The 138,981-nt window shown below is 43.2% G+C and overlaps 2 protein-coding genes across 2 annotated transcripts; one reads left to right on the forward strand and one right to left on the reverse strand.

The window, feature by feature from the left end:
* Positions 1-44,195: 44,195 nt before the first annotated feature.
* On the reverse strand, positions 44,196-66,920 carry dcakd (dephospho-CoA kinase domain containing). Its single transcript, XM_067969127.1, has 6 exons — positions 66,740-66,920; positions 59,672-59,790; positions 53,749-53,952; positions 51,431-51,518; positions 49,979-50,251; positions 44,196-49,794 (listed from the first exon to the last, which is right to left on the reverse strand). The coding sequence occupies exons 1-6, from the start codon at positions 66,832-66,834 to the stop codon at positions 49,782-49,784; spliced, it is 792 nt and encodes a 263-aa protein (XP_067825228.1). The 5' UTR covers positions 66,835-66,920; the 3' UTR covers positions 44,196-49,781.
* A 343-nt stretch (positions 66,921-67,263) lies between these two features.
* Positions 67,264-121,661, forward strand: LOC137300035 (glycylpeptide N-tetradecanoyltransferase 1-like). Its single transcript, XM_067969126.1, has 12 exons — positions 67,264-67,409; positions 86,718-86,817; positions 93,432-93,576; positions 97,469-97,587; positions 101,006-101,097; positions 103,780-103,896; positions 105,803-105,973; positions 107,284-107,392; positions 110,767-110,937; positions 116,089-116,256; positions 118,567-118,704; positions 120,481-121,661. Exons 1-12 carry the CDS (start codon positions 67,312-67,314, stop codon positions 120,499-120,501), a joined length of 1,449 nt encoding a protein of 482 aa, XP_067825227.1. The 5' UTR covers positions 67,264-67,311; the 3' UTR covers positions 120,502-121,661.
* The last annotated feature ends 17,320 nt before the right edge of the window (positions 121,662-138,981 follow it).

A 138,981-nucleotide genomic window follows, 5' to 3' on the forward strand; every position in this document is an offset into this window, starting at 1 on the left:
TGTGCAATATAATACCAACACAATGTGCCATATAAAACCAACACACTTTGCCATATAATACCAACACAATGTGCAATATAATACCAACACAAGATGCCATATAATACCAACACAATGTGCCATATAATACCAACACAATGTGCAATATAATACCAACACAATGTGCCATATAAAACCAACACACTGTGCCATATAATACTAACACAATGTGCCATATAAAACCAACACACTTTGCCATATAATACCAACACAATGTGCCATATAATACCAACACAATGTGCAATATAATACCAACACAAGATGCCATATAATACCAACACAATGTGACATATAATACTCACACAATGTGCCATATAATACAATCACAATGTGCCATAAAATACCAACACAATGTGCCATATAATACCAATACAATGTGCCATATAATACTCACACAATGTGCCATATAATACCATCACAATGTGCCATGTAATACCAACACAATGTGTCATTTAATTGCAAAACAATGTGCCATATAATTCCAACACAATGTGCCATATAATACCAATAGAATGTCCCATATTATACCAGCACACTGTGCCATATAATACCAACACAATGTGTCATATAATACCAACACATTGTGCCATATAATACCAACACAATGTGCCATATAATACCAATACAATGTGCCATATAATACTTACACAATGTGTCATTTAATTGCAAATCAATGTGCCATATAATACTAATACAATGTGCCATATAATACCAGCACAATGTGCCATAAAATACCAACACAATGTGCCATATAATACCATCACAATGTGCCATAAAATACCAACACAATGTGCCATATAATACCAACACAATGTGCCATATAGTACCAACACAATGTGCCATATAATACCAATACAATGTGCCATATAATACTAACACAATGTGCCATGTAATACCATCACAATGTGCCATGTAATACCAGCACAATGTGTCATTTAATTGCAAAACAATGTGCCATATAATACTAACACAATGTGCCGTATAATACGAATACAATGTGCAATATAATGCCAACACAATGTGACATATAATACCAACACAATGTGCCATATAATACCAGCACAATGTGCCATATAATTCCAACACAATGTGCCATATAATACCAACACAATGTGCCTTATAATACCGATACAATATGCCATATAATACCAGCACAATGTGCCATATAACACCAGCACACTGTGCCATATAATACCAACACAATGTGCCATATAATACCATCACAATGTGCCATAAAATACCAACACAATGTGTCATATAATACAAACACAATGTGCCATATAATACTAACACAATGTGCCATATAATACCATCACAATGTGCCATAAAATACCAACACAATGTGCCATATAATACCAACACAATGTGCAATATAATGCCAACACAATGTGACATATAATACCAACACAATTTGCCATATAATACCAACACAATGTGCCATATAATACCAGCTCAATGTGCCATATAATACGAACACAGTGTGCAATATAATACCAACACAATGTGCCTTATAATCCCAATACAATGTGCCATATAATACCAACACAGTGTGCCATATAATACGAACACAAAATGCCATATAATACCAACACAATGTGCCATATAATACCAACACACTGTGCCATATAATACCAACACAATGTGCCATATAATACCAACACACTGTGCCATATAATACCAACACAATGTTCTATATAATACCAACACACTTTGCCAATTAATACCATCACAAGGTGCCATATAATACTAACACAATGTGCCATATAATACCAACACAATGTGCCATATAATACCAACACAATGTGCCATATAATTCCGGCACAATGTGCCATATAATACCAGCACACTGTGCCATATAATACCGGCACAATGTGCAATATAATACCGGCACAATGTGCCATATAATACCAGCACACTGTGCCATATAATACCAGCACACTGTGCCATATAATACCGGCACAATGTGCCATATAATACCGGCACAATGTGCAATATAATACCGGCACAATGTGCCATATATTACCAGCACACTGTGCCATATAATACTCATACAATGTGCCATATAATACCAGCACACTGTGCCATATAATACCGGCACAATGTGCCATATAATACCAGCACACTGTGCCATATAATACCAACACACTGTGCCATATAATACCAGCACAATGTGCCATATAATACCAGCACAATGTGCCATATAATTGCAAAACCACGTGCCATATAATACCAACACAATGTGCCATATAATACCAACACACTGTGCCATATAATACCAACACAATGTGCAATATAATACCAACACAATGTGCCATATAATACCAACACACTGTGCCATATAATACCAACACAATGTGCCATATAATACCAACACACTGTGCCATATAATACCAACACAATGTTCCATATAATACCAACACACTTTGCCAATTAATACCATCACAAGGTGCCATATAATACTAACACAATGTGCCATATAATACCAACACAATGTGCCATATAATACCAACACAATGTGCCATATAATTCCGGCACAATGTGCCATATAATACCAGCACACTGTGCCATATAATACCGGCACAATGTGCAATATAATACCGGCACAATGTGCCATATAATACCAGCACACTGTGCCATATAATACCGGCACAATGTGCCATATAATACAAGCACACTGTGCCATATAATACCGGCACAATGTGCCATATAATACCGGCACAATGTGCAATATAATACCGGCACAATGTGCCATATAATACCAGCACACTGTGCCATATAATACTCACACAATGTGCCATATAATACCAGCACACTGTGCCATATAATACCGGCACAATGTGCCATATAATACCAGCACACTGTGCCATATAATACCAACACACTGTGCCATATAATACTAACACAATGTGCCATATAATACCAACACTATGTGCCATATAATACCAACACAATGTGCCATATAATACCAGCACAATGTGCCATATAATACCAGAACAATGTGCCATATAACACCAGCACACTGTGCCATATAATACCAACACAATGTGCCATATAATACTAACACAATGTGCCATATAATACCATCACAATGTGCCATGTAATACCAGCACAATGTGTCATTTAATTGCAAAACAATGTGCCATATAATACTAACACAATGTGCCATAAAATACCAATACAATGTGCCATATAATACCAACACAATGTGTCATTTAATTGCAAAACAATGTGCCATATAATTCCAACACAATGTGCCATATAATACCAATACAATGTCCCATATTATACCAGCACACTGTGCCATATAATACCAACACAATGTGTCATATAATACCAACATATTGTGCCATATAATACCAACACAATGTGCCAAATAATACCAATACAATGTGCCATATAATACCAACACAATGTGCCATATAATTCCAACACAATATGCCATATAATACCAACACACTGTGGCATATAATTGCAAAACAATGTGCCATATAATACCAACACAATGTGCCATATCATACCAGCACACTGTGCCATATAATACCAACACACTGTGCCATATAATACCAACTCAATGATCCATATAATACCAACACACTGTGCCATATAATACCAGCACAATGTGCCATATAATACCAACACAATGTGCCATATAATACCAACACACTGTGCCATATAATACCAACACAATGTGCCATTTCATACCAACACACTGTGCCATATAATACCAACACACTGTGCCATATAATACCAACACAATGTGCCATATAATACCAACACACTGTGCCATATCATACCAACACAATGTGCCATATAATACCAACACACTGTGCCATATAATGCCAACACAATGATCCATATAATACCAACACACTGTGCCATATAATACCAACACAATGTGCCATATAATACCAACACAATGTGCCATATAATACCAACACACTGTGCCATATAATACCAACACAATGTGACATATAATACCAACACAATGTGCCATATAATACCAACACAATGTGCCATATAATACCAACACACTGTGCCATATAATACCAACACAATGATCCATATAATACCAACACACTGTGCCATATAATGCCAACACAATGATCCATATAATACCAACACACTGTGCCATATAATACCAACACAATGTGCCATATAATACCAACACAATGTGCCATATAATACCAACACAATGTGACATATAATACCAACACACTGTTCCATATAATACCAACACAATGTGCCATATAATACCAACACAATGTGCCATATAATACCAACACAATGTGCCATATAATACCAACACACTGTGCCATATAATACCAACACAATGTGCCATATAATACGAAAACAATGTGCCATATAATACCAACACAATGATCAATATAATACCAACACACTGTGCCATATAATACCAACACAATGTGCCATATAATACCAACACAATGTACCATATAATACCAACACAGTGTGCCATATAATACCAACACAATGTGCCATATAATACCAACACAATGTGCCATATAATACCAACACAATGATCCATATAATACCAACACACTGTGCCATATATTACCAACACACTGTGCCATATAATACCAACACAATGTGCCATATAATACCAACACAGTGTGCCATATAATACCAACACAATGTGCCTTATAATCCCAATACAATGTGCCATATAATACCAACACAGTGTGCCATATAATACGAACACAAAATGCCATATAATACGAACACAATGTGCCATATAATACGAACACAATGTGCCATATAATACCAGCACAATGTGCCATATAATACCAGCACAATGTGCCATATAATACCAACACAGTGTGCCATATAATACCAGCACAATGTGCCATATAATACCAGCACAATGCGCCATATAATTGCAAAACCACGTGCCATATAATACTCACACAATGTGCCATATAATACCAATACAATGTGCCATATAATACCAACACAATGTGCCATATAATACCAACACACTGTGCCATATAATACCAACACACTGTGCCATATAATACCAACACAATCTGCAATATAATACCAACACAATGTGACATATAATACCAACACAATGTGCCATATAATACCAACACAATGAGCCATATAATACCAACACAATGTGCCATATAATACCAACACATTGTGCCATATAATACCAACACAATGTGCCATATAATACCAACACACTGTGCCATATAATACCAACACAATGTGCCATATAATACCAACACACTGTGCCATATCATACCAACACAATGTGCCATATAATACCAACACACTGTGCCATATAATGCCAACACAATGATCCATATAATACCAACACACTGTGCCATATAATACCAACACAATGTGCCATATAATACCAACACAATGTGCCATATAATACCAACACACTGTGCCATGTAATACCAACACAATGTGACATATAATACCAACACAATGTGCCATATAATACCAACACAATGTGCCATATAATACCAACACACTGTGCCATATAATACCAACACAATGATCCATATAATACCAACACACTGTGCCATATAATGCCAACACAATGATCCATATAATACCAACACACTGTGCCATATAATACCAACACAATGTGCCATATAATACCAACACAATGTGCCATATAATACCAACACAATGTGACATATAATACCAACACACTGTTCCATATAATACCAACACAATGTGCCATATAATACCAACACAATGTGCCATATAATACCAACACAATGATCCATATAATACCAACACACTGTGCCATATAATACCAACACAATGTGCCATATAATACCAAAACAATGTGCCATATAATACCAACACAATGATCAATATAATACCAACACACTGTGCCATATAATACCAACACAATGTGCCATATAATACCAACACAATGTGCCATATAATACCAACACACTGTGCCATATAATACCAACACAATGTGCCATTTCATACCAACACACTGTGCCATATAATACCAACACACTGTGCCATATAATACCAACACAATGTGCCATATAATACCAACACACTGTGCCATATCATACCAACACAATGTGCCATATAATACCAACACACTGTGCCATATAATGCCAACACAATGATCCATATAATACCAACACACTGTGCCATATAATACCAACACAATGTGCCATATAATACCAACACAATGTGCCATATAATACCAACACACTGTGCCATATAATACCAACACAATGTGACATATAATACCAACACAATGTGCCATATAATACCAACACAATGTGCCATATAATACCAACACACTGTGCCATATAATACCAACACAATGATCCATATAATACCAACACACTGTGCCATATAATGCCAACACAATGATCCATATAATACCAACACACTGTGCCATATAATACCAACACAATGTGCCATATAATACCAACACAATGTGCCATATAATACCAACACAATGTGACATATAATACCAACACACTGTTCCATATAATACCAACACAATGTGCCATATAATACCAACACAATGTGCCATATAATACCAACACAATGTGCCATATAATACCAACACACTGTGCCATATAATACCAACACAATGTGCCATATAATACCAAAACAATGTGCCATATAATACCAACACAATGATCAATATAATACCAACACACTGTGCCATATAATACCAACACAATGTGCCATATAATACCAACACAATGTACCATATAATACCAACACAGTGTGCCATATAATACCAACACAATGTGCCATATAATACCAACACAATGTGCCATATAATACCAACACAATGATCCATATAATACCAACACACTGTGCCATATATTACCAACACACTGTGCCATATAATACCAACACAATGTGCCATATAATACCAACACAGTGTGCCATATAATACCAACACAATGTGCCTTATAATCCCAATACAATGTGCCATATAATACCAACACAGTGTGCCATATAATACGAACACAAAATGCCATATAATACGAACACAATGTGCCATATAATACGAACACAATGTGCCATATAATACCAGCACAATGTGCCATATAATACCAGCACAATGTGCCATATAATACCAACACAGTGTGCCATATAATACCAGCACAATGTGCCATATAATACCAGCACAATGCGCCATATAATTGCAAAACCACGTGCCATATAATACTCACACAATGTGCCATATAATACCAATACAATGTGCCATATAATACCAACACAATGTGCCATATAATACCAACACACTGTGCCATATAATACCAACACACTGTGCCATATAATACCAACACAATCTGCAATATAATACCAACACAATGTGACATATAATACCAACACAATGTGCCATATAATACCAACACAATGAGCCATATAATACCAACACAATGTGCCATATAATACCAACACACTGTGCCATATAATACTAACACAATGTGCCATATAATACCAACACACTGTGCCATATAATACCAACACAATGTGCCATATAATACCAACACACTGTGCCATATCATACCAACACAATGTGCCATATAATACCAACACACTGTGCCATATAATGCCAACACAATGATCCATATAATACCAACACACTGTGCCATATAATACCAACACAATGTGCCATATAATACCAACACAATGTGCCATATAATACCAACACACTGTGCCATATAATACCAACACAATGTGACATATAATACCAACACAATGTGCCATATAATACCAACACAATGTGCCATATAATACCAACACACTGTGCCATATAATACCAACACAATGATCCATATAATACCAACACACTGTGCCATATAATGCCAACACAATGATCCATATAATACCAACACACTGTGCCATATAATACCAACACAATGTGCCATATAATACCAACACAATGTGCCATATAATACCAACACAATGTGACATATAATACCAACACACTGTTCCATATAATACCAACACAATGTGCCATATAATACCAACACAATGTGCCATATAATACCAACACAATGATCCATATAATACCAACACACTGTGCCATATAATACCAACACAATGTGCCATATAATACCAAAACAATGTGCCATATAATACCAACACAATGATCAATATAATACCAACACACTGTGCCATATAATACCAACACAATGTGCCATATAATACCAACACAATGTACCATATAATACCAACACAGTGTGCCATATAATACCAACACAATGTGCCATATAATACCAACACAATGTGCCATATAATACCAACACAATGTGCCATATAATACCAACACAATGATCCATATAATACCAACACACTGTGCCATATATTACCAACACACTGTGCCATATAATACCAACACAATGTGCCATATAATACCAACACAGTGTGCCATATAATACCAACACAATGTGCCTTATAATCCCAATACAATGTGCCATATAATACCAACACAGTGTGCCATATAATACGAACACAAAATGCCATATAATACGAACACAATGTGCCATATAATACGAACACAATGTGCCATATAATACCAGCACAATGTGCCATATAATACCAGCACAATGTGCCATATAATACCAACACAGTGTGCCATATAATACCAGCACAATGTGCCATATAATACCAGCACAATGCGCCATATAATTGCAAAACCACGTGCCATATAATACTCACACAATGTGCCATATAATACCAATACAATGTGCCATATAATACCAACACAATGTGCCATATAATACCAACACACTGTGCCATATAATACCAACACACTGTGCCATATAATACCAACACAATCTGCAATATAATACCAACACAATGTGACATATAATACCAACACAATGTGCCATATAATACCAACACAATGAGCCATATAATACCAACACAATGTGCCATATAATACCAACACACTGTGCCATATAATACCAACACAATGTGCCATATAATACCAACACACTGTGCCATATAATACCAACACAATGTGCCATATAATACCAACACACTGTGCCATATCATACCAACACAATGTGCCATATAATACCAACACACTGTGCCATATAATGCCAACACAATGATCCATATAATACCAACACACTGTGCCATATAATACCAACACAATGTGCCATATAATACCAACACAATGTGCCATATAATACCAACACACTGTGCCATATAATACCAACACAATGTGACATATAATACCAACACAATGTGCCATATAATACCAACACAATGTGCCATATAATACCAACACACTGTGCCATATAATACCAACACAATGATCCATATAATACCAACACACTGTGCCATATAATGCCAACACAATGATCCATATAATACCAACACACTGTGCCATATAATACCAACACAATGTGCCATATAATACCAACACAATGTGCCATATAATACCAACACAATGTGACATATAATACCAACACACTGTTCCATATAATACCAACACAATGTGCCATATAATACCAACACAATGTGCCATATAATACCAACACAATGATCCATATAATACCAACACACTGTGCCATATAATACCAACACAATGTGCCATATAATACCAAAACAATGTGCCATATAATACCAACACAATGATCAATATAATACCAACACACTGTGCCATATAATACCAACACAATGTGCCATATAATACCAACACAATGTGCCATATAATATCAACACACTGTGCCATATTAAACCTACACAATGTGCCATATAATACCAACACACTGTGCCATATAATACCAACACAATGTGCAATATAATACCAACACAAGATGCCATATAATACCAACACAATGTGCCATATAATACCAACACAATGTGCAATATAATACCAACACAATGTGCCATATAAAACCAACACACTTTGCCATAAAATACCAACACAATGTGCAATATAATACCAACACAAGATGCCATATAATACCAACACAATGTGCCATATAATACCAACACAATGTGCAATAAAATACCAACACAATGTGCCATATAATACCAATACAATGTGCCATATAATACTCACACAATGTGCCATATAATACCATCACAATGTGCCATGTAATACCAGCACAATGTGTCATTTAATTGCAACACAATATGCCATATAATACCAACACACTGTGGCATATAATTGCAAAACAATGTGCCATATATTACCAAAAGAATGTGCCATATAATACCAACACACTGTGCCATATAATACCAACACAATGTGTCATATAATACCAACACATTGTGCCATATAATACCAACACAATGTGCCATATAATACCAATACAATGTGCCATATAAAACTAACACAATGTGTCATTTAATTGCAAATCAATGTGCCATATAATACTAATACAATGTGCCATATAATACCAGCACAATGTGCCATAAAATACCAACACAATGTGCCATATAATACCATCACAATGTGCCATAAAATACCAACACAATGTGCCATATAATACCAACACAATGTGCCATATAATACCAACACAATGTGCCATATAATACCAATACAATATGCCATATAATACTAACACAATGTGCCATGTAATACCATCACAATGTGCCATGTAATACCAGCACAATGTGTCATTTAATTGCAAAACAATGTGCCATATAATACTAACACAATGTGCCGTATAATACGAATACAATGTGCAATATAATGCCAACACAATGTGCCATATAATACCAACACAATGTGCCATATATTACCAACACAGTGTGCCATATAATACCAACACAAGGTGTCATATAATACCAACCCAATGTGCCATATAATACCAACACAATGTGCCATATAATACCAACACAGTGTGCCATATAATACCAACACAAGGTGCCATATAATACCAACACAATATGCCTTATAATCCCAATACAATGTGCCATATAATACCAGCACAATGTGCCATATAATACCAGCACAATGTGCCATATAATACCAGCACAATGCGCCATATAATTGCAAAACCACATGCCATATAATACTACCACAATGTGCCATATAATACCAACACAAGATGCCATATAATACCAGCACACTGTGCCATATAATACCAACACAATGTGCAATATAATACCAACACAATGTGCCATATAATACCAACACACTGTGCCATATAATACCAACACAATGTGCAATGTAATACCAACACAATGTGCCATATAATATCAACACACTGTGCCATATTAAACCTACACAATGTGCCATATAATACCAACACACTGTGCCATATAATACCAACACAATGTGCAATATAATACCAACACAAGATGCCATATAATACCAACACAATGTGCCATATAATACCAACACAATGTACAATATAATACCAACACAATGTGCCATATAAAACCAACACACTTTGCCATATAATACCAACACAATGTGCAATATAATACCAACACAAGATGCCATATAATACCAACACAATGTGCCATATAATACCAACACAATGTGCAATATAATACCAACACAATGTGCAATATAAAACCAACACACTGTGCCATATAATACTAACACAATGTGCCATATAAAACCAACACACTTTGCCATATAATACCAACACAATGTGCCATATAATACCAACACAATGTGCAATATAATACCAACACAAGATGCCATATAATACCAACACAATGTGACATATAATACTCACACAATGTGCCATATAATACAATCACAATGTGCCATAAAATACCAACACAATGTGCCATATAATACCAATACAATGTGCCATATAATACTCACACAATGTGCCATATAATACCATCACAATGTGCCATGTAATACCAGCAAAATGTGTCATTTAATTGCAACACAATATGCCATATAATACCAACACACTGTGGCATATAATTGCAAAACAATGTGCCATATATTATCAACAGAATGTGCCATATAATACCAACACACTGTGCCATATAATACCAACACAATGTGCCATATAATACCATCACAATGTGCCATAAAATACCAACACAATGTGCCATATAATACCAACACAATGTGCCATATAATACCAACACAATGTGCCATATAATACCAATACAATGTGCCATATAATACTAACACAATGTGCCATGTAATACCATCACAATGTGCCATGTAATACCAGCACAATGTGTCATTTAATTGCAAAACAATGTGCCATATAATACTAACACAATGTGCCGTATAATACGAATACAATGTGCAATATAATGCCAACACAATGTGACATATAATACCAACACAATGTGCCATATAATACCAGCACAATGTGCCATATAATTCCAACACAATGTGCCATATAATACCAACACAATGTGCCTTATAATACCGATACAATATGCCATATAATACCAGCACAATGTGCCATATAACACCAGCACACTGTGCCATATAATACCAACACAATGTGCCATATAATACCATCACAATGTGCCATAAAATACCAACACAATGTGTCATATAATACAAACACAATGTGCCATATAATACTAACACAATGTGCCATATAATACCATCACAATGTGCCATAAAATACCAACACAATGTGCCATATAATACCAACACAATGTGCAATATAATGCCAACACAATGTGACATATAATACCAACACAATTTGCCATATAATACCAACACAATGTGCCATATAATACCAGCTCAATGTGCCATATAATACCAACACAGTGTGCAATATAATACCAACACAATGTGCCTTATAATCCCAATACAATGTGCCATATAATACCAACACAGTGTGCCACATAATACGAACACAAAATGCCATATAATACCAACACAATGTGCCATATAATACCAACACACTGTGCCATATAATACCAACACAATGTGCCATATAATACCAACACACTGTGCCATATAATACCAACACAATGTTCTATATAATACCAACACACTTTGCCAATTAATACCATCACAAGGTGCCATATAATACTAACACAATGTGCCATATAATACCAACACAATGTGCCATATAATACCAACACAATGTGCCATATAATTCCGGCACAATGTGCCATATTTTACCAGCACACTGTGCCATATAATACCGGCACAATGTGCAATATAATACCGGCACAATGTGCCATATAATACCAGCACACTGTGCCATATAATACCGGCACAATGTGCCATATAATACCGGCACAATGTGCCATATAATACCGGCACAATGTGCAATATAATACCGGCACAATGTGCCATATATTACCAGCACACTGTGCCATATAATACTCACACAATGTGCCATATAATACCAGCACACTGTGCCATATAATACCGGCACAATGAGCCATATAATACCAGCACACTGTGCCATATAATACCAACACACTGTGCCATATAATACCAGCACAATGTGCCATATAATACCAGCACAATGTGCCATATAATTGCAAAACCACGTGCCATATAATACCAACACAATGTGCCATATAATACCAACACACTGTGCCATATAATACCAACACAATGTGCAATATAATACCAACACAATGTGCCATATAATACCAACACACTGTGCCATATAATACCAACACAATGTGCCATATAATACCAACACACTGTGCCATATAATACCAACACAATGTTCCATATAATACCAACACACTTTGCCAATTAATACCATCACAAGGTGCCATATAATACTAACACAATGTGCCATATAATACCAACACAATGTGCCATATAATACCAACACAATGTGCCATATAATTCCGGCACAATGTGCCATATAATACCAGCACACTGTGCCATATAATACCGGCACAATGTGCAATATAATACCGGCACAATGTGCCATATAATACCAGCACACTGTGCCATATAATACCGGCACAATGTGCCATATAATACCAACACAATGTGCAATATAATGCCAACACAATGTGACATATAATACCAACACAATTTGCCATATAATACCAACACAATGTGCCATATAATACCAGCTCAATGTGCCATATAATACCAACACAGTGTGCAATATAATACCAACACAATGTGCCTTATAATCCCAATACAATGTGCCATATAATACCAACACAGTGTGCCACATAATACGAACACAAAATGCCATATAATACCAACACAATGTGCCATATAATACCAACACACTGTGCCATATAATACCAACACAATGTGCCATATAATACCAACACACTGTGCCATATAATACCAACACAATGTTCTATATAATACCAACACACTTTGCCAATTAATACCATCACAAGGTGCCATATAATACTAACACAATGTGCCATATAATACCAACACAATGTGCCATATAATACCAACACAATGTGCCATATAATTCCGGCACAATGTGCCATATTTTACCAGCACACTGTGCCATATAATACCGGCACAATGTGCAATATAATACCGGCACAATGTGCCATATAATACCAGCACACTGTGCCATATAATACCGGCACAATGTGCCATATAATACCGGCACAATGTGCCATATAATACCGGCACAATGTGCAATATAATACCGGCACAATGTGCCATATATTACCAGCACACTGTGCCATATAATACTCACACAATGTGCCATATAATACCAGCACACTGTGCCATATAATACCGGCACAATGAGCCATATAATACCAGCACACTGTGCCATATAATACCAACACACTGTGCCATATAATACCAGCACAATGTGCCATATAATACCAGCACAATGTGCCATATAATTGCAAAACCACGTGCCATATAATACCAACACAATGTGCCATATAATACCAACACACTGTGCCATATAATACCAACACAATGTGCAATATAATACCAACACAATGTGCCATATAATACCAACACACTGTGCCATATAATACCAACACAATGTGCCATATAATACCAACACACTGTGCCATATAATACCAACACAATGTTCCATATAATACCAACACACTTTGCCAATTAATACCATCACAAGGTGCCATATAATACTAACACAATGTGCCATATAATACCAACACAATGTGCCATATAATACCAACACAATGTGCCATATAATTCCGGCACAATGTGCCATATAATACCAGCACACTGTGCCATATAATACCGGCACAATGTGCAATATAATACCGGCACAATGTGCCATATAATACCAGCACACTGTGCCATATAATACCGGCACAATGTGCCATATAATACCAGCACACTGTGCCATATAATACCGGCACAATGTGCCATATAATACCGGCACAATGTGCAATATAATACCGGCACAATGTGCCATATAATACCAGCACACTGTGCCATATAATACTCACACAATGTGCCATATAATACCAGCACACTGTGCCATATAATACCGGCACAATGTGCCATATTATACCAGCACACTGTGCCATATAATACTAACACACTGTGCCATATAATACCAACACTATGTGCCATATAATACCAACACAATGTGCCATATAATACCAGCACAATGTGCCATATAATACCAGAACAATGTGCCATATAACACCAGCACACTGTGCCATATAATACCAACACAATGTGCCATATAATACTAACACAATGTGCCATATAATACCATCACAATGTGCCATGTAATACCAGCACAATGTGTCATTTAATTGCAAAACAATGTGCCATATAATACTAACACAATGTGCCATAAAATACCAATACAATGTGCCATATAATACCAACACAATGTGTCATTTAATTGCAAAACAATGTGCCATATAATTCCAACACAATGTGCCATATAATACCAATAGAATGTCCCATATTATACCAGCACACTGTGCCATATAATACCAACACAATGTGTCATATAATACCAACACAATGTGCCTTATAATACCGATACAATATGCCATATAATACCAGCACAATGTGCCATATAACACCAGCACACTGTGCCATATAATACCAACACAATGTGCCATATAATACCATCACAATGTGCCATAAAATACCAACACAATGTGTCATATAATACAAATACAATGTGCCATATAATACTAACACAATGTGCCATATAATACCATCACAATGTGCCATAAAATACCAACACAATGTGCCATATAATACCAACACAATGTGCAATATAATGCCAACACAATGTGACATATAATACCAACACAATTTGCCATATAATACCAACACAATGTGCCATATAATACCAGCTCAATGTGCCATATAATACCAACACAGTGTGCAATATAATACCAACACAATGTGCCTTATAATCCCAATACAATGTGCCATATAATACCAACACAGTGTGCCATATAATACGAACACAAAATGCCATATAATACCAACACAATGTGCCATATAATACCAACACACTGTGCCATATAATACCAACACAATGTGCCATATAATACCAACACACTGTGCCATATAATACCAACACAATGTTCTATATAATACCAACACACTTTGCCAATTAATACCATCACAAGGTGCCATATAATACTAACACAATGTGCCATATAATACCAACACAATGTGCCATATAATACCAACACAATGTGCCATATAATTCCGGCACAATGTGCCATATAATACCAGCACACTGTGCCATATAATACCGGCACAATGTGCAATATAATACCGGCACAATGTGCCATATAATACCAGCACACTGTGCCATATAATACCGGCACAATGTGCCATATAATACCGGCACAATGTGCCATATAATACCGGCACAATGTGCCATATAATACCAACACACTGTGCCATATAATACCAACACAATGTGCCATATAATACCAACACACTGTGCCATATAATACCAACACAATGTTCTATATAATACCAACACACTTTGCCAATTAATACCATCACAAGGTGCCATATAATACTAACACAATGTGCCATATAATACCAACACAATGTGCCATATAATACCAACACAATGTGCCATATAATTCCGGCACAATGTGCCATATAATACCAGCACACTGTGCCATATAATACCGGCACAATGTGCAATATAATACCGGCACAATGTGCCATATAATACCAGCACACTGTGCCATATAATACCGGCACAATGTGCCATATAATACCGGCACAATGTGCCATATAATACCGGCACAATGTGCAATATAATACCGGCACAATGTGCCATATATTACCAGCACACTGTGCCATATAATACTCACACAATGTGCCATATAATACCAGCACACTGTGCCATATAATACCGGCACAATGTGCCATATAATACCAGCACACTGTGCCATATAATACCAACACACTGTGCCATATAATACCAGCACAATGTGCCATATAATACCAGCACAATGTGCCATATAATTGCAAAACTACGTGCCATATAATACCAACACAATGTGCCATATAATACCAACACACTGTGCCATATAATACCAACACAATGTGCAATATAATACCAACACAATGTGCCATATAATACCAACACACTGTGCCATATAATACCAACACAATGTGCCATATAATACCAACACACTGTGCCATATAATACCAACACAATGTTCCATATAATACCAACACACTTTGCCAATTAATACCATCACAAGGTGCCATATAATACTAACACAATGTGCCATATAATACCAACACAATGTGCCATATAATACCAACACAATGTGCCATATAATTCCGGCACAATGTGCCATATAATACCAGCACACTGTGCCATATAATACCGGCACAATGTGCAATATAATACCGGCACAATGTGCCATATAATACCAGCACACTGTGCCATATAATACCGGCACAATGTGCCAAAAATACCAGCACACTGTGCCATATAATACCGGCACAATGTGCCATATAATACCGGCACAATGTGCAATATAATACCGGCACAATGTGCCATATAATACCAGCACACTGTGCCATATAATACTCACACAATGTGCCATATAATACCAGCACACTGTGCCATATAATACCGGCACAATGTGCCATATAATACCAGCACACTGTGCCATATAATACCAACACACTGTGCCATATAATACTAACACAATGTGCCATATAATACCAACACTATGTGCCATATAATACCAACACAATGTGCCATATAATACCAGCACAATGTGCCATATAATACCAGAACAATGTGCCATATAACACCAGCACACTGTGCCATATAATACCAACACAATGTGCCATATAATACTAACACAATGTGCCATATAATACCATCACAATGTGCCATGTAATACCAGCACAATGTGTCATTTAATTGCAAAACAATGTGCCATATAATACTAACACAATGTGCCATAAAATACCAATACAATGTGCCATATAATACCAACACAATGTGTCATTTAATTGCAAAACAATGTGCCATATAATTCCAACACAATGTGCCATATAATACCAATAGAATGTCCCATATTATACCAGCACACTGTGCCATATAATACCAACACAATGTGTCATATAATACCAACATATTGTGCCATATAATACCAACACAATGTGCCAAATAATACCAATACAATGTGCCATATAATACCAACACAATGTGCCATATAATTCCAACACAATATGCCATATAATACCAACACACTGTGGCATATAATTGCAAAACAATGTGCCATATAATACCAACACAATGTGCCATATCATACCAGCACACTGTGCCATATAATACCAACACACTGTGCCATATAATACCAACTTAATGATCCATATAATACCAACACACTGTGCCATATAATACCAGCACAATGTGCCATATAATACCAACACAATGTGCCATATAATACCAACACACTGTGCCATATAATACCAACACAATGTGCCATTTCATACCAACACACTGTGCCATATAATACCAACACACTGTGCCATATAATACCAACACAATGTGCCATATAATACCAACACACTGTGCCATATCATACCAACACAATGTGCCATATAATACCAACACACTGTGCCATATAATGCCAACACAATGATCCATATAATACCAACACACTGTGCCATATAATACCAACACAATGTGCCATATAATACCAACACACTGTGCCATATAATGCCAACACAATGATCCATATAATACCAACACACTGTGCCATATAATACCAACACAATGTGCCATATAATACCAACACAATGTGCCATATAATACCAACACACTGTGCCATATAATACCAACACAATGTGACATATAATACCAACACAATGTGCCATATAATACCAACACAATGTGCCATATAATACCAACACACTGTGCCATATAATACCAACACAATGATCCATATAATACCAACACACTGTGCCATATAATGCCAACACAATGATCCATATAATACCAACACACTGTGCCATATAATACCAACACAATGTGCCATATAATACCAACACAATGTGCCATATAATACCAACACAATGTGACATATAATACCAACACACTGTTCCATATAATACCAACACAATGTGCCATATAATACCAACACAATGTGCCATATAATACCAACACAATGATCCATATAATACCAACACACTGTGCCATATAATACCAACACAATGTGCCATATAATACCAAAACAATGTGCCATATAATACCAACACAATGATCAATATAATACCAACACACTGTGCCATATAATACCAACACAATGTGCCATATAATACCAACACAATGTACCATATAATACCAACACACTGTGCCATATAATACCAACACAATGTGCCATATAATACCAACACAATGTGCCATATAATACCAACACAATGATCCATATAATACCAACACACTGTGCCATATATTACCAACACACTGTGCCATATAATACCAACACAATGTGCCATATAATACCAACACAGTGTGCCATATAATACCAACACAATGTGCCTTATAATCCCAATACAATGTGCCATATAATACCAACACAGTGTGCCATATAATACGAACACAAAATGCCATATAATACGAACACAATGTGCCATATAATACGAACACAATGTGCCATATAATACCAGCACAATGTGCCATATAATACCAGCACAATGTGCCATATAATACCAACACAGTGTGCCATATAATACCAGCACAATGTGCCATATAATACCAGCACAATGCGCCATATAATTGCAAAACCACGTGCCATATAATACTCACACAATGTGCCATATAATACCAATACAATGTGCCATATAATACCAACACAATGTGCCATATAATACCAACACACTGTGCCATATAATACCAACACACTGTGCCATATAATACCAACACAATCTGCAATATAATACCAACACAATGTGACATATAATACCAACACAATGTGCCATATAATACCAACACACTGTGCCATATAATACCAACACAATGTGCCATATAATACCAACACACTGTGCCATATAATACCAACACAATGTGCCATATAATACCAACACACTGTGCCATATCATACCAACACAATGTGCCATATAATACCAACACACTGTGCCATATAATGCCAACACAATGATCCATATAATACCAACACACTGTGCCGTATAATACCAACACAATGTGCCATATAATACCAACACAATGTGCCATATAATACCAACACACTGTGCCATATAATACCAACACAATGTGACATATAATACCAACACAATGTGCCATATAATACCAACACAATGTGCCATATAATACCAACACACTGTGCCATATAATACCAACACAATGATCCATATAATACCAACACACTGTGCCATATAATGCCAACACAATGATCCATATAATACCAACACACTGTGCCATATAATACCAACACAATGTGCCATATAATACCAACACAATGTGCCATATAATACCAACACAATGTGACATATAATACCAACACACTGTTCCATATAATACCAACACAATGTGCCATATAATACCAACACAATGTGCCATATAATACCAACACAATGATCCATATAATACCAACACACTGTGCCATATAATACCAACACAATGTGCCATATAATACCAAAACAATGTGCCATATAATACCAACACAATGATCAATATAATACCAACACACTGTGCCATATAATACCAACACAATGTGCCATATAATACCAACACAATGTACCATATAATACCAACACACTGTGCCATATAATACCAACACAATGTGCCATATAATACCAACACAATGTGCCATATAATACCAACACAATGATCCATATAATACCAACACACTGTGCCATATATTACCAACACACTGTGCCATATAATACCAACACAATGTGCCATATAATACCAACACAGTGTGCCATATAATACCAACACAATGTGCCTTATAATCCCAATACAATGTGCCATATAATACCAACACAGTGTGCCATATAATACGAACACAAAATGCCATATAATACGAACACAATGTGCCATATAATACGAACACAATGTGCCATATAATACCAGCACAATGTGCCATATAATACCAGCACAATGTGCCATATAATACCAACACAGTGTGCCATATAATACCAGCACAATGTGCCATATAATACCAGCACAATGCGCCATATAATTGCAAAACCACGTGCCATATAATACTCACACAATGTGCCATATAATACCAATACAATGTGCCATATAATACCAACACAATGTGCCATATAATACCAACACACTGTGCCATATAATACCAACACAATCTGCAATATAATACCAACACAATGTGACATATAATACCAACACAATGTGCCATATAATACCAACACAATGAGCCATATAATACCAACACAATGTGCCATATAATACCAACACACTGTGCCATATAATACCAACACAATGTGCCATATAATACCAACACACTGTGCCATATAATACCAACACAATGTTCCATATAATACCAACACACTTTGCCAATTAATACCATCACAAGGTGCCATATAATACTAACACAATGTGCCATATAATACCAACACAATGTGCCATATAATACCAACACAATGTGCCATATAATACCAGCACACTGTGCCATATAATACCGGCACAATGTGCCATATAATACCAGCACACTGTGCCATATAATACCGGCACAATGTGCCATATAATACCGGCACAATGTGCAATATAATACCGGCACAATGTGCCATATAATACCAGCACACTGTGCCATATAATACTCACACAATGTGCCATATAATACCAGCACACTGTGCCATATAATACCGGCACAATGTGCCATATAATACCAGCACAATGTGCCATATAATACCAACACACTGTGCCATATAATACTAACACAATGTGCCATATAATACCAACACTATGTGCCATATAATACCAACACAATGTGACATATAATACCAGCACAATGTGCCATATAATACCAGAACAATGTGCCATATAACACCAGCACACTGTGCCATATAATACCAACACAATGTGCCATATAATACCAACACAATGTGCCATATAATACCAACACAATGTGCCATATAATACTAACACAATGTGCCATATAATACCATCACAATGTGCCATGTAATACCAGCACAATGTGTCATTAATTGCAAAACAATGTGCCATATAATACTAACACAATGTGCCATAAAATACTAATACAATGTGCCATATAATACCAACACAATGTGTCATTTAATTGCAAAACAATGTGCCATATAATTCCAACACAATGTGCCATATTATACCAATAGAATGTCCCATATTATACCAGCACACTGTGCCATATAATACCAACACAATGTGTCATATAATACCAACACATTGTGCCATATAATACCAACACAATGTGCCATATAATACCAATACAATGTGCCGTATAATACCAACACAATGTGCCATATAATTCCAACACAATATGCCATATAATACCAACACACTGTGGCATATAATTGCAAAACAATGTGCCATATAATACCAACACAATGTGCCATATAATACCAACACACTGTGCCATATAATACCAACACAATGTTCCATATAATACCAACACACTTTGCCAATTAATACCATCACAAGGTGCCATATAATACAAACACAATGTGCCATATAATACCAACACAATGTGCCATATAATACCAACACAATGTGCCATATAATTCCGGCACAATGTGCCATATAATACCAGCACACTGTGCCATATAATACCGGCACAATGTGCAATATAATACCGGCACAATGTGCCATATAATACCAGCACACTGTGCCATATAATACCGGCACAATGTGCCATATAATACCAGCACACTGTGCCATATAATACCGGCACAATGTGCCATATAATACCGGCACAATGTGCAATATAATACCGGCACAATGTGCCATATAATACCAGCACACTGTGCCATATAATACTCACACAATGTGCCATATAATACCAGCACACTGTGCCATATAATACCGGCACAATGTGCCATATAATACCAGCACACTGTGCCATATAATACCAACACACTGTGCCATATAATACTAACACAATGTGCCATATAATACCAACACAATGAGCCATATAATACCAACACAATGTGCCATATAATACCAACACACTGTGCCATATAATACCAACACAATGTGCCATATAATACCAACACACTGTGCCATATAATACCAACACAATGTGCCATATAATACCAACACACTGTGCCATATCATACCAACACAATGTGCCATATAATACCAACACACTGTGCCATATAATGCCAACACAATGATCCATATAATACCAACACACTGTGCCATATAATACCAACACAATGTGCCATATAATACCAACACAATGTGCCATATAATACCAACACACTGTGCCATATAATACCAACACAATGTGACATATAATACCAACACAATGTGCCATATAATACCAACACAATGTGCCATATAATACCAACACACTGTGCCATATAATACCAACACAATGTGACATATAATACCAACACACTGTTCCATATAATACCAACACACTGTGCCATATAATACCAACACAATGTGACATATAATACCAACACACTGTGCCATATAATACCAACACAATGTGACATATAATACCAACACAATGATCCATATAATACCAACACACTGTGCCATATAATGCCAACACAATGATCCATATAATACCAACACACTGTGCCATATAATACCAACACAATGTGCCATATAATACCAACACAATGTGCCATATAATACCAACACAATGTGACATATAATACCAACACACTGTTCCATATAATACCAACACAATGTGCCATATAATACCAACACAATGTGCCATATAATACCAACACAATGATCCATATAATACCAACACACTGTGCCATATAATACCAACACAATGTGCCATATAATACCAAAACAATGTGCCATATAATACCAACACAATGATCAATATAATACCAACACACTGTGCCATATAATACCAACACAATGTGCCATATAATACCAACACAATGTACCATATAATACCAACACACTGTGCCATATAATACCAACACAATGTGCCATATAATACCAACACAATGTGCCATATAATACCAACACAATGATCCATATAATACCAACACACTGTGCCATATATTACCAACACACTGTGCCATATAATACCAACACAATGTGCCATATAATACCAACACAGTGTGCCATATAATACCAACACAATGTGCCTTATAATCCCAATACAATATGCCATATAATACCAACACAGTGTGCCATATAATACGAACACAAAATGCCATATAATACGAACACAATGTGCCATATAATACGAACACAATGTGCCATATAATACCAGCACAATGTGCCATATAATACCAGCACAATGTGCCATATAATACCAACACAGTGTGCCATATAATACCAGCACAATGTGCCATATAATACCAGCACAATGCGCCATATAATTGCAAAACCACGTGCCATATAATACTCACACAATGTGCCATATAATACCAATACAATGTGCCATATAATACCAACACAATGTGCCATATAATACCAACACACTGTGCCATATAATACCAACACAATCTGCAATATAATACCAACACAATGTGACATATAATACCAACACAATGTGCCATATAATACCAACACAATGAGCCATATAATACCAACACAATGTGCCATATAATACCAACACACTGTGCCATATAATACCAACACAATGTGCCATATAATACCAACACACTGTGCCATATAATACCAACACAATGTTCCATATAATACCAACACACTTTGCCAATTAATACCATCACAAGGTGCCATATAATACTAACACAATGTGCCATATAATACCAACACAATGTGCCATATAATACCAACACAATGTGCCATATAATACCGGCACAATGTGCCATATAATACCAGCACACTGTGCCATATAATACCGGCACAATGTGCCATATAATACCAGCACACTGTGCCATATAATACCGGCACAATGTGCCATATAATACCGGCACAATGTGCAATATAATACCGGCACAATGTGCCATATAATACCAGCACACTGTGCCATATAATACTCACACAATGTGCCATATAATACCAGCACACTGTGCCATATAATACCGGCACAATGTGCCATATAATACCAGCACAATGTGCCATATAATACCAACACACTGTGCCATATAATACTAACACAATGTGCCATATAATACCAACACTATGTGCCATATAATACCAACACAATGTGCCATATAATACCAGCACAATGTGCCATATAATACCAGAACAATGTGCCATATAACACCAGCACACTGTGCCATATAATACCAACACAATGTGCCATATAATACCAACACAATATGCCATATAATACCAACACAATGTGCCATATAATACTAACACAATGTGCCATATAATACCATCACAATGTGCCATGTAATACCAGCACAATGTGTCATTTAATTGCAAAACAATGTGCCATATAATACTAACACACTGTGCCATAAAATACTAATACAATGTGCCATATAATACCAACACAATGTGTCATTTAATTGCAAAACAATGTGCCATATAATTCCAACACAATGTGCCATATAATACCAATAGAATGTCCCATATTATACCAGCACACTGTGCCATATAATACCAACACATTGTGCCATATAATACCAACACAATGTGCCATATAATACCAATACAATGTGCCATATAATACCAACACAATGTGCCATATAATTCCAACACAATATGCCATATAATACCAACACACTGTGGCATATAATTGCAAAACAATGTGCCATATAATACCAACACAATGTGCCATATAATTCCAACACAATATGCCATATAATACCAACACAATGTGCCATATAATACCAATACAATGTGCCATATAATACCAACACAATGTGCCATATAATTCCAACACAATATGCCATATAATACCAACACAATGTGCCATATAATACCAATACAATGTGCCATATAATACCAACACAATGTGCCATATCATACCAGCACACTGTGCCATATAATACCAACACACTGTGCCATATAATACCAACTCAATGATCCATATAATACCAACACAATGTGCCATATAATACCAACACAATGTGCCATATAATACCAACACACTGTGCCATATAATACCAACACACTGTGCCATATAATACCAACACAATGTGCCATTTCATACCAACACACTGTGCCATATAATACCAACACACTGTGCCATATAATACCAACACAATGTGCCATATAATACCAACACACTGTGCCATATCATACCAACACAATGTGCCATATAATACCAACACACTGTGCCATATAATGCCAACACAATGATCCATATAATGCCAACACACTGTGCCATATAATACCAACACAATGTGCCATATAATACCAACACACTGTGCCATATAATACCAACACAATGTGACATATAATACCAACACAATGTGCCATATAATACCAACACAATGTGCCATATAATACCAACACACTGTGCCATATAATACCAACACAATGATCCATATAATACCAACACACTGTGCCATATAATGCCAACACAATGATCCATATAATACCAACACACTGTGCCATATAATACCAACACAATGTGCCATATAATACCAACACAATGTGCCATATAATACCAACACAATGTGACATATAATACCAACACACTGTTCCATATAATACCAACACACTGTTCCATATAATACCAACACAATGTGCCATATAATACCAACACAATGTGCCATATAATACTAACACAATGTGACATATAATACCAACACAATGTGACATATAATACCAACACACTGTTCCATATAATACCAACACAATGTGCCATATAATACCAACACAATGTGCCATATAATACCAACACAATGATCCATATAATACCAACACACTGTGCCATATAATACCAACACAATGTGCCATATAATACCAACACAATGTGCCATATAATACCAACACAATGATCAATATAATACCAACACACTGTGCCATATAATACCAACACAATGTGCCATATAATACCAACACAATGTGCCATATAATACCAACACACTGTGCCATATAATACCAACACAATGTGCCATATAATACCAACACAATGTGCCATATAATACCAACACAATGATCCATATAATACCAACACACTGTGCCATATAATACCAACACACTGTGCCATATAATACCAACACAATGTGCCATATAGTACCAACACAATGTGACATATAATACCAACACACTATGCCATTTAATTCCAACATATTGTGCCATATGGATCACAATTTGGATCTTTGTCCCTGAGCATTCCCCCCAGTATTACGGAGAGGACTATCGGAGTTGTGATGTCTGTCTCTTGCTTTATACATCAGTGTATCACAGACCGGCTGATTTGACAGATGTGCCTTCTATCACCTGGAATGATCCTAAGACATATAAAGTTACAGCCATTATCACCTTCACGGCTATGGATAGTGCCACTGGGTTCCAGGAGGAGGTCTGAAGATCAGCCACGTGTTGTGTAGGAGCTCCAGCCCTTTCCCCTGCTGTTTCTGATCTCAGTCATGCTCTTGAGTTGTTAATGTAGAGTGAAGGACTGAAGATCAGGGCAAGACATGGTGCTCTTGCACTTCTCCTAGAAACCAGTTGCAGGACAGGGGCACAGGTAGAACTCATCCATTCCTTTACATTTTGTTCCTGGGATGTGGGCAATGTTGGCACATTTATTGCCCATCCCTAGATGTCTTGAGAAGGTGGTGGTGGGCCTTCTCCTAATGGTCCCATGATGGTGTTAAGTAGGAAATTCCAGGAAATTGACCCAGAGACAATGAAGGAATGGCAATACATGTCCAATTCAGGGTAGTATGTGACTTGGATGGGAACTTGGAGGTGATGGTGTTCCTATGACATTGCTGCTCTTGTCCTTCTCTGCGGTAGAATTCACAGACCTGTTGAAATAATCTGTAGATCATACATACTGCAGCCACAGTGCAGTGATATCAGTGGTGAATATTGTGTCCAGTGTTCGGGGCACTTACCATGCGGACTGCTCCGTCCTGGATGATGTCCAGCTTCTCAAGTGTTGTTGCAGCTACACCTATCCAGGCGAGTGGTGAGTTTTCCATTGAACCTTGTACATGGTGAAGAAGCTTTAAGGGGTCAGAAGGTGATCCATTCGTCACAGAGTACCCAGCCTCTGACCTTCTCTAGAAGATCCAATTGGGCTTCTGGTCAATGGTGACCCCCCCCCCCCCCCCCGAGGATGTTGGTGATGTGGAACTCAGAGATGGTGCTGCTGTTGAAGGTCAGGAGGAGATGACTGGGCTTGTCATTGTTCAAGGCGGTCATTGCCAGGCATTTATATGGCATAAATGTTTCCTGTCACTTATCAGCCCAAGCCTGGATATTGTCCAGGTCTTGCTGCATGCAGTCATGGGCTGCTTCATTATCAGAGGAGTTGTGAATGGACTTGAACACTGTGCAATCGTCAGCGAACAGCCCCACTCCTGACATTATGATGGAGGGAAGATTATTGATGAAGCAGCTGAAGATGGCTGGTTCAAAGACAATTCCCTGATAAACTCCTGCAGTGATATTTTGGGGTTGTGATGACTGGCCTCAAACAAACACAGCCACCTTCCTTTGTGTCTGGTATAACTTTAGAGGGTTTTCCCTTCGACCCTCATCAACCTGAGCTTTGCTCGGGCTCCTTGGTGCCATAATCAGTCAAATGCTGCTTTCACGACAAAAAGCAAACCTCTCATCTGACATTCAGCTCTTGCATTCATGTCTGGATCAAGGCTGTAATGAGGTCTGGAACTGAGTGACAGAACCTGAACTGAGTGTCGTTGAGCAGATTATTGGTGAGCAAATGTCCTTGATGGCCCTATTGATGATTCCTTCCATTGCTTTGCCGATGATTGGGAGGAGGCTGATAGGATGATAACTGGCTGGGCTAAATTTATTATGTTTTCCATGGCTAGCACATACCTGGTATTCTCCCACATTTTCGGGTAGATGCCAGTGTCATAGGTGCGCTGGAATAGCCAGACTAAGGGAACAGTTAGCTAAAGTTGAAGCTCATGGAATTGAGGGCAAATTATTGACCTGGTTAGGAAAATGGCTGAGCAGCAGAAGACAGTAGGGATAGTGGGCAGGTAATCAAATTGGCAGGACGTGACTAGTGGTGTCCCACAGAGATCTGTGATGGGGCCTCAGCTATTCACTGAATTTATTAACGATTTAGATGACAGGATAGACAGGCACGTATCCAAGTTTGCCGATGACACAAAGATAGGCAGCATTGTAAGGAGTGCAGAAGAAAACATAAAATTACAGAGCGATATTAATAGATTAAGTGATTGGGCCAAACTGTGGCAACTGGATTTCAATGTAGGCAAGTGTGAGGTCATCTACTTTAGACCTAAAAAGGATAGATCAGAGTACTTTCTAAATGGTGAAAAGCTCAAAACAGTGGAGGTCCAAAGAGACTTAGGGATCCATGTACATAGATCATTAAAATGTCATGGACAAGTACAGAAAATAATCAAAAAGGCTAATGGAATGCTGGTCTTTATATCTAGAGGACTAGAATATAAGGGGGTGGAAGTTAAGCTACAGCTGTAAAAAGCCCTGGTTAGACCGCACCTGGAGTACTGTGTTCAGTTCTGGGCACCGCACCTTAGGAAGGATATATTGGCCTTGGAGGGAGTGCAGCATAGATTTACTAGAATGATACTCAGACTCCAAGGGTTAAATTACGAGGAGAGATTACACAAACTAGGGTTGTATTCTCTGGACTTCAGAAGATTAAGGGGTGATGTGATTGAAGTTTTCAAGATATTAAGGGGAACTAATAGGGTAGATAGAGAGAAACTATTTCCACTGGTTGGGGAGTCCTAAATTAGAGCCAGGACTTTCAGGAGTGAAGTTAGAAAATACTTCTACACGCAAAGGGTGGTAGAAGTTTGGAACTCTGATCCACAAACAGCAGTTGATGCTAGCTCAATTGTTAATTTTAAATCTGAGATTATTGATTTTTCTTAACCAAAAGTATTAATGGAATCATAGAAAGTTACGGCACAGAAGGAGGCCATTCAGCCCATCGAGTCCGTGCCGGCCAAAAATGAGCTATCCAGCTTAATCCCATTATCCAGCACTTGGTCCGTATCTCTGTAGGTTATGGCACTTCAAGTGCTCATCCAAGTACTTTTTAAATAAGTTGAGGGTTTCTGCCTCTACCACCCTCTCAGGCAGTGAGTTCCAGACCCCCACCACCCTCTGGGTGAAAAACATTTCTCCTCAGCTCCCCTCTAATCCTTCTACCAATTACTTTAAATCCATGCCCCCTGGTCACTGACCCCTCTGCTAAGGGAAATAGGTCCTCCCTATCCACTCTATCTAGTCTCGTCATAATTTTATACACCTCAATTAAATCTCCCCTCAGCCTCCTTTGTTCCAAAGAAAACAACCCCAGCCTATCCAATCTTTTCTCATAGCTAAAATTCTCCAGCCCTGGCAACATCCTCATAAATCTCCTCTGTACCCTCTCTAGTGCAATCACATCTTTCCTGTAATGTGGTGACCAGAACTGTACGCAGTACTCAAGCTGTGGCCTAACCAGTGTTTTATACAGTTCCAGAATAACCTCCCTGCTCTTATATTCTATGCCTCGGCTAATAAAGGAACGTATCCTGTATGCCTTTTTAACCATCTTATCTACCTGTCTTTCTACCATCAGGGATCTGTGGACATGCACTCCAAGGTCCCTTTGTTCCTCTACACCTCTCAGTATCTTCCCTTGCCTTGTTTGCCCTCCCCAAATGCATTACCTCACACTTCTCCAGATTGAATTCCATTTGCCACTTTTCTGCCCACCTGACCAGTCCATTGATATCTTCCTGCAGTCTACAGCTTTCCTCCTCACTATCAAACACACTGCCAATTTTTGTATCAAAAGGTATTATGTGATATGGGGCTCAGGCGGGTATATGGAGTTAGGTCACAGATCAACCATGATCTAATTGAATGAAGGAACAGGCTCGAGGGGCGAAATGACCTACCCCAGTTCCTATGTTCCAGTGCTCCAGTGTACATAGATCTTCAGCACGACAGCCGGGATGGTGTTCGAGCCCGGAGTAGGGTTGCCAACTCTCCAGGATTGCTCCAGAATTAAAGGTTAATCTCCAGGACATCGCTGAGAGCGACCCGGGTGAAAAATCACAGCGACATAAAAAAATTGTTTGTTTTCTTCATTTTCTTTGATCCCTTCCACTTCCTAGTTATAAAAATATTGTAAACAATTTTACAACACCAAGTTATAGTCCAACAATTTTATTTTAAAATCCACAAGCTTTCGGAGGCTTCCTCCTTCCTCAGGTGAATGTGGAAATGAAATCCTCGAACCTTTCGCATTTATAAATCACAAAACAATGCCTGGTGATTACAGATAGTCTTTTCAACTGCCCGTTGCCAAGGCAACCAAAGTGTTCAGACAGATAGGTGTTACCTACAGGGCCACCGGATATACAAACGGCCAGAACTAAAAAAACAGATGATGTGGAGATGCCAATTAAAGAAAACAGAGCCAGAGAGGCAGAAACATAGAAACATCCGTAAGGAAAAGACAGCAATTGACCCGTTATATTAAAAACAGATAACATTTGTTCGCTGGTGGGGTAACGTGTAGTGTGACATGAACCCAAGATCCCGGTTGAGGCCGTCTTCATGGGTGCAGAACTTGGCTATCAATTTCTGCTCGATGATTTTGCGTTGTCGAGTGTCTCGAAGGCTGCCTTGGAGTACGCTTACCCGAAGGTCGGTGGCTGCTGAAGTGTTCCCTGACTGGGAGGGAACCCTCCTGTCTGGCGATTGTTGTGCGGTGTCCGTTCATCCATTGTCGCAGCGTCTGCATGGTCTCGCCAATGTACCATGCTCCGGGGCATCCTTTCCTGCAACGTATGAGGTAGACAACGTTGGCCGGGTCACAGGAGTATGAACCGTGCACCTGGTGGGTGGTGTCCTCTCGTGTGATTTTTTTTTTTTTTTTATTCGTTCACGGGATGTGGGCGTCGCTGGCAAGGCCGGCATTTATTGCCCATCCCTAATTGCCCTCGAGAAGGTGGTGGTGAGCCGCCTTCTTGAACCGCTGCAGTCCGTGTGGTGACGGTTCTCCCACAGTGCTGTTAGGAAGGGAGTTCCAGGATTTTGACCCAGCGACAATGAAGGAACGGCGATATATTTCCAAGTCGGGATGGTGTGTGACTTGGAGGGGAACGTGCAGGTGGTGTTGTTCCCATGCGCCTGCTGCCCTTGTCCTTCTAGGTGGTAGAGGTCGCGGGTTTGGGAGGTGCTGTCGAAGAAGCCTTGGCGAGTTGCTGCAGTGCATCCTGTGGATGGTGCACACTGCAGCCACAGTGCGCCTGTGGTGAAGGGAGTGAATGTTTAGGGTGGTGGATGGGGTGCCAATCAAGCGGGCTGCTTTATCTTGGATGGTGTCGAGCTTCTTGAGTGTTGTTGGAGCTGCATTCATCCAGGCAAGTGGAGAGTATTCCATCACACTCCTGACTTGTGCCTTGTAGATGGTGGAAAGGCTTTGGGGAGTCAGGAGGTGAGTCACTTGCCGCAGAATACCCAGCCTCTGACCTGCTCTCGTAGCCACAGTATTTATATGGCTGGTCCAGTTAAGTTTCTGGTCAATGGTGACCCCCAGGATGTTGATGGTGGGGGATTCGGCGATGGTAATGCCGTTGAATGTCAAGGGGAGGTGGTTAGACTCTCTCTTGTTGGAGATGGCACTTATCTGGCGCGAATGTTACTTGCCACTTATCAGCCCAAGCCTGGATGTTGTCCAGGTCTTGCTGCATGCAGGCTCGGACTTCTTCATTATCTGAGGGGTTGCGAATGGAACTGAACACTGTGCAGTCATCAGCGAACATCCCCATTTCTGACCTTATGATGGAGGGAAGGTCATTGATGAAGCAGCTGAAGATGGTTGGGCCTAGGACACTGCCCTGAGGAACTCCTGCAGCAATGCCCTGGGGCTGAGATGATTGGCCTCCAACAACCACTACAATCTTCCTTTGTGCTAGGTATGACTCCAGCCACTGGAGAGTTTTCCCCCTGATTCCCATTGACTTCAATTTTACTAGGGCCACAGCGAAAAATCGCATAGACCTCCTCAGAAAACTAACACGGGACGCAACCTACAGAGTATCCTTTGTCGTCCAGTACTTCCCCGGAGCGGAGAAACTACGCCATGTTCTCCGCAGCCTTCAACATGTCATCAATGACGATGAACACCTCGCTATGGCCATCCCCACACCTCCACTACTCGCCTTTAAACAGCCACTCAACCTCAAACAGACCATCGTTCGCAGCAAATTACCCAGCTTTCAGGAGAACAGCGTCCACGACACCACACAAGCCTGCCACGGTAACCTCTGCAAGACATGCCAGATCATCGACACAGATACCACCATCACACGAGAGGACACCACCCACCAGGTGCATGGTTCATACTCCTGTGACTCGGCCAACGTTGTCTACCTCATACGTTGCAGGAAAGGATGCCCCGGAGCATGGTACATTGGCGAGACCATGCAGACGCTGCGACAACGGATGAACGGACACCGCACAACAATCACCAGACAGGAGGGTTCCCTCCCAGTCGGGGAACACTTCAGCAGTCAAGGACATTCAGTCACCGACCTTCGGGTAAGCGTACTCCAAGGCGGCCTTTGAGACACTCGACAACGCAAAATCGTCGAGCAGAAATTGATAGCCAAGTTCCGCACCCATGAGGACGGCCTCAACCGGGATCTTGGATTCATGTCACGCTACACGTTACCCCACCAGCGAACAAATGTTATCTGTTTTTAATATAACGGGTCAATTGCTGTCTTTTCCTTCCGGATGTTTCTATGTTTCTGCCTCTCTCACTCTGTTTTTTTTAATTGGCATCTCCACATCATCTGTTTTTTTAGTTCTGGCCGTTTGTATATCCGGTGGCCCTGTCGGTAACACCTATCTGTCTGAACACTTTGGTTGCCTTGGCAACGGGCAGTTGGAAAGACTATCTGTAATCACCAGGTATTGTTCTGTGATTTATAAATGCGAAAGGTTCGAGGATTTCATTTCCACATTCACCTGAGGAAGGAGGAAGCCTCCGAAAGCTTGTGAATTTAAAATAAAATTGCTGGACTATAACTTGGTGTTGTAAAATTGTTTACAATTGTCAACCCCAGTCCATCACCGGCATCTCCACATCAGGAATATGTCCAACCAGCGTTGACAACACCAGCCTGGAGCCTTTGCTGTGTCCAGTGCACTTGGCCGCTCCTTAATATCACGTGGAGTGAAACAAACTTTCACACAATGGGGTGTCTCTAAATGGAAGAAAAGCCACAAGTCTGCTGGTTGATGAATCTCCCTTTCTGTTTGGATATAACAATATGGCTCTTTTGGGCTCATTATCACCTTCACACTTTGGCAGATAACACTGGCCTCAGGCCCACAATGTACAAAGAAATGTTGCTGAATCAAACTGGCGTCACTCACACCGTGATCTGATGTCCCTTGTTTGCACTCTTATAAATATTTAAACCGTAGCCCAACTGAGATCTCACTCAGATTTGAATCAGAGTAACGTGAAGTAAATGTCCGAGGCTTGTACGCAGTGACTGCCCACACTCAGCTCGTGGGCATGAAGGTGGTGAGCTACCAACTCACTGCGTGGGCACCACTCTCCTCCGGAATAGAAGTGGCATTGAGATCAGGTGTGCGTCTCAGCCTGGCTCATCCCTTCTGCTTCAGAGCCTGGGTCAGTGCTGGGGGGCAAAGAGATGGGAAGCTCTTTTTACAAATTACCAACGCAGCCCAGCACTCCAAACCACTTAACCATTTCATGCCAATTTGCCACACAACGCTCACCGATTTGTTATAAACCTTTGTATTTTATTCCTACCACAGTGCTTGTGTCTAGTCTTGCTCAGGATATCGCAAGCAGGCTCTGAGACAAGAGGGACCAACAAGAGAAAGAATTGGAATTTAAATAGCGCCTACCACAACCTCAGGCCCTCCCAAAGCGCTTTACAGCCAAAGAAGTACTTTTGAAGTGTAGTCACTGTTGCACTGTAGGGAAATGCATCAGCCAATTTGTGCACAGCAAGGTCCCACAAACACCAATGAGATACAATACCGGATAATTTATTTTAGGTGTTGGTCGAGGGATAAGTATTGGCCAGGACACTGGGGAGAACCCCTGCTCTTCTTCAAATAGTACCAAGGGGTCTTTTAAGTCCACCTGAGAGGGCAGATGGAGCCTCGGTTTAATGTCTCATCCGAAAGAGGGCACCTCCGACAGTCCCTCTGTACTGCACTGGAGTGTCAGCCAAGATTATGTGCTCAAGTCTCTGGGGTGGGGCTTGGACGGATGACCTTCTGACCCAGAGGTGAAAGTGCTACCCCTGAGCCAATGAAATGGGTGATGCTCGCTCAGTGTATTCGATCTGCGCTCACAGTGAAAGACTTGAACAGTAGAATAGTGGAATTTCTTTATGTTTATCAATTTTCTATGCTCTCTGCAGACGCTTTGCTGTGGGAGCAGATGTTGGTCAGTACCTCACCCAAGTGTCGGCAGGTCGGTCAACAGTATTCTTGGCATCACAGCCGATCCCAATCCTATCCGCCCTCAACATCCACATACACTTTACAGCAGGATTCACGAGGTAGAGCTCAGGAGCAGTTTCCCTGGTTGGTGTTCCCCATCTCAATTGTAGCATCCAATCTGTCTGAGATCAGCCAAATCAGCTCAGACCAGGGATTGAAGTTCCTTCCCCATCAAAGCCATGGATGGACCTAAATGTAGTCAAATGATCTGAGTAAAGGTTTGGTACAGGTCGTCAGCTATTAGTGCAACCCTCCCCCACCATTACAAACTGCCCACTGTGCTCCAGCTGGGGTCTGACCAATGCCGTAGTCAGCAATACAATCTCTTTGATTAGTATTCTGTCTCCCTGCTAATGCAACCCGTGTCCTTTCTTGCCTCCTTTCCAGTTTCATATTGTCACAGAGACACGAGGGAGGCATTCAGGCCCTGAAGGCAATGCGGAAAATAATCACCACCTTGATCCCAAGCCTTAGAAGATTGAGTTATGAGGGAGGACGAGGGAAACTGTGGTCTTGAAAGGTGACTGAGGGGTTCTTACAGAAGTATGCAACATGTTATATGGTATAGAAAAGGAAACTCTGAAGGACTACTTCAAGGTAAGGCATGATAAAGAGCCATCAACATTTGGAATAAACTTCCAAATAGGACAGTGGAAGCAAAGACCTAAGAACCAAAAGCCTAAGAGCCTGTTGGATGCTGTGATGGGAGCTTGCAGGATTCTGGTTGGATGAGATAAGATGGGCTGAACGGCCTCTCTCATCTGTAATTTCTTTTTCTGTATTTGCAGAAGATAGTTTGAGTGTGGTATTTGAGTCTGAATGTTGTACTGTTTACATTTGTTTATTACCCTGAAACATTCTTGTCATGTAGCCCTGGACTTGTCAAATGTAGCAGTCTTCCTGTTTTGGGCCTGTTGACTGTGGGTCTTTATGGTTGCGTCTGCTGATTCCCCTCAGCCTCTGGTGACAGTGAGTGACAGTGTAGTCCGTATCCTCTCATCAGTTGCAGTTGCTATCTCCCCGCTTCCTGTGGTAATTTCTGGTGGTTGTACAGTGGTTTTTGACAGAACGGCATTTATGAATTTTCTATTTGGAGAATTGGTTCCAAGATTTTCTGGGTAAAGTCATCACTTAACAGACTCACATGACCTGTGTGGAGAACAACATTCAATGTAAAGACCGAAGCTGTGTAGCATATGCTTTTCGTGACACGATACATAAAGTCAATCATTGGTGCGTGAATTGAAACCTTCACTTTGTAGCCTCATTTTGTTGCATTTTGATATTTTGGAACACTGACCTATACATATGAACATATGAATTAAGAGCAGGAGTCGGCCATTCGACCCCTCGAGCCTGCTCTGCCATTTGATAAGATCATGGCTGATCTGATTGTGACCTCAACCCTACTTTCCCATCTACCTACTATAACCTTTGACTCCCTTGTTAATCAGGAATCTATCTAACTCAGCCTTAAAAATATTCAATGACCCTGTCTCCCCCGCTTTCTGGGGAAGGGAGTTCCACAGACTCACGACCCTCAGAGAAAAAAATTCTCCTCATCTCCTTCTTAAATGGGAGACCCCTTATTTTTAATCTGTGGCCCCTAGTTCTAGTCTCTCCCACAAGTAGTTCCTAATGAGCTGGAGGCCCCACTCCCAATCACTATCCAGAGACCTCTACTTGGAAAGTGTGTGTGTGTGTGTGTGTGTCAAATGAAGGCAGGAGTGGGCAAGGTTGTGAGATCCCCATTAGCTGAATAGCCCATTGATGGTCACTGCCCAGGCTCATATGATGATTCACAGTTGGGTGAGGTACCAGAGGGCTATGTGCCCATGTTCTTACACCTCCACGGGTCACTACTGTAGAAGAGGAGGGAGATGGAAATCTCTTACAACACTGTGAAGCTTCATTCTGTGCACAGTGACTGACAATTGGGCCAGGTTTTATCATGCGACTTTGTTTTCTAATGTAACCTGGCACAGCCAAGCGCAATGTTGAAATCGTCCAAGAACCTGCATGTATATAGGCTGGGGTTAGTGAGGATCTCAAAGTGTTTATGAAACACAGGCCATCAAGGCTGCAGTGCAAACTGTCATATAGCAACAGTGCCAGAGAAAAAACAATCTGTATTTCTGATGTTTTTCAGTTGACAATGCTTGTCACTGACATCACCAGGAAAGGTGAGTTGGGAATGTGACTCCTACGTCAATGTACAGACTCGGGAATCAAAGTGGCCATTTTTATTTTTAATTAAGAATTGCAGGAAGCAGTGGATAATTCATTCACATTTCCTGTGAATCTACTTGATGTAAATCTACCCTGTACACAGAGCAGGTGTGGACAGGATTGGGCTAGTGGTGATGTCGCTAATACTTGGGAAGCCTCTTAGCATTCACTGCCTAGATTTTGACTACAAAGAATGGCTAATGAGGGTTGGTGGGCTAGGTGAGGAGCATTAGTGCCAGCTCAAGCCTGCCCTTGCCTGCTGCCCACACACGCACACATTTCCAGCTTAGGGTCACCAAGTAGTGGCCAGGATCAGGAACCTGGTTGATTCCTTCCTTCAGTTGTACAGGGATGATACAAAAATTGGTATGGTGGTAAATAGCGAGGAGGATAGCCTCAGTCTGCAGGACGATATAGATGGGTTGGTCAGATGGGCGGAACAGTGGCAAATGGAATTTAACCCGGAAAAGTGCGAGATGATGCACTTTGGAGGGACTAACAAGGCAAGGGAATACACAATGAATGGGAAGACCCTAGGCAAGACAGAGGGTCAGAGGGATCTTTGTGTGCAAGTTCACAGATCCCTGAAGGCGGCAGAACAGGTAGATAAGGTGGTAAAGAAGGCATATGGGATACTTGCCTTTATTAGCCGAGGCATAGAATATAAGAGCAAGGAGGTTATGATGGAGCTGTATAAAACACTGGTTAGGCCACAGCTGGAGTACTGTGTGCAGTTCTGGTCGCCGCACTACAGGAAGGATGTGATCGCTTTGGAGAGGGTGCAGAGGAGATTCACCAGGATGTTACCAGGGCTGGAGCGCTTCAGCTATGAAGAGAGACTGGGAAGATTGGGTTTGTTTTCCTTGGAGCAGAGGAGGCTGAGGGGGGACATGATTGAGGTGTACAAAATTATGAGGGGCATAGATAGGATGGATACTAAGGAGCTTTTTCCCTTCGTTGAGGGTTCTATAACAAGGGGACATAGATTCAAGGTAAAAGGCGGGAGGTTTAGAGGGGATTTGAGAAAGAACTTTTTCACCCAGAGGGTGGTTGGAGTCTGGAACTCACTGCCTGAGAGGGTTGTGGAGGCAGGAACCCTCACAACATTCAAGAAGCATTTGGATGAGCACTTGAAATACCATAGCATACAAGGCTACGGACCAAATGCTGGAATATGGGATTCGATTAGACTGGGCTTGATGGCCGGCGCGGACACGATGGGTCGAAGGGCCTCTACCCGTGCTGTATAACTCTATGACTCTATGGATGCTCTACTGCCCTTACCACTGCTCTGGTTTAGATCAGCTAGAGCTTGAGGCAGTGTACATTTTAGCTGAATGATCACTAAGAGCAAGCTGTACTTCAGCATTAAGTACCTGTAACTTCTTCCTCCCCATTAATATATTTCCCCCCATGTCTTTCAACATTACTTAAGTCCCACGCCTTCCTCATCCCTAGACTTGATTTCTCCAACACCCTCCTGAACTCCATCCTCCATAAATTCAAACTCATCCAAAACTGCATCACCCACATCCTGACCCATATTGAGCTGCGCTCGTCCATCAAAATGTCCTCACAGGCACATTGAATTTAAAATTCTCACCATAATTTACAAATCCCCCCATAGCCTCACCCAACTGACCTTACCTCCACAACCTCCTCCAGTCTTGTCCCCTCCAGTTCTGATTCTTGCCTTCTGTGTCTCCCCTAACTTGATTGAATTTTTTGAGCAGGTAACAAGGATGATCGATGAGGGTAATGCGTTTGATGTAGTGTACATGGATTTTAGCAAGGTTTTTGGCAAGGTCCCACATGGCAGACTGGTCAAAAAGTTAATAGCCCATGGGATCTAATGGAAAGTGGCTAGATGGATCCAAAATTGGCTCAGTGGCAGGAAGCAAAGGGTAATGGTTGATAGGTGTTTTTGCATCTGGAAGGCTGTTTCCAGTGGAGTCCCTCAAGGCTCAGTACGAGGTCCCTTGCTTTTTGTGGTATATATTAATGATTTGGACTTGAATGTGGGGGGCTTAATCAAGAAGTTTGCAGATGATACAAAAATTGGCCATGTGGTTGATAGTGAGGAGGAAAGCTGTAGGCTACAGGAAGATATCAATGGACTGGTCAGGTGGGCAAAAAAATGGCAAATGGAATTTAATCCAGAGAAGTGTGAGGTAATGCAATTGGGGAGGACAAATAAGGCAAGGGAGTACACAATAAATGGGAGGATACTGAGAGGTGTGGAGGGAAAAAGGGACCTTGGAGTGCATGTCCACAGATCCCTGAAGGTAGCAGGACAGGTAGATAAGGTGGTTAAAAAGGCATACGGGATACTTTCCTTTATTAGCCAAGGCACAGAATATAAAAGCAGGGAGGTTATGCTGGAACTGTATAAAACATTGGTTAGGCCACAGCTTGAGTATTGGGTACAGTTCTGCTCAGCACATTACAGGAAAGATGTGATTGTACTAGAAAGGGTACAGAGGAGATTTACGAGGATGTTGCCAGGGCTGGAGAATTTTAGCTATGAGGAAAGATTGGATAGGCTGGGGTTGTTTTCTTTTGAACAAAAGAGGCTGAGGGGAGATTTAATTGAGGTATATAAAATTATGAGGGGCCTAGATAGAGTGGATAGGGAGGACCTATTTCCCTTAGCAGAGGGGTCAGTGACCAGGGGGCATAGATTTAAAGTAATTGGTAGAAGGATTAGAGGGGAGCTGAGGAGAAATTTTTTCACCCAGAGGGTGGTGGGGGTCTGGAACTCACTGCCTGAAAGGATGGTAGAGGCAGAAACCCTCAACTTATTTAAAAAGTACTTGGATGAGCACTTGAAGTTCCGTAACCTACAGGACTACTGACCAAGTGCTGGAAAGTGGGATTAAGCTGGATATCTCTTTATCGGGCAGCATGGACACAATGGGCTGAATGGCCTCCTTCTGTGCTGTAACTTTCAATGATTTCTAATATGCCCCCCTTTCCACCTCACCACAGGGGCCAGTCCAGCCATCTCAGCCCTACTCCATGAATCTCCCCCAATCCCTTCCACCTTTAAACCTTCTCAAAACCCATCTCTTCAACCATGCTTTTTGTCATCTCTCCTAAATCTTCTGCAATGGCTCAGCATCCGTTCCTTTCTTCCTCTTTGAAATAGCTGGAGATGCTTTTCTGCACGAGAGGTGCTACATAAATGCAAGGTCTATCATCTCCTGTTCCCTGCTACCAAGCTTTGCCTGCACCATGCTTAACGCGGTCATAATGGGGTAGGTGAGGGAGAACCAGAGTGGCTCTTCCTCTGATTTTCCCTTCTGATTTCCACTTGGCCCCTCACCAAGGGTAAGAACCTTTCATGTGTGCAATCACAGTGACAAACCAGTATCCTATGCGATGGAACAGTGTTGAAGTCTAAAGCTGAATCTGAAATCACTAAAACACTCAACTATACAATTGAAAATGTGACCCAACTTCAAATATTTACCAGTTTCTGTCCAAAATTTATTTTCCTCCCTCCTCGATTTATTTTTCTTCATCCTGGACCATTTTGTAGGGAGGTAGCTGATGTGGCAAAAGATGCATGGGTGCAGTGGGGGGAATCACCCTGCCTCTGACTGTCCAACTCTCTTGGGGGCTATGCCTCTGGCTTTTGTCCTGTATCTCCCGATAATGGAGCCGGTGACACTGGAGAGTTCAGTGTGAACTGCACACTGAATGGTATAGAGAAACCGTGCCACCTGCAGAGTAGACATCTTGCAGTTGAGAGCCTGGCTCAGTTTATCCAACCTCGCCAATTTGCTGCTCAGCTCAATTGGAAGGATTCAGCTCCTTGGCATAGTACCACTTCAGCCCTATTTTCCTCTCCCAGCTTAATTCCTGGGCTTCCATAAATGTTGGCAGTACTCCCTCAAGGGACCATTTTTCATGTGTCAAGAGGCTATTGGACTGTGGAGGGCATTACTGCAGACCTGGCCCTCCACACACTAGCTACTTGGTAGTAATTGAGAGTAGGAACTCTGCCCGATTTCTCCCTCCCTATGTAAGAGGCCAGTTCTAGCACCCAAACAGCTGCCTCTATTCTGAATGGTTAATTCACCACAGACAACAACTTGCATATATATTGCATCTTTACCATAGTCAAACATCCCAAGGCGCTTCACAGGAGTGTTATCAAACAAGATATGACACCGAGCCACTTAAGGAGATATTAAGGCAGGTGACCAAAAGCTTGGTCAATGAAGTAGGTTTTAAGGAGCATCTTAAAAGGAGGAGAGACAAGGCAGAGAGGTTTAGGGAGGGAATTCCAGAGTTTAGGGCCTAGGCACGGCAGCTAAAGGTGGAGCGATTAAAATGGGGGATGCGCAAGAGGCCAGAATCGGAGGAGCGCTGAGATCTCAGGAGGTACAGAGATAGGGAAAGGCAAGGCCATGTTGGGATTTGATCATGAGGATGAGAATTAAAAAAAAATTGAGGAATTGCCGGATCGGGAGCCAACGTAGCCACCAGGGGTGATGGGTGAACGGGACTTGGTGCATGTTAGGATACGGGGCAGCAGAGTTTTAGATGAGCTCAAGTTTACGGAGGGTGCAAGATGGGAGCCTGGAGATCAAACCCGTGTCCCAGTTTTTCTGGCTCAGCAGTCTAATGTCTTATTGAAACACAGTGCTTAAAATTGCAATGCACTCATAGGCTGAAGGCTATAATTTCAAACTTTAGCCCTCAGGCCTAAATGAGCATATTCACAAAGTGCTTCACGATGCAATGGAATGCCAAACAGTCGACTTTGACTGCGTCTGCAATGAATCATTCTTCACTACTGTCCCTCTGCCTGTGTAAGGCCAATGGAGTGTGAAATCAGCAGTGGACTGGAAAAAAAAAAGTGGCTCTAATGTTAATCAAATAACAAACTGACTGATGATTACAGATCAATTGTAGAGATCACCCTGCCATATTGCTCTTCAGATTGCCTTGTATAGGGGACTAGGTGATGTATTGTCCTTTCATAAACTTGAACTCATCCAAAACTGTCACCCCTGTGCTCGCTGACCTACATTGGCTCCCAGTCTGGCTATGCCTCAATTTTAAAATTCTCATTCTGGTTTTCAAATCGCTCCATGGCCTTGTCCCTCCCTATCTCTGAAACCTCCTTCAGCCCTACAATCCTCCAAGATCTCTGCGCTCCTCCAATTCTGGCCTCGTGCACATCCCCGCTTTCTTTTGCCCCACCATTGGTGGTTGTGCTTTCAGCTGCCTCGACCCTAAGCTCTGGAATTCCCTCCCTAATCCACTCTTTCTTTATGTCGCTTCTTAAAACCTACCTCTTTGACCAAGCTTTTGGTCACCTGTTCTAATATCGCCGTATGGGGATTGGTGTCAAATTTTGTCTGATTACGCTCCTGTGAAGCGCCTTGGGACATTTTACTACCTTAAAAGCGCTGTATAAATGCAAATTGTTGTTGTTGAAGTGCAATAGACACCGGCCTTTCATCTCAGAGACTCTTCAAATCTGGCCCAGGTCTCACAGTCATAAGGTACTGCAAATAAATCAACCTTGATCATAACCATAACCCAAACTGACTGTCTCGTCCATGCAGGCGTAAGCTCCTGGCCTCGCTGAAAGCGAGACTGCCAATTAGTGCCACTAGGAACTGGACTGAGACTGGCCAAACTCATGTCACGGACAGCCAGCATAGTCTCAGAGCCAAACAGACTCGATCACCTGCTACTCACAATATCAGCCTAGAACATTTCTTTTGGTGCAGTTTAGGTATCAGATTATTACCAGCTACAGGAATAGAACAGACACCAGAATATTAGTCATATTTATAAAGTTTAATTTTCATAATTATATAAAGCTCTAATCTGACATTACAGATGTATTTTTAAAGCACTTACATTTCTTAGTGCACAATTACATTCAGACTTTTTAAAGAGGCACTGTCTCGGTTACTGGGGAGTTTTACAGACAGTAACATTGCCAGCACACATTCCATGTGGTTTTTGTGCCCGGGTATTTTCTCTCCCTCCACTCCTTGCTGGGTACAGTTCCATGGACAATGTTACCTCACCAAGATGACCATCCTTCATGTCTGAACATAGACTGAGAATAGGCAATTCAACCATGGAGGGTATCATCGCAGAGCCCAATCTTCACACGTCCCAATAAAAGGTCACTGGACACCGATCAGGAGCAGGAACTCTGGCTGACCTCTCCCTCCCTAACTCAGGAGAGCTGAGACCAGTGAGGCCTATCACCCCCAGGCGAGATTAGGTAACCCAGCACAGACCGGAGAATGGGCCAGAGATCTTCTAGTCTGCATGGCTTGTTTATTCACTGCGTTAACCAGCTGAGCCATTAGGGAACTGCTCAGCGTCAGGTTCTGCATCACTGCACAGCAGCGCTTAGCAAATGTACAGGGACGTGTTGCCCAACTCTTTTTCACAAAGACAATGCCTCTTTAAAAACAAAATAAATTGGAAACTCTTGCATCGTGAACACCCCTATTAGCAGTCAAACTATGTCGCCAATGCTTTATCACAGTGGCGAAATGAGCAATAATTATAAGGAAAATTAACACGGTGATGAGGCATTTCTAAGTTCACTGTTCTCTGTGCAAAGCAAAAGGTTATCCTTTATTATTATCCTTTATTAATGGGAAGGAGCAGGGAAGAATAGGCTACTGAAGTCTTCAAAAGGTGAACAACATTGATGAAACTAGCGTTAAGAGCTGGGTTCAGACCCATCAGATTCCATACCCTCCATTTAGGGTGCTGCCTCTCCGATGAGACGGTACAGAAAGTGACCTGAAGTTACTGCCAAGCTTTTCCGTGGAAACTGATTTAAATCAGCATACTTCCTCATATCACGCTGAGTCATATCTAAAGTATATTGGGGTTGCATTACAGAGCACATAGACCTGTAAACAGAGCTACAACTTAAGTGCGTGTATTGAAATATTAAGGAAAATACCTATGGAAAAAAACATGAAGCAGCACAGGGCTGAGGGGGAACATGTGCTTCATAGTCTGCATGTCGAAGGTAATTTATTAATTCCACTGCCCCCTACCCCCCCCCCCCTCCCCACCACCCCCACCACCCTTTTGGCCTCCTATAGCTCCCTGTATTACACATCACTCCTAACAGAGGGGCCGGGCTGGGGGTCTTTGCAAGTTCCAGAGCTACCAAGCCCTGTTTCAGGATGGCTCAGATTTTGAGTGAATTGTCCCTAAAATATAAACAGAGGCTGAAACACTGTTTCCGGAACAGGCATGGAATCACAGCTTGTGCTCACAGCACCATTTAGGCATCACATGGGAATCCAGATGAGGCCCCGCCTGCTTGTTCAGGTGAATGTGAAAGATCCCATGGCACTATTTCAGAGAAGGGGAGCTCTCCCGGTGTCCTGGCCAACACTTACCTCTCAATTAACATCTCCAGAAACAGAATATTGGGTCATTATCTCATTGCTGTTTGCGGGATCTTGCTGTGCTCAATTTGCTGCTGTGTTTCTCTACATTACAACAGTGACTACGCTTCAAAAGTATTTCATTGGCTGTAAAGTGCTTTGGGAGGTCCTGGAGTAAAAGGTGCTTTATAAATACAAATTCTTTCTTTCTATAATGAAGTTCTTGTCAAATGTCCAAAATTGGGTTCGGTGTGACCTGTGATTTGCTGTCACAGATTTGAACCTTGCTGACTTTGCTGCATTTAGTGTGAGCCCCAGCCAGTGTGTAGAAACAGGTCACTGAATGAAAGGCAGCAGCCAGGAATTCAGCAAAACTGGGGCTTTGGACCTTGCAAAAAGTGGCAACCGAACTCCACAGCAACGGAGTTGATCCACATTTCCTGTTTTTATAGCATGGCCTTGATAATGGGGCCAGCCTGCAGCACTTTGATCTGATTATACAACAGGCCCTTCCCCACTGTCACGCTCAAAGGAGAGAAAGTGTCAAATGTCATCAGCTCACACTATTTGAAGCTTACACCCGCACCGACACACGTGGCAGGAGGCAGCTTCTTAAAGATTAGTGCTGGTAAAGCTATGACATCAACAGGCAGAAAATAATTTCAACAGATCTTTCGGTCTCAAACATTCGTTTCAAACTGATCCAAAAACAGGACAATGTAGGTTTATTTATATATGCCAGACATCATTTACAAAGACAACTTCAGGGAAAGCAACCCAATTACAGTCTTCCTACGTGGGCAATTACACAGAATGCACATGTGGGAGACAGGTCTGCATCTCTATATACTCAGGGCATCGTGAGGCTTAAACTAGATGGACAGAAATTAGACAGAAAGTGAAGCTTCATGGCCACACTGTTTGATTTTAATTTCTAGCTGTCATTTGTCCTGAAACCAAGAACGCAGCCTGAACTGAAGTGGCAAGGGCATTCATCTTCCCTCGAGGAGATACACCATTTGAGTATATTGCGATAATTCAAGACATTCACTTTGGCCTGTAAATGGGCCATCTTATCTGGTCTTACCAAGAGCGAGAAAATAAGACAATTAGTAAAGCTTTGTTATTACAGAGAAGCATAAAACATTTTTTGTAGAAGAACTATTGAGTCAGTGCAGCAGTAAAAGGGCGTTACAATTGACACCAGCTCCCCTGGGTTTTGGGGGGAATAATCACTATCCAGTGACCCTGCTGGAAAGTGCATGAGTCAATATTGAGCGAGGACTACATGGGAAGCCTCACCACGGTCGGATTGCTGGCAATCACTCTCTAGGCTCATATATTAAGAATGCTCACTTGGGCGTGTAACTGGAGAGTGATGGAACCTGGGAATCCACCTCCAGGGCAGCTGCAGCACTGGTTAAAGGGAAAAGAAAGCCCTGTAAGTGGTGGTGGCACAAGGGAAGTACTTTATGCATTCCTTTTTAAAAAAAAAAATCAAGTCTTTGTTTGAATGGAGACTGGACGAGTCCACCCATCACTGCCCTGTCTGACTGTCTCTCCCGGCTGGGTCTGCCCATCACTGCCCTGTCTGACTGTCTCTCCCGGCTGGGTCTGCCCATCACTGCTCTGTCTGACTGTCTCTCCAGGCTGGGTCTGCCCATCACTGCCCTGTCTGACCGTCTCTCCCGGCTGGGTCTGCCCATCACTGCCCTGTCTGACCGTCTCTCCCGGCTGGGTCTGCCCATCACTGCCCTGTCTGACCGTCTTTCCCGGCTGGGTCTGCCCATCACTGCCCTGTCTGACCGTCTCTCCCGGCTGGGTCTGCCCATCACTGCCCTGTCTGACCACCTCTCCCGGCTGGGTCTGCCCATCACTGCCCTGTCTGACCGTCTCTCCCGGCTGGGTCTGCCCATCACTGCCCTGTCTGACCGTCTTTCCCGGCTGGGTCTGCCCATCACTGCCCTGTCTGACCGTCTTTCCCGGCTGGGTCTGCCCATCACTGCCCTGTCTGACCGTCTCTCCCGGCTGGGTCTGCCCATCACTGCCCTGTCTGACCGTCTCTCCTGGCTGGGTCTGCCCATCACTGCTCTGTCTGACCGTCTCTCCCGGCTGGGTCTGCCCATCACTGCCCTGTCTGACCGTCTCTCCCGGCTGGGTCTGCCCATCACTGCTCTGTCTGACCGTCTCTCCCGGCTGGGTCTGCCCATCACTGCTCTGTCTGACCGTCTCTCCCGGCTGGGTCTGCCCATCACTGCCCTATCTGACCGCCTCTCCCGGCTGGGTCTGCCCATCACTGCCCTATCTGACCGCCTCTCCCGACCAGGTCTGCCCATCACTGCCCTGTCTGACCGCCTCTCCCGACCAGGTCTGCCCATCACTGCCCTATCTGACCGCCTCTCCCGACCAGGTCTGCCCATCACTGCTCTGTCTGACCGCCTCTCCCGGCTGGGTCTGCCCATCGCTGCCCTGTCTGACCGTCTCTCCCGACCAGGTCTGCCCATCATTACCCACGACCAGGTTTTTAAAAAAATACATTTTGACAAACAAAGAATATTTTTAAATATTGAATACTTTAAAATAAAATACCTCCCTTAGACTTTCCTTCCCTTTTGATATGAGGAAAGTTTTCTCTGTAGTGTCTAATATCATGCTTTAACTTCAACCTCACGACACCCTCATTGAACCACATTAGCCGCGGGCCCATTTATACTGAATTCTGCAGTGTTGTGCAATGGACTTGAGCCTACAAGGACCTGCATTGAGACCGAGGTCAGCAGGAACTTGTTTCAGCTGCAGCCATTAACACAATACTAGCACGACATGAAGTCACCCCAACACTTTCAAGTCAGAACCACAGGGTGGTTATTTCCACCTGTCTCTCTCCCACAATGCTTATACAAGCAGCTCTTGGTCCATGAATAATTAGTCCCCATCACATCATCCAGAAGACAGCGTTCAACTGTATCCCACTAAATAAACAGGAATCCCACAACTACTCAGTAAACGGGTGACATTAGCACAAAGTGCTAATGATGAACAGCAATGCTTTAGGAGGCATTGGTGGTGAAACTGGTCTTTGCTGCAAGTGCATAATGGATGATAGCAGAGCGAGGGGGCACCCGGGAGGTCGTCACCGGGAGAGGGATGTCGCCAGGAGAGCACCGGGCCATGGGCCAAATTCTTGTGCTCGGGGAAGGAGTGAAATAAATGATAACAGAGTGCAATCATTCCAGGCCACCCCTGCAGACTCAGCAGTGGGTTTGACATTGACGAGGCCCGAGGGCAGGTCAATTGTCCATTCTCTTGCCTGGTGAATAAAACCGAACGGAGAAATAAAGCAGGCCAGTAAGAATATATTAACCACCACCATCTAAACCATCCCCCCGCCCCCCCCCCCGCCAATCAAGAAAATAGACCGCAAAGTGTGTATGACGTTATTGAAACAAAAAAAGCACAGCATCAACCAGCAGGCAACCCTCAGTGTAATTCTAAATCACATCAATGGACAGCAGATATGGTTAAGGGGCAATCCATACACTGCCACCTTTTGCATTACACTTGCCCCGAGCGAGCTGCGCTTTTCTTTGGAATAAACAGGCGATGTGGGGTCAGAAATCTGGACGTCAGCTTGGTGCAGTGACATCGACCTGCTTTAGATTCACCTCGGTCACTCTCTGGTTAGAAGCAGCATCTGTTTCAGTAATCTGCGGGCCACAGAATGCGACTTACACAAGGCCAGGTTTCACAAACATCTCTCCAGTGCTCACTCAGAATAAACAAGGAAGTAAACAGCATTCAGTTGCCCGTCTTCGATATCCAAATAAAGGATTGCCCACTTTGCGTGATTAAAAGCTGCAAGTGAACAGCAGCGCAGCAACAATCATGGTCTCTATGTACTGGGAAATCTGTCGCTTGATTGGTACATCTTGGTTCAGAGAAGCTGGCAAAGCAGAAGGAGGACTCTTGACTATCCATAATTTGGGCAGAGGTCTCTTCAGAGTTGATCTCTGCAGTTTTACAAGAATAAAAGAGGAATAATAACAATTATCATGGGGAGAAGGGGAAAGATTGTTCAGCAGCAGCACCTCCATCCTACACTTTATACCCCAATCGACCTTTCTGGCAGAAAAGTAAAGCATCCACCGTGACTTTATCTTGGTTCAGAGCAGCCTGTCATTTTAAAAAATGCACCTTTTTATCAACATGTAGAAAAGGCCTCCGATTCCTGTGAGAGTGACAGCGGCGAGCAACCTGACTGCTAAAAAGTCCAGGGAGTCTTCGAGCTGAGAGTGCAGTTTGCAAACCTGCCGGTACGTACTGGCCTCGCTCCCAGAGTTATCGATTACATGGCTCGCCAGCTTCCGCTTCTGCTCCAATGGCATCTGGGCACCTACACGCTGCTCTGCCTCCGCCTGCGTCAAATTATTCCGTTTCATCAGCCGGGTCAGCTGGGCCTGAGGGTCACTGGGGGCACAACAAACACAGCCGTCAGCCACACACCACAGGCAATCGGCACAAGCTCTCCGACACAAAGCTTCACCGGTAACACCATAGTTTCATCGATTTACGATTTTATAAGCTGTCCCAGATGGTCAATGGATAAATGGGAATGGTTCCGTACTGAGCTACACAGAGCAGGAAGGGCCCAGGTCCCATCCCTGGCCTGTGCTGAGTTAGCTGATCTCAGCAGGTGCCAGCACTTGGGGTGATAGGTTAGAGAGGGGAACAAGAGTCAGACAGACTTCCTATTCCTATTTGCTGTGTAGCACCCAAACCCTCATCCTTCCGGCTATTAAGGGTTTGTCTGCAATTTCCTCCATGGGGAAACGGCCAGCCAACACTCACTCCCTGGGCTCACACATGGAGAATGATGCCAATTCTGGAGGGCCAATGATGCCCACAGTATCGTAGGAGTCAGTACCATCAACAGAGAAGGGAAAGAGACTGGAGGAAAATAGAATAAGCAGTGTGGTTTCTTCTTGTTCAGGAGACGACTCACTTCTGGAATAATTTTTGCCCTCAACCTCTTCTTGGTCTCCGTTCAGTCTCAGCTGAAGGGGACAGATGGAAACTTGCTCTCAAAATGGCCACCAGGTTGTGCACAGAAATGGCCCCAAAGTGACATTCGGAAGGATGTGGGGACAGAAGGGAGACCTGTGCCCCCACATAGCAGTGTCCCTCAGGACGTGCACAGTTAGAATCTCCCGGGCCACACTCTGCTGAGGTAAGGACGGTTTGCCACCCACTTCGGCCCCTGCTCGGAATTAAAATCAGGGCTTGTCTCTATTCTGTCCTCAAGTTACTTCAGGCAACACTAAAGCGAGGTGATTTATCCAATTCAGCTTGTTGGGAGTGGGGTTGAGGGGGAAGAAATCCCTCAACATTACTTGAATCCCTGATGAACCAAGACCACGTCTGTAATGGGGACAATTCCCCACCTCCTCCCACCCAAGTGGCCAATCACAGTACAGAACTGCATTTTACCAGTCAGTGCTCCTCAACACCATTCCTCATCACTAACATAAACTAGGAACTTCAGGAGGAGAATACAGGATATACTCAATTCGTGGTACACAGACAGCTGGGTATCACCGAGACAATGGCTTTCATCTATTTGCTGTCTACAGCTTTACATTAACTTACCAGTAAACAACTATAGTATGCTTCATAAACTTGGCCAACTTGTTGGTCTCAAACAGGAGTGGTACATCGAGGATAACATACCGGTATCCTGCAAAGAAAAAAAAACCATGGTTACACACCTGTACTGCACAAAATAAATCTGTTTGTAACTTGTGTGTCCTCAGATAACTATTGTCTTCTTTACAGATTACAATTCTGGCGATGAAGTCTAAATAGGCTGGTGAATTCATAAGGGGGAGTGGGTAGTGTTGTGGGTTAGATAATGGCTTTTTCATGCTTGCAAACTAGATTTAAAACCAGCTCAGATTAGTGGGCTGAGTGTAACATCTCTCTGCTGCCCTGCAGGCAGTCCCCATTGGCCATTATCCCACATCACAATCCCAGCCCTAATTCAGCACTAACTGACAATCCCAGCCCTAATTCAGCACTAACTGACAATCCCAGCCCTAATTCAGCACTAACTGACAATCCCAGCCCTAATTCAGCACTAACTGACAATCCCAGCCCTAATTCAGCACTAATTGACAATCCCAGCCCTAATTCAGCACTAATTGACAATCCCAGCCCTAATTCAGCACTAATTGACAATCCCAGCCCTAATTCAGCACTAATTGACAATCCCAGCCCTAATTCAGCACTAATTGACAATCCCAGCCCTAATTCAGCACTAATTGACAATCCCAGCCCTAATTCAGCACTAATTGACAATCCCGTTCAGAGATGCCACAGGATGCCTGGTGTGAGAAGTGGGGAAACGTCACATGTAATAGGGGGTGCTGTTCTGAGGCTGGGAATAAACAATGTTGGGGCAGTGTAGAGGAGCGTTGTTCTGCCTCTCGCCTGGGACTGCTGAATGCTGACATGGTGAGCAAAATGGAAAGTGTTCCAGTCTCCAGCACTGGCCCCCCTTAGCTTGATGAGCACAAAAATTGACAAAGAAGAGTTGCGTACAGCAGCGTGGCGGTTCTGGCACTGGACCAAGCCTGGGTCGTCCAATACATTAGCCTCTAGTCATATGTGGCTAATTACATTTCTGATTAGTAAATAAAAAATGAGTAATAGACACCATCATTGGTCATGTGATCTCAATCTTCATTCGCATGGCTTGTACAAGTGAACTTTCACTTTTTTGTGTTTGTTGGTAAAATGAGAGTAAAAGTAGAGTATGCCAGTGATTTTTGATCATTGAGTGTTTTACTTCCTTGGTTACTGAATGGTGGCAGATGTTTGTTAAGTAAATATACACGCGAAGTTCATTTACCTGTATTACGAGTGCGTATAAGGTTTTTTCTACTAAAATTAGCACGTGACTCAGGGGCAATTTGATTGAGGTTTATAAAATAATGTGAAGGGACTAGATTGTGTTTATATGGGACAATTATTTCAACTGGACAGGTTAGGGAGGACCAGGGGTCATGTTTACAAGTTATGTAAGGGCAGAACTAGGTTGGATATTAGGCAGTTCTTCTTTTCCCAGAGAGTGGAACTCTGGAACAGGTTCCCAGCTCGTGCAGTGAACGCTGATTCGCTGTACACATTCAAGCGAGAACTGGACCGGAGATCACCTGGGTTTTTACAGGTTTTTTTGCCTCTCCCAGGAGATCACATGGCTCCTGGTGGGTAGGGGGTGCCTATATTATGATGGATAAGGGATCATGACTAATAGGGACACCAGGTCTTTGCCTGTCGATATTTTCTTACATTGGTATGAATAAATAAAAATATGCAAACTTATAGGCAGAGCTACTTATACAAAATTACAGTATTCACATTTTGCAGCAAATCAGCAACAAAGTAAAAAGAACATCCCCTCCCGGGGATGAGGGGGTGGACATATGAGGAGAGGTTGAGTAGATTGGGACTCTACTTACTGGAGTTCAGAAGAATGAGAGGCGATCTTATTGAAACATATAAGATTGTGAAGGGGCTTGATCGGGTGGATGCAGTAAGGATGTTCCCAAGGATGAGTGAAACTAGGGGGCATAATCTTAGAATAAGGGGCTGCTCTTTCAAAACTGAGGTGAGGAGAAACTTCTTCACTCAGAGGGTAGTAGGTCTGTGGAATTTGCTGCCCCAGGAAGCCGTGGAAGCTACATCATTAAATAAATTTAAAACAGAAATAGACAGTTTCCTAGAAGTAAAGGGAATTCGGGGTTACGGGGAGCGGGCAGGAAATTGGACATGAATTTAGATTTGAGGTTAGGATCAGATCAGCCATGATCTTATTGAATGGCGGAGCAGGCTCGAGGGGCCGATTGGCCTACTCCTGCTCCTATTTCTTATGTTCTTATGTAACATGCTTGCAGCTCACTCCTTACCTTGTATAAAGTATTTAAAGATCTGTTTGAGCATGGCTTTGTGGATTGCTGGGTGAGTGATAGAATTCAGGAGCTGCCGTTTCTCCATATCGGAGAAGATGATGCTGCCCAGCTTCTCCCTGTTGATTTCTCTGTCCTCCAGCAGGATCTCCTTACCAAAGGAACGCACTATTGCCCAGTACACCGGTGAGTCCAGCTGAACAACTTATGGGAAATAAATACAGGACACTCATTGTACATTTTACAGTTGATACGAGGAAGTACATTTTCCAGCAATTCACCCTTAGAAATTACCTGTGTATACTGTGAGCCTTACTCAGAAAGCCAGCACTCCAACTCCCACATCCCCAATCTGAAATTCTTTCAGGTTTCTATAGAAATTGAAATTCCATCTGATCCTACACAACCTCGCAATTATAAAACGTAACGTGAATTCAACACATTCCCTGATTCCCCCCTCAACACACTGACAGTTATTGTGGGGGGGTCTACCCAGCGGAAGCCCAATTTGGGGGGGGGGGGGGGGGGGGGGGGGGGGGAGTACTCTAGTCTATAGACGCTGATATAGTGGCTGACCTGTCGCCCTGGCTGAAACAGCACTGGCCAAGGATCGAACCTGGTACCTTCTGGTCTATATGGTTCTGTACATCTCTGGAAACTGCCTTTACTTACTAAGTCAACAGGGGGAGTCAGAACAGTAAGAAAAATAATTGGAAAGAAAACTGGCCACCTTATAAATCTACAGCCGATATTTTTCCAGGTTATTCGCCCTGGCACAGCATGTGGTATCATCCAAAACCCTTTTCAATACAGCACTGCATTTAAGGAGCAGTACTACTGGCATTTTGATTTCTCGGTGTAAGCATCTGTATCCTAGATACATCGCTACCATATAGGGTAGTTGAGGTGAATAGCATAGATGCATTTAAGGGGAAGCTAGATAAATACATGATGGAGAAAGGAATAGAAGGATATGCTGATAGGGTTAGATGAAGTAGGGTGGGAGGAGGCTCGTGTGGAGCATAACCACCGGCATAGACCAGTTTGGCCGAATGAATTTTACAGCACAGAAACGGGTCAATGTAAATTGAAAGTCTTAGGATCCACATCCCTCTGATTTTCACATCAGCCCAAAAGAAGTAATTTCTAACCACCAGGCAGGTTACACTTACAGGCCTGGAAAACCTTTCAGTCATTACATTTACTGCAAACAGAAAATTGAGCACAAAACCTGAAGAGATTTGTAGAGTTTGCACTAAAAAAATGATAGTCATCAAATTCCTCCATTCTTTATGCCAGTGTGACAACCAGCAGTGGAGACTCTATAGCTGCATTTCCTTTAAACAACAATAATGACAACTTGCATTTATATAGTGTCTTTAACATGGTAAAACATCCCAAAGCGCTTCACAGGAGCGATTATCAAACAAAATTTGATACCGAGCCACATAAGGAGATATTAGGACAGGTGACCAAAAGCTTGGTCAAAGAGGTAATTTTTAAGGCGCATCTTAAAGGAGGAGAGAGAGGTGGAGAGGGGATTCCAGAGCTTAGGACCTAGGTAGCTGAAGGCACGGCCGCCAACGGTGGAGCGATGAAAATCGGGGATGCACAAGTAGCCAGAATTGGAGGAGATCTAAGAGGATTTTAAGGCTAAGGAGGTTACATAGTTGGGGAGGGGCGAGGCCATGGAGGGATTTGAAAGCAAAGATGAGAATTTTAAAAATCGAGATGTTGCCGGTGCAGGAGCCAATGCAGGTCAGTAAGCACAGGGCTGATGAGTGAATAGGACTTAGTGCAAGTTAGGAAATGGGCTGCAGCGTTTGGAATGAATTCAAGTTTACAGAGGGTGCAAGGTGGGAGGCAGGCCGGGAGAGCATTGGAATAGTCGAGTCTAGCGGTAACAAAGGCATAGATGATGGTTTCAGCAGCAGATGAGCTGAGGCAGGGGCAGAGATAGAGACGAGCGATGTTACGGAATCTTGGTGATGGAGAGGATATGAGGTCGGAAGCTTAGCTCAGGGTCAGATAGGATACCAAAGTTGCAAACAGTCTGATTCAGCCTCAGAGCGGCCAGGGAAAGGGACGGAGTTGGTGGCTAGGGAACGGAGTTTGCGGCGGGGACTGTAGACAATGGCTCGGTCTTCCCAATATTTAATTCAAGGACATTTTTGCTCGTCAGACAAGCAGTGTGACAAATCAGAGACAGTGGAGGGGTCGAGAGAGGTGGTGGTGAGGTAGAGCTGGATGTCGTCAGTGTACGTGTAATCTGACGTCACGTTTTTGGATGATGTCGCCGAGGGGCAGCATGTAGATGAGAAATAGGAGGAGGCCAAGGATAGATCCTTGGGGGACTCCAGAGGTAACGGTGCGGGAGCGGGAAGAGAAGCCGTTGCAGGAGATTCTCCGGCTACAACCTGATCAATAGGAATGGAACCAGGCCAGGACAGTCCCACCCAGCTGGACAACGGAGGAGAGGCATTGAAGGAGAATGGTGTGGTCAACCATGTCAAAGGCTGCAGACAGGTCGAAAAGAATGAGGAGGGATAGTTTACCAATGTCACAGTCACATAGGATGCCATTTGAGACTTTGATAAGGATGGCTGCAGTGCTGTGGCAGGGGCGGAAACCTGATTGGAGGGGTTCAAACATGGAGTTGCAGGAAAGATGGGCATGGATTTGGGAGACTGCAAGAAGTTCAAGGACTTGAGAGAAAAGGGAGGTTGGAAATGGGGGCGGTAGTTTCCAAGGACAGAGGGGTCAAGGATGGGTTTTTTGAAGTTGGGGGTGATTACTGCAGATTTAAAGGTCAATTAAAAGGGCAATTGCCAAGTTCCACAGCCTTGGACTGCCCACACGCATTGTGAGTATCTCAATTGTTCAGTGCAGAGTCAGGACAGCGGATGGAACCAGAGGAGTGGACGGTAACTGAAAACAGAATAAAAGAGCACAAAGGAACTTTGAGAAACTGAGGCAAATGCATAAAGTGGTAGAGAAGGTCAAGAAAACCCCCGATGTGTTGGAGAAAGTGCTGTAAACATCATGTGGGTGCCTGGGACATTTGTTCTGATTAATGCAAAGTCCATTAGTTCTGTTTCTGTGATAACAAGGAGCAGCACCGCATTACCCTGCAGTCTGAACAATTATGTATTCAGGGTCAGCAAGGTATGAGCAAGATTGATTACAGTTATTAAACCAGCTGATATTCAATGCATTATCTTACTTAGCATAATTGTATTTACTTCTCCTACAGAAAAACAGGCAGACATTCACAGACCAAGAAAGGGGGGGGGTGGGTCGGGGTGGGGGTGGGGAGAGACACAGCACACACAGAGACTGGGGGGGGGGGGGGGGGGGGGGGGGAGGGGAGAAAACACACAGCCGGGGGGCAGTCTTGGCTTGGCACCAATGCTTAATTAATGGAGTGTAAGTTGGGGGCTGAGACGTGCTGTGAAGTAGGCTGAGACTCACCCATCCAGAGTGCCTGACTCTGCTTTGACACATCAGATTCAGACAGCATTTAAGTTGCATTTACACCAAAACTGCAGCACCGGTGCGAAGTGAAAATGCTTTGAAGAGATACAACGGTTTTAGTGTGAATACACTGAGTGGGTGGGGCTCTGCTGGTTACCCGAGGGTGCATTCTCCCTCGCGTGCTGGCTGTGTGCTAAATGGGAGTTAATGCACCAACAGGCCTGCCCTTTACTCAGTATGCTTTCCGTGAGGTCGGATTCACTGAACCTAATGCACAATTGTGGGGCCAATCAGAACGTACTTGCAGTGAGACTACTCAGCTACACATCAATCTTAAGCCTGCAAATGTCGGGCATTTCTGTTGTGTGGTGCAGGTGCGTCTGGTACTTCTTGTTCTGACTGGCTTAAGTAAGGAACCTGATGTGCCCTGATGGCCCTGCATTAGCTCATGTTGTAGCTGCTCAATTCTTTTTACTTAGAAAATCTGAAATGCTGTGGTAAATAATTCGGTGTGCATTCCTTGCAAATAATTTATCACCAGCTGTGAAATGCAAACCTCTGAAGATGAACACATACTGCATCTCAACAGGATAAATGTGTTGGGAGTGAAAAATGGTACCCTGTTACACACAGGAAATGCAAAGCCATATTTAAAATGGAGATCTGAAATAAAAGCTGAAACTGCTAGAAATACACTGCCAGTCCGCCAGCATTTGAAAGGAGGGAAGATGGGTCAGTGTTTCAGATAGGAACCCTTTGTCAGTTCTCCCCACAGAAAGAGGAAATGGATCGGCAGCTGGAGCAAAATATGTCTGTGGCAAAGTGAAATCAAATCATTTTTTCCTTAGGTCAGGAAGATTAGAACTTGCAAATTAAACAGATAACCAGCAATTGGCTACTAGAAACTTTATGAATGGTGCACAATGTAAATATGTGGAGAAATGGTATTTGGAGTAATAAATATATAAACTTCTGAACAGGTGTTTGTGAAAAGGACAGCACTGATACGTCAGTGCTCGACATTATGCCCACAAACCTATCAAACTGGACTCAATTCAGCCCAGGATGATCCAGTGAGTGGCTGCACCTTGTTGATCTGATGCACTGAATGGAACAGAATACCAGCCTGTGGTACAGAGGTAATCTCCCCTGTCCCAGCAGAAGAAAATCTTTGTGGCAAAGTAGTGCAAGGATGGGATGATTTTATTTAATTCTGCTCTGATTGCAATAAACGGCTGTAGTGTTCCCCTTATGGTCTACAGCATGTAAATGTACTGCTGAGGCAGGCTAGGAGAGCCCAGGTTCAATCCTTAGTCTGCACTGAGCTAGTATGCACAGAGTGTTTGTTTCCATGCCTACCTCTCAACAGCAAAGGAAGATATTCACATTAGACAGTTTTACCAGTCTAATGTGAATCTCTTGTTCACTACACAGCTCATTGAGTAATCCACCAGAGAACTTTGTACCTGATATTGCAAGAGTTCTCATATGACATCATCAACTGAATGCCAGACTAGTTAGACTCCCTCCCCCTCCCATCCTGGATGATTATATTCCTTTTCGGTTTTAATGCCATGTAATCCGAGCTGGAATAAGTCAGGAGCTGGCCTCTGTTTGACTTTGCACTCATCTTTGGGAATAGTGAGCCTGCACATTATTAGATATGAAATTGACAATGTCACGGGTACAGTTCACTAATAAACAGGAGCTGCATCCAGCAGACACCCTAATAGTTATTTATTATTGAGTTGGAATGAGAGTATTGTTTTTGTATTTACTACCAGGGTTAGATACAGTGGAGCTCCCTCTACACTGTCCCATCAAACACTCCCAGGGCAGGTACAGCACAGGTTAGATACAGAGTAAAGCTCCCTCTATACTGTCCCATCAAACACTCCCAGGGCAGGTACAGTATGGGATAAATTTACTTATCTAACATTGACGGTCAGCAGCCGCCCACCTTCAGGACCCAAACAGACTGGAAAGGGACGATGGTTCAGTTAATAATCAAACTCCAATGACACCACATTTATTTGCTCAAAATTAGCCAGATTTCTTGTGCTGTTGGGTTTCTTTTCTGCAGGTAGTTAGTTAGTGATATTCAGGGCAGATTCTGGATAGTGGTTATGTGCTGCCCTTCTATGCACAAACATATATTAGAGCCATTGTAAAACCTATACTTCAATTTCCATTGTACTAGTGGCTGATGTAAACTCCAAGTCTGAGCCTGAAATGATCAGCTTGGCGTTGAAACGAAGTTAAAGTAATAGCCCCTTCCTCGCCAGGCACGTCACTTTTTCAGCCCGTTCAATATGTGAACTAAATATCACAAAGAAACTCTTGTACTTAGACAGAGGGCACAACCTCTAGAAAGAGAAACAGCAATTTCACAGTACTGTCACAGGGTATATATTCGCACATTCTCAGAGATCTGATATTCAAAACTTACTCTGTCTTGCTATCTGATCAGCATCCACAACCGGGCACCCAAGCTCACGGAACACAGCAGCAACGGTGCTTTTCCCCGAGGCAATCCCACCTGTCAAGCCGACCAGGAACATCCTCTTTCTAAGACCAGAACAGAAAGGTTGAGTTAATGTACTGCATCGAGTACAGGGGAGCCCAGGTATGTAATCTTATCAGGTTGAAGACCTCGACAACAGTGTTGGGCGTCATTAGCTGCAGTGTATGGAATATAAGGGTTTTATTGAAGTTCCCAGGCTCCATGTGCATTCTCAGTGGGGATGGTGGTACAGCACAAGTGGCCTCAGCTCTCCTTGTTTAGGCGAGGCTCTTGTTCCTGATTACTACTGAGGGCCCCACTCAAACCGTGTCCACGTGAACATCAGGTGAGGCAAGATTGAGCTCTGCCGTGATGACCCTGCTAATCGAACAGCCTACTAACGCTCACTGTCACACATGAATAAAGACCAATTGCCTGGAGTACCAGACGGGAACCCTAGCCCAGTCAGGAGTCAACACTTGAGAGGGAGAAAATTGGCCAAAATGAAAGTTATCTCAACTGAAAAGTGTAAATGGTAATTTTTCATAAAACAAATAATTTGCTAACCTTCATATGGTGATGATATATCTATAATACTGTCAGAGCTTATAGACAGGAATCCAACCCTGAGAAGTTGATAAACCACGCAACTGTAGTGAAACAGACTGGAAAGAATACCTTCATTGTACAAAGCATTGCCTCCACTCTGTTTTGCTCCCCCCCACCCCTCACAAATTTCTCCCCTTCTTTGCTGAAGACTCGGACTCCTGTGGGGGAGGGGGGCTGTATAGCATCATGGGCTCCAGGAGTCCTCCAGGACCCTGGGGATGGTTTACACCCGAGCCAGGGTTCTCCCTCCTAATCACTATCTAGTGACTGATGCTGAAAGATGGGGTGGGAGGATATTGAGGGAGGACGGGATCAGCCTCGGCAAGGATACCTCCCACCATTAAATAGCTTATCAAAACTCAGAGGAGTGGTTGCTTGGCTGGGGTACTAGAAGGCTACCCGTGCCAAGGGAGCAGATCAGTACCTTTAGGACAGGAAAGTAGAAGGTATGAAGGGGGAAAAGGAAACAGAGACTTCTAGTCTTGTACTCCAAGACAATCGATATTGATCCACTGTGGGTGCAGCATGTTACAGAGCAGCAGCCAGAGCTTGAGTTATATGGTGACAATCCTTAGAGAGCAAGGTGCAGGTTTCACTGCAGCTCTAATTGGAAAAGGTACGAATCAACACCAATGGGGCACTTAAATACTTGGGCAGGGGATTAAAACTATTCATCTACAGGAACTATAGAAATTGAACATCCTGCTAGAAGAGCACCAAGTTCGTTTATCAGTTTGCCTTGAGTTTGATGATCTCAGTTGTGGTGTTACAAATGACCTCAGACTGCTAGTTGGGGATGTGTGGGGAGGACAGAATATCAGCCAAGGTCTTTACTGCTGGTGGTTAACCTCCCCACCCCATTCCCACTTGATAATGTTTGTGCTCAGGGGTTGAGCAAGGACAGAACTGGGTTCCACTGTGACACTTCTCTTTAACACTTTAGGTGTTAGCCCGGACTCAGTGGGTAGCATTCTCACCTCTGAGTCAGAGGTTTTAATTTTCAAGTCCCACTCCAGAGACTATAATCTAGGCTGACACTCCAATGCAGTACTGAGGGAGTGCTGCACTTTTGGAGATACCGTCTTTCAGATGAGACATTAAACCAAGGCCCCGTCTGCCTTCTCAGGTGGAGGTAAAAGAGCATGTGAGTTCTCATCTGTGTCCAACACTTATCCCTCAACCAACATTACTAGAAACAGATTATCTGGTCATTAACACATTATTGTTTGTGGGATCTTGCTGTGCACAAATTGGTTGCCACATTTCCTGCATTACAACAGTAACTACACTTTAAAATTACTTCATTGGCTGTAAAGCGCTTGGGGCATCCGAAGGTCATGAAAGACGCTATGTAAATGCAAGTCTTTCTTTCATTTTTCCCATAAATAAAGTCAGATGACACTCGTTCTCTGGGTGGTTGGGGGAAATGAAGAGGTCATGTGTGGATTGAACAAGGCTGAAAACAGCCACTGACTGAGTCAATCCCATCCCTAAATTTTTAATTATCTTCAGATGCATACTGCCCTCATGGTGCCTGCACAAGCAGTCAATGTTGGAGCTTCCAGGACAGAGAATTACAAACAGAAGGGCCACGGTCCACAAGGAGGAATAAAAGGCCACGGACAAGATTATCAGGCCAGGCGTAGCACAGTAAATCGATCAGCAATTGTTGAAAAGTTCAGTTGCAATATCAATAAATAGCAAAGTTCAGTCGACACACTAGACTGGTATGACGGAGAGAACGACACAAACCGATACTGGGGGCGATACTGAAGCAATTCATACCTGCGCCATACTTATCAAATTTGGAGAATGTTGCAGTTTCATTGCCTATAGTTTGGGGAAGTCTGTCCAGTGAGACATGTGCGTAAATTTATAATCACAGTCCTGTCTCCAAAGGTAGCTGTGAAATCTAAACGAGGTGGTCTACTTGCCTCAGAAGGTGAGGGACATCACCTTTTCAGGCGGATTTGCTTCATGCCTACAAAAGGCAAAGGTTGCCCGTGCTGGCACACGCCACTGGGCCAGCTGGGGCAATTCAATTTCATCAGGGAAGGTCTGCAGGGAGACTGGGAATGCGGCTCGAGAACTGCTGGACATGCAGAATCTTCTGAACTTACAGAAAAAACAGGGCATAGCAGCCTGCAGTGTAAATGGGCACTGAACTCCTGAAGCAGTCAAATTAGAAAACTCTGCTCCAATGGTACCAAGGTGAGATTGCACTGCAGCTGCAATACCTGCTGCATCAGTAATGTCTTGAAGTATCTCTCACACTTTACCTTAGTTTTCATTGAGGTAGGGCATGTTAGTGCTGGAGAATGGAATTCTTTCCACTTCAAGTGCCCAAATGTCAGCAACAAATGGTTAGATACAGAGTAAAACTCCCTCCATTCTGCACAACAATGTGTCTCAGCCCCAATCTCAAAAGATCACTTTCTACTGTACCAGTGTGACATTTATCAATTTCCCAAATCAGCCAACTAGTGTGCTCTAAGTTGGATCATCCATTTCATTACGAATTGGGGAACAGTTTCACTCTAATTGATGGTATGTAGTAAAATTAGCAGTGCCAATATTATTGGAGACACAATATTATATCCTATTAAAACAATGCTGACAAATACATGAGTGCCAGCTTTCCCTTTGTTTCTCTCATGTCAAAATACATCTCTGCAAAATGTTCCCTAGAGGAGAAAGCCTGATACAGTCTTTTACAGAGTTAAGAAATTGTCACTTGTATGGTTGAAAGATCAAGGATAATACCTATTACATTCTGGTATTTGCAGTAAAATCCATACTAAATCAATGGGCTAAATAAAAGCAGATACTTGTAGGAAACATGATGTGGAGATGCCGGTGATGGACTGGGGTGGACAAATGTAAGGAATCTTACAACACCAGGTTATAGTCCAACAGTTTTATTTTAAAATCACAAGCTTTCGGAGATTACTCACTCACCTGACGAAGGAGATAATCTCCGAAAGCTTGTGATTTTAAAATAAAACTGTTGGACTATAACCTGGTGTTGTAAGATTCCTTACATTTGCAGGAAACAGGTCGTGCTCAAGGGGAGCACAACATAAAGGGGTGGTCATGGGGAAAAAAAGGCCACAAGATTGCATTGAAGCAGTCTTTGTCATGGCTAATCATTCATTGTCTCTGAGACAAACACTTACATCTACACATGGAGGGAGACCCTGTCCAGAGCAAATTTTAAACAAACAGAGCCTACCAATGCACAAAGGAATCCCTGTGGTATGTGTTACTGTGGTATGTGTTACTGTGAAGTTGCAGAATTGTACACTCTTCGAAAAGTATAAGTCCCAATGACTCAGTATAAAAATGGTAGCTTGAAACTACTCAAAGTTTGATCCCTGGTCTTCGCTTAGTTAGCTGATCTTAACCATAAGGAGTCTTACAACACCAGGTTATAGTCCAACAGTTTTATGTGAAATCACAAGCTTTCGGAGGCTTCCTCCTTCATCAGGTGAGCGTGGGATTCCATAAAAGTACAGCATATATATATATATAGTCAGAGAACAATGCCTGGTGATTACAGATAATCTTTCCAACTGCCCATTATCAAAGCAATCAAAGGACTTGAATGGTGTTCAGACAGGGAAACATTACATACAAGACTTCCAAATACACAAACGGTCACAACACCAAAGACAGAGAGAGAGAGAGAGAGAGACCCGAAAGGCAGAGAAAGAGATAGAATGACCGGTTGTATTAAAAACAGATAACTTTTTTCCGCTGGTGGGGTTACGTGTAGCGTGACACGAACCCAAGATCCCAGTTGAGGCCGTCCTCATGGGTGCGGAACTTGGCTATCAATTTCTGCTCGACAGCAGTCAAGGACATTCAGCCTCCGATCTTCGGGTAAGCGTTCTCCAAGGCAGCTTTCGAGACACACAACGCAAAATCGTCGAGCAGAAATTGATAGCCAAGTTCCGCATCCATGAGGACGGCCTCAACCGGGATCTTGGGTTCATGTCACGCTACATATAACCCCACCAGCGGAAAAAAGTTATCTGTTTTTAATACAACTGGTCATTCTATCTCTTTCTCTGCCTTTCGGGTGTGTGTCTCTCTCTCTCTCTGCCTGTCTTTGTGTTGTGACCGTTTGTGTATTCGGAAGTCTTGTATGTAATGTCTCCCTGTCTGAACACCATTCAAGTCCTTTGATTGCATTGGTAACGGGCAGTTGGAAAGATTATCTGTAATCACCAGGCATTGTTCTCGGACTACAGGTAGATAAATCTCCGGGACCTGATGAAATGTATCCCAGGACGTTATGGGAGGTTAGGGAGGAAATTGCGGGTCCCCTAGCAGAGATATTTGAATCGTCCACCGCTACAGGTGAGGTGCCTGAAGATTGGAGGGTAGCAAATGTTGTGCCTTTGTTTAAGAAGGGCGGCAGGGAAAAGCCTGGGAACTACAGACCAGTGAGCCTGACATCTGTAGTGGGTAAGTTGTTAGAGGGTATTCTGAGGGACAGGATCTGCAGGCATTTGGAGAGGCAGGGACTAATTAGGAACAGTCAGCATGGTTTTGTGAGAGGAAAATCATGTCTCACGAATTTGATTGAGTTTTTTGAAGGGGTAACCAAGAAGATAGATGAGGGCTGTGCAGTTGACGTGGTCTACATGGACTTCAGCAAAGCATTTGACAAGGTACCACATGGTAGGTTGTTACATAAGGTTAAATCTCATGGGATCCAAGGTGAGGTAGCCAATTGGATACAAAATTGGCTTGACGACAGAAGACAGAGGGTGGTTGTCGAGGGTTGTTTTTCAAACTGGATGCCTGTGTCCAGCGGTGTGCCTCAGGGATCGGTGCTGGGTCCGCTGTTATTTGTTATTTATATGAATGATTTGGATGAGAATTTAGGAGGCATGGTTAGTAAGTTTGCAGATGACACCAAGATTGGTGGCATTGTGGACAGTGAAGAAGGTTATCTAGGATTGCAACGGGACCTTGATAAATTGGGCCAGTGGGCCGATGAATGGCAGATGGAGTTTAATTTAGATAAATGTGAGGTGATGCATTTTGGTAGATCGAATCGGGCCAGGACCTACTCCGTTAATGGTAGGGCGTTGGGGAGAGTTATAGAACAAAGAGATCTAGGAGTACAGATTCATAGCTCCTTGAAAGTGGAGTCACAGGTGGATAGGGTGGTGAAGAAGGCATTCAGCATGCTTGGTTTCATTGGTCAGAACATTGAATGCAGGAGTTGGGATGTCTTGTTGAAGTTGTACAGGGCATTGGTGAGGCCACACTTGGAGTACTGTGTACAGTTCTGGTCACCCTGTTATAGAAAGGATATTATTAAACTAGAAAGAGTGCAGAAAAGATTTACTAGGATGCTACCGGGACTTGATGGTTTGACTTACAGGGAGAGGTTAGACAGACTGGGACTTTTTTCCCTGGAGAGTAGGAGGTTAAGGGGTGATCTTATAGAAGCCTATAAAATAATGAGGGGCATAGATAAGGTCGATAGTCAAAATCTTTTCCCAAAGGTAGGGGAGTCTATAACGAGGGGGCATAGATTTAAGGTGAGAGGGGAGAGATACAAAAGGGTCCAGAGGGGCAATTTTTTCACTCAAAGGGTGGTGAGTGTCTGGAACGAGCTGCCAGAGGCAGTAGTAGAGGCGGGTACAATTTTGTCTTTTAAAAAGCATTTGGACAGTTACATGGGTAAGATGGGTATCGAGGGATATGGGCCAAGTGCAGGCAATTGGGACTAGCTTAGTGGTATAAACTGGGCGACATGGACATGTTGGGCCGAAGGGCCTGTTTCCATGTTGTAACTTCTATGATTCTACATATGCTGTACTTTTATGGAATCCCACACTCACCTGACGAAGGAGGAAGCCTCCAAAAGCTTGTGATTTTCAAATAAAACTGTTGGACTATAACCTGGTGTTGTAAGACTCCTTACATTTGTCCACCCCAGTCCATCACCGGCATCATGATCTCAACCATGACAGTGGTGGGGACCTTACAACTGGGCTCAGCGTCCCTGGGTTATGAAGTTAAATAACTAGCTAAGGTTCCTGTTGCTGACAGCTGCCTGATAATTGTTTTCAAGCAAAGACAGGATTGATCTCAGATGCGATGCCCCCCACGGTAGAATGGCCTCAGGCAGTCGCCGCTCGGATAAGGTGTCAGAGGTTAGCCCGCGCACCATGCAGCTGTGCCTCAGAAAGGGGAGATCAGTGGGGGAGGGGTCAAGGTACAAACTCCAGCCCGGCCGGGTCTCACCCGCAGGCCCTGCGAGTGATAACGCGGTGCCGACTCCCATCATGTAAGGAGGCCACCCCTCCTCCTCCTCCTCCGCGGCCGGGGCTGGCCCTCGGTCGGCGCCACTTTCACTGCCTAACCCGGCCCTCCTTTACTCACACTTTAATCAGGCTCCGGCCACCTCGACAACCACTCCTTAGCCACAGTACATCGCAAGACGCTGCTCGCCCATTGGCCAGGGCGCCGAGCGCCATCCAATCGCCGTGGCTGTTACTCAGGCCCCCCAGCAGCCAGGTTGCCAGGTGCCGCCCGAATGAAAGCGGCGCCGTGCTCAAGGAGGCGAGCGCCGGGTCTACAAATATGGGCAGGGTCCGATGTGCTAAGTGGAGTTCAGCAGCACTTTAATGAAAATATCTTTACGCTACAGTGAATTAAAAGATTACAAATCAATTTCCTCTCCAAATGACCAACCCCCAGGTGCATCCTGGTACTTGTAGTTCTGGGCGACCTTTCACCTCATGGTCACGCCGGCGCCGCGCGGCTGGCGAACTACAATTCCCAGCGTTCCATCCGCGCCGGCCTCCCCCGGTTCGCGCGGCACGTCGTGACGCCGCCCAAACCCGCTGACCAATCGGCGCATTCATTAAATGGGTCGTTAGGGCGGGGGGAGCGCCAGCCAATGGGCAGCAGCGTTGCTGCGTGAGTCGCCTTCTCGTAGTTCCTCCTGAATCATGGCAGACGATAATGAGACAGCAACAAAAGAGATTGAAGAGCACGATGGGTGCGGCAGCGACTGCGAGAATGAAGAGGACGACGCACACAGTAAAGAGTATGTCCCGTTGCTGCCGGTTGACGCGGAGCCGCCTGTGAGCGGGCTCGGCGGCACTTTAGTCCCAGCCTGGCTCCCGGGGAAACGGCGCTGTGCACCGCTCACCTTAACATGACAGCCCAAGTCCCGCCTCCCCGGCGCGGCCATTGGTCAATCCCCCCGATTGACACGTTCGGTGGGCGTGAGTTGGTGGTATGGCGGACGCTGGTTGGCCGCCCCTTGCGTCCATCACCGCGGTGAGCTTCCGCTATCAGGTTAGGCTGTTGACGGGAGCACAAGGCGTGGGATTTAGGCTCTGGCTCCTTTACCAGGATCTGCCTCCTTACAAAAGGCGCCAGTTTAGGGCAATATATTTACGAGGGCACTTTTATTGGGACTGTCACCAACAGAGTTTTGTTTAAAAGTTTTAAAAATATGTTTTAAAAATTCACTTTGCTGTTCAGATCCAATAATTGGAGGGAAAGAAAGAACTTGCATTTATATAGGGCCTTTCGCGTCCCAAAGTGCTTCACAGCCAATGAAGTACTTTTATAATAATGTCATATAGGCAGACAGAGCCGTCAAGTTGCGCACAGCAAGGTCCCATAAACGGCAAATGAGATAAATCACTGTTCAATCTGTTTTAATGATGTTGGTTGAGGTGTAAAAATTGACCAGGATACTGCCCCTCGCCATGCCAAGGGATTTTTTTTTACATTTACTAGTGCAGATAGATAAGAGCATCTCTTTGATGCCTCATCCGAAAGGCAGCATTCCCTCAGTACTGCACTGAAGTGGTAGCCTGGATTGTGTGCTCCAGTCTCTGAGAGGGGCTTGAGCGCACAATTTTTTGACTCAGAAGTGAGAGTTCTATCACTGAGCCAAGGCTGACATGTGGCCCATCAATAAAATGCCATGCACTTCCAGATGCAATATGGTTCTCCTTTTGTGTGTATCTTGACATTAAATGGGAACTGCCTTCACAAAAAGTGACATACTTTTTTTTGGGGGGGTGGGGCTGGAAGAGTTTTTTTTTGTATTTGTCCTGCTCTGTGCTGATCTGGAGGTACATTTCTTGACTTACATTGATGTGTTGTGGGGTTTCAAAGCAATAATAAATAGTTTGCTGAACAATTTCTTAATGTAGATCCCCTTTTGGCATGTTGTGTGATCACATGCAGTCTGTCACAAACTCACTCAACATTTGTCACCAGGACTTCAGTGGAGTGTAACTTGATGTGTGAAATTTTTGCCATACGTCCACTTGAAGTGAAAAGCCCAGCAATGTAATTTAAACATTCCAAATTTGGGCCTTGTCTGGAGAGATCATCTTGAGCTGTGTAACAGTAGAGTGAAAAATTGTCAGTGATGGAGGGAGTAATTTGCAGAAATGCAGAGTATTGTTATGAGAAATGTAATGCTAAATAAGACTAGTGATGAGGATGATTTTTAAAACATTTAATCAAGTCTCTTGGAAAATTCTCAAAGCACTTCATGTAACAATTACTGCACTTCAAAGTTATTAATTGTATGTAGGCAAACATAACGAAAGAGAATGTATACAATGCCTTTCTTGACCTCTGGACATCCCAAAGCACTTCACAGCCAATGAAGTAATTTTGAAGTGTAGTCATTTGTAAAGTAGGAAACACAGCAGCTGTTTTACGCAAGGTCCCTCAATCTGCAATAAGATGATTGACCAGTTCATTTTTGTGGTTGAAGGAGAAATATTAGCTAGATCACAGGTGCAAGTTTCCATTTTCTTTGGAATAATGCTACCTGCCCCTTAATGCCTACTAGAAAGGAATAGTTTAATCCCTCATCCAAAAAATAGCATCTCCAACAATGCAACATTTCCTGCGCTGCTCTGCAGTAGTGAAGGCCTAGACAATGTGCTCAAGTCCTTGAACCATGACATTCTGCCTCAAGTGAACTAAGCTGATACAGGTTTTCTGCATGTTGTAGTTATGCACAGAATTGGCCAAAATGACTAATTCACAGTTGACCATATTTAATTGATGATCCAACTGTCGAGTAAGTGAAAACAATGCTACACTGCACATGAGAAATACACCTGGAACTGTATTAAATTACTTGACTGCAAATACTTTCTTCCCAGGCACATTAAACTAATTTAGCAGGGGGCTGGGCATCAGGATGTAGCATTAGAAACGAGAAACAAGGTGCACAAAGGATTGAGAGAGACAGATAGCTCAAGAATAAGTAGTTACAGTATTAGGTGGGATCAGACTGAGAGAATACGAGGAGGTTTAAGATAGGTTTAGAGTGTGTGTGTGTGTAAACGCACAAAGCGAGGCAAATAAGATGAGCTGCAGGCGCAAAAAGCCACATGGGCCTATGATGTGGTGATAACTGAGACCTGGCTCAAAAAAGGACAGGATTGGGTACTAAATATTACTGGATACAAGGTGTTTGGGAAACATAGGGAAGGAAAAAAAGGAGATGGGGTTGCAGAATTGATTAGGGAGGATGTTGCAGTGCTGGGGAGAGAGGATGTCCTTGAGGGGTCAAGGACAGAATTTATTTGGTTATAGTTAAGAAACAAGAGGTGCCATTACACTACTGGGTGTATCCTATAGGCTACCAACAAGTCGAAGGATATAGAGGTGCAAGAACCATAGGGTAGTGATAATGGGGAACTTCAACTATCCTAATATAGACTGGGATAGTAACAGTGTAAATGGTAAAGAGGGGGAGGAATTTCTTTTTTTATTCATTCATAGGATGTGGGCGTCGCTGACAAGGCCCTCATTTATTGCCTATCCCCAATTGCCGTTAAGAAGGTGGTGGTGAGCCGCCGCCTTGAACCGCTGCAGTCCGTGTGGTGAAGGTTCTCCCACAGGGTTAGGAAGGGAGTTCCAGGATTTTGACCCAGCGACGATATGTTTCCAAGTCAGGAGGGTGTGTGACTTGGAGGGGAACATGCGGGTTGGTGTTGGGGGTTCCCATGCACCTGCTGCCATTGTCCTGCTAGGTGGTAGAGGTCCTGGGTTTGGGAGGTGCTGTTGAAGAAGTGTATTCAGGAAAACTTTCTTGATCAGTATGTTTCCGGCCCAACGAGGAAGGAGGTGTTGCTGGATCTGGTTCTGGGGAATGAGGTGGAGTAAGTGTCAATGGGGGAAACATTTAAGGAACAGCAATCATAGTATCATAATCAGGTTGATAATACAAGTGAGAACCAGGCTGAATATAGAAAGTTTAGAGGGGAGGCGAAAAAAAAAGAGGGGCAAAGAGAGAGTATGAGAATAGACTTGCAGCCAACATAAAAGGGAATCCAAAAGTCTTCTACAGGCATGTAAAGGGTAGTAAGAGGAGGGGTGGGACCAAAAAGATCGATGCATGGAGGCAGAGGGAATAGCCAAGGTACTAAATGTATTTTGCATCTATCTTTAGCAAGGAAGAAAATGTTACCAAAGTCACAATAAAAGAGGAGGTAGTTGAAACACTAGATGGGCTAAAAATTGATAGAGGCGGCACAAGAAAAGTTGGATATACTTAAAGTAGATAAGTCACCTGGTCTGGATGGGATGCATCCTAGGTTGCTGAGGGAAGTAAGGATGGAAATTGCGGAAGTGGTGGTCATAATCTTGCAATCCTCCTTGGATACAGGGGTCGTGCCAGAGGACTGGAGAATTGCAAATGTTACAAGGATAAACCCAGCAATTACAGGCCGGTCAGTTTAACCTCGTTGGTGGAGCTTTTAGAAACGATAATCAAAATTAATAGTTACTTGGACAAGTGTGGATTAATTAAAGAAAGCCAGCATGGATATGTTAAAGGCAAATCATATTTCACTAACTTGATCGAGTTTTTTGATGAGGTAACAGAGAGGGTTGATAAGGGCAATGCAGTTGATGTGTATATGGACTTTCAAAAGGCGTTTGATAAAGTGCCACATAATAGGCTTGTCAGCAAAATTGAAGCCCATGGAATAAAAGGGGCAGTGGCAGCATAGCTACGCAATTGGCTAAGTGACAGGAAACAGAGAGTAGTGATGAACGGTTGTGTTTCGGACAGGAGGTAGGTATACAGTGGTGTTCCCCAGGGGTCGGTACTAGGACCACTGCTTTTTTTGATATATAAATGACTTGGACTTGGGTGTACAGGGCACAATTTCAAAATTTGCAGATGACACAAAACTTGGAAGTGTAGTAAATGAGGAGGATAGTGATAGACTTCAAGAGAACATAGACAGGCTGGTGGAATGGGCGGACACATGGCAGATGAAATTTAACGCAGAGAAGTGCGAAGTGATACGTTCTGGCAGAAAGAACGAGGAGAAGCAATATAACTAAATGGTATAATTCTAAAGGGGGCGCAGAAACAGAGAGACCTGGGGGTATATGTGCACAAATCTTTGAAGGTTCAGAAAGTAGTTTAAAAAAGCATACGGGATCCTGGGCTTTATAAATAGAGGCATAGAGTACAAAAGCAAGGAAGTTATGTTGAACCTTTATAAAACACTGGTTCGGCCACAACTGGAGTATTGTGTCCAATTATATGTACTTTAGGAAGGATGTGAAGGCCTTAGAGATGGTGCAGAAAAGATCTACTAGCATGGTTCCCGGATGAGGGACTTCAGTAACGTGGATAGACTGGAGAAGCTGGGATTGTTCTCCTCCTGAGAGCAGAGAAGCTTAAGAGGAGATTTGATCGAAGTGTTCAAAATCATGAAGGGTTTAGATAAAGTAAATAAAGAGAAACTATTTCCATTGGCGAGGGGTCGAGAACCAAAGGACATAGATTTAAGGTGATTGGCAAAAGAATCAAAGGGGACATGAGGAAAATCTTTTTTATGCAGGGAGTGGTTATGATCTGGAATGTGCTGCCTGAAAGGGTGGTGGAGGCAGATTCAGTCGTGGCTTTCAAAGAGGAGTTGGATAAATACTTGAAGGGGGAAAAATTTGCAGGGCCATGGGGAAAGAGCAGGGGAATGGGACTAACTGGATTGCTCTTAAAGAGCCAGCATGGGCCAAATGGCCTCCTTCTGTGCTGTAACCATCCTATGATTCTAAACTGGAGTAGCTCTCGCTGCTCATTTGAAGATACAGTTTCTCTGACAATTATAGCAATTGTCTCTGGAAATAAAGTACGGGTGACTGCAGTGATATTTCTAAAACACGCCGTATAATTATGAATTGGAAGACGGTGGCCACAAATAACTATATTGATCTGTTAAGGGCACCACCCACCCCCTCCCGAGCTGATTCAGTAACAAGGACTGGACATGTGCTCAACCATTCTGGTTATACATCCTAACATTGTTTTTAAATTGCTCACCTTCAATATCTGCATGTGGTAAAGAGTCTGTGGTTCCTTTTTCTGGTCTCTGTTAATTCTGTTCCATTTATTGTCAGCGGTCTCTATTTCCTGCTTTTGTCACTTCTGTACAGGTGCGTTTCAGTGACTGTAATAAGCAATGGCTGGATCAGTAGCTGCCCTAACTCCTCTGCCCGTACTCTAACTCGCACCAAGTCCCTTTCACCCATCACCCTGTGCTCGCTGACCTGCATTGGCTCCTGGTCCGGCAGTGCCTCAGTTTTAAAATTCTCATCCTTGTTTGCCAATCCCTCCATGGCCTCTCCCCTCCCTATCTCTGTAACCTCCTCCAGCCCTACAACCCTCTGGGATCTCTGCGCTCCACCAATTCTGACCTCTTGCGCATCTCTGATTTTCATCACTCCACCACTGGTGGCCGTGCCTTCAGCTGCCTAGGCCCTAAGCTCTGGAATTTCCTCCCTAAACACTCTGCCTCTCTACTTCTCTTTCCTCCATTATGTCATTCCTTAAAACCTAGCTCTTTGTCAAGGCTTTTGGTTACCTATGCTAATATCTCTTTATGTGGCTTGGTGTCAAATTTTGCCTGATAACACTCCTGTGAAGCTGCTTGGGATGTTTTACAATGTTAAAGGTTCTATATAAATGCAAGTGGTTGTTGTTAGTGTACACTGACTAACTCTTCATACAAGATGACATGACTTGTGTTGGTCTTTGGCTAGGACCACGAAGTATCTGTGCTGCAGAGAGGTGACCATGCGTACAGGTTCCACTGTAGTTGGCAGTGTGATTCTGAATAGAGAATCTCTCAATGTCCTGAATTCGACTGGCTGTCAGTTCGTGAATAGTAGAAGTGGTAAAGGCTGTAGCACTTTGTGCAAAACCCTTTCTGCTAACCCACGGTTTAAAAATTTTGGGACATGAGTTTAAATTGGATGTTTTAACAAGTGAACAGCAATGAGCCTCTACAAGTTACTGCTTTTGATGTACAATTGAACTTACGGATTTGAGAAAGCCAACAGTAGAGATTCAAAGTATTTCGTTAGATTCTGGAAACTTTTTGATTGTGCATTCTGCTGAAGAATTTAAACTCTTGTAGATTTTGGCTATTAGAAACTCTGCTGACCTGTTTCTTCCCCATCTCCTGGTGAATACTGCTCAAACAACAGATCGTGTTTATTAAGAGCACTCAATGCATTTACGTGTAAGAGAACGCAGCCCCTCCAAAATACTGGGGCTCAACCTTCTGCCGAAATGCTAAACTTTCAATAGCTTGCAATAAATGTTTTTTCTTCAACTCCTTGCAAGGTCTAGCCTTCTTGGGTGAAGGCTGCTTGATGTAACTCAGCCATGAAGGTCCCTGGTTTGTTCCTTGGTCTGTGTGCTGTTAGCTGATCTTGAGCAGTTGGGGTGCTGCTGGGTTACAAAGGGGAAAAATGACCAGGATTGCCACTCAATCGCTACTATGCACTGTATGGACACCAAGGAGACAGCTGTGATGCCCATGTAGCAGAACAGCCTGTCAGCACTCGTGTCTATTCTTGTATGAGCACGAGGGGAAGGTACTGCAAGACTGCTGGCACCATGGCAGTTGTACCCCAGAAAAAAATAAAGCTTTCGGGGGAGAGAATGTTAGCAAGTAAAATGTTTCTCCCTGTTCACTCATCGAGAGAGGCTTTGATCCCCAAATTTTTAGTGGAGGTTCATAAACTGAAAATAAGGATGAGCTGTCGAAGGAGCAAGTACATTTGCGGCATGTTTTAATATCCTGTGTGACCATAGGCTCCAGTGGAAGCCTGAAAGCTAGTTTCAAAAAAACTTGCATTTATATAGCGCCTTTCACCACCTCGTGACACTCCAAAGCATTTTACAGCCAATGAAGTACTTTAGAAGTGTAGTCACTGTTGTAATGTAGGAAACGCAGCAGCCAATTTGCACACAGCAAGATCCCACAAACAACAATGAGATAATGACCGGATAATCTGTTTTAGGTGTTTATAGAAGCAATATTCAGGCATCCTTAGCACCAAGCCCAATTTAAAGTTGTCAGTTTAGAGTAGGAAAGTAATCCTTGCTGTCGTCCATCTCAGTCATACCCACACGTGTCAATACGTTTATACCTTTAGTACGGTGGCTGAAAGCTACTGCGTGCTGTACTTCCTGCTGGAAGTTTGATGGCTTCTTTGGGAAGTCAGAGGATGCAGCAGCTCAGGGCGATTCTGCTTTTACTTGGAATAACACCAGGACATGCTGGACCCATGGAGCAGGCCTCTACCTGCTTTTCCCTGCAACTTGTGTTTTTTAAAAAAAAATGTAATTTTAGAAGGGCCTGCTGGGCTAATCTGATTCCCATAATTTAAGAAAATAAGAACTTGGATTCATTTAGCATGTTATCACAGCCTCACAACTACCGAAAACACTTTAAAATGGATCACTTTTGAAATGTAGTCGCTGTTGCTTTCTACAGAATTCAGCATTCCCTCAGTACTGCACTGGAGTGTCAACCTAGATATTGTGCTGCAGTCTATAATTTAATTTCTTACCCTAATTTCAACACCACTAACAATGTTGTCTCTAAGATCTCAGCAAAGTGTAGCGTTGGGATTGTGTGCCGTTCAGCTGTGAAAAACACCCAGCAATACAATTACAGACTTTGTCTTTCCAAACGTTCTTTGTGTCTGGAGAGAGCATTTTGAATTGTATAACAGTATGTGAAGTACTGGTGAGTTCAGGTCTGTCACTGTATAACACTGGGATACAGTACTAGTGAGAAGGTATCAGCCTTGGCTCAGTGGTAGCTCGCTCTCCTCTGAGCCAGAAGATTGTGGGTTCACTCCAGAGATTTGAGCACGTAATCAAGGCTGACACGCCAGTGCTGCACTGTCAGAGGTACCGTCTTTCGGATGATATATTAAACATCAGCCCTGTCTATTCTCTATATTGGATGCAAACGATCCCATAGCACAATTCGAAGAAGAGCAGGGGAGTTATTCCTGGTGCGTGAGCCAGTATTTATCCCTCAGCCAATGTCCACAAAACAGATTATATGGTAATTTTTCTCATTGCTGATTGTGGGACCTTGCTGTGCGCAAATTGGCTGCCATGTTTCCCTACAGTACAAAAGTGACTACACTTTAAAAGTACTTCATTGGGTGTAAAGTGCTTTGGGACATCGAGGTCAAAGAAGGCGGTATATAATTGCAGTCATTTCCTTCCCTTTCCTTTTACAGGTCTGTTGCTGTATAACACGGGGGTACATATATGTTGCTGCATTCCACTGGGGTGCAGTACTGGTAGGTACAGGTCTGTCACTGTATAACACTGAGTATAGTGTTGGCAGGTACAGGTCTGTCACTGTATAACACTGAGTATAGTGTTGGCAGGTACAGGTCTGTCACTGTATAACACTGAGTATAGTACTGGTAGGTACAAGTCTGTCACTAACACTGGATACAGTACTAGTGGGTACAGGATTGTTACTGTATAACACTGTGGGACAGTACTGGTAGGCAAAGGTCTGTCACCAGAACACTGGGGGACAGTACTGGTGGGTACAGGTCTTAATGATGCTGAGAGAAATTTGAGGAGATTAATTAAGATTATCATGTAAGAAACGTAGGTACAGATGAAGGCGATTCAGCCCCTTGAGCCTACTCCACCATTCAATCACATCATGGCTGACCTGTGCTTCATTTACCTGCCTTTGCTCCATAGCCCTTGATACCCTTACCTAACACAAAATTTATCGATCTCCTTAAATACTCCAATTGTCCCAACATCCACAGCCTTTTAAGGGAGGAATTACAGATTTCTGCTACCACTTTGTGTGGAAAAAATGCTTCCTGGTTTCTCTCCCTGAATGACCTAATTTTAAGATTATATCCCCTTGTTCTTGATTTCCCCCACCAGAGGAAACTGTTTCTCTGTATCTACTGTATCAAATCCTTTTAACATTTTAATCACCTCTATCAGATCACCCCTCAATTTTCTATACTCAAGGTTATACAAGCCAAGTTTATGCAATCTGGCCTCATAATTTAACCCTCTAAGCCCTGGTATCATTCTAGTAAATCTGCAATGCACCCCCTTCAAGGCCAATATATCCTTCCTGAGGTGCGATGCCCAAAACAGAACGCAGTATTCCGGTTGGGGTCTGAACAAGGCTCCATTCAACTGAAGCAATCCAGCTCCCTTGAGATAAAGGCCAACATTCCATTAGCCTTTTTGATTGCTTTTTGTACCTGTCTATTAGCTTTAAATGATTTGTTCACTTGGACTCCCCAATCTCTTTGCTCCTGTACAGTTCCTAGTTTCTCACCACTTAGAAAATGCTCAAATTTATCTTTCTTGGGTCCATAGTGGATGACCTCACATTTCACACACAACTCCAACTGCCATAGTTTTGCCCGCTCATTAACCTGTCCAGATCCCTGAGTAATTGCTCATTACTCCTAGCTCACCCCCTTTACACTAGGATCAATCTTTTTTTTCTCTGTGCCCTCTCCTAATGCTTGTATGTCATTTTTGTGGAGTGGGGACCAGAAATGAACATTTTTAATTATTCATCATTGCCTAGATAATGAAGATGATAATGAATTGCTCAAACCTTTCCATTTCCCTGTGCTAATTCTATTCCATTCATCGTATATTTGTGTTGTGCATTTTTTCCCCAATGTACAATACTTTTCATTTGTCAGTATTAAACCTCGTTTGTCGTTTTGCCGTCTAGCTGCAAAACTGATCCTCCTCCAAATCTTGAACTGCATCCTGTGCCTCTACTGCTCTGTGTTAGCACTGTCTGCAAACTTGACAAGCTTACAACAAGAAGGATGCAAGCACTGACCCCAGCAGGACTCTACCCAGCCCCTCTTGTAAAGACTGTTTGCTACCTTTTATCTTAAACCTATTTTATTCAATCCTATGTTTTACCTGGACTCCCAAAGCAGATAGCTTAATTAGAAGTCTTTCACGAGGAACTTTGTCAGGTGTTAGTTTATTTAGACATTGAATCATGAAGTGTTCTACTTTATTAAGAAAAGAAGTTGCATTTATGTAGCGCCTTTCACGACCTCGGGACTTCGTAAAGCGCTTCACAGCCAATGAAATACTCCTTGAAGTGTAGTCACTGTTGTAATGTAGGAAACGCGGCAGCCAATTTGCGTACTGCAAGATCCCACAAACAGCAATCCGATAATGACCAGATAATGTTTGTGATGTTGGTTGAGGGCTAAATGTTGGGCAGGACACCAGGGAGAACTCCCCTGCTCTTCTTTGGAAAAATGGCATGGGATTTTTTATGTTCACCTGAGAGGGCAGACAGGGCCTTGGTTTAACCTTTCATCCAAAAGACAGCACCTCTGATAGTGCAGCACTCCCTCAGTACTGTACTGTACCTAGATTATGTGAGAAGTCTCTGGAGTGGGGCTTGAACCCACAACCTTCTGACCCAGAGGCCAGTGTGCTACCCACTGAGCCATAGATGACACCATATTTTTTCTGTCATGTTCTCAAAAATAAGTTCAAGTTTGACAGGCAGGATCTTCCCTTTCTAAATCTATGGTAGCTGGTTCTTATTAATTATTGGCACACAGGTGGTACTGCTTAGAATGGTTTCCATTATTTTACCTGTGATGCCAGGTTAATAGACCTGTAGTTGCCTAGGTCAGATTTATTCTCCCTTTTTTTAAGCATTGGTGCTCCTAGACCTACAAAACCCTAATGTTTCCTTTATGACAATAACCAGGAAATTTCCTCCCTAGTCTATTTAAGCAATATGATTATGCACACTGATGCTATTTAGTCTCTTCACCTGATTTTTAACTGCAATATTATCAGTAGGGTTTCAGTCAAGCGTAATGGTTGGACAATGCCCACTTGGGTAGTTAGAATCAGCCCGCGGCACAATTACAGTAGGCCATGCTTGCCAAACCTGGTAGAGTTCTTTGAGGATGACAGATATAGTGGATGGAGGAACTGTAATGGATGTGATTTACATGGACTTTCAGAAAGCCTTTGACAAGGTACCACACTGGAGACTATTGGAGAAGGTCAAAGGGTATGGAATTAGGGGGAGGGTAGCAAATTGGATTTACAACAACAATATATAGTGCCTTTTTTAATGTAGCAAAATGTCCCAAAGCACTTAGAAACTGATTAGAAGGGAGGAAACAGAGAGTGGGAGTTAAGAGCTGTTTCTCAGTGTATTTGGAAGTGGGTCGTGGTGTTCCACAGGGTTCTGTTCTGGAACCACTTCTGTTCAGTGTGCTCATCAGTGATTTAGCTGGAGGGAATGGTGTCCAAATTTATAGCTGATACTAAAATAGGAGGCATAGTAAATAATTCTGGGGATCAAAGGAAACAGCGAGGAGATATTGAAAAGATGGGGGAATGGGCATAAAAGTGGCAGATGAAATTCAATGTCAGTGAGGTGGTACATTTTATTTTTGGATAATTAAAGTAGTAATACTACTATATTTATACAGAGCGCTATTCTTTGTAAAGAAAGAAAGAACCGCATCTATATAACGCCTTTTACGTCTTCACTACGTCACAAAGCACTTTACAGCCAATGAAGTACTTTTGAAGTGTAATCACTGTTGTTTTACATTAAATAAAACATTCCACCCTGTGTTTCAGTAGTCTTTTCAGTAAAGTTAAAGCAGTTCAGTTTAAACTGTGGAGTCTGACTAAACATTGTGATATGCATGTATATTCTGGAGTTGTCTATATATTAAGCACAGTGCTGATATGTGTTGTTCTCCATTCGAACTGCACGGAAACTCCCTAATCAATGTCCAGAGTGCATTCCAGTTTTGGTCTGCTATTGTTCCCTCCCTCCCATGTGATGCACCATATGGTTTTGCTGTACAAATACGGGTGAATTAGTGATCCCTGTCCCCATGGACCACTAATGAGATTAACCTTCTACCCGATAACATGTAAGTAGTGTTGGGGCTAATTAGTACCTCATCATTTGGTGCCTAGACATTTGGCTAATCTGTGTTTTCTGTCAGGTAATTTCACAGAAGAAACCAGGTTAAATAGCTGCAGTGGCTGCTGGATATCCATTGTACAGGAGTTTGCTCCAGCAACAGCTACAGGGTTATTCTGTAATATCCACTAGAGTGCTTTTCTCCTGTGATGTCAATTGAGGATGTGCTAGTTTACCAGAGTCACAATGTGTGCACAGGCAGCAGGTGTGAAGATGTTCTGCTGTAATAATCACTGCTTTATAAATCTTGTGTTACAATTGCTCTGCAGCTTAATCAATCATGTCATACCATCCTAGTAGAATATCTGAAAATGATTCCACAAACAGCAAATGAACAAATGACAAGATAATTTGCTGCTGTTTGGTCAAGGGGTAAATATTAGCCAGGGCACCAAGAGAACTTCCTGCTCTCCTTTGATCAACAGAACGGGGTTTGTTACATCCACAGGAACAGGCAAACTTGGTTTAACGTCTCATCAGAAAGTCGTTACCTCTGACTGTGCAGCACTCTCAGCACTGTACTGAAGTGTCAGCCTAGATTATGTGATCAAGTCCCAGAGTGAGGACTGAACCCATGACTTACTGATTCAGAGGTGCGAGTGCTACCATGGAACGAAGCTGACACTGGACTGGGGCCTCTTCCCAGTAGGGTTGCCAACCCTCCCAAATTGTTATGGAGTCTCCAGGAATGCAAAATTAATCTCTTGGGCACTGCTATGAGCAACCTTTGAGAAAATAGGAGAGGTTTGCGCGTTGTACTTGTGGAGTTTCCAGTCATTGCCGTGGCGATAACTGACCCTCCAGTGCACATGTACGTCTGGACGCCATGTATCCTGGAGCTGTAGTTCTTGTTTCTTCCAGTGATGCTAGGTCTCCAGGAGTGCACACTACAACTCCCAGAATTCCCCACCTACCCTGCTCCCCAAACATGGCGGCTTTACATAGAATTACATGGAGTGGACAGCACAGAAACAGGCCATTCGACCAATAGGTCTTTGCCAGTGTTTATGCTCCACACAAGCCTCTTCCCACCTTACTTCATCTCACCCTGTTAGCATATCCTTCTTCTTTTCCCTTCTCTCTCATGTACTTATCTAGTAAAAAGATTTACCAGATGATACCAGAACTGAGAGGTTGTAACAATCAGGAAAGATTGGAACAGGCTGTGGCTCTTCTCTCTAGACAGGAGAAGACTGATCGGTGATCTGAGAGAGGTCTTTAAGATTATGAAAGGGTTTGACACGGTAGACGTAGAGAAGATTTTCCCACTTGAGGGGGAGACCAGAACTAGGGGCCATAAATCCAGTAAGGAATTCAGGAGAAACTTATTTACCCAGTAAGAATGTGGAACTCCCTACCACAAGGAGTAGTTGAGGTGACTACCATAGATGTATTTAAGGGGAAGCTAGATAAACACATGAGGGAGAAAGGAATAGAAGGATATGCTGATTAGGTTAGATGGAGGAGGCTTATGTGGAGCATAAATACCAGCATAGATCTGTTGGGCCGAATGGCCTGTTTCTATGCTGTACATTCTATGTAATTCCCCTGAAATGCATCTATGCTATTCGCCTCAACTACTCCTTTTTGGTAGCGAGTTCCACATTTTAACTACTCTGAGTAAAGAAGTTTCTCCTGAATTCCTTATTGGATTTATGGGTGACTATCTTTTATCTTCTATCTTTATATTTATGGCCCCTAGTTTCGATCTCCCCCGACAAGTGTAAACATCTTCTCTAGGTCGACCCTTTCGAACCCCTTCATAATTTTAAAGGCCTCTATCAGGTCACCTCTCAGCCTTCTTGACAAGCTGACGGCCGAAAGTGACACCTGAGTAATGTCACTTGGGGTAGATCATTGCGTGATGTGATGACGATCGTACGGAACACTGAGATGGAACATCGCAAATCAAGCCTTTCTATTATAACTAAGGGCAAAAGTACAAGTTAATTCCATGTTCTAAAGCCACATGCTCATTGCTGCTCTTGCTCACCCTATTTTCAAATTATTATTCTGTTTAAACTTGTTTTTAAACTTCATCTTAAATATAGGTTTAAGAAGAAATACACAACGGACCCAATCTTTATAATGTAAATGCAATAGCTTTTGAAAACTTGAGACTCTCTGGTCTGTGTGGATTAATGCTTCAGCAGGAAGTGCCTTTACCCACTAGATTTTGCTTTGAAATTACTTGATGGAACAGAAGAATTCCTTCTGAGCTAATTTGCTGAACTGTAACTTTAATTAAGAGATTCCTTGTTCTATGAATTTTTTTTTAGCATATATCCTAGCCAGGAATCTGTTGCAAGGTAATGACTGAGAAGCATTGTTGGAGCATAGTAGAGGGAGCTTTGATCAGCTTCTGGCTGTACTTTACCTGACCTGGGAATGTTTGATGTGCACACTAGGTGCCTGGGAGGGCAAGTGTCTCTCAACCCATTGGGTATAAAAATAAGTTTAAACAGAATAATAATTTCAGAATCGGGTAAGCAAGAGCAGCAGTGAGCATGTGGTTTCAGAACATGGAGTGGAATTGGAAAGGCTCTCCCTGAGGTGTTGCATGGATATTGAACTTGAGGTTCTGACTAGTAGAAACACTTTATTCAAAATATTATTTTTAGTTTGACACATCAATTTCTATTTTTAACACCAAGTATATATCTAAGAACAAGGCCAGATGCTGCAGTGATGTTCGAACTGCTGCTTAGGCCCATGTGGTAAGCACATGAACTTAGGAAGCTTTGCGTCTGCATTTGGACTAGTAGTCAAAACCAGATAGGCTCCCTCAGTAGCTTAGTTGGTGCAGCCTGTAAGTAGGTGAGTTAGACTAGGATAGCCTCAGGCTTGAGCCCTGTTCTGAAGTTGACTCGTGGTTGGTAGTGTGACAGTTAGCCTCCATGCCCCTACATTAGGGAAGGTGAAAATCATCAAGGGTTCCTGCTCCTGATCACTTTCCACTAACTCCTGCTAGAGGTGTGGATGACTGATGAAGACAGGATGCTCTCCAAGGTGGACTAGCCTATCAACACTCATTGGTCTAAGCTCACACATGGCCCCTTTTACTGAGGTACTGGGGAGCAACTGATGCCCAAGGAACAGTACACTAGCAGGGATCACAGCCATCAGGAGAGGTGAGAATTGATAGTGAGGCGGAGGAGAGAGGATCGTCGTTAATCGTGCAGGAGCTGCAGACCTTTTCCTGAAGTAATTTTTACAGGACTGAAACAGAGCGGAGCTCTTATCCACTCTCCTCGGGAACAGGGAAGGGCAGTTATGTGAAGGATTCAAAAAATAAACGGTGATATTAAAAAAAAAAAATCCCAATCACGCCAAACTTTAAAGCTGTAGGTGGTACATAGATGGATGCGAGGTGTTTGTTGGGGTGGGTGGGGGAGTTCAGCATCTTAACGTTTTCTGTGCTTGAGATGAGACATTGAGGATGTTGATATGATGGGATTTTCACCCTGCCCCTGTAGGAAGTACCTTCTGACTATTGTAATCCCAACTTCCTTCAGTAGTGTCACTAGGAGTTGAGGTGCATGTGCTAAATGATCATGCAATAAGCATTTATGCTGTGGGAAGGAAAAAAAGTACATGGCAGTCCAATTCTAGATTCTGTCCTTCCAAATGTGGTTAGTGTCTGGAACGAGTGTTTTGAGCTGTGCAACACTGGGGTGAAGTACCAGTAGGTACAGGTCTGTCACTAATGGTGGGAATGAATGAGGGAATGAATTCAGAGTATTACAGATGAGGTGTACAGCACAAAAAAGTGTATTGGCTTAAATGCAGTAATGTCCTGACCTGCAGTTTTCAAGATGTAGAGCTTCAGGGAGGACTAACTTTATACCTGTCTGCACTTGTTTGTGTTTGTTTACCTACCAACAAAATAGATCTTTTAATATTAGTTGTGGGATAGGGGTGTGCCTGAATCGTGATCGATCATGAGCTTTTTCTTGTCTTGTTTTCAATTGCCTGGGGCAAATTAGACCTGCCCATTCTCTCGTCCTCTGTCATTCCATTCCATTTAGGTTGGAGTCATGCTGCACCTGGTGCAAACTCAAACTGGCATGTGGGTTTTGTGCTCTGGATTGGGACCTGATTCTGCAGTTATGCTGTCATTTTCACACCCTAGCACATCTGAAACCACTTTCTATCCGTGCAGAAATGACCATATAACTGCAGTCTTAGTTTCCCTTTTTTAGTTTAGGCTGTACTTGTACGCTTGCCGATTTCAGATCTAAAACATTCTGTCACAAGTATGCTCAGCCATGTCATCACTTATTGGATGTAGCCTGGGTACAGTGTTGGTGTTTTGGGATTTTTATTTTTTTTGATCATTTTTCCATAGAAAGTAATTGGGAGAAAGCTACTTTTTAAATGTTGAGGTTTTAGATCAAAGTGTATTCACACAAGCTTGAAAAAAGGCAGAGACCAGTAGATGGATAAAATGTTAATGAGCTAAGCTTTGATGTGCTTTTCCCATAGACTATAAATAATAAACAGTTCATTAGCCAACCTTGGTAATAGATAAATACCTTGCACCCACTGTGTTGGGAAAATTCTGGTCCTTTTGGAATGTGAACAGGGGGTGCTCTTAAAAAAAAAAAAGAGGCACGAGCAGTTAGGTCTAGCAAGTCTGCAAAGTCATTCAGCACTTCAAATAAAAGCTGTAAGGGAAAGCTTTGGCCAAGCTCAGAAGTTTATCACATTGGAAGATAATTGGGAGTTATTTTGTTTGTCAAGTAAGATGGCTGACTGATGTAGGGAAGTGTGGCATATTCATTTTGTATTATTATACAAAGACTATACTGTTTAAATTCGATTGTACTGTTTAAATCTGATAATAACTGTTGCTCTATATGTTCATTCTGAAATAAAACAACTTAATCATTCGTGTCTGGCCTTGTGTCTCAAAGTATTTCCTCGGTCTGCCTTCAAAAAGATTGAAGTAGTGTATGTGCAAAAGACGCTAATATCCAGTGCAGTTCACAGGAGGATATTGCTGCCCCTATCCTGGCTCATCGCTCCTGTCCTTGCTGGCGTACATTGGCTTCAAGCGCCCCATTGCCTCAGATTTAAAATTGTCATCCTTATGTTTAAATCCCTCCATGGCCTCATCCCTCTGTATCTCTGGAACCTCCTCCAGTGTTCCAGCTTCTCTTTCTCTGTCTGTTGTGCAACTTGATATGTGATATTCGTGTCTTTCGCACGTGCTGCTTCACTCTCTTCGAAGGCAGGCTGAGAAACCTCTTGGTGAGACGAGGCCAGGTCGATGTAGCGAGTGAACTGACCGAGCAAATGTTTTGATCAGTTTCACTTAGTTCAAACAGTACCGCTTGTGTTTGCGTAATAATACAAAATAAGAGCATGATATGCTTCCTCCCATCGGCGAGTGGGGATCTTACTTAAACAAAATAACCCCTCCTACCCTCCTGCATGTTACTCTGCTGAGCTTGGCCAAAGCTTGTGCACGCAGCTTTCTATTTGAAGACCTGACTGCTTGCTTCAGTCTCTTGTGTTTTATCCCCTTCTGATCACAGTGGGATGGGAGTAGATACTTTCCAATTCAGTGGTTGTGAAGTGTTTATTGATTGCCAAACAACCCAATTAATTAATTATTATTTACAGCCCATGAGGACACACCAAAACTTAGCATTTCGCCACCTGTTGTCTCAGTGCCTTTTTAAACTTCTGTAAATATGCTCTGCTTTAAGCACACAACACTTTAAACTGTGGAAAAATGGTCACAAAACATCCTGAAAGGTGAAAGATGCGTTCTTGTGCCGAGTTGGATGAATATATTTACATTTGCAGATTCTGAATTAGTTTATGCTCAGGCAAGTTTCTTTTATGCCAACTTAATCCCCTCCTTTTCCTAAAGATGCTGACCCCTGGTTCCATGGTCACCAGGTACCCTAAGTAGCCATTCATGTGTGAGCCTACGTAATGTGTTTTGGCTATTCAACTATGGGAATGTCACAACAGAGCCTGAACCTCATCTTAGCTGACGCCCACAACCTGCATTTTCCAAGAGCAGGTTGCTGCATAGATGATCTGGAGTGGGGACCCAGGGGCACAGAGACTGATTGTTGTGTCTCTCTTGCCACCCTGTCTGAGATCAGTTTACTTGGCACAGACCTGCCAAACCTGGGGCAGTGTGGTTCACTTCCACACTGCCTTTACCAGCTGCTGCATTGGGGAGCACAAGATGAACTTCTGTTCCAGTATTGCTCCAGGGTCCTTACTTCAGCAGGGTTTATGCAACACGTAGTTCCATTCTGGAGTAAAATGGAACTGAAACAGATGACGGGATTTATGGAGTAGCACACTCTATCACACACTGCTTAGGCAATGTTTCACCCCAGTTCTGTCATGGCTGGACTCTTAGGGCAAGGCCCCAAATCAAGAAGTGACTCTTTGTGGGAATGAACAGACAAATTAACCCAATATCGCTAGACTCCGTCGGAAGGATACCTGCTTGTCCATTATTGGTGCCAGGGATGGTACCTATAATCTCATCACATGTTTCTCTAAACAGCAACTTGCATTCATATAGTGCCTTTAATGTAATAAAACGTCCCAAGGCGCTTCACAAAAGCTTGGTCAAAGAGGTACGGTTTAAGGAGTGTCTTTAACGGAGGCGAGAGGGGTAGAGAGGCAGAACGGTTTAAGGGAGCGAATTCCAGAGCATGGGGCCTAAGCAGCTGAAGGCACGGCCACCAATGGTGGGGCAATGAAAATCGGCAATGCGCAAAATCGAATCGCATTGTTTAAATTTTTTTTTTGTAGATTACATCCTCCAGGGTTCTAAATTTAAAAAGTATTGCAAACAATTCTAACAATCTACTGCCATGTTTTAAATGACATTTTGTCAAGAATTTGTAGCACTGCAGCAATGTTAGCAGGGAGCCACTGCAGAGCTATGCCCTGTGCTGTAATTAAAGGCTGCCTGGATTCTTCCTTCATAAAAACATCACCTTCCCGGCTAACGGTTTTCCCGGTTCTGAATTTTTCCAACTGTTGTTTTCTTTCTAAAACAGTAAGAGCCCAGGGAATGAAACGGGAGCAAAGAAGAAGAAAAGGAAACCAAAACGGAAGAAGAAGGGTGGAGGGAAGCTAGACTTGGACAATCAGTCTAAGGTATGGTTTAGGGTAGAAAGTGTTCTGAAGCATCCAGCAATATGTGCTTGAAGAAATAAGAGGAAGCTCAGTACTTTGCTAAATTTGTTTTCTCAATGGTTTCAGCTACTATCGTTGTATCTGACCCAGCTGAACAAGGAGCTGTCTGTCAGGATTATCAAATGTTATTCAAGAAACATCTAGTTACCCATAAGCTTATTTTTTTCTCATTTTCTGTTTATATAAATGACCTGCACCTAGGTATAAGAAGAATGATATTGACATTTTTTGTCACACTTGTGTGTCAGTTGTTCCATCATAAATCCCTATGTCCACATTTATAATGGATATTGCCTGGGTAGACTTGTCACAGTGACTACACCCTCCCGCCAGTGGTGATACTGTAGTGCCTCAGCCTGTACTGCAGAAACTCCTACGCTCCAACCAACTCTACTTTTCTGCTTCCCTTTTCCCTGGAACAGAAACGGTTGCAAAGAGATTTGATAGAGGTGTTCAAAATTATGTTGGGTCTAGACAGAGTAGATAGAGAGAAACTGTTCCCATTGGCGGAAGGGTCAAGAATCAGAGGACATAGATTTAAGGTGATTGGCAAAAGAACCAAAGGTGACATGAGGAAAAACTTTTTTACACAGCGAGTGGTTATGATCTGGAATGCTCCGCCTGAGGGGGTGGTGGAGGCAGATTCAATCATGGCCTTCAAAAGGGAACTGGATAAGTACTTGAAAGTTTAAAAAAAAAAAAAATTTGCAGGGCTACGGGGATAGGGCGGGAGAGTGGGACTAGCTCGATTGCTCTTGCGTAGAGCCAGCGCGGACTTGATGGGCCGAATGGCCTCATTCTGTGCTGTAACCTTCCTATGATTCTGAGGGACTAAATGACATCTGTGCGCCCTTTTCCAATTACATCCCTACCCTCAAATCTACTTCACCTGAACACTACACTTGGTCTTGACTCTCCATGTGTGAAGCCACATGAGATCGACTACTTAATTAATTACAGATTTATTATTTATTAATTAATTATAAATATTGCATTGACCAGCTGAGAGTGATCTGATGCATGGAGCCTCTGTGTACAGTACATTGTGGTGAGCTTCAACTTTCATTTCTTTATGCTGCTGTGTTCCTGATTCTCCCCATTCCCTCCCTCCCACCCACCCAGCCTCTATTGCAACACACCCCTGAGGTTCCTCCCACCCCTCAGGGAGGGAGACTCTGGCTGCTTGTTTGCATCTCCTAGCAGGCAGCTCAATGTGAAACTGGGGGAGCATAGGAGAAACCACACACACCATTACTGTCACGGCCCCCAAGAAATGGGGGTGGGAGAAGAATTATGACCTTACCCTGAAGAAATGCAGTTGAAGATTGTAGGAGAAAATGTTGACTGGTGTGTGTTCTAATCTCTGAAGTAAATCTTTGCACTAAAGCCCTTTAAGTGTCTGAGAACTGTGCTCTTTTTACTGTATACTTTAGCTATTACATTTTTATAAAAGGAAAGATTTCAGTTCTTTTATACTTGAGCTCTCCATTGTCAAGATATCAGGAGGTTTTCATTGTTATCATTTGTCCTACTAGAGGGTTTGAAATGTAAAGGTCTGAATCGCTGATAGAAATGTTTGCAATTGTTTTCTTTGACCTTATGGGAGCTGTAGATTTTCCCTATTTTTGTCAGTTTTTAACTTGCACCTGTCATCACTGGGCAGGAGCTGCTGGTAGCAGAATGCCAGACTCTCATTTTGAAAAGGTTATTAATTGTCTCATGCTAGCTGTTTATGTTGAGTGCACTTCCTTTCCCTGGAAAACCTCTTCAGCAGCATTTGTATGGGTCAGGGAGGGAGATGTTTGAGAACTGCTCATTATCCTCTGGATCTTCTGCTGAAATTTTCTATAAGCTACTTTTATATTAGGGCCTCAGTCTTGGGGGAGTGAGTGAGCTAACTGCACTGTTCTCCTGCGTTCACCTGCCGATAAACTGGCGGCACAGTAGAAGCCGATCAGTCCGCGTTCACAGACTGGCCATTGTGGGCACAGAGAGGTGATGTCATGGCGGTGCCAACAAAGTGCGCAGCAAATGTGTTGGCCTCAGGTCAGCGGGAAGAGGCAATTCAAAAATCAAGTCACTTTATTTTGATATGGTCGATAGCTGCGTGAGACCCACCCTGCAGGATCCGGTGACCGTTATAACATAGAAACATAGAAAATAGGAGCAGGAGTAGGCCATTCGGCCCTTCGCGCCTGCTCCGCCATTCAATATGATCATGGCTGATCCTCTATCTCAATACCATATTCCCGCTCTATCCCCGTACCCCTTGATGACTTTTGTGTCTCAAAATCTATCTAGCTCCTTCTTAAATATATTCAGTGACTTGGCCTCCACTGCCTTCTGTGGTAGAGAATTCCACAAGTTTACCACCCTCTGAGTAAAGAAATTTCTCCTCATCTCAGTCCTTGTATCCTGAGCCTGTGACCCCTTGTTCTGGACCCTCCCCAGCCAGGGGAAACATCCTCCCTGCATCCAGTCTGTCTAGCCCTGTCAGAATTTTATATGTTTCAATGAGATCCCCTCTCATTCTTCTAAACTCTTGTGAATACAGGCCGAGTCGACCCAATCTCTCCTCATACGACTGTCCTGCCATCCCAGGAATCAGTCTGGCGAACCTTCGCTGCACTCCCTCTATGGCAAGTATATCCTTTCTTAGGCAAGGAGACCAAAACTGCACACAATTCTCCAGGTGTGGTCTCACCAAGGCCCTGTATAATTGCAGTAAGACATCCTTGCTTCTGTACTCTCATCCTCTTGCAATGAAGGCAAACATATCATTTGCCTTCCTAATTGCTTGCTGCACCTGCAGGTTTGCTTTCAGTGACTTGTGTACAAGGGCACCCAGGTCCCTTTGTACATCAACATTCCCCAATCGATCATCATTTAAATAATACTCTGCCTATAATAATAATGTGCATTCCTCATCAGGATGTCACATGTGCATACAAGATAGCTAGATCTCTGGAGCTATTTGCATATTCCACCTATCCACAGTAAGTAGGATTCAACTACCGGTATCACTGGGAAGAAATAATGGCTAAATATTTTGTTATGCTTATTACAGACCCCTCACTATATAATATATTTTTAACCCATCCTATTAACACACCTCCAACTGATGCCTACTGATACCATTGACTCGACCACGAGAGGTTCTTGCTTCTTGCCGGAGATTATACTACAGGAAAGTACAGGATTGGAAAACTAATCACCTGCTCTTTCAAATATCTATGCAATTTTCCCTCAAACCTTTTCCACATTAACTGCCTCATGGGCAGTTCATTCTACTTGTTCACCATAAAGTAGTTAAATCCAAATTGCCCTGTCCCTGTCTCTTTTTCACCCCCCCCCCCCCCCCACTATTTTCTAAACTTGAGCTCACATCCTGTAGTTCTGGAGTTTGTGGCAGTCTTGAATATTATCATTACTATTAACAATGTGGAGTGCAGCTCGCATAGGATTGGAATTTGAGGGGTATTATTAGTAGTAGATTTGATCCTTTACCCAGTCACTGTTAAGTATGGATAATTCTTTTAAAACTGCTTAAACAACTAATTACAGAGCAGAACATAAGAACATAAGAAATTGGAGCAGGAGTAGGCCAATCGGCCCCTCGAGCCTGCTCCGCCATTCAATAAGATCATGGCTGATCTGATCCCAACCACAAATCTAAAGAACACAAGAAGTAGGAGCAGGACCCGGCCACATAGCCCCTGGGCCCTCTCCGCCACCCACAGGGCATTGACCGATCCGAACTCAGCTTCATGTCCAATTTCCTGCCCGCTCCCCATAACCCCTAATTCCCTTTACTTCTAGAAAACTGTCTATTTCTGTTTTAAATTTATTTAATGGTGTAGCTTCCACAGCTTCCTGGGGCAGCAAATTCCACAGACCTACCACCCTCTGAGTGAAGAAGTTTCTCCTCATCTCAGTTTTGAAAGAGCAGCCCCTTATTCTAAGATTATGCCCCCTAGTTCTAGTTTCACCCATCTTTGGGAACATCCTTACTGCATCCACCCGATCAAGCCCCTTCACAATCTTATACGTTTCAATAAGATCGCTTCTCATTCTTCTGAACTCCAATGAGTAGAGTCCCAATCTACTCAACCTCTCCTCATATGTCCACCCCCTCATCCCCGGGATTAACCGAGTGAACCTTCTTTGTACTGCCTCGAGAGCAAGTAAGTCTTTTCTTAAGTATGGAGACCAAAACTGTATGCAGTATTCCAGGTGCGGTCTCACCAATACCCTATATAACTGCAGCAATACCTCCCTGTTTTTATATTCTATCCCCCTAGCAATAAAAGCCAACATTCCGTTGGCTTTCTTGATCACCTGCTGCACCTGCATACCAACTTTTTGATTTTCTTGCACTAGGACCCTCAGATCCCTTTGTACTGCAGTACTTTCCAGTCTCCTCTTGCCATTAAGAAAATAACTTGCTCTCTGATTTTTCCTGCCAAAGTGCATAACCTCACATTTTCCAATATTATATTGCATCTGCCAAATCTCCGCCCACTCACCCAGCCTGTCTATATCCCCTTGCAGGTTTTTATGTCCTCCTCACTCTCTACTTTCCCTCCCATCTTTGTATCATCTGCAAATTTTGATATGTTGCACTCGGTCCCCTCCTCCAAATCGTTAATATAGATTGTAAAGAGTTGGGGACCCAGCACCGACCCCTGTGGAACACCACTGGTTACTGGTTGCCAGTCCGAAAATGAACCATTTATCCCAACTCTCTGCTTCCTGTTCGATAACCAATCCTCCACCCATGCCAGAATGTTACCCCCAATCCCGTGATTTTTTTATCTTAAGTAATAATCTTTTATGTGGCACCTTGTCGAATGCCTTCTGGAAGTCTAAATACACTATGTCCACTGGTTCCCCTTTATCCACCCTGTACGTTATATCCTCAAAGAACTCAAGCAAATTTGTCAGACATGACTTCCCCTTCATAAAGCCATGCTGACTTTGTCCTATTAAATTATGCTTATCTAAATGTTCCGTTACTGTCTCCTTAATAATAGACTCCAAAATTTTACCCACCACAGATGTTAAGCTAACTGGCCTATAATTTCCAGCCTTCTGCCTACTACCCTTTTTAAATAACGGTGTTACATTAGCAGTTTTCCAATCTGCCGGGACCTCTCCTGAGTCCAGGGAATTTTGGAAAACTATCACCAAAGCATCCACAATCCCTACTGCCACTTCCCTCAAGACCCTAGGATGGAAGCCATCAGGTCCAGGGGATTTATCCGCTTTGAGTCCCATTATTTTACTGAGTACCATCTCCTGAGTGATTTTAATCGTATTTAGCTCCTCCCCCCGTAGAGTCCCCTGTTTGTCCAGTGTTGGGATATTCTTAGTGTCCTCTACTGTAAATACTGAAACAAAATATTTGTTCAGCATTTTTGCCATCTCCATGTTTCCCACCATTAATTTCCCGGTCTCATCCTCTAAAGGACCTACGTTTGCCTTAGCCACCCTTTTTCTTTTTATATAACTGTAGAAACTCTTGCTATCTGTTTTTATATTTTTTGCTAATTTCTTTTCATAATCTAACTTCCCTTTCTTAATCAATCCTTTAGTTACTTTTTGCTGTCTTTTGAAGAATTCCCAATCTTCTATCCTCCCACTAAGTTTGGCTACCTTATATGTCCTTGTTTTTAGTCGGATACTATCCTTGATTTCTTTATTTAGCCACGGATGGCTGTCATTTCTTTTACACCCTTTTTTCCTCAGTGGAATATATTTATTTTGAAAGTTGTAAAATAACTCCCTAAATGAACACCACTGCTCATGTACCGTCTTACCCTTTAATCTATTTTCCCAGTCCACTTTAATCAATTCCGCTCTCATACCATCATAGTCTCCTTTAGTCAAGCTCAGTACGCTTGTTTGAGAATCAACCTTCTCACCCTCAAATTGGATATGGAATTCAACCATGTTGTGGTCGCTCGTTCCAAGGGGATCCTTAACTAGGACATTATTAATTAATCCTGACTCATTACACAGGACCAGGTCCAAGGTTGCCTGCCCCCTAGTAGGATCAGTTACATACTGCTCAAGAAATCCATCCCTGATGCACTCAATGAACTCGTCCTCAAGGCTGCTCTGCCCAATTTGATTTGTCCAGTTAATATGATAATTAAAATCCCCCATAATTATAGCTGTTCCCTTATTACATGCCCCGACTATTTCCTGATTAATACTTCTTCCAGCAGAGTTGCAACTATTAGGAGGCCTATATACTACATCTGGAAGTTTTACAGTTGAGTGGCTGAACGAGCTCTGGGCAGAGTCTTTACAGAGGTGTACACCTGGCAAATTGTTACAATTCTGAAAATTGCCATTTGTCGGAGTATAGTGCAGATTATACAGCACTCTTGACAGCTTATCAGCCATCCTATCTCTGGGGTTTAGCTTTGAATTGTGGTGCAGGCTTGTTGAATTCATGGAAAGGCTGGATCTGAAGAGGTGCAGTGTGAGAGCACTTCTGACCAAAACATTGTGGAATGGTTACACGATTGAGATATTCAGATGCTTTTGTGCTAAATATTGTCTTTCAGGTTAACTCGTTGCCTGCAGAGAAGCTCCAGGAGATCCAGAAGGCCATTGAGCTATTTTCTGTTGGCCAGGGCCCAGCAAAGAGCATGGAGGAGGCCACCAAACGCAGTTACCAGTTCTGGGACACCCAGCCAGTACCAAAGCTTGGTACGTATCTGTGCAACATAGAAAGCTTTTTATATGTGCTTAGGTTGTATGTGACATGGTCAGCATATCTGCAGTATGCTTTGAAGGAATGGAGCAGTGTTGCTGACTATATTGAAACACTTCAGTGTTGGCGAAACTGTCTTCCTTTTATAGGAATTCAACTCTCGTACCCTGCATCCCCCTCCACCACAGTGCAACCCATGTCCCGTCGTGGGGAGGTAATATCGAGGCCATTGTCTTTGTTAGATAACCATGCAGCCCTGGCTTCCTATTGGAAACCTCCATGCTGAAGACTCTGCATCTGTAATATGGTCCTCTAACATTGTTGTCTCGCTTTTTGTGTATTTTTGTTCAAGTATTTTGGCAGAAGTTTAATGTCCCCTCCAGTGTCGGTACTGTAGGGGAAAGTTGAGAGTGAAATCAGGAAGCACTTTTTCCTCACACAGTGCAGTGGAAATCTGCAACTCTTCCGCCCAAATGGTTGTGGATGCTGGGATAATTGAAATTTTCAAGACTGTGGCTGTACTTGCAGAGGTGCTCTCTGCTTCCCTTTCAGTAGCAGTACTATTGATTGAAGAGGAACGCAGAGTTCACAGAGGGTTGTAGGGCTGGAGAGATAGTTTGGCTAAAGGAGGATTCTAGTTTGAAGGACTAGTAGAGGGATTGGGTAGCTGCATTCCAATAGTGGTGTTTTAGGGCCTCGACTCCATCATGTAGGGCAAGTTTTTGAGTGCAGTATCTAAAGTACGTGGCCAGGGTTCTGACACCATGGACAAGCAGCTGGCCTGCGTTCTAGCGTCTTGATCCTGTCGTCCCCTCAGGTGGTTGGCATCTGTTCATGGCTGCCAGTATCTGTAGGCAGATCATTACATCTCTAAGGTCAGAAAATGACTCTCTCACCATTGTCTGCGGCCTCTCGAAGACCGTCACTTTCCACTGCACTTTGAGTGAAGAATTGCTTCCTGACATCACCCCTGAACGGCCTAGCTCTAATTTTAAGGTTATGCCCCCGTGTTCTTACGTAGAGTCTACAGTACAGAAATAGGCCATTTGGCCCAACTGGTCGTGACGGCGTTTATGTTCCACTCGAGCCTCCTCTCTCCCGACTTCATGTACCCCTATCAGCATATCCTTCTATTCCTTTCTTCCACATGTGCTTATCTATGCTATTCGCCTCAACTACACCTTGTGGTAGCGCATTCCACATTCTTATCACAGAATCATAGAAAGTTACAGCACAGAAGGAGGTCATTCGGCCCATCGTGTCCGTGCCGGATGAAAGAGCTATCTAGCTTAATCCCACTTTCCAGCACTTGGTCCGTAGCCCTGTAGGTTTCAAGTGCACATCCAAGTACTTTTTAAATGAGTTGAGGGTTTCTGCCTCTACCACCCTTTCAGGCAGTGAGTTCCAGAACCCCACTACCCTCTGGATGAAAACATTTCTCCTCAGCTCCCCTCTAATCCTTCTACCAATCACGTTAAATCTATGCCCTCTGGTAACTGACCCCTCTGGTAAGGGAAATAGGTCCTTCCTATCCACTCTATCTAGTCCCGTCATAAGTTTATACACCTCAATTAAATCTCCTTTCAGCCTCCTTTGTTCCAAAGAAAACAACTCCAGCCTATCCAATCTTTTCTCATAGCTAAAAATTCTTCATCCCTGGCAACATCCTCGTAAATCTCCTTTGTACCCTCTCTAGTGCAATCACATTATTCCTGTAATGTGGTGACCAGAACTGTACGCTGTAGCCTAACCTGTATTTTAGCATAACCTCCCAGCTCTTATATTCTATGCCTCGGCTAATAAAGGAAAGTATCCCGTATGCCTCTTTAACCACCATATCTACCTGTCCTGCTACCTTCAGGCATCTGTGGACAGCACTCCCAGATCTCTTTGTTCCTCTACACCTCTCAGTATCCTCCCATTTATTGTGTACTCCCTTGCCTTGTTTGCCCTCCCCAAATGCATTACCTCACACTTCAGGATTGAATTCCATTTGCCACTTTTCTGCCCACCTGACCAGTCCAGTGATAGCTTCCTGCAGTCTACAGCTTTCCTCCTCACTATCAACCACACGGCCAATTTTTGTATCATCTGCAACTCTTTGGGTAAAGAAGTTTCTCCTGAATTCCCTTTATTAGTGACTTTTATATTTATGACCTCTAGTTTTGGACTCCCCACAAGTGGAAACATTTTCTCTACGTCTACCCTGTCGAACCTTTTAATTATCGTAAAGACCTCTATCGGGTCACCCCCTCAGCCTTCTTGAGAGCAAAGAGCCCCAGCCTATTCAGCCTTTCCTGATGGGTATATCCTCTCAGTTCTGGTGTCATCCTTATGAATCTTTTTTGCTCCTTCTCCAATGCTTCTATATCCTTTCTATAATATGGAGACCAGAACTGTGCATAGTACTACAATTGTGGTCTAACAAGGTTCTATTCAAGTTTAATATAATTTCTCTGCTTTTCAATTCTATCCCTCTAGAAATGAACCCCAGTGCTTGGTTTGTCTTTTTTATGGTCAGATACAGATTTGTGTATCTGTACCCTGAGATCCCTTTGCTCCTCTACCCCATTTAGACTCTTATTATCCAAGCAGTAGGTGATCTCCTGTCAAAATGCACCACCTCACACTTACCTATATTGAAATTAATTTACCATTTACACGCCTATTCTGCAAGTTTATTAATGTCTTCTTGCATTTTGACACATTCTTCCTTAACTAACCCCCCCCCCCCAAATTTGTTGTCATCTGCAAATTTTGAAATTGTACTTCCGATTCCTGAGTCCAAATTGTTAATGTAAATGGTAAACAACAGTGGTCCCAGCACCGATCCCTGTGGAACACCACTTCCCACCTTTTGCCTGTCTGAGTAGCTACCCTTAACTGTTTTCTGTTTTGTAGCCAGCTTGCTATCCATTCTGCTACCTGTCCCCTGACTCCATGTGCTCTGACCTTAGCCATGAGTTTTCAACGCGGAACCTTATCCCATCAGAGGAAACAGTTTCTTTGTATCTACCCTATCAACTCCTTTTAATCATAAACACTTCAATTCGGTCTCTCCGTAATCTTCTGTATTCAAGGGATTACAAACCTAATCTATGCAACGGGTCCTCATAATTTAACCCTTTTAGCGCCGGTATCATTCTGGTGAATCTGTGCTGCACCCCCTCCAAAGCCAATATATCCATCCTGAGGTGTGGTGTGCAGAACTGAACGCAGTCTCCAGATGGGGTCTGACCAGAGCTCTGTACAGCTGGAACATAACTTCCACCCCTTGAGATAAAGGCCAACATTCCATCACCCTTTTAAATTATTTTTTGTACCTGTCCACTAGCGTTGTGATTTCTGTACTTAGACCCTTAAATCTCTGCTCATCCACAGTTCCTAGCTTCTTGCCATTTAGAAAGTATTCTGATCTATCTTTCTTGGGTCCAAAGTGAATGACCGCACACTTCCCCACCTTGAATTTCATCTGCCACAGTTTTGCCACATTATGTATTTGAGGAGGAGGTATTCATGAGGTAGCGTTCACCTTTCTTCCCAATCTCTCGTCCACCATAGTGACCATGACAGTGTAGATATCTTCCTTATCTTGCTCTAACATTTCCCGTGATGGTGACCCTACTGACCACCTTATCCTTTTGGTTTGGTCCTCGGGTCTAGACCTCAACCGATCGCCGATATACCATCAACCAGTGGAGCTGTTATGTCCTCCGTGATCAGTGAAGGGTCACGTGCTGATCATTTTGTAACTTGTGCGGGTGGCTGTGTACCTCAGCTGGTGCCGAGCACAGTAGTGGTGGATGTATAGAACTAGACGGAGTTTAGATAAGTCGCCGGAAATTGAAGAGAAACCTCTCATTGTTTCAAGCTCTCATCTTGTTCTAGGTGAGGTAGTGACAGTCCATGGCCCTATTGAGCCAGACAAGGATAATATTCGACAAGAGCCCTACAGTCTACCACAGGGATTTCTGTGGGATGCCCTGGACCTTGGGAATGCCGAAGTGGTGAGTCATTGTTGGATGAGTGTTGCACAGTATTTAATGTGAAATTTACTTCAAGATGTTTGTGCTTTGGTGCCCTTGATGGCCAAAATATACAGACTCAATACAGTATGTGATATCTGAAAGTGTAAGGAGGCAGTTGAGTACTCCATTGAGCTAGACACTGCCCTTTCACCTCTAGAACTAGGTTCAAATCCATCCCAGACAGATGGGATGAAGTCTACTCTATCTGCCTGTTGTAAGAGTTATATATGACATGAGTGTGTGCAGTCTTGATCCATAGTCCCACAGCGTGAAACTGCAACCAATTCAGCACCAAAACATGACACTACTGGAGAGAGGGTGTTCTGAGGTTGAGACTGAGGCATACTGCTTGGATAGAGTAGAGGGAGTTTTACTCTGCCTCTAACCTGTTTTGTAACTTTCCTGGGAGTGTTTGATGCTAAGGCCTGGCACATGAAATGGAAAGGGTTCCATTCCTCATTTCTAACATCACTTACCTTGACCAGGGCAAATTGTAATAGTGTGTGGGGATGGGGGTTTACAAGGGAGGGGTAGTCCAATAACATGGTGGGTGGTATGCTGGCATGCTGCACGACAGAGTGGCAGGGCATGGGTTCCTAGCTGTGATTACCCTGTGCAGTGAGTTCTGATCCCCGATAAACCACTGGGGAGCAATGGCACTTTCTTCCAGCTGGGCCAGTTACTGGGAACACGACAAGCCTCAATGGAGCCGAGCTCTAGGTGCAAGGCCACTGATTTGTGGTTATCACTGAAAAATGGACAGAATGGTGATCATTATTCTCCACCCCCCCCCCCCCCAAATACCATTAACAATCACGTGCTCCCATGTATTAGTATAGAATTTGACCTAAAATATCTGCCTGCCGATTTAACACCCCAGCAGCTGTTAGCTTGTATTGAATATAAAAGTTACTGGGAATATGTTGGATGTCTCTATTTTAAATGGGAGGAGTGTATTTTGGAGTGTGTTGGACAAAATTCAAACAAACTTTTTAAAATTAATTCTCTGGATGTGGGCATCACTGGCTAGGCCAGCATTTAATCCACATCCCTAGTTACCCTGAGTCTAATACAACTCTCTGCCACTTCAGAGGGCAGTTCAGAGTCAACCATGTTGGTGTGGGACTGGAGTCACATATAGGTCACGCCGGGTAAGGACAGCAGGCATCCTTCCCTAAAGGACATGAGTGTTTGGTTTTTATGACAATCTGTCAGCTTCATGGGCCTTTTGCTGATACCACCTTTTTTTTATATTTCCAGATTTTTTTTAAAACTAAATTCAAATTCTCAAACTGTCGTGTTTGGATTTGAACTCCTATTTATCTGGATTATTAGTCCAGGCCTCTAGATTACCAGTCCAGTAAAATAACCAGTATATTACCTTACCCTACCTGTTGTTGTCACATCAGCAACATGTGACCCAAAGAGTGTGTTTGGGTAAATAGTGTTTCGCTAGAACATTCTATTTACATTGTAATGGTTTGATTTGTTCCTGGGTCATTATAAGCAGCTGCCTGATTTACCTCTAAAGACACAGTTAGCATTCAAATTTACATTTCAATGTTAGGATCAGCTGTAACACACTCACAGGATCCGCTGTGTCATGCCTGAGTGTCACACTAAGGCTGATTGTCCAGCTGATCTTGGCTCACTCTCATTTAAATTGCAGTGCTAGCTCTCTCCCGAGGCTCAGCTGTGGGGTTCAGGATCAGCGGTGGTACACCCAGCTCTGCTGGGATCGGACTCCCGCTCCGCTGAGCTGGCATGCTCAGTTTGATCTGCAAATCACTAACCAAATTAGATACTTACACTGTGCTCCACTTGTCTGAATTAAACAGTGTGAGTGGCCATTGTAAGCAGTGGATTTAATATTCAGCTGTGTGAATTTGGTTTGGGTTCACAGTTTTGCCTGTTGCAAGGTGATTTGTTGGTCATGTCTGATAGAAATATACACAATATAGAAACTCTTACAAATCCTCTTTGTCTATTTACGCAGAGGATATTGTCCTATTGTGCTTAGGAGTATTTATATGCAGCATGTATTGCATGTGAACAGGTACCACAGTAATAAAACTGTGGTGAATTAGATTCAAAGTCTGGGTTATGGGCTCCCTTCCCGCCCTGTTCCAGTTACTGATTTGATAATTGAATGTGTAACTGGAACACACAGACCAGAAGGACCCAGGCCCAATTCCTGATGTCTGTCGAGTTAGCTGATGTCAGGAGGGGTGTCATTAGGGATGCAGCAATTGACTTCAGTGCAAGGGGCCAGGTAGGGGAAATGTCAGCCAGGGTTCTCACTCTTGATCAGTATCCAGTGCCCCACCTGGAATGGACACGTGTAGACATCAGGTAAGGGCTGGATTGGGCTTGGCGGTGATGCCCCCATAGATGAATAACCTACTGACACTCCCTATCGTGCCCAGAGAAAATAGCCAGTTGGCGAGGTGCCAGCCAGAAAGGATGTCTCTGATTTGTCTCAAAGCACGTCACCTACAGCGGATTATTGTGATGTGCAGTGACTTGTGTATGTTAATCTGAGAGTGCCAGTGCACTGTATCCCAGCAACAATCAGAAGAGGGGGATACTGTACCCCTCCCAGCAGCAGTTAGTGCCGGGTGGGGAGGGGGATACTGTACCCCTCCCAGTAGGTGTCAGGGGAGGGGGATACTGTACCCCTCCCAGTAGGTGTCAGGGGAGGGGGATACTGTACCCCTCCCAGTAGGTGTCAGGGGAGGGGGATACTGTACCCCTCCCAGTAGGTGTCAGGGGAGGGGGATACTGTACCCCTCCCAGTAGGTGTCAGGGGAGGGGGATACTGTACCCCTCCCAGCAGCCGTTGGTGCCGGCTGGGGAGGGGGATACTGTACCCCTCCCAGCAGGTGTCAGTGCCGGGGGGGGGGGGGATACTGTACCCCTCCCAGCAGGTGTCGGGGGGGGGGGGGGGGGGATACTGTACCCCTCCCAGCAGGTGTCTGTGCCGGGGGGGGGGGGGATACTGTACCCCTCCCAGCAGGTGTCGGGGGGGGGGGGGGATACTGTACCCCTCCCAGCAGGTGTCGGGGGGGGGGGGGGGGGGGTGGATACTGTACCCCTCCCAGCAGGTGTCAGTGCCGGGGGGGGGGGGTGGATACTGTACCCCTCCCAGCAGGTGTCAGTGCCGGGGGAGGATAATATTGGGCAAAAAAAATACTCTTTTTAAAAAGTCTAGACTGTGCCCTGGTGCCGGTTCGTGCCCTGGTGCCGGTTCGTGCCCTGGTGCCGGTTCGTGCCCTGGTGCCGGTTCGTGCCCTGGTGCCGGTTCGTGCCCTGGTGCCGGTTCGTGCCGTGGTGTTGCATGTGAAGTGTTCTGCTGCTACCTGAGGTAAATCTAACCTGTGTGTGTCTGAACACCCAGCTGAAGGAGTTGTACACCCTGCTGAATGAGAACTATGTGGAGGATGATGACAACATGTTTAGGTTCGATTACTCACCTGAGTTCTTATTGTGGTAAGTAGAATAACTGGCTACAGGTTAGATTTATAATTTTTCTTTTAAACTATGAAAAAGTGCCTCATTTGCAGCTCTCAGGAGCTGGGACAGTGGATCGTAGTGTAAGGGAGGGCAAAATTACCCTTTGCGGTAAATGATTAATTGCGGAAACTCAGGTCACTATTTTGTTCCAGTGCAATTAGTGTGAGTGCTCATGGAGATCATGAAACCACATCAGCATCAAAAACCAAACCAATAACGGCAGCAGGTTACACACCAGCATCTTAGCTCTGGAACACATTCATGCCCAGGCTGATGGTTGAGCAGGTGCTAAATGGAATGAATCTTGACCCAGTTACTAATGAGCATGGGTCAATAACCCAAGACTGCATCTAACCCATGCTGTACCTGACCTGGGAGGTACGACACTGTTACCATTCTCAGGTCAGTACCACATAATAGACTTGTTAGCAAAGTTGAAGCCCATGGGATTAAAGGGACAGTGTCAGCATGGATACAAAATTGGCTAAGGGGCAGAGAGTAGTGGTGAACGGTTGTTTTTCAGACTGAAGGGAAGTGTTCTCCAGAGGTCAGTATTAGGACCACTGGTCTTTGATATATATTAATGACCTGGACTTTGGCATAGATGACATGAAACTCGGAAATGTAGTAAACAATGCAGAGGATAGTAAGACTTCAGAAAGACATAGACAGACTGGTGAAATGGGCAGATATGTGGCAGATAAAATTTAATGCAGAGAATCATGAAGTGATGTATTTTGGATGGAAGAATGAGGAGAGGCAATATAAACTGGTACAATTTTAAATGGGGTGCAGGAACAAAGAGACCCGGAGGTTTACGTACAGAAATCTATGAAGGTGGCAGGACAAGTTGAGAAGGCTGTTTTTTTTATTTTAAAAGAAGTATATGGGTCCCTTGGCTTTAAAAAAAGAGGCATAGAGTACAAAAGCAAGGAAGTTATGCTAAACCTTATAAAACACTGGTTAGGCCACAGCTGGAATATTGCTTCCAATTCTGGGCACCACACTTTAGGAAGGATCTCCAGGCCTTAGAGGGTGCAGAGGAGATTTACTGGAATGGCTCCTGGGATAAGGGACTTCAGTTATGTGGAGAGACTGGAGAAGCTGGGGTTGTTCTCTTTAAAACAGAGAGGGTTAAGGGGAGATTTAATAGAGGTGCTCAAAATCATGAAGGACTTTGGTAGAGTAAATAAGGGGAAACTGTTTCCACTGGCAGAAGGGTTGGTAACCAGAGGACACAGATTTAAGGTGATTGGCGAAAGAATCAGAGGTCAGATGAGGAGAATTTTTTTATGCATTGAGTTATTATGATCTGGAATGCACTGCCTGAAAGGCTGGTGGAAGCAGATTCAATAATAACTTTCAAAAGGGAATTGGCTAAATACTTGAATGGGAGAAAATTGCAAGGCTATGAGGAAAGAGCAGGGGAGTGGGACTAATTAGAAAACTCTTTCAAAGAGCCGGTACAGGCATGATGGGCCGAATGGCCTCCTGTGTAACATTCTATGATTCTAGGTAACAACGCATTTACCATTTTCGGGTCAGGTAACAGCACGGTTAGATGCAGAATACAGCTGCCTCTAGATCCAGCAATGTGCTTCAGACCCAACGTCAGAAAAAGGTTACTGATCTGTAGTGTTAGGAAGGTGGGGTACCATACGGTGTGAGGGAGATGGGGTACCATACGGTGTGAGGGTTACAGTGCTATAGTGTGAGGGAGATGGGGTACCATACGGTGTGAGGGTTACAGTGCTATAGTGTGAGGGAGATGGGGTACCATACGGTGTGAGGGTTACAGTGCTATAGTGTGAGGGAGGCGGGGTACCATACGGCGTGGGGGAGGTGGGGTCCCGCGCAGCCGCGGGGGAGGCGGGGGTCCCGATCTCGTATCTGTCAATGTTTTGCCTCCTTGCCATTGTTGGTTTGAATATTAAGGAGTTGTGTACTGCAGATGATATCACCACCCTTCCTTAACAAAAGATATTTAGAAATTGAAAAAATTCAACAAAAGTACTACAAATAATTGATTCCTTTTTGGAATTGTGACCTGACAATTAATTTCCCTCTTGAAATAATGGTTCCCTATAATCTAAACAAGTTAACAGGATGTGAGTTCTACAAAAAGGGAATTGATGTACCGTTAACTGCTTTTAATGGGCATCTGTTCTCCATGTTCATTTGTTCTGTGGGAATAAAAAGCAATCTCTTGGGATGCCCTTTTGAGCTGGATTGCAAGCTGTGTTGGTGGTTGCTGTAACTAGTTGGCTCAACACGCTTTCTGTGGTAAAATTAAGATTAATCTGTCAATAACTGCACACACGGTACTGGTTGTGTGTTGGAGCCAGGCACTGTACCACCATGGTCGAGGTAAACACCGCACCACTCCTTGTGCCTGAGGCCCAACTCTTGCTGGATCCCAACAGCTGTTGGAGGTGTGGGAAGTGGGTGGCTTCTTCCTATTGGCCCACCAGCAGCACCGGCCAGCACTGTGGTGAAGTAAAGCCAGGGTGTGTGGGTATCTGTTTAACACACTCTGCTGACATCTATCTGTCAGCACACACGTACCTTCGGGTTACATCCTGGGTGGCGTCATCACGTGTTCTAGTTTCCTTAGCGATAAATTGCAATGAATGTGTTTTTTGTTTGGCCCCTCTCTAGGGCTCTGCGTCCCCCCGGCTGGCTGCTCCAGTGGCACTGTGGCGTACGTGTCGTCTCCAACAAGAAATTAGTGGGTTTCATCAGTGCCATTCCAGCTAATGTTCAGATTTATGACCAGTACGTAAGCTTGCATTTTATTTTTGGGCCTAATGACAAGTAAAGTCTCTTGGTGTCAGTAACTGTCACTTCCAACTTCTGTGTCATACCTTTTTAATTTCCAAATACTAGTAGAGATTTGCGAACAGCCTGAGACAGTGGCCAGGGAGGAGGATGGAATCGGTGGCAAGGGAGCGGAGTTGGTGGCTGGGGCCGAAGACAAAGGCTTCGGTCTTCCCAATGTTTAGTTGGAGGAAATTTCTGCTCATCCAGGCTGGCGGTATACAGACAGTGGAGGGGTCGAGAGGGGTGGTGGTTAGGTAGAGCTGGGTGTCATCAGCATACATGTGGAACCTGACGTCATGTCTTCGGATAATGTCGCTGAGGGGCAGCAAGTTGATGAGAAAAAGGAGGGATCCAAGGATAGATCCTTGGAGGATTCAAGGTAACGGAGCGGGAAGAGAAACCACTGCAGGAGATCCTTTAACTACGACTGGATAGAGCAGAATGGAACCAGGCGAGGGCAGTCCCACCCAACTGGACAATGAAGGAGAGGAGTTGAAGGATGGTGTGGTCAACTGTGTCAAAGGCTGCAGACAGGTCTAGAAGGGATTGTGCACCATGGTCACATCCTCTGTGACTGTCATTGGTGACTTTGATTAGGGTTGTATCAGTGCAGGGGCAGAAATCTGATTGGAGAGGTTCAAACATAGAGTAGCAAGAAAGGTGAGCACAGATATGGGAGACAACAATATATTCAAGGACTTTGGAGAGGAAAGGGAGGCTGGAGATGAGGTGGTAGTTTGCAAGGATAGAGGGATCAATGGTGGGTTTTCTGAGGAAGGTGTGATGGACTGATTTGAAAGTCAGGGTGACAGAACCTGAGTGAGAGGGAACCGTTAACAATATCAGCTAACATGGGGCCAGGAAGGGAGTTGGCAGTTTAGTGGGGATATGATCGAAGGAGCGGGAGGTGGGTCTCATGGACAAGATGAGGTGAGAGAGGGCATGAGGGGGAGATAAGAGATTGTGTGTTTGGTTTCCAGTAACAAACCACAACTTTAGCAACTGACTCCATCCCTCCCTGCCTCTTCTCTGGCAGCTCCCTCAGACTGAGTCTGTCAGTGCACAACCCAAGTGTTCTGTGTCCTTCTGAGCTGAGCTTCAAACCCCACATTCTTACTCTAGTCTGAATACTTCCACCTCATCCACACTGCCACTGCTTAGCCTTCAGAGTTGATAACTTCAAAGTTCCGCTTGCTGGCTTCCTGAGTTTTACACTTCACAGATTGCAACTTGTCAACTCTGCTGGCCACATCCTATTCCACACTCTGTCCTGTTCCCCATTATACCTGTGTTCACTCAGCTTCCTGTGCACCTTTTACATCAGTTTCAATATTTTTATCCTCGTGTACAAATCGCTCCCTGGACTCATCCCTCCCTCTCTCTGCAGTTTTATCCAGCACAGTTGCTGTACACACCCTCCACACTTCGACTCTGGTCTCCATTCCTTTCCCCTTCCCTTTGCTCCACTTTTGGCTACAAAGCCTTTGCCTATTTCAGTCCCACGCTCTGGAACTCTCTCCCTTCACCCATTTGTCTTACTACCCCTCTCCTCTCCTGCAAAAGCTTCCTTAAAACTCAGCTGTTCAATTTTGCGTTTGGTCAGCATCCTTAATTCTCCGTCCTCCATTTCTCAGTATTTTCTGCCCCTGTGAGCGTCCGCTCCATTTTATTATGAGGGGGTGGGGGTGAGGGGCTGTGGGGCGGGTGCTGTGCGTGTGCAACACAGTGAAACCTTTTTTTTCCCACCGATGCTGCTTAAGCTGCTCTTTTCCTGTTTCAGTTTCAGATTTCCAGCATCTGCAGTTTTTTGCTTTTTGTTTATATTGGTAAAAATTCTGTTCAAACTTTATTTTTTCCCCAGTCAAAAGAAGATGGTGGAGATTAATTTTCTGTGCGTGCATAAAAAGCTGCGCGCTAAACGGGTGGCTCCAGTCCTGATCCGGGAGATCACGCGGAGAGTCAACCTTGAAGGCAGCTACCAGGCTGTGTACACTGCAGGAGTGGTGTTGCCTAAACCTGTGGGCACTTGCAGGTAAGGTTGGGGTATAGCACATCACACTGAATGCTGTGTCTAAGACTTAGACTCACCCGTCACAACTGTCAATATAATCATAATTGTCTCCCAGGGCAGGCACAGCATGGATTAGATACAGAATAAACCTCCCTCTTCTCTGTCCCATCAAACACTCCCAGGGCAGATTTTACTTATTCTTTGCTTTTGCTGGTCATAATAGGAGCTCGATATTGAAAGTGTTTGCGCTCATGCCCCTTCCTGCCTCTGACTTGGTGTAGTTAAATTTCTCTGTCTCAGGAGCTCCTCATCCCTAACTGAAATGGTACCAGCAAATTCAACCCATTGAACATTGGTTTCGTGACTACAAGATTAAACGAATAAGATACAGACTCCACTGTTATTTACTCTGCACTCACATCTGCTTTTGGATGTAACAGCAGGCAGTCCCTTGGCAGAGCAGCAGACGGCACTTCCATGGATTGTAGTAGAAATAATATGAGTGAAGAATTGCAGCCCCTTGCAGTTGTGGTACAGTAATGTGCTCACCGTACTGCCTGGCTCCACTTGCAACCAATCCCTCTGTGGTCTTCAGCTGACCTGTTGTTCTGAGCCTCTGGGCCTCCATGGGTAACTGATGTGGGAATCTGTTCTGTTGCCTCTGCACTAGTGTCCAGTAACAGAAAGTAAGGCGGTGCTTTTATCAGGCAGCCTAACCCCAGCATCCACAGACCAAACAAACGCACTCTGTCCAGGACAGGATGGATAGCTCTAAAAGAACAATCAGTCCCTTCCTGGGATGGTAGGGTGCTGCTAGCGCACAAACGATGCCCTGTCATTCTGAGAGTGTGTTGTACCATTTCTGTTAGGAGACCCTTGAACAATATGCGGCTTGGAACTTTGGTTCGTGACCACAGTTAAAGTGACACTTCTCCTCAGGGGGTAAGCTCAAGTTAAAGGGACTGTTCAATCTAACTTTCAGTCACCACTTCCAGCATACAGTCCTGTCCCTCGAACATACCTGCAGATGCTGTGTAGTTATCACTACACTGTGGTATAATCTATCCATCATCGGTAAATGGACAGATCTCCTGTGGCATTGTTCATGCTCAGTCTAGGATCTGCTGCACGATTGTGATGTTTAGCTGCTAACTTGGCCAGTCCTTTTAAGGCTTTTGACGTGTGCAATAATGATTGCCCCAGGAGTGGTTCCAGTGATGTGCTTTTCATTCAATGCCGCACTTGTTTTTAATCCAAGCTGCTAATCCCAAGGTGAAAAGCTCTCTGTTCTGTTGGTGACTGACTGGAGTATTCTGTGATCTGTTGGACAGGTACTGGCACAGGTCGCTAAACCCACGCAAACTAGTAGAGGTGAAATTCTCTCATCTGAGCAGAAACATGACTATGCAACGGACAATGAAACTATATAGACTGCCAGAGGTGAGCCTTATTTTTTTCCCCAGTCAAACACTATATGTTTCAGTAAATCCTGCTCAATAACATTACTTGTGTCTGTCACCTTCACTATGACAGACGAGTCATTCGTCAGTTTTTTTTCTCCATTGGTTAAGTGTTTTAAGTTTCTGTATTTCCCCTTTCTAATTCGTGAATAGCTAAGCAGCAAATAGCCAATCACATTGTTTACACCCTTTCTTCCCTACACCAGGTTTCTCACCAGTCACATTCCACCGACCGAAATGCTCACAGAGGCCATGATCGCTTCTTGCACCCCTAAAAAATAAAATTTGTCACACAAAACATTCACAAAAGATTTGCAGACTTACCCTTGAACTTTCAACTTTCCCTACTCTCCACAATGCATCCTCTTCCCCCAACAGGTCTGGGACTCCATCTCACACACAAAGGAACACACTTCTTCCCATTGCCCACTCAGAATCAAGGGGACCTTATGGAGGGAAATGAGTTACTAAGTGGAAAGGAAAAGGTTCATCCTGAACACTGTTTTAGATCAAACCATGACTGCTGGACAAGAGCACATACTGGGAAACGGCAGGTTCAGGACTGGTGTTGGGAAGCATTGTGCAGTCATCAATACCTGGAATGGGAAGTGGAGGCATAATCTCTGGAGTCAATCAGGAGCCAGTTAGATGCTCTGACCCCACCACTCCCTTTGCCCCGTCATTGGCAGTCGTGCCTTCAGCCGTCTAGGTCCTAAGTTCTGGAATTAGCTCCCTTAACCTCTCTGCCTTTCCTCCTTTAAGACACTCCATAAAACCTACATCTTTGACCAAGCTTTTAGTCACCCTTCCTACTATTTCCTCCTTTTTGAGTCTGTCAATTTTGTCTCATTACAGTCCTGTGAAGCGCCTTGGGCTGTTCTCCTACGTTAAAGGTGCTATATAAATGCAAGTTGTTGTAATCCATTTACAGCCCTTTACATGGTTAATTACCTGGTGTACAATCAAAATAGAAATCTAGTACCAAATGGTGTGTGTTCCCCTGATAAACATGTCCTACTAGCTTTGCTGTATCAATGCTGTAGTCATAGAGATCTAATGGATTTTTCACTATGATAACTCTATGGAGAAGTGGCGCCTCACCTTCTCACCATAGGCCAGGGTAACCCAAAGTTCAGAGGATCATAAACTGATTAAAATCTTAGATCAGAGAGTTTTCTGAAGGAGTGAGATGCAGGCTGGCACTGAAAGGGTTACCTGCCTGAAGTAACTCGTTCTTGCCACAGGAAAGGGCCACGCTGTGGGACTTGTGTTTTATCGTAGATAACACTCTCGCCTACAAGTCAGAACGGTGTGGGTTCAAGTCCCGTTCCAAAGACCTGAGCACGTAATCAGTGCAGTACTGAAGGAGTGCTACACTGTCGGAGGTGCCATCTCTTGGGTGAGACGTTAAACCAAGGCCTTGTCTGCCCTCTGAGGTGGATGTAAACGTTCCGATGGCACTGTTTTGAAGAAGAGCAGGGGAGTTTACCTTGTGTCCTGACCAATATTTATCCCACAGCCGACATCCCTAAAACAGGTTATCTGGTTATTATGACATTGCTGTTTGTGGGATCTTGCTGTGTGCAAATTGGCTGTCACGCTTCCCTATAACAGTGACCACACCAAAAGTACTTTATTGACTTTAAAGAGCTTTATAAATGCAAGTTCTTTCCTTCATGCAGGTATAATAGAGAGGGCATGGGAATGGAAGCTGCAGTACAACCACCTTCCCATTGGTGGTGCTGTTGACCAGAATAATTTCATTTTTTTTGCAGTGAATGTCTCCACCAAGGAGACTGTAGTGGCACTGCACCATGTAGAGGGGGAATTGCTGGGATTTCCCTTCCGACAGAGATGTTCTAGCAGGGTCAGGACTTATTCTTGTCCCTTCGACACTGTCACTATCCCAACCTAGTTCCCAGGTGATTAAGGTGCACTGCGGGCTCTGACAGGATTCTCACTGCCAAGGAGGAGCCCACCGGTCGGTGCCCAGATACTAAAACCCAGCAGTGCCGTAGTGTGACTGAGGCCTAGACTGGTAAACCACGAGGGTCAGGGGTCAGACAGGAGGGAGACGAGGCCGCTACCACGCTCTGTACCTCCAGGTGGGGGTGGGGGGGATCTCTGGACTATTGCTGCTGTTTCCCCGGGCTTACTGCCCCCTTCGACGTGGTAGCCCCTGAAATGATGGTAACAAAGGTGAGTGGGAGGGAAACCTATCGGGGCCTGCACCCCAACAAGAGCCAGTGCCTTCTGGGGGAAGGGGGATTGTCTGACAACCAGTTCGTTGATTTTGTTTTTCAAGGGTGAGGTAGTCCTTGTGTGTATTTAAACCTAGGGCAGGAACACCACTCGAGGAGTGTCGCTGCATGATGGTGACTCTGTATCGGGGGTCACGGTGAGACGGAGTGTTGGAGCCACCGCTCAAGTTCATTTTATTCCCTTAGTTACACCCAGAATCCCCATCCACCACCGGCGCACAGTGGCTGCAGTGTGCACCATCCACAGGATGCAGCAACTCGCCAAGGCTTCTTCGACAGCACCTCCCAACCCATGACCTCTACCACCTAGAAGGACAAGAGCAGCAGGCACATGGGAACAACACCACCTGCACGTTCCCCTCCAAGTCACACACCATCCCGACTTGGAAATATATCGCCGTTCCTTCATCGTCACAGGGTCAAAATCCTGGAACTCCCTTCCTAACAGCACTGTAGGAGAACCTTCACCACACGGACTGCAGCGGTTCAAGAAGGCGGCTCACCACCACCTTCTCAAGGGCAATAAGGGATGGGCAATAAATGCTGGCCTTGCCAGCGACGCCCACATCCCGAGAATGAACAGGAAAAGAATCCCACACCAAGTTCAGGGTCCCTTTTGTTGTTCAGTTCCAAGTGCAGTTCTAGGCACCTAATGACTGGAGGGATATTATTGCCCTGAGAGAGGGCAGCATAAATGATTCTGAATATCAAGGATATAAGTTAAAGGTTAAGAGAAGTCGCACTTTGTTTTGGAAAAGAGATTTCAAACTTTTGAACATTTTGAAGAGAATTGATCCGGGCAAATTATTCCCTGTGGTGAAGAGTTCAAATCCCAGGGGACACCAGATTAAAAAATAAAGGATGGAGTTAGGGGAGAGGTCAGGGGGAATGTGGTCCCCCAATGGGTCAGAGAGCCGTGGAATAAGTTACCAGGAAAAGGTAATTAAGTGGACATGTAAATGGGGTCAAGAGATCTTTCTGGGAAAGCAAAGATTGAGGGATACGGTGAGAAGGTGGGTATAATCTGTGAAAAGGGGTCAGGCTTGTTGGGCCTTGTGTCTTCTGCTTGTTTCTGTAAATTCTTATGTTTTAGGCACCAAAAACGTCTGGTCTGAGGCCGATGGAGCGGAAGGATGTGAAGGGTGTGTGCAGGCTGCTGAGGGAATACCTGAAGCAGTTCTATCTGACTCCAACAATGAACGAAGAGGAGGTCGCTCACTGGTTCCTGCCTCAGGAAAATATTATAGAGACTCACGTGGTGGAGGTAAATACTGTTTCTCTGATTTGGGGGAAAAATGAGGTGTGAACATGACCATCGCAACAATTAGCTGACACTGCACCTTATATCACTCCCAACCCAGAGAGTTAATCAAGGCTCCTGCTCACCATCCAGTAACCCCTGCTGGAATGTATGTGGGTGTTGGGTGAGAACAGACCAGCTTCGGCTGTGGTGCCACACGTGTTCAGAAATAGGAAGGATCAGACGGGAGAGGAAACGTGAGGCAGACAGAGATGGGTTTGGAGGGCATGTGCGTAAATGCACGGAGTGCGGTAAATAAGGTTGGTGAGCTGCAGGCCCAAGTAGCCACGTGGGATTATGATATGGTGGCAATAACAGAGACACATTCCCACGAATGGGAAAGGAAGGGTATCCAAAGCTAGAGCTCCCTGGATGGCTAAAGATAATAGAGATTAAAATGAAACAGAAAAAGGAGGCTTATAATAAATGTCAGGTTCATAATTCATTAGAGAACCAGGCCTAATCCAAAAAGTACAGAGGAGAACTGAAAAAGGAAATAAGAGGGGCAGGGAGAGATTAACGGGTAATATAAAAGGGAACACTAAAGTCTTTTATAAACAGATAAATAGTAAAAGGGTAGTCAAAGGAAGGATGGGACTGATTTAGGGATCAAAAGGGCACGACTGAGGTACTAGTACTGAGTACTTTGCATCTGTCTTCACTGGCAGCATCCTCTTTAATGTCACAGTAAAGGAGGAAATAGTACCGATATTGGATCGGATAAAGAGGAGGTACTCAAAAGGTTGGCAGCACTCCAAAAGTAGAAAAATCACCCGGTCCGGATAGGATCCATCCTGGGTTACTGAAGGAACTGAGGGTGGAAATTGTGGAGGCGCTGGTCACAATCTTCCAATCCTCCTTAGATATGGGAACGGGGCCATAGGACTGGAGAATTGCAAATGTTACACCCCTGTTCAAAAAAGGGGAGAGTGATAAACTCTGCAATTACAGGCCAGTCAGCCTAATGTCGGTGGTGGGGAAACTTTGAGACAATAATCCGGGACACAATTAATTGGCACGTTGGAAAAATATGGGTTAATAAATGAAAGCCGGCACGGATTTGTTAAAGGAAAATAATGTTTGACTAACCTGATTTGAGTTCTTTGAAGTATCGGAGAGGGTTGATGAGGGTAGTGTGATTAATGTGTATATGGACTTTAAAAAGGCGTTTGATAAAGTCCCACATATTAGACTTATCAGCAAAATTGAAGCCCATGGGATCAAAGGAACAGTGGCAGCTTGGATACAAAATTGACTAGGGGACAGAAAGCAGAGAGTAGTGGTGAACGGTTGTTTTTCAGACTGGAGGGATGTATACAGTGGTGTCCCCCAGGGGTCAGTATTAGGACCACTGCTCTTTTTCATATATATTAATGACCTGGACTTGGGTAGAGAGGCACAATTTCAATGTTTGTGGACGACATGGAACTCGAAAATGTAGTAAACAGTGAGGAGAATAACAACAGACTTCAGGAGGATTTAGACAGACTGGTGAAATGGGCAGGTTCATAGCAGATGAAATTTAGCAGAGGTGTGAAGTGATTCATTTTGGTAGGAAGAATGAGGAGAAGCAATATAAACTAAATGGCACAATTTTAAAGGGGGCTCAGGAACAGAGAGACCTGGGGGTGTATGTCCACAAGTCTTTGAAGGGGGTCGGACAAGATGAGATTGCTGTTTTAAAAAGGCATACAGGATCCTTGGCTTTATAAATAGAAGCATGTAGTACAAAAGCAAGGTTGTTATGCTAAACCTTTATATAACACTGGTTAGGCCCTAGCTGGTGTATTGTGTTCAATTCTGGGCACCACACTTTAGGAAGGATGTCAAGGCCTTGAGAGGGTTTAGAGGAGATTTACTAGAATGGTACCAGGGATGAAACACTGCAGTTACATGGAAAGACTGGGGAAACTGGGGTGGTTCTCCTTAGAGCAGAGAAGGTTACGGGGAGATTTGATAGACATGTTCAAAATCGTGAATGGTTTTGATAGAGTAAATAAGGAGAAACTGTTTCCAGTGGCAGAAGAGATACAGATTTAAGGTAATCGGCAAAAGAACCAGAGGCAACATGAGAAATTTTTATGCAGGGAGTGATTATGATCTGGAATGCACTGCCTGAAAGGATGGTGGAAGCATATTCAATAATCTCTTTCAAAAGAGAATTGGATAAATATTTGAAGGGGAAAAATTTGCAGGGCGGAGGAATGGGACTAATTAGATAGCTCTTTCAAAGCACAGGCATGATGGGCCGAATGGCTGCCTTCTATGCTATATCACTGATTCTATGTTTGAATAGCATGCCGAGACTCATTGCCTAGGCTCACACACAAGAGGTGGTTTCCTGGCTGAGGAACAATCCCTACCACTTATACTGACCGAGCAATCGGCCTTCCCTGCCCCAGGAAGCTGTGGAAGCTACATCATTAAATAAATTTAAAACAGAAATAGACAGTTTCCTAGAAGTAAAGGGAATTAGGGGTTACGGGGAGCGGGCAGGAAATTGGACATGAATTTAGATTTGAGATTAGGATCAGATCAGCCATGATCTTATTGAATGGCGGAGCAGGCTCAAGGGGCCGATTGGCCGACTCCTGCTCCTATTTCTTATGTTCTTATTATCAATAACCATTTTCCATCACCGTAGAAATCAATGGCAAAGGCACCACTTGCAACGTATTAAGCGAGCAGGCTGTTTCGGGCAGACTCAGCTGCTCAATAAGCTCTTGGCACCTTGTTAAAGGGCGATTACAGTAATCCTATATACTTTCCATTTTAAAAGCTCTTGTGCTGAGTACATATATACATCTTAAACCTGTATTTCAAGCTCCTTTAGTGAGGTATCGCAAACCTAAAAATAGATATTTAATGGCTTGAAAGCAGTGCTCTTGTAATATTTTAGTGCCATTTCCTTCAAAACAAACTCGTTGCATCGAGCCACAATTCATAGATAGCTGTTAAAATTACTTCTCAGGCCTTTTTTCCTGTCTTGTGTATCTTCTTTAATCATAGGTTACAGTACAGAAGGAGGCCATTTGGCCCGTCGAGCTCATGCCGGCTCTCTGCAAGAGCAATCCAGCTAGTCCCACTCCCTTCCCTTTCCATGTAGCCCTGCAATTTTTCTCCCTTAAAGTACTTATTCAGTTCCTTTTTGAAGGCCGTGATTGAATCTGCCTCCACCACCCCCTCGGGCAGTGCATTCCAGATCATAACCACTCACTGCGTTTAAAAAAAAAGTTTTTCCTCATGTTGCCTTTGGTTCTTTTGCCAATCACCATTATATTTGTGTCCCCTGGTTCTTGACCCTTCTGCCAATGGGAACAGTTTCACTCTATCTGCTTTGTCTAGACCCTTCATGATTTTGAATATCTCTATCAAATCTCCTCTCAACCGTCTCTGTTCTAAGGAGAACAACCCCAGCTTCTCCAGTCTATCCACATAACTGAAGTCCTTCAACCCTAGAACCATTCTATTAAATCTTTTCTGCACCCTCTCTAAGGCCTTCACATCCTTTCTATAGTGCGGTGCCCAGAACTGGAGACAATACTCCAGTTGTGGCTGAACCAGTGTTTTATAAAGTTTCATTACTTCCTTGCTTTTGTACTCTCTGCCTCTTATTTATAAAGTCCACAATCCTGTATGCTTTTTAAACCGCTTTCTTAACCTGCCCTGCCACCTTCAACGATTTGTGCACATATACTCCCAGGTCTTACTGATCCTGCACCCCCTTTAGTTTATATTGCCTCTCCTCATTCTTCCTACCAAAATATATCACTTTGCACTTTTCTGCGTTAAATTTCATCTGCCACTTGTCCTCCCATTCCACCAGCCTGTCTATGTTCTCTTGAAGTCTATCACTATCCTCCTCACTGTTTACTACACTTCCAAGTTTTGTGTCATCTGCAAATTTTGAAATTGTGCCCTGTACACCCAAGTCCAAGTCATTTAATATATATCAAGAAAAGCAGTGGTCCTAGTACCGACCCCTGGGGAGCACCACTGTATACCTTCCTCCCAGATGTAAAAACAGCTGTTCACTTAACGCCCCTGTTAAGTTTCGTAATACCAGTTATATCGTCCATTGCTTATAGCGGGCAAAAGACGTTAACACCAAGGGGTTGGCTATAAGTGATGGGTACTGTACTGGAGCATGCTCCTCTCCTGTGAAATCCATAATCCAATGGGAGTCAGCATCCTTAGTAGAAAAGGAGAAAAATGTTGAGGACAGGTAATGGGGCTCTGGGACTGACTCGCAAGTTTCAGGGAGAGAGCCAAGGAAGTGCCCATCCCCTGTTAATGGGACTGTCTGAATTCCAATGCACCCCCTGTTAATGGGACTGTCTGAATGCCAATGCATCCCCTGTTAATGGGATTGTTTGAAGCTGCAGATTGTTTGATTAGATTTTCTACTTGGGTTAAGGTGCTGGATAAACACATGAAGTCGTAGGTACAGCTGCCTACCAGTGAGTGCCTGATCCTGGCACAGGGTGTGCAGTGATTATCTCGGGCTGCACATTCCCCAGGCTGCTCAGGGTGTGCAGTGATTATCCTACGCTGTACATTCCCCGGGCTGCTCAGGGTGTGCAGTGATTATCTTACGCTGTACATTCCCCGGGCTGCTCAGGGTGTGCAGTGATTATCTTACGCTGTACATTCCCCTGGCTGCTCAGGGTGTGCAGTGATTATCTTACGCTATACATTCCCCGGGCTGCTCAGGGTGTGCAGTGATTATCTTACGCTGTACATTCCCTGGGCTGCTCAGGGTGTGCAGTGATTATCTTACGCTGTACATTCCCCGGGCTGCTCAGGGTGTGCAGTGATTATCTTACGCTGTACATTCCCCGGGCTGCTCAGGGTGTGCAGTGATTATCTTACGCTGTACATTCCCCGGGCTGCTCAGGGTGTGCAGTGATTATCTTACGCTGTACATCCCTGGGCTGCTCAGGGTGTGCAGTGATTATCTTACGCTGTACATTCCCCGGGCTGCTCAGGGTGTGCAGTGATTATCTTACGCTGTACATCCCTGGGCTGCTCGTGCTGTTTGTAAATGGCACTTCTTTTGCTTAATGTAGTGATGTGTACAATGACTCACTGCTCTTTCCCATCTTGTTCCCCCAGAGCCCCGATGGAGAATTGACAGACTTCTTCAGTTTCTACACTCTTCCTTCCACCATCATGCACCATCCTATTCACAAGAGCCTGAAGGCTGCTTACTCTTTTTATAATGTCCACACCAAGACTCTTCTCGTCGACCTCATGAATGACGCCCTCATCCTTGCAAAGTCGGTATGTGGCATCTCTCTTGTTCACCCACCAAACGATATCAGGGCCTGCTCAAATTGCCACTCTGTTTACAATACTTGTTTAGCACTGGGGAGATTGAAGCAGACATCTTAACACCAGGAAAAACAAGAAAATCAGGGCACCATTTCAAGATTCAAATAGCTTGGGGCCACTGTCAATTTCAAAGCACTTCCCTATACCTCTGAGTTATAGTCACAAACTGTCCCGTAACCGCAGCAACTACACAGGAGGGCAGCTTCAACCCTGTTACCAGAAATACATCGGAACACATCTAACTGATGAGTGAGATTTCTCAGAAGATGGATTGATGCAGAAAAGACACTTTTTATAATGTCTGTTACTGGATTAGGGGGGGGGTCAAAGGCTGTGAGGAAGGCTAGAGCATAACCACCAGGTTTTTCTGAGCCAATTCTCACATGCCATTGATAGTCCATTTAAGTTGAAGTCAAGTCATGTGATTATTGGACCCCCCCATAACTCTATATATGTAACAGGAAGTTGTTCAATGTACTGGTTTCTACCCCAGTCTGGCTCACCATTCCACGCGTGTGTTCCACCCCATCCCCTTAGACATAGGCTGCACCAATCCCAGAGTATCAGGTCCTATTCAGCCACCTGATGAGTCCATCAGTGGAATATGAATGGACTCAAGATCTTTAGCTATCAATGTGCTAGTCTCTGCCTAGCCCCTTTTATACCAGCTACCCAAAAAAAAGGACGGGAGCAGCAGTTTACTATCATATCTCGAATCCATTACATGTAAGCTGCTGCTCCCCTCCCCCAATCCCCCCCTCCCCTGGCTCCAAGAGCTGGGTTTGATATACGTTGCAGCAGGAATTCTTGGCCTACCAGAGCCAGCACCCCAGGGACTGGTTTGCAAACACCACTGCAAAATCTGGATTTCCTATCGGCTGTGAACCAGGACCAGTCCCACTACTTTGGTGCTGAGCACTTGATCTGAATGTTTGGTTAAGTGCTATTGCCCGAGGCCCAGGGAGGAACTTCCCAAAAATACTGGATATTGACAATTTGAACAGTCGACAAGAAGCTGGAAAGCTTGGGCTGTTCAGTTTACTGGAGCATTGTGGCTCCATACTGTTGTTGTGGTCTGTATTATGTGCTGTGTACTCCCAGGACTAGTAAATTCAAGTACTGGATCCCTACAGTGTGTGAACAGTCTAGTGTCCTTCAATGGAGGGGACACTTTGGCCATTGTGATGCCATCTCTGATTGCACCTGTGAACAGACTGCATAACCGTACAGAAACTAGCAACAGTGCTAAAGCTTACCAATGTCCAGCTTGACTTGAGCTTGAGCAATGTCAGCCCAGTTCCTAGTGAGTGTGGGCCCACAGCACAAAGCAGCCCCTAATTCAGCAAGAATAGACCATTGCACTCATGGCACGTCTTGGCAGGTGTGGGAAGTGGAAAAACGTTAGGCTAATACAATGGGGGATGCTCTGCTGAGGGTTTGGCTAAGGTACATTGTAAAGGGAGCTTTACTCTGCATCGAACCCGTGCTGTACCTGCCCTGGGAGTGTTTGGTGGGACAGTGTAGAGGGAGCTTTACTCTGCATCTAACCCGTGCTGTACCTGCCCGAGAATTGCTTTGATGGGACAGTGTAGAGGGAGCTTTACTCTGTATCTAACCCGTGCTGTACCTGCCCTGGGAGTGTTTGATGGGACAGTGTAGAGGGAGCTTTACTCTGTATCTAACCCGTGCTGTACCTGCCCTGGGAGAGTTTGATGGGACAGTGTAGAGGGAGCTTTACTCTGTATCTAACCCGTGCTGTACCTGCCCTGGGAGAGTTTGATGGGACAGTGTAGAGGGAGCTTTACTCTGTATCTAACCCGTGCTGTACCTGCCCTGGGAGAGTTTGATGGGACAGTGTAGAGAGAGCTTTACTCTGTATCTAACCCGTGCTGTACCTGCCCTGGGAGTGTTTGATGGGACAGTGTAGAGGGAACTTTACTCTGTATCTAACCCGTGCTGTACCTGCCCTGGGAGACAGTGTAGAGGGAGCTTTACTCTGTATCTAACTTGTGCTGGACCTGCCCTGGGAGTGTTTGATTGAGAACATAAAATGGAAAGTGTTCTATTCCCAGCACTAACATCCCTTACTTTGAACACAAAGTAAACATTTAAAAAGCCCTCTGTTAGCTGGATGTGAGTGTTAATCCTGAAAGGTATCCCTGTGGGAATGCTGGTCACAGTGACTGCTGCAGGGCAGCTTTGTTCTGTGTCTGATGTTCCTGTATATTCCATTGTTTTTTTTTCTTTCCTTTTCAACAGAAAGGATTTGATGTTTTCAATGCACTGGATCTAATGGAAAACAAAACCTTCCTAGAAAAGCTGAAATTTGGAATTGGAGATGGCAACTTGCAGTATTATCTGTACAACTGGAAGTGCCCCAGCATGGCTGCTGAGAAGGTAACTCAGCGAGCTGTCTGAATGACTGACTGTAGCCTCACACTGCCTGCTTGTTTACTGACTGCTAGTTTAACCGCAGCTCTTTTCAGAGGGAGCTTTATCAGGGTCTGTGTCTGATGCTGAAGTTGGACTATTGTGGTCTATTTGTGATGTGGGATGTGAATACATGATTGAAAATTGCGCATGTAGCAGAACTAGTACACTGAGCGAGTTATCTGGGGCAACTTCCTCAAACGTATTCTGCTCACACGTTTAGAGAGGGCAGTGTTTACAATGGTCCGTACTCTGCTGGGGTCTGGTCTGTGGGTGGCCCTCTGTTATTTATGCCAAGACTGCACTTATTACTAGGCATTGAGTCAGCCACATAATGTGGGACTGAAGTCACGTGTATGCCAGACTGGGGTGGGCTGACGGGCGTTCTTCCCTTGAGCAGATTTCATGGCTCATTTTTCCTGATTCCAGCCCACAAATGACCAGATTTTTCTAATTCATGTTCACAGCTTGCCCTGGTGGGATTTGAACCCACCTGATTGCTAATCAAGTGCCATAACCACTACCATACTCAGTAATCACCCCTTCGCAGCCAGGTCTGCGACTGCCTCGCCTGATGCCTTCACACACATGCTTTCCAACAGGATCACTAACACTACCTCTCCCCTCCCCTTTCTTCACAGATAAATCTCACCTTCTCCCCATATCCTTTAATTCCTTCTCCTCCCAGAAACATATTGGATTGCCTCTGTCTCATTTACACTGTCCACTTGAGTGTCCTTCCCCAGTAACTTATTCTGAGATTTCCCTTTGGTTGAAAAGATTTGCCCAAGCTCACTTCTTCTTCCGAACTTCCTCATTTTTAACCACTGTCCCTTCGCCACAGTGAACAATTTACCTGGAGCAATTCCCATCATTTAGTGTTACTCTGTAACCAAATGGTAAAAGCAGACAATTATCCTTACACAGGTTATCTTGAAAATGCTTCCAGAGTTTATAGACTCCTAGTGAATGTGCCATGGTGCTGCTCACAATAAGTCAGTGGCTGCACTATTACAAGGACAGGGACATTATACCATTTCAAATAGAATGTTGGTGCATATCCCTTTAAGGCTGGCAGGTGTAATTACTGAGGTCAGGCTACAGTCAATTAACAAGGTGGAGACAGTGTCCGACTGCATATTCCAGGGGGAAGGAAGAGAAAAGGGAGCTGAAACACATCGTAACTTAAGATCGAACCAAGTGCGGGAGGTAAAAGTGTCAATTACCCTAATTGTCCAAAAAAAAGTTTAGATTTTCCTACATTTGCCTCTAGCTTGGAGTTGTTTAGCTTCTTTTGCATCGGACCATGGAGAAGTAAGTTAACTGATGAAGTGCAAGTCAGGGCTGAGAGGCGACTGTGTGGAAAGATTGAGTCAACAGATGGTGGAATGAATTAGCCAATGATTTTGTGTGACTTGACTGAAAAGAGTGAATGTTACAGGAAGTAAGTGTCACACCTGAAGGCTGGGGGGAGACAGTTCCCATGGACGATCTCCCTATCTCCCGCTGTAACATCTGGGGACGATCGGCACACACCCTGGAGAAACGGTGTTAACGGCCGTTTATGGCATGAGCCAAAGTTACAGCAGGAGATCAGGAGAATGAACAAAGCAATGTGTGGTTCTGAACTAGTTTTCAGTAGTAAGTGACACAACTGTGCGAGTGCTGACTCTCATTCTCAGTATCTTTCGACAGCCGTTCACCCCTCCGTCTAATGGTGACGCCGCTGTTCTTTTTCCGCAGGTAGGGCTCGTGCTGCAGTAACGTTACCATCAGCGGAGCTGGAGAAAGCCACCAATCAGCCATATCAGAAATGTCCTCTGACGTCTGGCTTGACACCGCTGAACTTGGAAGCTCATGAGAAATGGGAGGGAATGGAGCCCATGGAATTCAGAGAGAGTTCACTGATTATACCACCCCAATTACACTTATTACCCTGCCCAACTCTGTCAAAATCAAGATATATGCATTATACATGATTTTAATAAATGGATTAGAACCAGTCAAATTGGAAAAGGCAATGTCAAGAGTGTGCAAAGATTGAAGCCGTGTTTTTATCTCTGAGCTTTGACCACGTTTTCCCTCGCCCAAAAAACCACATCGCCTAAATATTGTCTCATTTATTAAAACCCTTTTAAGGATCCAACTGCGTAACCTTTTAACGAGAGTAGATTTTTTTTTTCCAGTGAATGTCCTGTCGTGAAGCCTTTGGCCGACCTCATTCGTTGAGCATGCTTTGAACAGTCTTGAGCAGTGTTTCCAATGCAGAGGGTCGTGCTTGCTGGGACGCAGTTTGGGTGTTTCTAGATTCTAGAAACACTGGGTACTCCCTGTGTTGGGGAGAGTTTCTAAAGTGGATGCTGTGCACTGAAACTACAGATTGCCAAAACACACCATTTTTATATATTTCCTGTTCAAAGTTTGGGAGAGGAGAGGCTACAGAATTAAACATGTGAAGAGTAATGTGCAGGGATGACAAGAGATCAAATCTTGTGTTAACAACCAGGTTTTATGCCAGAAATTGCAAACGCAAAACTGTTGATGTAAGCCATTGTTGACTGCAGGAAACTAGACATGTTGCAATATCCTGGAGTAAGCAATACAATTAAGATGTGTCCCACCGTGGGGTGCATCTCTGCACCTCCTTTCTCTCTCTTTTTCTCTCTCTCTCTTCCTCCCCTTTCTTCTGTATGTGTCTCTCCCTTTGTGTGCAACCCTTATCTCTTTCGCGCTCTAACATCTGAATCGTATTTACTCTCTCACTCACTCATTCTCTGGTTCTTATTCTCTCTCTCTCATGCACTCGCTCTCTTTCTCCATCTTTTTCTTTTTCTCTAATGTTCTTTCTCTCCTGTAATAACCACAATAAATTTCATGGATTGATGGAAAATTAAATGGCATTACATTGAGGTGAAAGCTCTAAATTGATTTTTAATGCTGATTCATAAAACTGATTTGTGTAAAATACTCTTTGTACAATCCAAAGATTAACTGTACCACCCTGTGTTATAGGGGCAGGTGTTTTTCAAAGTATGGGACTGGTTGGTGATTGGCAGGGTTTAGTATACCCTAGCAGAACCTGGTCAATGAACCACATTTATCCTGTTGGGACCATCTTGTTTCTAAAATTGGTTGGATTACTTTCATGTTTTCTGGGATCTACATTATCCAGATCCTTTTAACCACCTGAGGTAACTTCAGTTTTATTTTGAATGTAAACTTTGTTCCATTTTGTTTGCTGTAATTTATTGCCACAGGCATAAAGTTCCACAGACCTCGGGAACTGTGCTTTACATAGTTACAGAAAATAGCCTTACATTGGGCCTGTGCTATAGATTGAAGTGCCCTCTTCCATTAGAGGGGGCTCTTCAGTTTACACAGCTCACAGAGCCCGGTGTTTCCAGCTGTAAAATGATTGCGTAGCATGCCTGCAAAATTGTATCTTTTTCAGCCCTTCCAATTTGAATTGTAGGTGTGAGGGAGCCACAGCAGAGGTACACCTTTCAAGCAGCAGTGTGATATTTACTTAACATCGCAACTAGAACAGAACCATACTGGGTACGGTAGTGTAGTGATTATGTTACTGGACCAGTAACCCAGAGGCCTGGACCAATAATCCAAAGTACGCAAGTTCAAATCCCACCACATTCCTACCAGTTTGCGAAATGAATTCAGTTTAAAAAATCTGGAAATAAAAAGCTGTTATCAGTAAAAGTGACGATGAAGCTGTCGGATTGTCGTAAAAACCCAACTGGTGCATTAATGTCATATAGCAAAGGAAATCTGCTGTCCTATGTGACTCCAGTACCACACCAACATGGTTGACTCTTAACTGCCCCTTGAAGTGGCCTAGCACTTCACTCAGCTGGTTCAAGGTGGCCCACCATCACCACCTCAGGGCAACTAGGGGTGGGCAATAAATGTTGGTACTTGCCAGCGATGCCCACATCCTGAAAAAAATGTTTATAAACTGGGAAGGGTCCCATTTTCAGTTATCAACTGCACCTTCTCACTATGCCTCTCAATTCCAAAAATAAATCTAATTGTCTCTTGAACCCATTTAGTTTGTACACTTCAATACCCTCCGAGTAACTCTACGACCTTTGAAATTCTGCCTAACTTCACATGTCATCTGATCCCTTCACCATCCTGCTCCGATCCCTTTCCTTATAAACTTCAATTTGATTAGAGGTTTCTTTTTAAAAAGAAAATGGGTCCAATCACACCAGTGGAGGATGTTGCAGGATGTGTTAATGGGCCTATTGCCCTGTTGCCCAGGCTTTTAATAACCTGCAGTATTTAAATCTCCATCAGTGTTCTCCCCTCCTCCCTAACAAATGATTTATGATCTTGAGTATCTCTATATGAGAAACACTCAGTGATGTGATCAGCATCATACTACCAAAGAAAGAAATTGACTTGGGTAAGCTGAAATGTTTCTAAAATTAGTGCAATATGTTTTGACACACCTGCACAGGGCTTGGATCTGTTCTCTTAGAAATAAGAACTGAGAGTCCTACCCAATGCTTAGCTCGTGGAGCTCTGAACACCTCAGTGGACCTCTTGCTGCAGGGACTTCTTACTGAAATGTTGAAGGATGCAATAAAGGACCTGACTTGAAACAAATGTTGGCACAATACGCAACTAAAAGTGGTCTCTGCAGATGTGATTACAGCTATCTGTGTAGAGAGGATCACTATAATGGTACAACAAAGGGGTAGCATTACCTTGAAGAGCTGAGAGTGGTTTTTAGAAATTCCTTAAATGTAGGGTAACCCCTGCCCTTATATCTACTGTTAAAATATGTCTTGCTGTAATTTTGCCAAAATATGTTTCAAACAAGTGATTGCATTAGGCAGTGGTTTGCAAACTCTAGACGTTAGAGCTTGCATTGTGAGTTAAAGAATTGAGGGAGTGAGACCACAAGAGTGAACTACAGCATAGTTCTGGAGCTGCCCACCACTGAATACCACAGTGGGTTGGGACATACCAGTTGACCTCTGTGAGCTGGATCCAACCCAGATGGATGATCCTTGTCCCTCACTAGCAGTCTTAAGGGTTCAAAATTGAGTGTGTGGGTCAACCTTAACCAAATATTGGATGGTGGAAGTTCATAGCACAAAACTGAGTGTTAATGTGGCACGGTCATTCAGAAATGGCTGCTGTGACAAATGAGATTGGGTTTAAGGGCATTCCTGTACTGGGATGTGCTTGATGCTGGCCCTTGGGGAAAACTGTTTGTTCCTGGTCCTAACATCCTTTGTGCTGACTGAGCACAATCATCTCCTGCTCCCTTCGCCCCAGGCCTCACCCCCACCATGGAAAAACAAACACTGGAGGGGAAATGGTGTAAATAAGTGATGTACACTATTTTGATTTCTATATTTTGAGCTGTGCAGGATGAAAGTTTTGTATGCAGCAGACAGTGATTAGCACACATTTAGATCAGTTCCAGCACTTGCCCGTATAACTCTCACTGCAATGAATGTCAGCATTTTAGTGCAGGACTTGCTGTCCCAACAGCAGTCGGTGTAGTAATGTACAGTCAGTCACTATCCCTCCCACCCCCACCCATCCACAGAGTCGCACTGATCGACAGCAGTAAAATTACTTTGGGGCATATTTGCAGTGTGCAAGGATAGAGAGGATGTCTGTAAGTTAGCACTCCCTTCAAAATAATTCCAAAATCAGGTACCAATTGATTGTTTTTGCTGAAACCTCAGCTGCTTGGCAGTACTGTAATAGAGAGATTGAAGGCAGTACTATAAATGGAGACTTGGAAGCGAGTAATGTAACAAAGCTTGAAGAAAGGACAGTAATGGAAAGATTGAATGCAGTACAGTAATAGAAGTCGAAGTCTAGACAGTACTGAAATAGAGCGATCAAAGTTAGTAGTACTGTAATGAGGTGATGGAAAGCGGTACACTAACCCAAGGAATAAAGGGAGGACCGCAATGGAAAGTTTGAAGGCAATAGGCAGTATTGTAATTGATTGGCAGTTTAGTAACAGATGTAAAGTAGTACACTAACAAAGATTCATGGGAGGACTAATGGGAAGATTGAAGGCAGCACAGCAATAGAGATGGAAGGCAGTAGGCTGTATTGTAATGGAGAGATGGAAGGCAGTGCTGTAATAATCAAAATTGTAGAGGAATTGTGCTAGCTAGGAAAGAGCAAAAAATGAGCGTTCCAACTGAAAGGGTAAGAGGCCAACAAGAAATGGAAATATTGGTAATGATCTAATGGTAATTCAGTGTTCTGGGATGGATTGCCCTTGTTTTGTACATTCTGGGGTCCTTCACTAGACCTAGGACAGGACCTAAGCCTGCTCTCTGCAGATGTGGGTCCCACTGGCCTTATCTGAAGCACTTTGGGCAGAACCCCTGGGGAAACCTGGAACTGCTTCCCTCCCCCACCCAGGATGCAGCAATCATACAATGGTGGGGGGTTATAGAAAAGCCCCTCCCCGGAGCACAATTTATTGGGCATGGGGAAATGGGGTGGAAACCCTGCGGATCTGGTAATGGCCCCAAATTGTGATCCCTATGTCATATATCTGCTAGAATTCCATCTCCTCAGGTCTGAATTTCTAACCTCAGATTAATAGATTTATTCAGGCGTTTCAGTTACAATCTTAAGTCAGCCAAGTGAGGAAAGTTATAACTAACATCTCCGAGTGCTAAAGCACTTGCATCAATTTCTCATGTAGATCCAGCACACAATATGAACTACAATGCAAAACAGGCATATGATTGAATGTCTGAAACTTGCAGGCTAAAGTTTAAGGAAAAATCCACTTAGTACAAGAGCAACTTGCATTTATATAGCTTCTTTAATGTAGTAAAAAGTCTCAAGGAGCTTCATAGGAATGTAATCAGGCAATATAAACTCAGGCCACAACTCTAAAAGGGGTACAGGAACAGAGAGATCTGGGGGTATATGTGCACAAATCGTTGAAGGTGGCAGGGCAGGTTGAGAAAGCAGTTAAAAAAGCAAACGGGATCTTGGGCTTTATAAATAGAGGCATAGAGTACAAAAGTATGGAAGTCATGATGAACCTTTATAAAACACTGGTTCAGCCACAACTGGAGTATTGTGTCCCGTTCTAGGCACCACACTTCAGGAAAGATGTGAAGGCCTTAGAGAGGGTGCAGAAGGGATTTACTAGAATGATTCCAGGGATGAGGGACTTTAGTTATGTGTATAGACTAGAGAAGCTGGGGTTGTTCTCCTTGGAACAGAGATGGTTGTGAGGAGATTTGATAGAGGTATTCAAAATCATGAAGGGTCTAGACAGAGTAGATAGAGAGAAACTGTTCCCATTGGCAGAAGGGTCAAGAACCAGAGGACATAGATTTAAGTTGATTGGCAAAAGAACCAAAGGGTGACATGAGGAAAAGCTTTTTTACACAGTGAGTGGTTAGGATCTGGAATGCACTGCCCGAGGGGGTGGTGGAGGCAGATTCAATCATGGCCTTCAAAAAGGAACTGGATAAGTACTTGAAAGGAAAAAAATTGCAGGGCTATGGGGATAGGGGGGTGGGATTAGCTGGATTGCTCTTGCATAGAGCCGGCGCGGACTCAATGGGCTGAATGGCCTCCTTCCGTGCTGTAACCTTTCTATGATTCTAAAATTTGACACCAAAACAAAGGAGGAGTCATTAGGACATGCGAGCAAAATTTTACTGTTAGCTAAAAGTAAAGGTCATGAAGTTGAAGGCAAATTATTGACCTGGTTAGGAGATTGGTTAGGAGATTGAAGAGAGAGTGTATGGATAATGGGTATGTGCTCGAATTGGAAGGAAGTGACTAGTGATGTCCCACAGGGATCTGTGCTGGGGCCTCAACTATTCACTACATTTATTAATGACTCATAACACAATAGAGAGCCAGATATCTAAGTTTGCCGATGAGACAAAGATTGGTGGCAGAATGAGTCGTGTAGATGAAGCATAAAATTACAAAGAGACATTGATAGATTAAGTGAGTGGGAAAAACTGGCAGATGGATTTTATCACAGATAAGTGTGAGGTCATTCATTTTGGACTAAAAAAGGATAAATCTGAGTACTTTTTAAATGATGAAAAGCTAGGAACAGTGGGGGTCAAAAGAGATTTAGGGGTTCATGTACACAGATAACTAAAATGTAGTCAGGCACAATATAATCAAAAGGCTAATGAAATGTTAGCCTTTATAGCTAGAGGAATAGAATGTAAAGGGAAGGAAGTTTTGCTACAGATATACAAAGCCTTGGTTAGACTACATCTGAAGTACTGTTTACAGTTCTGGGCGCCGCATTTCAGAAAGATATATTGGCCTTGGAAGAAGTGCAGCACAGAATCGCCAGAATGTTACCAGGGCTCCAAGGAGTCGATTATGAGGAGAGATTACATAAATTACATAGAATGTACAACACAAAAACAGGTCATTCGGCCCACTGGTCCATGCTGGTGTTTATGCTCCACATGAGCCTCCACCCTCCCTACTTCATCTCACCCTATCAGCATAACCCTCTATTCCTTTCTCCCTCGTGTGTTTATTTAGCTTCCCCTTAAATGCATCTATGCTATTCGCCTCAACTACTCCTTGTGATAGCGAGTTCCACATTCTTACCACTCTTTGGGTAAAGAAGTTTCTCCTGAATTCCCTAATGACTTTATTAGTGACTCTTTTATATTTGTGACCTCTAGTTTTGGATTCCTCCAGAAGTGGAAACATTTTCTCTACATCTACCCTATCAAACTCTATTGTTATATTAAAGACCTCTATCAGGTCACTCCTCAGCTTTCTCTTTTCTAGAGAAAAGAGCCCCAGCCTGTTCAGCCTTTCCTGATAAGTATATCCTCTCTGTTATGGTATCATCCTAGTAAATCTTTTTTTGCACCTTCTCCAATGCCTCTATATCCTTTTTATAATATGGAGACCACAACTGTTCACTGTACTCCAAGTGTGGTCTAACCAAGGTTCTATACAAGTTTAACACAACTTCTCAATTCTATCCCTCTGGAAATGAATCCCAATGCTTGGTTTGACTTTTTTATGGCCTTATTAAACTGCGTCGCTACTTTTAGTGATTTGTGTATCTGTACCCCCAGATCCCTTTGCTCCTCTACCCCATTTAGATTCTTATTATCCAAGCAGTATGTGGCCTCCTTATACTTCCCACCAAAATGTAATACCTCACACATCTATATTGAATTCATTTGCCAATTACATGCCCATTCAGCAAGTTTATTAATGTCTTCCTGTATTTGGTTGCAGTCTTCCTCGTTAAAACTCTACCCCCAATTTGGTATCATCCACAAATTTTGAAATTGTACTGATTCCCAAGTCCAAATTGTTGATGTAAATGGTGAACAACAGTGGTCCCAGCACTGATCCCTGTGGATCACCATTTCCCACCTTTTGCCAGTCTGAGTAACTACCTTTAACCCCTACTCTCTCTCTGTGTTTTGTAGCCAGCTTGCTATCCATTCTGCTACCTGTCCCCTGACTCCACATCCTCTGACTTTAGTCATGAATCTACTATGCGGTACCATATCGAAGGTCTTTTTGAAAATCCAAATATATTCTATCTACTGCATTACCCTTGCCTACCCTTTCTGTTACTTCTTCAAAGAATTAAATAAGGTTGGTCTTTTGAAATCCGTGCTGACTATTTATTGTATTTTCAATTTCTAGATGGTTTTTCTATTACATCTTTGAGGAAGGATTCCATTATCTTTCCTACCACCGACGTTAAGCTAACTGGTCTATAGTTCCCTGGACTTGTTCAATCTCCCTTTTTAAATATAGGAATCACATTAGCTGTCTGCCAGTCCTCTGGCACTATGAATTTTTATAGATACTACTAAATTTTTCCCTAACTTCTTTTAATGTGCACGGATGCAATACATCTGGACCAGGGGTTTTATCCTCTCTAAGTTTGATTAGTTTGTCAATTATCTTCCCCCTTTCTATCTTAAATGCCTTTATATGTTTTTTGATCGCCTCTCCTAATGTCATGCCCCCCATGTTAGTCTCCCAGGTAAATACTGAGGCAAAGTAATTATTTAATATTTCTGCATTTCGCTGTCAATACCTGTGAGTTCATCGAGTTTACCCTATAGTGGCCCTATCCCTATCCTGATTTTTATTTTGTTATTTATGTGTCTAGAATATTTTACTATTTCTTTTGATATTACTTGGTAATTCAAATTCATAATTTCTCTTTGCCTTCCTAATTTATTTTTAACTTCTTTCCTAACCTTTTGTATTCCCCTTTGTCATCCTTTTCTTGTCTCTGTACGTGGTGTATACATTCTTCTTTAGTTTCAATTTTGCCCTTACACCGTAAATGAATAAAGAAGTATCATTACTGGCTAGTTTGTTCTCTCTTTTTAGTGGGATATATTTCTTCTGATCACCATTCTATTGATCACCATTTTAAATGTTTCTCACTGCTGTTCTATTTCTTTGTTTATCAGTAAATTTTTCCAGTTTTTTTTCCCTATTCTCATCCTCTGAAAATCAACTTTTTTCCAATTTATTACTTTGGTCTTCGTCTTGCTTATGTCTTTCTCAATCTTTATCTTAAACCTTATTATGTTGTGATCACTATTGCCTAGATGTTCCCCTATGCTTACTTCTCTTATTTGTTCTGGTTCAGTTCCCATTACTAGATCCAGCAGTGATTCCTCTTGTTGGGCTTTTTATATATTGGGTAAGAAAGGAGTCCTGCACACATTGTGAAATCTGTATCCCTTTCCCTACCTCTCCTTGCCAGTTTATTTCCCATGATTATTATTCTATGTTCTTTACTCAATTCACATAAATGCTTACATGTTTCTTCTTCCACCTCCTTTCCACTATTAGGTGGTCTGGAGTATACCCCTATTAGTGTGAGTGATCCTTTCTCATCTTTTATTTCAATCCATATGGATTCTGTTTCCATCCTTCTGTTAGTTATGTCCCTTTTTTCTACTGTCACTGTTATCTCTAATTAGTGCAGCTACTCCACCTCCCCCTTCTTCCATCCCTATCCTTTCTAATTATGTTATAACCTGTAATATTTAACTGCCAGTCCTGTTCTTTATGTAGCCATGGTTCAGTTATTCCTAGTACACCCAGACCCTCGCTGGGATTATTGCCTTCAGTTCTCCCGTTTTATTTTGGATGCTGTGTACATTGCTGTACAGGGAGTTTAATTCATCTTTAATAGTTGTTCCTTCTACTTTATTTTTAAACAGTTCTTTTATACTTCTGTTTTATAACTACTTGTTCCCTGGAATATAAAATGTTAAGGGGTGATTTGATGGAGGATTTTAGGGTTTTGAAAGGAATTGATAGGGTCGATAGAGAGAAACTTTTCCTGCTGGTGGGGGAGTCTTGGACAAGGGGACATAACCTTAAAATCAGAGGCAGGCCATTCAGGAGAGAAGTTAGGAAACATTTCTTCACACAAAGGGTCGTAGAAGTGTGGAACTCTCTCCCACAGAGAGCAGTAGATGCTAGCTCAATGAATAATTTTAAATCTGAGATCGATAGATTTTTGCTAGCCGAGGGTATTCAGGGATATGGAGCCAAGGCGGGTAAATGGAGTTAGGATACAGATCAGCCATGATCTCATTGAATGGTGGAACAGGCTCGAGGGGCTGAATGGCCTCCTCCTGTTCCTGTGGTCAAAAAGAGAGGTTTTAAGGAGCGTCTTAAAGGAGGTGGAGAGGCAGACATAGAGAATTAGTTGTTGAACCAGATGATAGTTGGAAGTTTTGGTTAGGGAATGAAAATGTAACAAATGATAAGGGTCCTTGTCACCTCATAACGGAAAAGTAGATAAATACATGAGGGAGAAAGGAATAGAAGGATATCCTGATAGGGTGAGATGAAGTAAGGTGGGAGGAGGTTCGTGTGGAGCATAAACACCGGCATAGACCAGTTGGGCTGAATGACCTGATTCTCCACTGTAGACTGGATGATTGGGAATGATGGTGCTGTTAAGGCACTAAAATCTTAGGGGAGAGAGAGAAAGCCAGGGGTAGCGATGAAAACCAGACTTTAGTGCAGCGCAGTCGCTGACTGAAGTTCTCATTCCTGACCAGGGTCAGGGAGGGATTGTGACTTCAGGTGAAGGAATGGGTCGGTCCTGCTCGAAGGTAGAGCAGTGGTGAGTTACGTGTCAAATGAATTCAGGAATGTGTGTGTGCAAGGGACTGGGTAGTACAAGCTGAGAGGGAGATGCAGCTGGCTGACCCCATCTGAGGATTTGGGGAAGTCAGGAAGAAAGCTCACACCTCACCATAGCCTAATTTAAAAAGATACTTTATTCAACAAAGGTTAGGGTCAGGTTTGGAGAAGGTGGCCTCAGTCGTACAGAGGTTACCCTTTAGTTAGGAAATGGTTCTTTGCCCCAGCTGTTTTAAGATGAGGTGACCTTATATGTGGTATCTGATCTACAGAAAGATGGTGGGGACGGGGGGTCGTCACGTAATACACAACCAGGCTGGGACTGAGCAAACCGTTGATTTGAGCACAGCTGCTTCATTTAGTAGACGGGTGAATGTTTGGGACAGTCCGTGGCAAAACCATCAAGCTACAGACTTGGGACCAAACTGGCAGTTTGGGACTGTGGTCAGAGTAAGGTACAATGCATGGAACTGTGGTCAGAGTAATGTACAAGAGGCACCAAGCAGCCCAAGGAATCCTGAAGGACCGTTTCCTGTGGTGGGCTGCTTAACACAGTGGGCACAATCCTCACAAGGATTCACCTTCATAGAACCATTCCTGGAGGAAGGATGCAATGTGATATTTTAGGTGTTACCAGAATTGCTGCACTGGCTTTTAAAAAAAATTATATTTATGTAATGATCAGAATGAGCTTAAAAGTGGTAAATTCCCAAAAAAATAAACATTTTTGACTGAACATCAACCAGCACAAATGAAGCTCGGCAGCTGGCCTTGGTAATTGGAAATGTTAATTAGCCACCCAAAGAGAGATGTCCTGGCCATGGAACTGTGTATCTTTGCTGATTTTTGTAGATTTAAAACAATATGAAATCCCCAGGGATCAGCCAGTTTAATTGCCTGTCATTGACAATCATTCTAGAACATTAGCAAGGATGGCTTTCATTCAGTGTTCCCAACAAGAGGCTTAGCTGGACATGCAGGTTATCTCAGGCTCCCACAGCAACGAGGAGGCAATCCAATTAGACTCTCAGTCATAAAGGCGCTCTCTCTCTCTGACATCAGAATGGTAAAGTGAACCCGTCAAGCTTGGAACCAAAAATACAGTGCTTGTTTTGGTATTGTCGGATACCCTCCTCAGGTACTGTCCCCCTCCTTTTCGATGCTGCCATCATCACCCCCTTCTCAAAAAACCCACCTGTGACCCTCTGTCATTGCAGACTACCACCCCCTCACTAACCTCCCTTTCCTCTCCAAAGTCCTTGAACATGTTGTCGCCTCCCAAATCCTTTCCCACAGCTCCATGTATGAACCTCGCCAATCAGGTTTCTGCCCCTAACACAGCACTGGAAAGGCTCTTATCAAAGTCAGCAATGACATCCTCTGTGACTGTAACGATGGTAAACTATCCCTCCTCATCCTTCTCGACCTGTCTGCAGCCTTTGACACAGTCGTCCACACCACCCTCCTCCAACACCTCTCCTCTGTTGTCCAGTTGAGTGGGATTGCCAACATCCAATATCTCTACTACAACAAAGGGCTCCCTCCATTTTGGGTATAAGGATTGTGATCGATTACCACACATTTTAGTCATTGAACCTGCACAGATATCCTGTGTATTTTTTTAATTTAAAAAACTGTATTCAAAAAAAACTTGTACCTAACCTTTGATCTCTCCTCAAAATAAAAATATACAGATGTGGCAAGTCTTCACTGTTTTAATTTTGATCAGGAGCAGTAAAGAACTCTTGGAGAGGAAACATTCGACAAACACACCAACGCCCCATGATCTGAATATTATTCCTTTGGAATTCTGCAAATTGTACAAAAGGTGGATCTCGGCATCAATAGAAGTACCAGAATCAGAGATCTGTCCTCTCCCCATCCATTCCACTCCCCCTTCTCACCTCTCCCTGCCTGTATTTCCCTCCCCCTCCCTTTCCATCCCCTCCTCATATTGCCACTTTCCCCAGCCCGCAGCTTAGTTCCGGTCTGGTTGGTTTTACAGCATTGGGCTCATTGGTTGCAGCAGTGCATCCACTTGCTTTGAGCTCCAGTGAACGTTGATTCTCTCCATCCTGGCCTCTACCTCTCCTCTGGCCTATTATTATTGTAAGAACATTGGAATCAGTTCCTAATGAACCTTGTAAGGGATATTAATCAAATGGTATCGGATGAATCTTTAATCCCTTTGCCTTAACTGTAACCTCCTCTAGCCTGACAAGCCGCTGAGATCTCTGCGTTTCTCAAATTCTGGCCTCATGCATATCCCCCACTATTGGTGGCCGTGCCTTCAGCTGTCTAGGCCCTAAGCCCTGGAATTCCTTCCCTAAACCTCTCTACTTCTCTCTTCTCCTTTAAGTTGCTCCTTAAAACCTACCTCCTCAACCAAGTTTTAGTCAACCCTCCTATTATATCCTTCTTTGGCTCGGTGTAAATTTTTGTCTAATTACGCTCCTATGAAGCACTTTGGGACATTTTCCTACATTAAAGACATTCTATAAATGCACGTTGTTGTTAACGCCTCATCAAAAACTGCCTGGAAATTCACTCTCCCCTAAGGAAGTACTAGATGCCTGAAGTTGTCTTGCTCGAGCTGCCCTACGCTAACGGGTCTAGATTATATTAAGTTTATTCACTACCAACCCACTATTAGAGGATATTTAAGTTGCTGAGTGAATGAATGAAACTCCCCTTGCCAAAGTCATCAAAGGGAAAGACCACTGAACCACAAACAACATTCTTCAACACACCGTAATGTTAAATAATAAGTGGACAAGGTACTGAGGCAGATATTATTAACCGACAGAACTGACATCTCAGGTTACAGAGCCAGTTCTAGTATATCACCCTAACACAGCATTACCTGGACTCTCTTTGTTATAACGTTATCATGGACATGGCGGGGCGGGGGAGGGGTGATCAGGATCTTCAAACACTCCCTGAAATTTCCATGATTTTTTAAAATTGGACCACTCCTTCTTTCAAAAGAACGAGCATCAGATCACTGGATAGAAGCAGCAGATATTCTTCCATTGCTAGTCAGTTCCACAATTCGACCAGTGAAATCCAATTATTTGGGCTTGGGCTTCACCTGGATATATGAACAATGATGGACAGGAATAAACCCTTTGGCCCATCCAGCCTGTCCCACATATTGCAGTGAATTGTAGCAAAGTTATTGATAGACTTACGACACAGAAGCAGTGCTTGGACTTTGTGCTTTTGAATGTTTGCCTGACAAGACTGTTTGTTCTTTTCATTTGCTTTATTTGAATTGTTAGATTAATGGAAGTAATAATGTTGCTGTTTGAACCTTATTGTGAAATTTCCATTTGAAAAATAGACCTGCTGATGTAGTTTTGTTTTGGGCTGATAAGTTCATATTCAAACACCCACTGAAAACAATCCTGCTTAACCCAGAGATTGGTATTATGCTCATTATCATTAGCTGGGTTCTTTTATTAGCAGCTGATATTGTCATCAATGTCCAAGACTGATGTAAAGTCACCGAGCTTAGTTTAGTGGAGACTCTATAAACTGGCAAGAGGAGGTAGGGAAAGGAGTAAAATGAATAGAGATTTTACAGTGTGTACAGGACTCCTTTCTTATCCAGTATGTGAGAAGCCCAACAAGAGAGGAATCACTGCTAGACCTAGCTATGGGAAATGAACCAGCACAAATAAGAAAAGTATATAGACTTACATGGAATTACTTAGAATGTACAGCACTGAAACAGACCAGTTGGCCCAACAGGTCTATCCTGGTGTTTATGTTCCACACGAGCCTCCTCCTACTTCATCTCACCCTATCATCATATCCTTCTATTCCTTTCTCCCTCATGTGTTTATCTAGCTTCCCCTTAAAAGCATCTATGCTATTCATCTCAACTACTCCTTGTGGTAGCGAGTTCCACATTCTAACCACTTTCTGGGTAAAGAAGTTTCTCCTGAATTCCCTATTGGATTTATTAGTGACTATCTTATATTTATGGCTCCTTGTTCTGGTCTTCCCCATCAAGTGGAAACATCTTCTCCAAGTCTACCCTATCAAACCCTTTAATAATTTTAATGACCTCTATCAGGTCACCCCTCAGTCTTCCCTTTTCTAGAGAAAAGAGTCCCAGCCTGCTCAATCTTCCCTGACAGGTATAACCTCTCAGTTCTGGTATCGTCGTAGTAAATCTTTTCTGCACCTTCTCCAGTGCCTTTATAATAATATGGAGGCCAGGACTGTTCACAGTACTCCAAGTGTGGTCTACCCAAGGCTGTATACAAGTTTAACAAACTTCTCTCTGTTTCAATTCTATCTCTTTAGAAATGAACCCCAGTGCTTGGTTTGCCTTTTTTTATGGCCTTATTAACCTGTGTCACTACTTTTAGTGATTTGTGTATCTGTAACCCCAGATCCCTCTGCTCCTATACCCCATTTAGTCTCTCGTCATCCAAGCAGTATGTGGCCTCCTTATTCTTCCTACCAAAATGTAATACCTCACACTTACCTATTTTGAAATTCATTTGCCAATTACACATCCATTTTGCAAGCTTATTAATGTCTTCCTGTATTTTGTTGCAGTCTTCTTCTGTATTAACGATACCGTTTATGTAAATGGTGAACAACAGTTGTCCCAGCTTAGAGGAACATCTAGGCAATAGCAATTCCAACATAATAGGTTTAAAATAATGATTGAGAAAGACATTAGTAAAACAAAGTCCAAAGTAATAGACTGAAGAAAAGTTAATTTTGAGGCGATGAGAATAGAACTAGGGAAAATAAATTAGAAAATAATATTGACAAAGGAATAGAACAGCAGTGGGTAAGATGATCAATAGAGTTCAGGAGAAGTATATTCCACTAAAAAACAAGAACAAACTAGCCAATAATGAAATTACTGATGGATGAATAATAAAGGGGAAAATTGAAACTAAAGCAAAAAGCAAACACTAAGTACACAGACAATAAAGGAGAAGATGACAAAATATGAAGTGGTTAGGAAATAAATCAAAAAAATAATTAGGAAGGCAAAGAGGAACTACGAGATTAAATTATCAAAAAATATAAAAAGAAATAATAGTGTATTCTACAGACACATAAATAACAAAAGGAAAACCCTGTAGTTTTTAAGCTCCCTGAAGCAGTGGGGAGCCTCATTAATACATACAAGTCCTAATGACATCATTAACACACAAAAACAGACCTCCCGCCCAATGCTGAACCCCGGGTAAAACCCAACGGGATTGGTTTCCAAAGGACCAATGCGAGCGGTATTTAAAGGGCCACTCACCTGCAAGCACTCAGATCATTGGTGACTGCTTGCAATGGCAGTTTTTGGATTTCCACAGAAGAGTTTGCCCATTTTCCACAGTTAATCAGCTTCTACACCCTCAATAAGCAAACAGCTCATGATGGGGGTCATTCTTGGTACGTTAGTTTGGAGGAATAACGAGGAGGAAAAGGAACAGCATCAAGCTGCCCAACAGTTGGACCTCTCAGGAGACTATTCAGTACAGCCCCCAGAGAGTCTCCTGCATTTCTGCATCTTGCACAGCCTCGCTATGCAAAGGAGATTGCACAGGGACAAAGTACAATAAGAGGATCTCCCACCTTCCGATAAGGAAGATTGGGTGAAGATGAGGTCGGAGCAGAAGAGGGAGGGCCAATAAACCAGCTTGCAGCCAGAGATGTTCAGGATAAGTTGACTGACCAGCGGTTCACTTGATCTGCTCATTCCCCTCAGACCATCTCCGACAGTCCTCTTTTATCATTCCTCCCACCCTGCAATAAAGAACATTCAAACCAAAGCTGTCAGCCATGGCTCAGTGGGCAGCACTCTCGCCTCTGAGTCTGAAGGTTGTGGTTTCAAATTCCACTCTAGAGACTTGAGCACAAAATCTAGGCTGACACTCTAGTGCAGTACTGAGGGAGTGCTGCACTGTTGGAGGTGGTGTCTTTTGGATGAGACGTTAAACCAAGGCCACGTCTGCCCTCTCAGGTGGATGTAAAAGATCCCATGGCATTATTTTGAAGAAGAGTAGGGGAGTTCTCCCCAGTGTCTTGGCCAATATTTATCCCTCAACCAACATTATTAAAACAGATTATCTGGTCATCATCACATTGCTGTTTGTGGGAGCTTGCTGATTACACTTCAAAAAGTATCTTAAGTAGCTGTAAAGTGTTTTGGGATGTCTTGAGGTCGTGAAAGGCGCTATATAAATGCAAGTCTTCCTTCCCTTCCTTTCTTTCTTGACGTGATGTTTTCTGAATTAACAGGCATCGTAGGGATTAAGGGCACCATAAGAGGCCAGAGTTGGAGGAGCATAGAGATCTTAGAGGGCTGTAGGGCCAGAGGAGGTTACAGAGAGAGAGAGGGAGGTGAGACTATGGAGGGATCTGAACACGAGGATGAGAATTTTAAATTTGGCGCATTGCTGGACTGGGAGTCAATGTAGGTCAGCAAGCACAGGGGTGATGGGTGAACGGGACTTGGTGCGAGTTAGGATACGGACAGCAGAGTTTTGAATGAGCTGAAGTTTATGGAGGGTGGAAGATGGGAGATCGGCCAGGAGAGCATTGGAATTGTCAAGTCTGGAGGTAACAAAAGCATGGATGAGGGTTTCAGCAGCAGAAGGGTTGAAGCAGGGGTGGAGACGGGCGATGTTATGAAGGTGGAAATAGGCGGTCTTGGTGATGGAGCGGATATGGGTTGGAACTTTAGCTCAGAGTCAAATAGGACACCGAGGTGGCAAACAATCTGGTTCAGCCTGAAACAGTGGCCAGGGGAAGGTACGGGGTCAGTGGTGTGGGAATAGAGTTTGTGGCAGGGGCCAAAGACAATGGTTTTGGTCTTCCTAATATTTAATTGGAGGAAATTTCTGCTCATCCAATAATGTTGGACAAGCAATGTGACAAATCAGAGGGTGGTGAGGTAGAGCTGGGGGTCGTCAGTGTACACGTGGAACCTGACGTGTTTTCAGATGATGTCGCCGAGGGGCAGTGTGTAAATGAGAAATAGGAGGGGGCCAAGGATAGATCCTTGAGGGACTCCAGAGGTAACGGTGCGGGAGCAGGAAGAGAAGTCGTTGCAGGTGATTCTCTGGCTATGACTGGATAGATAAGAATGGAACCAGGCGAGGGCAGTCCCGCCCAGCTGGACAACAGAGGAGAGGCGTTAGAGGAGAATGGTGCGGTCTGGTGCAAATGTTACTTTCCACTTATGAGCCCAAGCCTGGATGTTGTCCAGGTCTTGCTGCATGCAGGCTCGGACTGCTTCATTATTTGAGGGGTTGCGAATGGAACTGTACACTGTGCAGTCATCAGCGAACATCCCCATTTCTGATGGAGGGAAGGTCACTGATGAAGCAGCTGAAGATGGTTGGGCCTAGGACACTGCCCTGAGGAACTCCTGCAGCGATGTCCTGGGGCTGAGGTGATTGACGTCCAACAACCACTACCATCTTCCTTTGTGCTAGGTATGACTCCAGCCACTGGAGAGTTTTCCCCCTGATTCCCATTGACTTTAACTTTACTAGGGCTCCTTGATGCCACACTTGGTCAAATGCTGCCTTGATGTCAAGGGCAGTCACTCTCACCTCACCTCCGAATTCAGCTCTTTTGTCCATGTTTGGACCAAGGCTGTAATGAGGTCTGGTGCCGAGTGGTCCTGGCAGAACTCAAACTGAGCATCGGTGAGCAGGTTATTGGTGAGTAAATGCCGCTTGATAGCACTGTCGATGACACCTTCCATCACTTTGCTGACGATTGAGAGTAGACTGATGGGGCGGTAATTGGGCGGATTGGATTTGTCCTGCTTTTTGTGGACAGGACATACCTGGGCAATTTTCCACATTGTCAGGTAGATGCCAGTGTTGAAGCTGTACTGGAACAGCTTGGCTAGAGGCGCAGCTAGTTCTGGAGCACAAGTCTTCAGCACTACAGCCGGGATGTTGTCGGGGCCCATAGTCTTTGCTGTATCCAGTGCACTCAGCCGTTCCTTGATATCATGTAGAGTGAATCAAATTGGCTGAAGACTGGCTTCTGTGATGGTGGGGATATCGGGAGGAGGCCGAGATGGATCATCCTCTC

Source organism: Heptranchias perlo, chromosome 30, assembly GCF_035084215.1.
Source record: "Heptranchias perlo isolate sHepPer1 chromosome 30, sHepPer1.hap1, whole genome shotgun sequence".
Taxonomy (NCBI): domain Eukaryota; kingdom Metazoa; phylum Chordata; class Chondrichthyes; order Hexanchiformes; family Hexanchidae; genus Heptranchias; species Heptranchias perlo.

What these genes read in the sequence shown, in the direction of transcription:
- dcakd (XM_067969127.1), bottom strand. Translation starts at nt 66,834, where the DNA reads ATGGCGCTCGGCGCCCTGGCCAATGGGCGAGCAGCGTCTTGCGATGTA. An exon ending in TGATCAGATAGCAAGACAGA is followed by an intron (nt 53,953 to 59,671) that starts GTAAGTTTTGAA and finishes ATTTCCCATAAG; the next exon opens with TTGTTCAGCTGGACTCACCG. An exon ending in CATACTATAGTTGTTTACTG is followed by an intron (nt 50,252 to 51,430) that starts GTAAGTTAATGT and finishes TTGTGCCCCCAG; the next exon opens with TGACCCTCAGGCCCAGCTGA.
- LOC137300035 (XM_067969126.1), top strand. Translation starts at nt 67,312, where the DNA reads ATGGCAGACGATAATGAGACAGCAACAAAAGAGATTGAAGAGCACGAT. An exon ending in AAACCTGTGGGCACTTGCAG is followed by an intron (nt 105,974 to 107,283) that starts GTAAGGTTGGGG and finishes TCTGTTGGACAG; the next exon opens with GTACTGGCACAGGTCGCTAA. An exon ending in CCCTCATCCTTGCAAAGTCG is followed by an intron (nt 116,257 to 118,566) that starts GTATGTGGCATC and finishes CCTTTTCAACAG; the next exon opens with AAAGGATTTGATGTTTTCAA.